Consider the following 143,855-nt stretch of genomic DNA (forward strand, 5'->3'; position numbering starts at 1 on the left):
AAGGAAACCAAGAAGGATAATAAAGTGTGGAGCTGGAGGAACACAGCAGGCCAAGCAGCATCTCAGGAGCACAAAAGCTGACGTTTCGGGCCTAGACCCTTCATCAGAGAGGGGGATGGGGTGAGGGTTCTGGAATAAATAGGGAGAGAGGGGGAGGCGGACCGAAGATGGAGAGAAAAGAAGATAGGTGGAGAGGAGAGTATAGGTGGGGAGGTAGGGAGGGGATAGGTCAGTCCAGGGAAGACGGACAGGTCAAGGAGGTGGGATGAGGTTAGTAGGTAGGAGACGGAGGTGCGGCTTGGGGTGGGAGGAAGGGATGGGTGAGAGGAAGAACAGGTTAGGGAGGCAGAGACAGGCTGGGCTGGTTTTGGGATGCAGTGGGGGAAGGGGATGAGCTGGGCTGGCTGTGTGATGCAGTGGGGGGAGGGGACGAACTGGGCTGGTTTTGGGATGCGGTGGGGGAAGGGGAGATTTTGAAGCTGGTGAAGTCCACATTGATACCATTGGGCTCTGCAGGGTTCCCAAGCGGAATATGAGTTGCTGTTCCTGCAACCTTCGGGTGGCATCATTGTGGCACTGCAGGAGGCCCGTGACGGACATGTCATCTAAAGAATGGGAGGGGGAGTGGAAATGGTTTGTGACTAGGAGGTGCAGGTGTTTATTACGAACCGAGCAGAGGTGTTCTGCAAAGCAGTCCCCAAGCCTCCGCTTGGTTTCCCCAATGTAGAGGAAGCCACACCAGGTACAATCCGACCCCACCGCCCAAGACATTTTTCCATCCCCACCCTTGTCTGCCTTCCAGAGAGACCACTCTCTCCGTGACTCCCTTGTTCACTCCACATTCCCCTCCAACACGACCACACCCGGCACCTTCCCCTACAACCGCAGGAAATGCTACACTTGCCCCCACACCACCTCCCTCACCCCCATCCCAGGCCCCAAGATGACATTCCACATTAAGCAGAGGTTCACCTGCACATCTGCCAATGTGGTATACTGTATCCATTGTACACGGTGTGGCTTCCTCTGCATTGGGGAAACCAAGCGGAGGCTTGGGGACCGCTTTGCAGAACACCTCCGCTCGGTACGCAATAAACAATTGCACTTCCCAGTCACAAACCATTTTAACTCCCCCTCCCATTCTTTTGGCAACATGTCCGTCATGGGCCTCCTGCAGTGCCACAATGATGCCCCCCGAAGGTTGCAGGAACAGCAACTCATATTCCGCTTGGGAACCCTGCAGCCCAATGGTATCAATATGGTCTTCACCAGCTTCAAAATCTCCCCTTCCCCTACTGCATCCCTAAACCAGCCCAGTTCGTCCCCCTCCCCCCACTGCACCACACAACCAGCCCAGCTCTTCCCCTCCACCCACTGCAACTCAAAACCAGCCCAGCCTGTCTCTGCCTCCCGAACCTGTTCTTCCTCCCACGTCAAGCCACACCTCCATCTCCTACCTACTAACCTCATCCCACCTCCTTGACCTGTCCGTCTTCCCTGGACTGACCTATCCCCTCCCTACCTCCCCACCTATACTCTCTCCACCTATCTTCTTTACTCTCCATCTTCGGTCCGCCTCCCCCTCTCTCCCTATTTATTCCAGAACCCTCTCCCCATCCCCCTTTTCTGATTACGGGTCCGAACCGAAACGTCAGCTTTTGCGCTCCTGAGATGCTGCTTGGCCTGATGTGTTCATGCAGCTTCACACTTTGTTATCTTGGATTCTCCAGCATCTGCAGTTCCCATTATCTCGGAAACCAAGAAGGAAACGAGTTCACAAAACCAGAAAGCTCAGTACAGCTGTGTACCCTCTGGAAATCCAAAGGTTCACAGTCTCTGTTTAAGGACTCAAGCCCATACTTTTCGCGAGTGAAGGTGCGAGTTTCAGTTCAGCGTATCCTTATCATTGTTACTTGGGGTGGGAGTGGGGAGAGGGGAGCAGTGAAACTCACTGTATGATCCCTCACCGCCCAATGAGAGAGAAACCAGGCTGACAGTGTGTACCGACCGGCAGCGTTTGCTGTGGTTCAGCTCATAAGGCGCCTCTAACGACAAGGTTCACGTTCTGGCTGAGGGTGGGGACAGCATGAGGAGGAGCCGAGCCCCGACGCGAAGCTGCCGAGCAGTTTGCCACATTCCCAGCCCCACACTGCGCTGTTTGCAATCTCACAACCCGGCGACCCTGCATCAGTTGAAGGTATGAAGCGTTGATTTTGTGCTTTTTTTAAAGAAGGAGGAAATGCCTAAGGCTGGCGATTGGTTGCTTTTAGGGCGAGGATTGGGGCTGGATGCGTTCGCTGGTCCCCCAGCACAACATGCTCAGCAAAATCAGGCAGTCTTTGTGGTGGGAAAAACTGAGATTATATTTTAAATCTGTGCCCTCTCATTCACAATATACCTTCGAGCCTGTTTCCTAGCAAGGCGACAGAAATGTGGCTAAATAGTCAAGGAAGAAAGTTATGAGATTTAAGTTATGAAAGTTTATCAAATTCTAGGTTTCTGTTTGTGTGTTAGTGCAGTCAAATGTTGACTGTAAAGTAAGTGCGTACCTTAAAGGTCCCGTCCTCCAGCTCTCCTGAAGTGTTTTGTATCAATGATATTGTTCTGTTATGGAGCCGAAGTTCCCCCAGTGAGTGAGTGAGGCGCTAGGCTCCATTCGCAGGAGCACCTCATCCAGGCTGAGCTTCCCACTGCATCATCCTTTTCGTTACTTTGACTCTTGGATGAATTCTCTAAGCTGAACAGTAAAGATCGTCGTTACTTCAAAGAGAGGCCGCCGTCATTTATCCCCGAGCCAGCGCTGCTGGAAGAACTACATGGTTTGTTTTAATTGTTGTTATAAGTGCGGGCCTTATCGAGACTGGGATAGTGACAGTTTAAAGGGTGGGGAATGTGAGAAGTCTCAATATCATTTTCCAGTTCAGCTTGTTTACAGGCCAGTGAGGAAAGGGGCATTATTGGATCAATTTCTAACGAATGAGGTGGGTTAATTGTTTCAAGTGTGAATAAGGAAACATCCAGGGATCTTCGTACCGGAAAGCTTAGATTAGCTATGGAATTGAACAAGGGACAGTCTAAAGTATAAAATGCAATTGGAAGAGTGGCCGTAAATTGCCTTGAGTGAATGAGAATGGAAGATTGGCAGACTGAAATGTCAGTAAGTAATAAATTTCCTGCGATAGGGGAGATGGTTCCAATATGGCCAAGAGCCATTCTGACAGGATGGAAGGAAAGAGAAATGAAGTGGTGCTCCAATGATGAAAGACAGTAAAATGACACATAAGGCAGACGTTGAATGATAATATAAGTGAATATCAGGCTGAAAGTAGAACATGCAGAGGGAAACTGAGTACAAAATAAGGGCAAAAGGACATTGAGAACCAGCATTGAAATACATCCAGAAGCTCTCTGTCTAGGCATGTATATAACAAAGCAATAGTAAGAAGTGGGTTGAGGCCAGTTAAGCATTAAAAGATGATGCACCATTGAAGGCAGGGTAATGGCTGCAAAACAAAATTAGTAATTTCCTGCCTTTAGCAAGGAAGATGATGTGTTTAAGACAGAGTGAAAAAAGGCTAGTGATACACTTTATGGATCAAAGATTGCTAAAGAGGAGGTATTTGGCATCTGTAAAAGTTGGTAAGTTGCCTGGGCCTTATCAGGCACATAAAGGATAGTGAGCACAATTTTGGTAGAAAATGGGGAGGTGCTGGCCATATATTTTTTAAATTAAACAGCAGCTAGCTGTGATTTTTCCAAACCTTGTTAGTCATTGGTGGTACCAGAAGATAGGACGATTGCAAATGGTTATACCATTGTTCAAAGAAGCAGGAAAGCTGAGTTCAGGTCGAGAGAAGGGCCTTGACCTGAAACGTCAGCCTTCCTGCTTCTTTGGTGCTGCTTGGCCTGCTGTGTTCATCCAGCTGTACACCTTGTTATCTCAGATTCTCCAGCATTGGCAGTTCCCATCATCTCTATTGCATTGTTCAAGAAGGGTATGTCAGTTTAACCTTGATTGTGAGAAAGCTTCTTTTCGGAAAGCCAAAGTGAATTTAAAAGCAAGTCAATGTAATTCACTTTATTTGATGAGAGCAGTGGGGTTAGTTAATGTAGTGCATGTGGGTTTCCAAAACGTGAAATGTGTTGCGAAACAAGCTTCTCAGGAAATTTGAAACCCATGAGATAAAATAAAGAATGGCAGCATGGATACTAAATTGGCCGGGTGACAAAAAATAGTGGACTGGAGGGAAGTATTCATTGGGTTTCCCAGTGACTGGTGTGAGGATCCTCCCTTTCCTTGATATGTAGAGATGACTTGCACTTGGGGATGTAGGACTCAATTTCAATATATGCAGAAGACTGAAAATTTGAAAATATTATTGAGTGAAGGGTAGTGATAGGTACCCAGATGGTGGAAGTAGGCTTGTGGGATGGATGGAATGACAGATGAAACTTAATATCAGACTTGTGAAGTAATGCATTTTAAGTAGGTAAATCTCTGTAAGCATAAAAAGATAGTCAGCGTGGATTCGTCAAGGGCAAGTCATGTCTCACAAACCTCATTGAGTTTTTTGAGAAGGTGACCAAGCATGTGGATGAGGGAAGGGCAGTTGATGTGGTGTACATGGACTTCAGTAAAGCCTTTGCTAAGGTTCCACATGGTAGGCTCTTGGAGAAAATACCGAGGCCTGGGATTGAGGGAGATTTAGCAGTTTGGATTAGAAACTGGCTTTCTGTAAGAAGGCAATGAGTGGTGGTTGATGAAAAGTATTCAGCCTGGAGTCAGGTCACTAGTGGTGTGCCTCAAGGATCAGTTTTGGGACCACTGCTGTTTGTCATTTTTATAAATGACTTGGACGCAGGCATTGTTGAAAGGGTTAGTAAGTTTGCAGTTGACACTAAAGTCGGTCGAGTGGTGGACAGTTTGGAAGAATGATGCAGGTTGCAGGGAGACTTGGATAAACTGTAGAATTGGGCTGAAAGGTGGCAAATGGAGTTCAATGCAGATAAATGTGAGGTGATTCACTTTGGGAAGAATAATAGGAAGGCAGAATACTGGGTCAATGGAAAGATTCTTGGTAGTGTGGATGTGCAGAGGGATCTTAGTGTCCATATACATAGATCCCTGAAAGTTGCCACCCAGGTTGATAGTGCTGATAAGAAGGCTTACGGTGTGTTAGGTTTTATTGGTAGAGGGATTAAGTTCCGGAGCCGTGATGTCATGCTGCAACTGTACAAAACGCTAGTGCGGCCTCATTTGGAATATTGTGTGCAGTTCTGGTTGCCCCATTACAGGAAGGATGTGGAAGCATTGGAAAAGGTGCAGAGGAGATTTACCAAGATGTTGCTGGTCTGGAGCGCAGGCCTTATGAAGAAAGGCTGAGGGACTTGGTTCTGTTCTCATTGGAGAGAAGGAAGCTAAGAGGGGACTTAATACAGACATAGAAGATGATCAGAGGATTAGATAGAGTGAACAGTGAGAGTCTTTTTCCAGGATGATGACTTCAGCTTGTGACTTCAAATTGAGGGGTGATAGATTAAAATAGATGTCAGAGGCAGGTTCTTTACTCAGAGAGTGGTAAGGGCGTGGAATGCCCTGCCTGCCAATGTAGTGAACTCAGCCACATTAGGGGCATTTAAACAGTCCTTGGATAAGCATATGGATGAATATGGGATAGTGTAGGGGGAGGGGCTTAGATTTGCTCACAGATCGGCGCAACATCAAGGGCCGAAGGGCCTGTTCTGCGCTGTATCGTCCTATGTTCTATGTTCATAATGATAGCTTCCTACATTTGAATAAAGATAACATAAAGCATTGAGCTTTGGTGTGGCAAGCTTGCTGAATTATAGAGTGTTTATTCAACTCTGATGCTATTTCGTAGTTCCGCATCATTATTTCCACAGCCTTATCAGGGTGGTGGGTGCCTGGAGGTGGTGTGTTGCCAGCAGAGGTGGTAGAGGCGGGCACGATAGCATCATTTAAGATGTAGCCAGACAGATGCATGAATGGGCAGGGAGCAGAGGGATACAGATCCTTGGAAAATGGGTGACAGGTTTAGATAGAGGATCTGGATCGACGCAGGCTTGGAGGGCCAAAGGGCCTGTTCCTTTCCTGCAGTTTTCTTTGTTCTTTGTTCTCGTTCCCTCAGGGGCTGATGTTCACTTCAGCAAGTGTGAGGTGATGCACTTTGGTAGGAGTAACCGGAAGGCAAAGTACAGGGCTAATGGTAAGATTCTTAGTAGTGTAGATGAGCAGAGAGATCTCGGTGTCCATGTACCCAGATCCTTGAAAGTTGCCACCCAGGTTGACAGGGCTGTTAAGAAGGCATACAGTGTTTTAGCTTTTATTAATAGAGGGATCAAGTTCTGGAACCAAGAGGTTATGGTGAAGCTGTACAAGACTCTGGTGCGGCCGCACTTGGAGTATTGTGTACAGTTCTGGTCACCGCATTATAAGAAGGATGTGGAAGCTTTGGAAAGGGTGCAGAGGAGATTTACTAGGATGTTGCCTGGTATGGAGGGAAGGTTTTACGAGGAAAGGCTGAGGGACTTGAGGCTGTTTTCATTAGAGAGAAGAAGATTGAGAGGTGACTTAATTGAAACACATAAAATAATCAGAGGGTTAGATAGGGTGGATAGGGAGAGCCTTTTTCCTAGGATGGTGACGGCGAGCATGAGGAGGCATAGCTTTAAATTGAGGGGTGAAAGATATAGGACAGATGTCAGAGGTAGTTTCTTTACTCAGCGAGTAGTAAGGGAATGGAACGCTTTGCCTGCAACGGTAGTAGATTCGCCAACTTTAAGTACATTTAAGTCGTCATTGGATGAGCATATGGACGTACATGGAATAGTGTAGGTTAGATGGGCTTGAGATCGGTATGACAGGTCGGCACGACATCGAGGGCCGAAGGGCCTGTACTGTGCTGTAATGTTCTATGTTCTATGTTCTCTCTTCTTTTTTGTATATTTAAAGAAGCGCTTACTGTTTGTCTTGAAATTGCCTTCAAGTTTATCCTCAAAGTTCACTTTCTCTTTCTTGGTTGTCTTTTGTTAGTTTGTGACACTTTCCCAATCCTCTGGCATGCCACTAATCTTGGCCACGTTGTATATTTTTACCTTCAATTTGTTGCTGTCCTCAACCGTGGCTGGCTTATCCCTTTCCATGAATCCTTCTTCCTCACCAAAATGCAGCCATGAACTATTTCCTTAAACTTCTGCCATTGTTTCTCAACCAACTTTGCTGCTAAACCGCTTCTCCCATCTACTCCAGCCAGTTCTGCCCTCGTTCTTTTGTAATTACCTTTACTTAAGCTGAGCACTTTACGTAACTATAAGCTTGGTAGTTTTCAGCCCATGATCCTCTCTTTCAAACTGAATGCTAAAATGTTACAGCCTCTGTTTACTCTGACATCATTTATTAAATCTGCTTCGTTACACATCATCGGATCAAAATAACTTGATCCTTGGTTGGATCCACCGCATGTTGTTCGAGGAAACTGATCCAAATCTATATGGTATTTGGGTAAGACGATTGAGCATATACCTGGTTGTATTTGTATAGCCCATGATAGCACAGTCATGGGTAAGGCAGCATGTTTACAGCCTTCACCTCCTGTTACCAGTAGTGCATGAAATGCTACGTCTTCAACAGCCAGATCAATTTCTTTGCATCCAATTACTCTATCTCTGGAGTCCATCCTGATCAAGGGAAGATTAAGGAGGTTAAATAAATGCCATTTGCACCGGATAAAGAGGATCTAAGACATCGCCGCATCTTTTACATTTCCACTCACTGTATCTTCCCAACTTTGAGGGAAAAGTATCTCTGCTGAGACATTTGTTCAAGAAAGATGCCCCATATTGTGTCAAGGTGACCACCAGTGTATAATCAATTCTCTCCAGCAGGATTTGTCAATAAAATCTTATTCACTGAAACACTCCACCACCGATGTTCAGCAACAGCAGTCTGTACCATCTATAAGATGCACTGCAGAAATTCACCAAGTCTTCTTTCGACAGTACCTTCCAAACCAACAACCACTAGCATCTAGAAGCCCTAGCGCAGCAGGTCTGAGGAAACATCACCTCCCGCAAGATCCCCTCCAAGCAATTTGCCATCTTGTCTTGGAAATATATACTCTGTTCCTTCACTGTCACTGGGTCAATATTTGGGAACTCTCTCCCAAATGGCATTGTGGGCCTACCTTCAGCACATAGACAGCAGGGTTTAAGAAGGCAGCTCACCATCACCTTTTCAAGGCAATTAGGGATGGGCAATAAATGCTGGTCTAGCAAAGGACATATCCCACGAGTGAATAAAAACACTACCACCCCAGAAAAGTCATGGGCCATGAATTGGATGCTTTGCAAAAAGACTCAGACGAGTGTGCTTTCTGAGACAGAGAATGTATTGCCCTTGGCTTGAAACCCCTGTCTTCTGCACAATTTGATATTCCAGTTTTGATGACAGGACATTGTCTACAGTATTTGACATCATGTAATTTCAAGTAATGGCAAGAAATGCTCCAGGTATCAGCATGGTCACATCTGACATGCTGAGCAGATCGCCCAAGTCACAACTATGAAGACATTCCACTTGATCTACAATTGACATTCTTGAATACAAAGTTGTAGATGTTCTCAAGTGTGGCACTGACTAAAGTGTAATAAATCAATGTGAACATTTGCAATCAGCATTTGCTGAAGATGAGCAACTGCAAAAGTTGCAAAGATTATTATTCAGGGATGGCCTGACAGTATTGAAGAGGTATCTAAGAAGATTAATTCACTTTGGCCATGCAAAAAAAAACGGTATATCATGACAAGTTGTTTTCATGGGTAAATAAATCCTAGTAGCAAAAGCATTATGCCAAAGTATCATGTCTGTATGCTGCCACGGGCACATTGGTATTGACTGGATAAGGTCGTTGATATATGAATCTGTGCAGTGGCAAGGAATGAATCAAGATATTCAATAAATCGTGAATGCGTGTGAGGCATTCAAAACATGTTGACCCCAGCAGCAGAGGTAACCTCTACACCCTCACAACGTTCCATCGACTCTTTGGATAAAGTGCAGCAACAGACCCATTCACGGTGCTCAGGGAAGATTACATACTTTTGATGGATGCTTTCTTTAATAGGATATTGAACACAGAACAGTACAGCACAGACAGTAGGAACCGCAGATGCTGGAGAATCTGAGATAACAAGGTTTAGATCTGGATGAACACAGCAGGCCAAGCAGCATCAGAGGAGCAGGAAAGCTGATGTTTTGGGCCCAGACCCTTCTTCTCAAAGAATTTTCGATGTTGTGCCGATTTTTTTACCCTATACCTAAAGTCTGTATAACCTCCTTACACTATCATCCATATGCCTATCTAATAGCTGCTTAAATGCCCCTAATGAGGCCTACACCACCACGCTCTCCAGCAATGCATTCCACATCTCGACCACTCTCTCAGTAAAGAACCTACCTCTGATGTCTCCCCTATATCTACCTCCACTCACTTTAAAACAATGCCCCCTCGTAAAAGCTACCTCCACCCTAGGAAAAAGTCTCTGGCTGTCTACTCTATCCATACCTCTGATCATTTTGTACACCTCTATCAAGTCACCTCTCATCCTTCATCATTCTAAGGAGAAAAGTCATAGCTCTCTTTTCTCGTAAGACCTTCCCTCCATTCCAGGCAACATCCTGTTAAATCTCCTCTGCACTTTTTCTAATGCTTCCACATCTTTCCTGTAATGAGCTGACCAGAACTGCACACAACACTCCAAATGTGGCTGAACTAGGCTTTTGTATAGCTGGAGCATAACTTCATGGTCTTGAACTCAATCCCTGTATTAATGAAAGCTAACACACCATATGCCTTCTTAATAACTCTATCCACCTGGGTGGCAGCTTTCAGGGAACTGTGAACATGAACCGCAAGATCCCTCTGCTCCTCCACACTGCCAAGAATTTTTCCGTTAACTCTGTAATCTGCTTTCGAGTTTGTCCTTCCAAAATGAATCACCTCACACTTTTCGGGGTTAAACTCCATCTGCCACTTCTCAGCCCAGCTCTGCATCATATCAATGTCCCTTTGTAACCTAAAACAGCCCTCTGCACTGTCCACAACGTGACTTACCCTCGTATAATCAAATATTGGAAAACAACTTATCAAAACAATGAGCATGATTGTCACTGGCAGAGAGTAAGGACTGCAGATGCTGAAAGCCAGAGTCAATAAACTTGGAGCTGGAAAAGCTCAACAGGTCAGATAGCATCCAAGATGCAGGAAAGTCAACATTTCAGGCCAAAACCCTTCATCAGGACTGGGGAAGGGGAGGAGAGCCCAGAAATAATTAGAGGGAGGGGTGTGGGGCTGAAGGAAAGGTAGGTGGGTTTGTGATAGTTGGATGCAGGCAGGGGGTTATTGTGATTGGTCAATAGGAAGAATGGAGTGGCTAGGTGAGTAGGAAGATCGGCAGGTTGGATCAGGTCAGGGAGGTGAGGGGGAGGGGGAGGGATGGACATGGGATAAGGCTGGGGATGGAGGGATTTTGAAGCTGGTGAAGTCAATATTCAGGCCATTGGGCCGTAAATTCCCAAGGCTAAGTATCAAATGTTGTTCCTTCAGTTTACGTTTGGCCTCACTCTGACAGTGGAGGAGGCCAAGGATGGACATGCCGTCAGGGAAGTGGGAAGGGAAATTGAAATAGATGGCAATTGGAAGGTCGGGTTGGTTGGTGTGTGAAAAGCGCAGATGCTCTGAGAACTGGTTCCCGAGTCTGCATATGGTCTCCCTGATGTAGAGGAGAACACATCGGGAGCAACGGATACAATTTTTCAGACCTCCCCCTCACTGTGGCTGAACAGTCAGTCATCAGCAATTTTATTCAATAAACCCGACTGTCCTGGTGGACCCATTGTTTCAGCCTGTTCCTGTCCTGCCAAGTTCGTCTCCTTCTACCTCGATTCCATTCTTTCCCCTTTGGTCGAGGAGGTCCCCGCCTACATTCAGGACACAAGCCGCACCCTCCACCTTTTCCAAAACTTTCAATTTCCCGGCCCCCCGACACCTCTTCTTCACTATGGACGTACAGTCCCTGTACACCTGTATCCCCCAAATGGAAATGACTATAAAGCCGTCCGCTTCTTCCTTTCTCTAGCCCCAACAATCCCCCTCCACTGACACTCTCATTCACTCAGGGGAACTGGTCCTCACCCTCAACAGTTTTTCCTTTGATTCCTCCCACTTCCTACCAACCAAAGGGGTGGCCAAGGGCACCACATGGGCCTGAGCTATGCCTGCCTGTTTGTGAGATTTGTGGAACAGTCCCTCTTCAACAACTACACCAGGACCATCTCCCACCTCAATCTCCGCTACATTGATGACTGTATCGGTGCTGCCTCGTGCTACCGCAAGGAACTCAAACTGTTCATCAACTTCAACACCTTCCACCTCACCCTCAAATTCACCTGGGCCATTTCTGGCACCTCCTTCCCCTTCCTGGACCTCTCTGTCTCCATCTCCGGAGACTGACTCACCACTGACATCCATTTCAAACCCATTGACTCCCACAATTACCTGAACTACGTCTCCTCTCACCCACCCTCCTGTAAATATGCCATCCCACACTCATGATTCCTCTGCTTCCCCCGCATCTATTCCCATGATGAGGCATTCTATTCCAGAGCTTCGCAGATCTCCTCCTCATTTAGAGACTGTAATTTCCCCACCTGTCACTAAGGATGCCCTTAACTGCATCTGCCCCACTTTCCTACGCTCCTGCCATCAAACCCTCTGCCCAACAACAATAAGGATAGAGTACCCTTGGTCCTCACATACCACCCCCCCCAGCCCCCACAAACCTCTGAATACAACGCATCATCCTCCGACATTTCCACCACCTACAATCAGACCCCACCACCAAAGAGATATTTCCCTTCCCACACATGTCAGCATTCTGCAAGGACCATTCACGCCGCGACTCCCTCATTGGCTCTAAACTCCTGACCAATTTCTCCACCAGACCCGGTACCTTTCCCTGCACCCGAAGGAGATGCTACACCTGCCACACACCTTCCCTCTCACCTCCATCCAAGGCCCCAAACAATCCTTCCAGATCCAGCAGAGATTCACCTGCACTCCACCCAACCTGATCTATTGCACCCGTTTCTCCCAATGTGGTCTCCTCTATATTGGAGAGACCAAACACAGACTCAGGGACTGGGTCATGGAGCATCTGCACTCTGCACACACCAACCAACCCGAACTTTGGGTTGCCATCCATTTCAATTCCCCTTCCCACTTTCCTGACGACATGTCCATCCTTGGCCTCTTCCACTGTCAGAGTGAGGCCAAATGTAAACTGGAGGAATAAGACCTGATATTTGGCATTGGGAGCTTGCAGCCCGATGGCCTGAATATTGACTTCACCAGCTTCAAAATCCCTCCACACCGCAGTTCCACCCTTATCCTATGTCCAGTCTTTCCCCTTCTGACCTAACCTGTCCATCTTCCCACTCACCTATCTGTTCCACCATTCCCACTGACCAATCACAATAACCCCTTACCAGCATTCACCTATCATCACCCCACTTACCTTTCTCCCAGGCGCCAGCCCCCTCCCTTGATTTATTTCTGGGCTCCCCTCCTACTCCCCAGGCCTGATGAAGGGTCTCGGCCTGAAATGCTGATTTTTCTGCTCTTCAGATGCTGTTTGACCTGCTGTGCGTGATTTTCGCTGATGTGATTAGTGGTGTTTTTAGTTTAGTCGGTATCCTGGATGAAACAATTTCTGCCAAAATCCTGCTCAGGACTTAAATTGCTCTTTCGATTCTTTCAAAACACCAATCTTTTTTTTAAAATCAAGAAACACAGGTCTTCCTTAAATGCCAATAAACTTGTTCAGTTCTGAAGAAGGATCACTGGACTCGAAATGTTAACTCTGATTTCAGATGCTGCTAGACCTTTTGAGCTTTTGCAGCAACTCCTGTTTTTGAAACTTGTTCAACCTGTTTTTTTAAGGGATTAAAATAAGCCTTTTGAAACTTGCAAATTCCTCTGTTCCCACCTATTTCAGAGCAATAGCTCCAATATTTCCCTTAAAACATCTTATAACCTTTGTACATGGTCTCTAACACAAGATCAAAACAATAAAGGATTAATCATTACCGGTTCAAATAACTCCAAATCCAATCTACACTGTTAAATATTTAAACAAACCCCTTCCAACATGAATTCATTTCTGAATTGAAATCCCTGCATCATTATCAACATAAATTTGGTGTTGTGATCTGGTTAGCAATTCTAACTCAAATTTTATAATTTAAAAAATTCACCTTGTTTAAACCATCCCTCCTTATGAGTGCAAGGCAGAGCTTTGTAGTGTAAAAATCATCCATCCAAACTGTTGATGCCCACATACACAAATACAGGGGTTGGGGTGCAGGGATTTGGTGAAAAGCACACGCTTTTAAAAAGAAAATTACATTACTCGTTTATTTTCTTTGAAGTTCTGAAGTGCCTGCAACAAAGACAAGTTCCCTAATATTACAATCTAACCCTGATGCTACGTTACAACAGTGACTACTGTTATTGGTTGTAAAACTTGTTGAGATATCTGAGGTTGTGAATTGTGCTAAAAACATGTGAGTTTGTATTTTAAAAAGAACCATTGAACTACTATTTGAACACTTTTGTTATTCACATGGGATGTGGACGTCACTGACTGGCCAGCATTTGTTGCCCATCCCTCGTTGCCTTGAGCAGGTGGGGGGTGAGCTGCCTTCTTGAACCGCTGCAGTTCACCTGCAGTGGGTTAACTCACAACGCCGTTAGGGAGAGAATTCCAGGATCTTGACCCAACAACGGCGAGGGAATGGAAATATATTTCCAAGTCAGAATGGTGAGTGGCTTGGAGGGGAACGTGTTGACGGTGATATTCCCAAGTATCTGCTGCCCTTGTCCTTCTAGATGGAAGTGGTCGTGCTTTCGGACGGTGCTGCCTTCAGTGAATTTCTGCAGTGTGTCCTGTGGCTAGTGTACACTGCTGGTCACGGTTGGTCTTGCACAGTTGATAATTTGCATAATAAGTTCTCTGTAAAGGAACAAACTGTAAATGGATGAAACAAAAACATATTACTGCATATGTTGGAAATCTGAAATATAAAAGCTGCTAAATTTCAGTACTGGAAGTTTTAGAGATGAATGAGGTTTTCAGGAAGTACAGAGGGAGAAGAAGGAAAGCAGGGATAGATCTGTATTAGAGTGGAAGATAGAGGGAACTGAATAAATGAAGCAGCTTACATTTATATAGCACCTTTCACAACTTCTAAACGATCCATAGCATTTACAGCCAACTTGTACATAGCTAACTCCAAAAAGTAGCGATGAAATAATGACAAGGTAACCCTGCCCTCAGCAAGACCTGGATAATATTCAGCTTTGGGTTGACAAGTGGCAAGTCACAGTCAAGCCCCACAGATGCTAGGCAATGATCATCTCTAACAAGAGAGAATCTAACTATCACACCTTGATATTCTTTGACATTACTATCGCTGTCAATCTCTTGGGGTTTGTCATTCGCCAGAAACTGAGCTGGACCGGCCATTCAAATCTCATGGCTACAAGAGCAGGTCGGACGCTAGGAATTCTATAGTGAATAACTCACCTCCTGATTCCTCAAAGCTTGTCTGCCGTCCGCAAGACATAAGTCAGGAGTGTGATGGCATACTCCCCACTTGCCTGGATGAGTGCAGCTTCAACAACAGTCAAGAGGCTCAGCAACATCCAGGATAAAGCAGCCTGCTCGATTGGCTCCACATCTGCAAACATTCAGTCCCTCCACCACCGATGCGCAGGAGCAACAGTGTATACTGTCTGCAGGATGCACTGCAGAAAACCTCCGAGCTGCCTGAGATAACACCTTCCGTACACAGAACCACTGCCGTCTAGAGGAATGTGTGCAGCAGATACATACCTTCCTAAACACATTGTGGGCCTATCTACAAGAAATAGATTGCAATAGTTTAAGAAGACAACTAGGATGGGCAGTAAATGCTAGGCCAGACAGATGTCCATATCCCATGAATGAATAAAGAATAAAATCATATGATGCAAGAATGGAAGGAAAGCTAAGACCCCAAAAGGTTATATTCGAGGTTACATTGGAATAAATGATAAATGCTTACTCAGGTTAGGGAGGGGTGAAGCGTGGAGAGGTTTAATCACAAAAACATGTTTAGCCTGTTTAAAGTATTGTCAACCAAGAGCCAGAGTAGGCCAGGAAGGGGACAGGATCATTTGTGTGAAATTGAATATTTGCAGCAGAGATTTGAATGAGTTATTATTTACGGAGTATGGGAGGCCCAAACAGGACAGCGGTGGAATATTTTCTGGAACAGATTCATAGGGTTGTTACAGGTCTGTGTTTACCCTTCAAACAACATTTGTCTGCTCATTATCAAACTGTGTCAGCGATTACAATTCAAAGGTATTTCATTGTTTGCGGAATGCTTTGCCACTTCCTGAGGGTCTGATGGGCGCTGGAGAAATGCACGTTTGTTGTTTTCTGAAGATTTCTGTGCTTTTGTGTACATTTTTAGGAGAACAAGAGACGCAATGAAGTATAGATTCTTCTCTCGGTGCATTCGATGCAGGAATTTGTGCTGGCTCACCGTATTCCTGACTCTATTCTTAATCCTCTATAATGGAATGGACGTTTACAAAGCCGAGAAAGCAGTCAGCCTCAGGGTAAGACAAGAGAACACCAAGGTGAAACAATGAAAGAGTTGGTCTAGTGTGCTTCTGAAATACCTAAAATAGGGAGGTGAGATCTGAAATTGGCACAAACTTCTGTGAAAATGCGTAATAGGTCAGTTGCTATGTGAAAAGAGAAAATGGGTCAGTGTACTGTGGGTACGATAATTGTGATTATAGGTTGAGAAAGAACAAGATTACATTTATCAGCCAAGTCTGGGGCTTGCACTCTTGATGCTGAGTCAGAAAACTGTACCCACCAAGTCCTACCACAGAAACCTGAACTGAAAGTCCAGGTGGGATAATAAGGTGTAGAGCTGGATGAACACAGCAGGCGGAGCAGCATTAGAGGAGCAGGAAAGCTAACATTTCGGGCCTAGATCCTTCTTCAGAACGTCAGCCTTCCTGCTCCTCTGATGCTGCTTGGCCTGCTGTGTTCATCCAGCTCTACACCTTATTATCTCAGATTCTCCAGCATCTGCAGTTCTTACTGTCTCCAAAAGTCCAGTTGCGCTGTTTTGTCTAAGATGTTAAACTGACTCCCTGCCTGTTTAAAGAACAAAGGAATTACCCTCCGATCTCCTGGTCAACATTCAACTGTTAATCACTCAATGTCAAAATACAAATTGCAAAGTTATTTTCACATTGTTGTTTGTGGGAGATTGCTGTGTACAAGTTGCCTAATATTACAGTCTAACCCAGACGCTACTTTACAACAGTGACTACTGTTATTGGTTGTAAAACTTGTTGACACACCTGAGGTTGTTAATAGTGCTGTAAACCTGCATGTTTTTAAATATAATACAGTACCATTGAACCACCATTTAAAGTCTTTTGTCATTCATGTGAGACTTGGTCATGCCGGCTGGGTCAGCTTTTATTGACCGTCCCTAGTTGCCCTTGAGAAAGTTTTGGTGAGCTGCCTTGAACCACGACAGTCCACATGTTGTAGGTTGATTCATAATGCTGTTAGGAAGGGAATCCCAGGATTTTGAGCCAACAGCAGTGAGGGAATGGTGGTATATTTCCAAGTCAGAATGATGAGTGGCTTGGAGGAGAACACGCAGACAGTGATACTCCCACGTATCTGCTGCTGTGGTCCTTCTACATGGAAGTGTTTGGGTGTTTGGACGGTGCTGTCTTCAGTGAATTTCTGCAGTGTGTTTTGTAGCTAGTACACACTTCTAGTCACGGTTGAGATAACAAGGTCTGGAGCTGGAGGAATACAGCAGGCCAGGCAGCATCAGAGGAGCAGGAAAGCTGACGTTTCTGGTCTGGACCCTTCTTCAGCATTGGCAGTTCCTACCATCTCTGACCGAGGCATGGTTGGTTTTGCACAGTTGACAATTTGCATAATAATTTCTCTGTAAATGAACAAACTGTAAGTGAATGAAACAAAAGCATATTACTACATATTTTGGAAATCTGAAATATAAACCGCTGAATTTCAGAACTTGAAGTATTACAGATGAAAGAGATTTTCAGGAAGTACAGAGGCAGAAGGAAAGCAGGGACAGATTTGTAATAGAGTGAAAGATAGTGGGAACTGAACAAATGACGCAGCTTGCATTTATACAACACCTTTCACAACTTCTAAACATTCCATAGGATTTACAGCCAATTTGCACATAGCTAACTTCAACAAGTTGCAGTGAAATAATGATAAGGTAACCTGCTTTTGTGATGATAATTGAGGGGCAGGATTTAGAGGAAGACTGTGCTACCGTGGTAATGTCACTGCTGTAATCATCCAGAAGCCCAGTGAAATGCTCCAGGAAAATGGATTCAAATCCTAGCACAGCTGCTGGAGGAATTGAGATTCACTTGTTAAATCTGACATTCTAACTAGATTGTGAAATCCAGCCTACATTTGATTTCACGTCCACAGTAATATGGTTGACTCTGAAGTGGTCTAACAAGCAACTCAGTTGAACTCAGGAAATTTGGAATGAGCAACAAATGCAATGTTCCATGAAAAGAATAAAACATGGTTATTGGCTAGGACACTCACTGGGATCTTCCTGTCTCCTCTTTAGAGTAGTGCCATGTAATAGGACACTAGTTTAGCAATTTATCTGTGGAAAAGGAGGACAGCACTTCCTCAGTACTGCAAGACAGGCAAAATGGCAAGCAGGATGATGGTGCAAGGCAAAAGGAGATGGTAAGGAGTTAAGTCAAGAAACAAAGATTGATCTAGCCGAGATAAAAGTAACAACAGTAGAATTCATATAGGCAGCTGCTATCTGAAAAATTAATAGGAGCAATTAATAACTGAAGTTGTTGAACTTAATATTGACTCTGAAAGGATGAAAGGTTCCTAATTGAAAGAAAATGATTTCTACCGTCTAGCTTCCATTCAGTTTCATTGGCAGAGTTTAGAAGACTGAAATCAGAGTGAGAATAGGATGCAGAGTTCATGTGATTGTCCAGAGCTGTTCACTTAAGTGATATGCCTGATATAAACTCATTAATGGTTCAGGCTTCTGACTTGGTGAGAGTGATATTGGGAGTTAATGGCAAAATGGTACTGTCAAGAAGCCAGTAATCCATTTTCCAAAGCTAACATTCTTGGACATAAGTTTGAACTTAACCATAGCAGATGGTGGAATTTAGTAAATAACCAGAATTAAAAGCAAGCCTAAAGGTGATTATGTCACCACTGTCAATTGCTGTGTAGAGCCCTTGGCTCACTAATTCCCTTTAGGTAAATTAATCTGCTACACTTACCTTACCTGGACTATATGTGACTCCAGACTCTGAGGAATGTGATTGATGCTTAAAGTCATAGGACTTAAACATGCAAATCTCCCAATGGTGGTTACACCCAAGTCATGTATTGTCTAAGATATCTCAATGGGCTCATTGTTGGCGAAGTGTTTCCCTTGTTCGAGATTGATGATCAGCGAAGATCATACTCAATGGCAGAGTAGTCTTGAGGAACAAGGGAGAGGTACTGGTGTCATGGTGACATTTCTGGGCTACTAATCCAGAAAACCCAGGCCAATGTTCTGGGGGTATGGATTTGAATATCACCATGGCAGATAGTGAAATTTGAATTCAGTAGGATTCTTGGGGAAATAAAAGTTTGCATAAAGGTGACCATGTAACCACATTTTCTAAAATAAACTGATTTCTCTCATTTCATTCACTAGCAACATTTTAGGGGAGGAAATCTCTCATTCTTACCTGTTCTGGTCAGCATGTGACTCCAGGCCCCCAGCAGAATGACGTAAATTCTTGAATGCCTTAGGGATAGGCAATAAATCCGAACATCCCATGAATGAATATTAGAAAACTCCACCAGTGAGGATGAGGTTTCCATTATCTCTATATCAGCTCAATGTTAGGAAAATAGGTCAAACTTAAGCAAAAGATGTGGGGATTTTTAAGGCAATAGATTAATAACCCAGAATCATTTCCTTGTGCCGTATTATTAACACTGGATAAAGATTCAGATTATCTAGGTCAGGTCCCACCTGCAAAATTAACCATTTCCTATCAAGTTCATGTCGTGGGACGGTACGAATTCTGCTGCTTAGCGAATGCTCGTGAAATGATACTCAACTTCTTCCAGGAACGAACGGACAAATCTGAAAAGTTACAACAAATATACAAAATGCTGGAAATGTTCAATGTGCCTGGGGACAAATGTGGAAAAAGGAACATAATCTTTCAGGACTATTTCTGAAGGGTCATACATCTGGAACTTTAACTGGTTCTCTCTTCACAAATTTATCTGAGCTACTTAGTGTTTCCAGAATTCTTTTTTTAAATTTCAGATTTGCAGCTTTTGTCATTTTATTTGCTTTTTGCAGTGATTGGAACCAAGTGGATCTTACTGACTATGAGATCCTTGATTGGGTTGTTAACCTGGGCCAATCAGGACGCCCTGGCTGACCAATATAACAAGGGGATTCAGAGTCTTCTCGCTTCAGGGACCAACTCTGAGCTGGCTGCTCATGCCCAGTGTAATGTGCACATGTAAATAAAGGGTGACGAGGTGACAAGATATGAGCCTCTCTGCAGTTATTTCACTTTTGAATAAGTTTTAAAAAAACTTTTCATTGCAAAATCATGAGTTTCTTAAGTAGAGTTATGGAGCACAAATGTTGTGAGTTTACAGCCCTAGAGACTGTACAAAGGAGATTTACAGTTTCACAGATGAGGGATTTTAGTGACAAGGTAATGTCAGAGAAGCTGAGCTGGTGTTCTTGGAACAAAGCTGATTGAGAGGAGATTTGATACTTATACACAGGTTATGATAAGTTTAAATAAAGTAGATACAGAAAAACTGTTCCCATTAGCTAACGGCATTCAAATTGGATTTAATAAAGGATACAGATGTAAAGTTTTGAGCAAGATCTGAAGGGGAATATGAGGAAGAATTTTTTTACAGAGCAATGTCCTGGAACTCAGTGCCTGTGAGTGTCATGAAAACAGACTTGATGAATGATTTCAGAAGGGAAATAAACTTGCAGGAGATGGGGCAGAGAGCAAACACGGATTTGATGAGACACATGGCCTTCTGTGCTCAGTAACTTTGGCTGCAGATGATTTATGCACAATACAGTAACTGGGGTTTAGCAACTAAACATTTTGATGTTTTATTGAAGTTATCTTTTTAAATGTCTTTCTCAGTGACTTCAAATCAAATTACTCAGGTGGTGGTAACAAAAACAGAAACTTCTGGAAAAAGACTGAGCTGATCTGACAGTATCTGACGAGAGGAAGCAGAGTTAATGTTTTGGATCCAGTGACATTTCTTCAAAACTTGACCTGAAATGACAAGTCCATCCTGGGCCTCCTGCAGTGCCACAATGATGCCACCCAAAGGTTGCAGGAACAGCAACTCATATTCCGCTTGGGAACCCTACAGCCTAATGGTGTCAATGTGGACTTCACCAGTTTCAAAATCTTCCCTTGCCCCACCGCATCCCAAAACCAGCCCACTTCGTCGCCTCCCCCCACTGCACCACACAACCAGCCCAGCTCTTCCCCCCCCCACCCACTGCATCCCAAAACCAGTCCAGCCTGTCTCTGCCTCCCTAACCTGTTCTTCCTCTCACCTATCCCCTCCTCCCACCTCAAGCCGCACCCCCATTTCCTACCTACTAATCTCAACCTGCCCCCTTGATCTGTCCGTCCTCCCCAGACTGACCTATCCCCTTCCTACCTCCCCACCTACACTCGTCTTTACTGGCTCCATCCCAGCCTCTTTCACTTGTCTGTCTCCTCTCCACCTATGTTCTCCTCTATTCATCTTCAGTCCGCCTCCCCCTCTCTCCCTATTTATTTCAGAACCCTCTCCCCATCCCCCTTTTCTGATGAAGGGTCTAGGCCCGAAACGTCAGCTTTTGTGCTCCTAAGATGCTGCTTGGCCTGCTGTGTTCATTCAGCTCCACGCTTTGTTATCTCTAAATGTTAACTCTGCTTTCTCCTCACAGATGCTGCCAGACCTGTTGAGTTTTCACAGCAAATTCTGTTTTCGTTGCTGATTTCCAGCATTTGCAGTTCTTTGTTTTTTTTTGTTTGATGGATTCCTTACTCTTGTCAAAAATGCTAACTTTTGTCAATAAACTAGTTTTCAGCTGTGATTATAAGTTTCCAGGGTAGCTTTTCCAAACATCTCTCGGAAGTTGCAGAGAAAAGAAACAGCGATATGCTATTACACTGTCTGATAACTCTGGGCCATGGTCAATTCTATTGATTGCACCCAAAGCTGAAACTGTCGAACTGTTATATTTAGTGTGAATCCATTTTGTGTGCAAAGTCATGTGCAGCTTCATCTTTGCAACAAATTATAATAGAAACAAATGTGAAAGCCATGGCAACAGAACAGAAGAGATTTATTAAGATGCTTTCAAGGATGATAGGTTTTAGTGATAAGGAGAATTGGGTTCTTTTCTTTAGAATGGAGAAGTTTAAGAGGTTCAAACACAAAAGAATGAGTAAGACAAATTGTTTTTTTAAAACAGCATTTTTAACGTGAGGCAAGCTTCACAAAATCAATCATAGAAGCAGAATCAATAAAAGAGAAATATCTGAGGCGCGATTGCACCAGTGACCAAGGACAATGTTTAATAAAAATCATAATAATATGTGTCCATTCTCTGAATTCTTTCCAATATAATGTGATTTCTTGGGTCAAACATCACTGCCAGTATGATCTGGTCTGAGTCTTTCCCATGTATTGTATATGATGTAGACTGGGCTTTTTGTTGTGACAGACGCCTTGAAGTTTCCTCATCACACTATTTACAGTTTCATAAGCTCTTAGACTAAGACATAGTCTGTGCTCTGTGCTTACTGATGTTACGTCTACATTACATGACTGTAACACTGCACATTGTTGCCTGTAATGACTACACTTTACACTAATTCCATTGAACTGCACGCTGGTGAAGGTCAAGTTAAGATCTTTACAGACAGGCCCCTGGTTATGAACGGATCGGTTCCTGAGCATGATTGTATGAATGGATCGGTTCCTGACCATGATTGTGTGTCAATTTGTCTGCATGTCAGAACACAATCCAATCCAATATAAAGTATCTGTTTTTAAGTTAGACCATAAGAATTAGTAGGAGTAGGCTTTTCAGCTCCTTGAGCCTGGTCCACCATATAATAGGATTATATCTGATCCTACACTCCTCACATCTGCTTTCCTGCACTTTCCCCATTCCTCTACTGATCAAAAATCTGTCTATCTCAGCCTTAAATGTACATAAGGACTCAGCCCCCACAGCCTTCTGCGGTAAGGAGTTCCAAAGACTCTCAACTCTCTGAAAGAAGAAATTCCTCCTCATCTTAAATTGGCGCTCCTTAATTCTGAGACTATGCCCTCTGATCCCAGACTTTCGAACAAGGAGAAAGATCCTCTCAGCCTTGACATGCCCCTTAAAAATTCTGAATGTTTCAGAGAGGTCACCTCTCATTCTTCTAAATTCCAATGAGTTGAGCCCCAGCCTGTTTAACCTTTGCTCACAAGACACTCCGTTCATTCCAAGGATCATTCCAGTGAACATTCTCTGAACTGCCTCCAATAAAACAATACATTTTTCTTGAGCAAAACTGCTGACAGTGCTTCAGATGTGGTCTCACCAGTACCTTGTACAGTTGCGGTAAAACTTGGCTGTTCTTATACTCTAACCCCTTTAAAATAAGCACCACATTCCATTAGCTGTCCTGATTGTCTGTTACACCCGTGTGATAGCTTTCTGTATTAGTTACTTCCTTAGTAATTGATTCTAATACTTTTCCAACAGTAGATGTATGACTGATTGGCCTATAGTTACCCACTTTCCCCCTCTCCCTGTTTGAGTAGGGTTGTCACTACGGCAGTTTTCCAATCCTCTGATACTTCTCTAGAATCCAAAGATGTTTGGAAAATTGCAACAATGCATCCACTATGCCCATAGATACCTCTTTCAGATTTCTAGGATTCAGTTCATCAGGGTCAGAGGACTTATCTGCTTTTAGCCCTATTTGTGTGTCTAGTATGAGCGAATGTTTGTGTGACAGCTCCTTAGAAGTAATAGTACTACGGGATCTTGTTTGTAAGTGTGTGAATTTGTAAGTTGGGGATCCCCGAAATATCACATGTTGTGATGTCATCTAACTGTCTTAATGTTATACTGCCTTTCTGGGATGATGCAATAATACAAAGTTTCCCCTTTCTCCTTTAAACAATGAGAGTCCTTTTCCAATAAACCCGCACAAGGATGGACATGGATACATAATCTCTACATATTAAGGTAATGCTTTGGTGTTTGCTCAACACAACAGGATCTAGTCTTGAAATGATCACTTCTAGACATACGGTGGTGGTGGAGGATTGTTTTTCAAAGTGGAGGTCTGTGACCAGCAGTGTGCCGTAAGGATTCATGCTGAATCCACTTCTTTTTATTATTTATATAAATGATTTGGATGTGAACATAGGAGGTATGATTAGTAAGTTTGCAAATGATGCAAAATTGGAGGTATAGTGGACAGGACAGAAAGTATAATTCAAAGTATAAAGGGAACTTGATCAGATGGGACAATGGGCCGAGAGTTGGCAGACGGAGTTTAATTTAGAAAATTGTGAGGTGCTGCATTTTGAAAAGAAAAATCAGGACAGGACTTATACAATTAATGGTAAGGTCCTGGGGAGTTTTGCTGAACATAGAGACCTTGAAGCACAGATTCATTGTTCCTTGAAAGTGGAGTCACAGGTAGACAGGATAGTGAAGAAAGCGTTTGGTATGTTTTCCCTTATTGGTCGGTGCATTGAATATAGGAGTTGAGACGTCATTTTGTGGTTGTACAGGACGTTGGTGAGGCTACTTTTGGAACACTGCATGCAATTTTGGTCTCCCTGCTATAGGAAGGATGTTGTGAAATTAGAAAGGGTTCAGGGAAGATTTATAAGGATGTTGCCAGCGCTGGAGTGTTGAACCATAGGGAGAGGCTGAATAGACTGGGGCGATTTTCCCTGGAGTGTCGAAGGCCAAGCGGTGATCTTATAGATCTTTTTAAAATCACGAGGGGTATGGATATGCTGCATAGACGAGGTCTTTTCGTCAGGGTGAGGGAATCCAAAGCCAAAGGGCATAGATTTGAGGTGAGAGGGAGAAGATTTAAAGGGCACCTTAGGGGCAATTTTTTCAAACAGAAGGTGGTACATGTATGGAAAGTGCTGCTGGAGGCTTTGTACCTTCACTCTGTACTGCGCTATTTGGCATCACAGATGTGAAAGTATACTTTGTCATAGATATGTTTGTTGTTTGGCATTATAGCTTAAGAGCTAGAATCGTTGTCCTTTGTGGTTAATGGTTGATCATGTACAGCTCAAGTATGTTGCAGAATTTGACAGTTGCTTCTTACAATGTTACATGACCTATGTTGGACACAATGATGTGGTATTCTACAAACTCTCATATCTCGAATTGTTACGTTTTGACCCAATTCAATTTGGGGTAGCTGCCTGCACAGTCATTAATCATGTTGTTGTGCCATTTTCTCCATTCTTTCCAACGATGCATTGTGCACATGTGCTTGACTAGTGAGTGTGTGTGGACCTGTCTCCCAAACATGAGAGATGATGGTGAGGGCAAACCATTGCTGGAGGAGTAGCACGTGGATTTAACATGGCTATCCAAAAATCTTGGCAACTCGCTTTGCACTTAACTATTGTGGATTTTAGCATAAGAACAGCGCATTCTGTGAGACTGTTAGGTTGAGGTTAATGAGAAGAGGTAATGAATTGGACACAATTTTCTGCGTGTCTTGGAAGGATGCAAATTGTGTACTGTGGGCTGTTGTTAGACATAATTCATTGTGGAACACCAAACATCCTGGATGTGGTGGTTAATGTGTCAGCAAATGTCTCACTCGTGGTATCTTTGTTTCTTCATCCAAAATAGTCCGTGAAATAGTCAGTCACCAGAATGGGATCATATGCTGGACATGTAAAGTATCACTCACAATCCTGCACTCAGAAGGAATTTTGTGTAGAACAAGAGGTTCTCTTGATTATTGATGAGGTTGACATTTTTTTAAATGACTTGATTAGTTAATTGATGCCCTTACTGATGCCGCACCAATAATTTAATTCACACGCCAATCTCTTGATTGTTTTCTGTGCCCATGTTTCCTACATGTATTCAGTCTGGAATATCTCCATGTAGAGCTTGTAAAATAATCACGTATTTGCCTTTGAAAAGCACATTCCTAGAGAGTCTTATTTATGTCTGCAGAGACGGAAAAAACATGCTGCAAGTGTTCAGGCCACCCACCAATGATGAGCTTTTTGAGCTGGTCACCATCAAATGTAGCTTGCTGAACCTGCTCTGCTCGGCTGTGATCAAAATAAATGAAACTGATGTGGAGACTGCCTCCCAACGCAATGTCGATGCCATCCATCTCTTCGTCTTTGTTCGGAGTGGGATTTGGAATCGTGAGAAGTCCGGTTAGGCTGATCTCAATGTTGCAATCAATTCAATGTATTTTTTAACTATGTTCTGGGCATTGAGATGAAATTCTTACTAGGCAGCAGCATGTTGTCTGCTAAGGGGATTATTGTTTGTTAACGATCTTTTTAACTGAAGATCTCACCTCATTAATTGGAGTTTTCTATCATATCACCCACCAGAAGTGATCTGAATACTGACAGTTCTCGACATCTTGCTACTGCTTAGTGAGAATTTCATGTCAACACCCAGACCCTAGCTAAAAGAGAGTTCCAAACATCTACCATCCCTTGTGGCTTCCTAATTTCTCTTAAACAGTCTGGCCCCAATTCTCAGTCTACGGCATGGTAAGGCATTTGATAAGGGCCCACATTGGCAGGCTGGTCAAAAAGAAAGCCCGTAAGATACTCAGTAATGTGTCAAATTGGATCCAAAGTTGGCTTAGTAACAGGAATCACAGGGTACTGGTAGACAGCTGCCCTTATGAATGAGAAGCTGTTTCAGATGGTGTTGCACAGAGTTCAGTGTGGGAACACTTGCTGTTTGTTTTATACATTAATGAGTTGGACCTCAACGTGGGGTCACCAATTGGAAATTTGTAGATGCCACAAAAATTGGTTGTGTAGATAAGGTTGTAAAGAATGCATGTAGAAAGGTCTCCTTGCTTGGCAGAGCTATCGAATACAAAAGAAGGGATATAATAATGAAACTGTATTGATATTGGTGGGGTCACAACTGGAGTATTATGCACAGCTCTGGTCATCATGTTACAAGGTTGTAATTGCTCTGGAAAGATTTCAAGGAAGATCTACGAGAATGCTGCCAGGCCTGGAGAATTGGAGCTGCATGGAGAGATTGGGGTTGTTTTCCTTGGAGCAGAGAAGGCTGAGGTGTGACATGACTGACATATGCAAAATTCTGAGGGGTAGAGATAGAGTAGATGGTAGGAACCTGTTTCCCTTGGCAGAGAGTTCAAAAACCAGGGGTTAGAGATTCAAGCTGAGTGACAGAAGGAGTAGAGGGGTTAAGATTAGGAAAAATCCTTTTATACAGAGGGTGGTGGGGCCTGGAATTTGCTGCCTGAGTTGGTGGTGGAGGCAGAGACCCTAAACTCTTTTAAAAAGTACCTGGCTCTGCACCTTCCAGAGAGAGGGAACTGAACACCAAGGCTAAGCAAAGTTGAATAATCTCGATATCAGAATCAGGAAACCAAGTCCTGTCTTCCCAGTTGTTTTCTACCTTAGCCAATAATCGATATTCCATATTTGTTTGTCTATTTGCTAGTGCAAGTGAGGCAAAGTTTGTAAGGGGATTACTGTTTTAGGTAATAGCATTATATTACAGTGGATCATATCTGTTTAGTTATCATCTAATTACTGATAATAAATAAGTTCTTTTTAGTGCAGAAACCTGGTCCATTCTTTCTATTAACCCTCATCTGAAAGTCATGTAAATTGGAGTACCTTTAAAAAAAAATTAACATTTGGTATGACTCCAGGAATAGCAGGGCTGTCTCTCTCTCTCCCTCTCTCTCTCTTTCTACCTCTACCTCTACCTCTCGCGCTCTCTCTATTTAGTTGTTTAACCACCTATCCATCCATGGGATGTGGGCATTGCTGGCTGACCAGCATTTATTGCCCGTCCCTAGTTGCCCTTGAGAAGGTGGTCCAGACCTGCCGCCTTGAACTGTTGTAGGTAGACCCACAATATCCTGAGGGAGAGAATTCCAGAATTTTGACCTAGCATCAGTGAAAGAATGACAATATATTTATTTCTGTTTTGAGACAACTGCTTCACATTTGCATCCTTCTTCTCACAGAGGGTTAATGATATCTTCTTTTGATTTCTTAAAGTGCCTTAAAGAATGACTTTAATGGGTATAGAGTCAATAAGCTGCTCTACTCAAACTGTTCAATGGTTTTGCCTGGCTGTTTTTGAGATGACTTAACTCAAGCCTATGAATCCTGAAGTTGACCTGAACCTTAAACTAATTTTATAAAAACTGTAATATTTTGTAAGGATCTTTATGGTCTTCATTGCAAATGTCAAAGGATTTTATTCTTCTTAACTCATCATTTGAAAATGCAACAACACATTTGATTGCTGGTCTTTCTTTATCAGCTACATTTTGATCTATGAAAAAGAGATTTTTTTTATATAACTGAAATTCTGACAAAGTATCAATGGAGTTGCAATCCATGCTCAGATGTTGCCTTCTCTCTTTAATGTGCAACTTTATGCTGCCTAAAAATGACAATGTAAAAAAATGTGTTGCAGCATTGCCTTTTCTTATTTTTTGTAGTTCATTTCTTTTAATCTCTTTGTTATTGGTGCTACTTTGAAAGCTACTACTTTAAATAAAATAGTTCTGCAATGCCCATTGATGGCCAGGAATGTCACATATGCTACTTTTCACTGCTTTTAGGCTGTTTCCACAGAACCAAAGTGACGTATGTGCACAGAAAATACTGAAATAATGCTGCATGTTTGGCTGTACTTTCATCCTCAGATTGTTTCACGAGACTGGAGCTATCCAGGGCCTCCTGCAAAGCTGTTCTTTTTTTGAACCTGCACATTTTGGCTTCCTGACTATTTTAAAGAAAGAGTGTTCTCTTAAACATTCTTCCAACCGTAAGGTTGCAGTGCTTCAGTGCAGGTTGTAACACTTAGGCTTAATTGTTTGTTGTAAACTTCAGTTCGGATTCGGTTGGTGATGGGGGATGGTTAGAAAAATTACTGTCTTCAGAACTGCCGTAATATGGTCACCTTTTCAGCAATTAGTAGCAAAGTGCTGCCATTGGGTTTTATTGTCCACTTATTTCCACTGGGAAGTGGCTTATTGGGTTGAACAGCACTGTCAGTATGTATGGTCTGACTCTTTCCCTAAATGTTAAGCTATATAACAGACACCAGGAAGACTGTGTTTTGTTGAGACAGATGTCTTGATGTTTATTAACCACACAAATCATTTACACTGTTGTATCATCTCAGATTTACACACTTGGAGTTCTATGATTAATTACTGATGTTGGCTGTCTTGATGACTGTAACAATGCATATATTGATTGCAATGGTTACATATTGCAAAGATTCCTTTGCACTGCATATTATTGAAAGTGAGGTGAGGACCTTACCACTGGAGCACCATATGTTGTGATGCTATCTAACTGTCTGTAAGGGTACGCAACCTTTCTGGTATTCATGTAATAATATAACATACTATCAGTATAAAACTTTGGCAAAGATCTGTAGCTCAGGTTGTGGATGAAGTTGTTGACTTGCTTGCTGAGCTGGCTTGTTCTCATTTAGACGTTTCATCACCATGCTAGGTGACATTATCAGTGCAGCCTTCAATGAAGTGATATTATTCTACTCCACTTGGAATTTATACTGTCCGGTCTGTTCAGTCATTTCCGAGTTTGATCTGCCTGGGTTTATGTATGGGGTCCAATTCTGTGTGTTTGTTGATGGAAGTATGGGTGGAGAACCATGCCTCTATGAATTCCCATGCGTGTCTATGTTTGGCTTGGGCTACTGTCGTTACTTTGTCCCAGTTAAACTGATGGCCTTCATTGGCTTAATGTACTGATATTAAGGAGAGTTTGTTGTGTTGTTTTGCTTCTGGTTGATGTTTGTGTATCCTGATGGCTAGTTTCCTTCCTGTCTGCCCGATGTAATGTTTATGGCAGTCATTACATGACATTTTGTCAACCACATTGGTTCTGCATGTTGTGGGAATGGGGTCTTTCATCCTTATGTGTGTTTGTTGTAGAGTGCCTGTGGACTTGTGGGTCACCATGATTCCTAGTGGTCTTAGTTCTGATACTGTGAATTTAATCCCTGTGAATATGCTGTTGATGAGGTAGTGGGTCTCTTCTAATTTGTTGCGTTTAATAATGATAAGCGTGTCATCCACATACCAGGTCTGCAGTTTAGGTCGAATGTGGGGGAGGTGGTGTGTTCTCGTCTTTGCATGACTGCTTCTGCAATGAGCCCTGAGATGGGTGATCCCATTGGTGTACCATTGATCTGTTTGTATACTTGACCATTAAAGATGAAGTGTGTGATGAGGCAGTGGTTTAGTAATTTAAGCATGTTACCCTTGCTGATGGGGCTGCTGGTCTGTGTTGCTGTTTCCCCTAGTAATGCGGCCACTGCTTCTTTGGCTAGTGGGATGTTGGATGATGTGAATAAAGTTGTGACATCAAAGGAAACCATAATCTCATCGTCGCTGATTTTTATGTTCTTGAGAGTATTGAGGAAATCTTGGGTCGCGTGGATAGAATGGGGTGATCCGTCTACTAGGTGTTTCAATCTCTGTAGTAGGTGCTTGGCCAGTTTGTATGATGGAGTGCCTAGTAGGGAAACAATGGGTCTGAGGGGGGTGTCTGGCTTAAGTACTTTAGGCAATCCATAGAAGTGGGGGGGTGTTTGTGCCTTCTGGTTTCATTCTAATGAAGTCTGCCTTGGTTATCTGCCCTGCATTCTGTAGTCACTTCAGTGTCTGGGTGACCCTATTACCTAGCTGTGGCGTTGCCACCTGTTGATAAGTGTTTGTACCTGCCAGCAATGCCTGTGCTTTCTTAATGTAGTCTGGTTTGTTCATAATGATGGTCATGCACCCTTCGTCTGCTGGTAGGATTATGACGTTCTTGTTTTTCCCGAATTTATCTAGTCCTTTTCTCTCTGCTGTGTTCAGGTTGTCCCTTTTGTTCCTTCTGTGCAGTGTGAGGATTATAGTTTGTTGGATGCTTGTTGTGTTTTGTCCTTGTTGTCTTTTAATGTAGTCTCCTGAGCGGCCATGAAGTCTGTGCTGTTTGCATCTTTATGGTTATAGTTCATTCCGTGTAATGGGACAGCTTTCTCAGTTTATGTCAGGTGTCTGTTGAATAGGGTTCTTATCCATGTGTCCAGTTGTTGTTGTCCTTGTTTTCGTGGTGGTTCAGTTTGATGAGTTTTTCCTGTAGTTCGTGTCTCCTCTTTGTTTTGGGTTTTGTGTTGATTGATGGTGATGGCCTGTTCTGGGGTTGTAGTCCATTGCTGATCTGTAGAGTTTAGATACTGTGATTTTTGGCACTAAATTTCTTGTGGAGTTGGTTATGAACATCTTTAATTGTTGCTTGTAGCATTCCGCGTCTGTTCTGTTCAGCTATTTTATATGCCTGTGGGTTGTTGAGTAGAAGTTTGTACTTCATGCTGCAAGGCAGTACCTGGTTCCTGAGGCAGTCGTGGAGGAACTGAAGCTGTTCACGGGGAGAGCTCACTCGGTCTGCAAGGGTTTCCCATCGTCTGGCAGTTTTTAGCATGTTACGCTCACAGTTGCTTAAAGTCTTGACAAAGATATATAGCTCGGGTTGTGGGTGAGGTTGTTGACTTGCTCGCCGAGCTGGCTTGTTTTTGTTCAGATATTTCATTGCCATGCTAGGTGACATCATCAGAGGAGCCTCCGATGAGCTGATATTATTCTACACCGCAACCTAACACACTGGCCACACTGCCCTACAGCAAGAACATATTGGATCCGACAACAAAACTCCTATGGCCACTAGGAATCATGGTGGCTCACAAGCCCGCAGCCACCCTATGACAAATACACAGATTAAAGACTCCATTCCCACAACATACAGAACCAATGTGGTTAACAAAATATCATGCAATGACTGCCACAAATATTACATCAGACAGACAGGAAAGAAACTAGCCATCAGAATACATAAACATCAGCTAGCAGCAAAAACCAGCCCGACAAACTCTCCTTAATATCTGTACATTCGGACAATGAAGGCCAACAACTTAACTGGGACAAAGTAACCATTGCAGCCCAAGCCAAACATAGACATGCACGGGAATTCATAAAGGCATGGTTCTCCACCCACACTTCAATCAACAATAGAATTAGACCCCATATACGGAGCCAAACTGATTAAAACTGGAAGTGACAGTACTCACTATAATGGACTGGACAGTATAAATTTCAAGCAGAATAACCTCACTTCATTGGAGGCTCCACTGATGATGCCACCTTGCCTAGTGATGGAAAGTCTGAAGGAGAACAAGCCAGTTTGGCAAGCAAATCAACAACCTCATACTATCAGTATTTCTAGATATAGGTTAGCTCTGTAATCTCCTCCAGCTATATACTTCCTTCCTTTCTCTGCACTCCTCCAATTATAGCCTCTTGTGCATCCCTAATTTTAAACAGTCCACCATTGCTTCAGCTTCCTGGGCCTTAAGCTTTGTAATTCTCTCCCTAAAGTCTTAACCTCTTTCTCTTCCTTTAAAATGCTTCTCAAAACTTAGCTCTGGTAATAAAAATATATAGCCATAAGAAATAGGAGCAGGAGTAGACTACTCAGCCCTTTGAGCTTGCTTCACCATTCAATAGGATCATGACTGATATGACATTCCTCATGTCCATTCTCCTGCATTTTGCCGGTAACCCTTGATTCCTTGACTGATCAAGATACTATCAATCTCAGCTTTAAATATAAGCAAGGACTGTTTCCCCACAACTCTCTGGCAAGAAGTTCCAAAGACTCTCAACCTGCTATCAGAAAAAAATTCTCCTCATCTCAGCCTTAAATTAGAGCCTCTTAATTATGAGACTGTGCACTCTGGTCCTAGACTCTTCCAGGAGGGGAAACATCCTGTCAGCATTTACTCTGTCAAGCTCCACAAAACTGTATTTTCAGAGGTAGAGATTTGGTGGGCTGAAGAGCCTCTGCTGTACTGTGCGATTCTATAATCCTATATGCTTCAACGAAATATCTTATTTTTCTAAGCCATTAACATTTCTTTCCATCATTTTTGGCTGTATTTCATCCTCAGATTGTTTTGCCAGATTGGGGCTGTCCCAGCCCTCATGCAAAACTGCTGTTTTTATTTGAATAGCACATTGTGGCTTCCAAATTCTTTTAAAGAGAGTGTTCCCATAAATGTCCTTCTTCTCTTAAGGTGGTAGTGTATCAGTGCCAAGTATAGCACTTGGGATTGGTTGTTTGTTGTATTTTGAAGTCAAGTAGATGATGAGGGATGGTATATATTCTTCTGCCTTAAGTTTTTTTTGTGGCTTTGTTTCAATTTCTGTAAGACATCTTGAACATTGCATTATAAACATAAATTGTTGCTGGGATGTATGGTGATTTTGTGAGAAACCTCATGGACGTTAAATTGAAGAGTTGGAAAAACCACAAACTATGGGACCCTTGATCCCTATGATATACTCCTTTCAGTGGGAAGAAGAATTGGTGTGTTTCTTCTTCAGAAACCAGTGAATCTGTGGAATTCTTTAATGCAGAGAACTATCAAGCTAGATCATTCAAGGCTGAGATAGATAGACTTTTAAAAAATAAGAGAGGTGAAGAGCAGGGGATGCGGGTCTTATTTGATTGCCCTTAAAAGAGCCAGCATAATTACAGAATGCTGAGTAGCTTACTTCTGCACTGAATAAGTCTGCGAAAGTACAAGTTTAAACATGCGGCATGAAGCTTGACAGGAAGAACCGCAAAAGTATAATTCTTACCTGTCACTATTTTGGATTGACTAAAATGGAAGGATAACCATGTAGCCAGTCCTAGTTCCCAAATAATAAAAACAGAATCTGGAAATTTGGAATAAAAACATAAAATGCCAGAAGTATTTGGCAACCGAGGCAGCAACACTAGGGAGAAAAGAGTTAACTTTGTCAGAACTGGAAAAGGTTTAAAACAAGGACAACATAAGCAGAGAAAAGCAAGGGAACGCCATTGCTAACTTCATTGCGTGTCTTAATATTGCTGTTGAACTCACTTGTTCAGAAGTTAGAAAACAACTGGAGATGGTGAGGAAAAAGTCGAAGGTTGGAAGCCATACAAGGAAAGCTACAGGAATAAATTTAACCTGGCTGGTAATGCTGTTTTATTTTAAAAGAAATTCAGTCATTGGATGTGGATGTCATTGGCTGGACCAGCATTTATTTCCCATTCCTAGTTGCCCTGGAGAAGGTGCTGGTGAGTTGCCTTCTTGAACTGCTGAAGTGCATGTGCTGTGGGTTTTCCCACACTGCCCTTGGGGAAGGAGTTTGACCCAGTGATGCTGAAGGAATGACCATATATTTCCAAGTCAGGATGGTGAGCGGCTTGAGGGAACTTGCAGGCAGTGGTGTTCTTATGTATCCACTGCCGTTGTCCTTCTAGATGGAAGTGGTCACAGGTTTGGAAGATGCTGTCTAAAGATTTTTGGTGAATTTCTGCTGTACATCTTGTAGATAGTACACAGTACTGCTGCTACTGAGCATTGTTGGTGGAGCGAGTGGATGCTTGTGGATTTGGTGCCAGTCAAGTGGGCTGCTTTGTCCTGGACAGTGTCAAGTTTTCTGAATATTGTTAGCGCAGCACCCATCCAGGCAGGTGGGGACTATTCCTGACTTCTGCCTTGTAGATGGTTGACAGGATTTGTGGAATGAGAATGTGAGTTACACACTGCAGTATTCTAGCCTCTGACTTGGTCTTGTAGCCATTGTGTTTATGTGGTGAGTCCAGTAGAGTTTTTGGTCGGTGGTAACCCCAAGGATGTTGATGGTGGGGAATTTAGTGATGGGAACTCCATTGACTGTCAAGATTGGATTCTCTTATTAGAGATGGTCATGCCTGGCATTTGCATGGCACAAATGTTACTTGGATTGTTCAGTGTCTGAGGGTCACAAATGGTGCTGAACATTGGACAATCATCAACAAATTTCCCCACTTCTGGCATTATGATGGGGCAGCTAAAGATGGTTAGGCTTAAGGCACTTCTCTGAGGAACTCCTGCAGAAATGTCCTGAGGTGAGAAGACTGACCTCCAACAACCACAACCATCTTCATATGTGCCAGGTATGGCTCCAACCACCAGAGAGTTTTCCCTTCACTTCCTGTTGGTGCTGTTTTTTTTCTAGGCGTCCTTGATGCCACAGTTAGTCAAATGTAGGCTTGATGTCAAGGGTTGTCACTCTCACCTCACCTCTGGATTTCAGCTCTTTTGTCCATGTTTGAGCCAAGGCTGCAATGAGTTCAGGAGTAGAGTGGACCTGATGGATCCCAAACTGGGGGTCAATGAGCAGATTTTTGCTGAGCAGGAGCTGCTTGATAGTGCTGTTGATGACACCTTCCATCACTTTACTGATGATCGAGAGGAGCTTGACAGAGCAGTAATTAGCTGGGTTGGCTTTGTCCTGCTTTTTATGTACAGGATATACCTGGGCAATGTTCCACATTGTCACGTAGATGCCAGTGTTGTAGCTGCACTGGAACATCTTGGCTAGGGGAGAGGCAAGTTCTGCAGCAAACATCTTTAGTACTATTGCTAGAATGTTGGCAGGGCTCATAGCCTTTGCAGTAACCAGTGTCTGCAAGCGTTTCTCAATACCACATAACGTGAATCAAATTGGCTGAAGACGGGAATTTGCGACGTTGGGAATCACTAGAGGAGTCCAAGATAGATCATCCACTCACTGGCCCAGTATTTCTGTGAAAACTTCAGCCTTATCTTTTGTACTGATGTGCTGGGCTCTTCCATCATTGAGGATGGGGATATTTGTGGAACCTCTTCCTCTAGTGTGTTATTTAATTGCTGACCACCATTCTGGGCCATTCTAAGGACTGCAGACCTTAGATCTGATCTGCTGGTTGTTGGATCATTAATTCTGTCTATCCCTTGCTACTCATGTTGTTTAACATGCAAATAGTTGGTTTGATGGCTTCATCAGGTTTGCACCTCATTTTTAGATATGCCTGGTGCTGTTCCTAGTGTGCCCTCCCGCACTATCCATTGAACCAGAGTTGATCCCCTGGCTTGATGGTAATTTTTGTGTGGGGAATACGCCTGTCCATAAAGTTGCAGATTGTTCTGGAGTACAATTTTGCTGCTTTTGGCCCACAGTGCCTCATGGATGCCTAGTCTTGAGTTACTAGATTTGTTCAAAGTCTGTCCCATTTAGCACAGAAATAGTGCCACAGAACACAAATGGAGAGTATTCTCAATGTGAAGACAGGACTCTTGTTGATACTATCATGGACAGATGCATCTGTAGCTGGCAGATTGGTAAGGTTGAATAACACAGTGGAGCTGGAGGAACACTGCAGGCCAGACATCATCAGAGGAGCAGAAAAGTTGATGTTTCGGGTCGGGAACCTTCTTCAGAAATCACATTTGTTTTTCCCTCATGTTGATTCCCTCAGTATCTTCTGCAGACCCAGTCTTGTAGCTATGTCCTTTAGGACATAATCGGACCTGCAGTGGTATTGCTGTCATAGTGGTGGACGTTTTGCACCCTTGCCACTCTAAGTGTTGTTCACCATGGAGGAGTACAGATTCATCAGGCGAGGGAAAACAGTTAAGACTCTGTAGCAATTGATACAACTGATTGGCTTGCTTGGCCATTTTAGAGAGCAATTGAGTGTCAAACACATTGGCTATTTATCTGGACTCACATGTAGGCGAGACCAAGTAAAGGATTTCAGATTTCCTTCCCTCAAATGTACCAGGTGTACTTTTCTGACAATTAGCAATGGTTGCATGCTCATCATTAGATTCTTAATTCCACATTTTTAAAATTGAATTCAAATTCCACATCTGCTGTGGTGGGATTCAAACTCAGGTTCCTAGGGCAAAGGCTGTTTTTCTGGATTAATGTTCTCAGCTGTGGAAATATAAATGTGTAATATTATTCCTTGTACCATTTCCCCCGTTGTTTTCTTCCAGGAAGATGTGTTGTTAACACTGGCAGGCTGAATATGTTGTACTAGTTTTGGAGATTTGAGAGTGAATCTTGCATGCTATAAAGAAGGATACCAAATATTCTGGCCTCATTAGGGAAATTTAAGTGGCTATTAGATAGGCATATGGATGATAGTGTAAGGTAGAGGTGGAGGTCAGATAGACTTTAGGATAAGGGTAAAAGCTTGGCACAACACCGTAGGCCGAAGGGCCTGTCCTGTGCTGTACTGTTCTACGTTCTATGTAATGGATTTACAGTTCCTTATTCTCATATAGAACCACAGTATTCCAGTTTGTTAGTAGATAAGTTGTTATTTTAGTCTTGTGATTCCTCAATAAAGATTTAACTCATGCATTTCTTTGATTTTACAAACTTTGATTTTAGAACATTGCTTGGAATGAAAAAAATAACAGTGGAGAACTGGGGAAAATCTGCAAACAACAATGGCAGAATTCACCAGCGGAGATCACGTTTTCCCACCCATTGAATATTTCTTACTTTTATTTAGCAGGGACTGCTCCTAAGAGTAGAAGTAAGTATACTGAATTTTCATGAGAAATTTTATTTCTTTCAATCAACTATTTTGTAGATATTATTTAAGATAACGCAGGGCAGGAACACAGGCCAGGCTTCTCCAGTCTATTTCTCCCCTTGGCACCAGCATCTTTCGGTACATTGCCCCACATGTGGAGGACCGTCACTTATCTACCCACTATTGAATTCCTGTCTTCTGGAGGATTGAAACTAGGGCTGTTTCCCTTCAAACACATTTTCCTCCACTGTGTTTTGAAAGGTTAGATGTTTTTCAGTCAACTTGTTCAGAGATGTTATTATACACCTCTGGAGCAGGTGGGACTTGAACAGAGGCCTCCTGGTTCAGACAGAGGGACACTACCACTGCATCACAAGACCCCTAGATTTTGAAAGCTTATTCATTCTTATGATATTGGCAACACCTAGGAGGCAAGTATTTTGTTGTTTATCTCCAAGATCATCATATGTTCCACTCAGCTATTTAGGAGCCAACTAAATTGGTGTGGGACTTCAGTAATATTTGGCCTGAGACCATGTAAGAACTGCAGATTTCCTTTCCTAAAGCACATTATTGAATATCTACAACAATTCAACAACTTCATAAAAACCAAAAGAACTGTGGTTGCTGTAAATCAGGAACAAAACCAAAGCTGCTGGAAAGGCTCAGCAGGTCTGGCAGCACCTGTGGAGGTGAAAACACAGTTAACATTTCGGGTCCGGTGACCCTTCCTCAGATCCTTCCTCAACTTCTAGTTATTTTTATTGATCCAGCTTTTCATTTCACATTCTTTACTGATCCATAGTGGGAAATGAGTTCATGTTCTGTAGATTTTAAGTTTTGATTCTGGATTACTAGTCCAGTATTATTATCATGAAGCCACTATATATGAAATAAAACAAAATACGATGGAAAATTCAACAGGTTTGGCAGCAACTGTAAAGAATGAAACATAATGTTTCAATTCCAGTAGGATCTACAACACCACCACTACCTCTTCACTGCAGCACCATGAATCGTGCATAATCCATTTAGCCCTATCTTCCTGAACACATATTTCAGTCCTGAAATACAGATTTACCTCTTGTTTCCAACTCCTCCATTTTGATAGTTTTTGACCTCTTTTAGACATTATTTATGAACTAGAGTGAGAACGGACTATTAGAACATAAAACACCTTACTTGCACAATCAACCATGTGCTCCAGTTAGACCTCTATGCCTATTCCAATAATCTTCTGACCAACTACATCATCTGGTTAGATTAACATGTGCTTGTGCCAGATCTCACTTCTGTATCCTAACTCTTATTCATCTATAATCTTTTCCTGTGTTGAAACACATTGGCTGTCAGTCTGGCATGTCTTGATCTTTAAAACTCTCATCCTTGTTTCTAGAACCTTCCATGGTCTAGTCCATTTCCTTACTCTGCAATCTCCTGCAGCACCCAAAGCTTCTTTACACCTTTAATTCTGGCTGTCTTGCCATCCCTCTCCCATCGGCAGCTCTGTCTTTGCTTTCTTAGGCCCTAAATTATAAATTAGAGAGGTAGAAGGGGATGAGGCCATGGATGGATTTGAACTCAAGGATGAATAATTTAATGTTGGCTCCACTCCTGACAGTGGGTCAGTGTGGATCAGTGTACACTTTGGGGTGTGGGCCAAGTTGATGAGCCGAAACCAAGTTGTGGGGAATGTAATGTATCTTTTCAACTTTTCTTGATAGGTAGAAAATATTGGCTCAGATTTTACTGCACATCTTGCCCTATTAGTAAGATGATTTTATGCTTCATTCAACTTTAAATGGTTTTGCACTGTAACTTGCTGGGAATGTGAACTGTTAAGGGTACACCATGGACAGTGTGGCATCTGGTACATCAGTGAATGATGGGGCCAATAGTCTATTACTTTCACCAATGAGATTTATGGATTGAAAAGAAACAGAGGAACAGGAAAAAGCAAATTGGGCGAATTGGAGACAAATGAGGTGCAGAAAGAAAATTAAAGGGAAGGACAAATAGATTTAATGGAAAAAAAGAGAGGAAAGACTATGGTCTGAAAATGTAATGTTTTAAAACAAAAATCTCTAAATCATTGCATATCTGCAGGATTGAGATTAAATTCTGGGCCAAAGAGGTTAGTAGAATCGTAGAAGACAGATCTCCTCATTAAAACTGTCCTGACATTATTAATAAGCCGCACTATGTTACTGGAATGCGTTCAATGGGCAACTAATATGCAATCTTATGGAACACAGGGGCATATACAGGACTTGAGATATAGTGGTGGAAATCACCTAGCAATGTGTGGCAATTCACAATGCATTGCGAACCTCTTCCTTGTCAGAGGTCGTTGGGTGACTTAGAGTGTTAATAACAGGGAGCTCCATTAAAAGTTATTATGTTCCCAACGATTTCTATCCAGTTGAGTGTTCTTTCTTAGAATTCTAAGCAAGAGGGTTTATGATAAAATCTAGAATTCTGAAATTTTGTTTTGGTCTCTCAAGAATTCTTGTCAATAGGGATCTCAACGGTCAAACGAGTGAGAGAAAACTACTTGATGGGCACACTTCAGTCCATTTTTGAGAGGTCTAGCTATGAAGAGCTGGAACAGATGGTGGTGGTGATTTATCTTGCTGATTTTGACGTGTCCTGGAATTTAAAGACTGCTGAAGAGATCAAAGCCAAGTTTACATCACATATCAGTGCAGGACATCTACTTGTCATTCAGTGTTCAAAGCACATTTATCCAAGACTAGTGGGTCTCAAGAGAAATTACAATGACCCTCAAGAGAGAGTTCAATTCAGGTCAAAGCAGAATGTGGATTATGCTTTCCTGGTCAATTTTTGTTCTGAACTGTCTGACTACTACTTAATGTTAGAGGATGATGTTTTTTGTGCTAAAAACTTCCTTTCCTCCATGAAGAAGTTTATCAACGTGAGTAAGGGCTCATCATGGACAACTCTAACCTTCTCAAAGTTGGGTTACATTGGGAAACTCTACCACAGTGTTGACCTTCCCAAACTGGCCAGGTTCCTGCTGATGTTCTACGATGAGATGCCTTGTGACTGGCTATTAGAACTCTTCCACAGGTCCAAGGCCCAACCCAATGAGATGAGATTCAAGCCATCCCTCTTCCAACACATGGGCACATACTCATCATTTCAAGGTAAGCACAACAAGCTGAAAGATGATGAGTTCCAGGAGCATATGGGTAGTTTGCCTGATAATCCCCCTGCATTGGTTTTCACTAATATCCCAGTTTATGAGCAGTATTTGCCTGCCAAAGCTTATGAATTAGGAGTTGGTCAATTCTGGGGTAAGTCCCTAAAGGAGGGAAACTACTTCCTGATTGTCTTTGAGCACCCAGTTAAGGTCAGTAAAATCTGTGTTTTGACTGGATCTCCTGAACACAAGGGGGATATTCTCCGCTCTGGGATCCTGCAGGTGGGAAGAGATAAGGCAACAGTAAATGATCATCAGGGCTGCAAAACATATAGTCAGCTTGGCACATTTGACGCAGGCAAGTTTGAAATGGAAAATGTTACAAACCATTTCTCTGAGGCAATGGAATGTGTACGTGTGCTGGTGACAGAGGATCAGACAGACTGGCTTATCATTTCTGAGGTGAAAATTTGGATTGAAAAGGAGAAATAATGTTCTTCCCCTCTCTTTGAGATATTTCTGCCTTATCATGCATTGCCCAAGAGTTTGTAATGTAGCATCTTCAATGACAGGCAAGCTTTTGCCATAATGCTGTATCTCACTGGATAACACTGTAACCTGAGAATCCAAAGGTTGTGGGTTCAAGTCTAGTTCTGGAGGTGTGATTGCATAACCCAGGTGGACACTCCTTTGCAGGACTGAGGGAGCGCTGCACTATTGAAGGTGCTGTCTTTTGAAAGAGGTACGAAAGTCCCCGACTTTCTTCTCTTCCCAGGGCCACTAGGGGAATGCAGAGCAAGTGGATTAGTTTGAACTGTTTTATCCAGCAGTCAGCACTGGTATGCTGGGTTGAACAGCAAGTGTGTTAGAAACGTGTTTAGTTCTAATGACACTTTTACACCCATTCATCTAGACTATAGATGCACCTATCTAACTAAATCATACGAAACTCCTACATCGTGGGCTGAACCCTGTGCTGTACTGTTCTATGTTCTATCTCTTTTGGTAATTGTAAATATTCAGTGAAAACTGAAAAGTTTTGCAATTCTTCTAATATTCCACCAGAGGACAGCATAAGCCAGCAAATAAAACAGCAGCAGGTGCATCTTCTCATGCAGAAGGATCATTCTTGCCTTTCATTTTTTAAAAAAAATGTACAGAACCCTTTATACAGTTCTTGAAGCTTCTAAGAATCATGACCAGAGCCAGATTGTTGACTTATGGCAGTGTCAACAATTAGTCATATCCATTGACTGTCTACACCAGCTGACTTCGTAGTGCACTTTGGTCTAGGCATCAAAACGTTGTGGGTTCAATTCTCACTTGAGTCTTGACCACAAAATAATAGCTAATACAGTGGTGTAGTACAGAAAGAGAAAATCCTCTCAGGTAAATGTCCAAGATTCCATGACTACTATTTCAAAGAAGAACAAGGCAGTTATCCCCAGTGTCCTGGCTAATACCAATCTTTTAATCATCGTTGATTATTATTGATTATCAATATTAATCAATAAAGATTAACTGGTAGTTTCCACTTTGCTGTTTTGAGGAAGTAATTGTGCACAAATTTCCTACATTTTATACTAATCACACTTCAAAAAAAGTTAATTATTTGTAAAATACTTTACATGTTAGCAGAAAATATATTCTTCAAGACTCTCTCACTGAGACTTCAAAATGGCTATGGTAAATCATTGCCCTTGAACATTACTTTCTTTTGATTCTAATTTCTGGATTTTGTTGTCATATTTTTCAGTGATTTGCATTTTAATGAACAGTCAATAAAGAGAAATTTTCTTAAAAAAACTCATGGTTCTAAAAGTTGCATGAATCTTTGGAAACCTGGAAGTGTTTAATTTCAAAATAATTTCACAAGGTTAAGTAGACAATTTCTACTGGTTAGTGAAGTGGCACTAAGAATTTTCTGACAGAATTATCAATTGAAAAATAGGAACGGATACTTAGATTCTATGAGTAAAGCATTATCTTCTAACACAGGAATTTAACGCATTCTGTTCCTAGCTGATTGGATGGCAATGCAGAGTCACGCTAAGAACATGGGGTTCAATTCTCACACTGGCTGAGGTTACCATGAAGGACTCTTATAGAATCACAGAGATGTACAGCTCAGAAACAGACCCTTTGGTCCAACCCATCCACGAGACCAGATATCTTAAATAAATATTGTCCCATTTGCCAGTATTTGGCCCATATCCCCTAAACCCACTCCTTCTCAACCTCTTCCCTCACCTGATGTTAAACCAGCTGTCACTCTCACCCTCTCCCTAATGAGGGCCTAGCCTTTCAGTCTGGTAGGACTGTGGTGACTTTACTATTTACTAGGCCAAAGAGAACATGCATGTGTTGCCTGCTGCCTTGTGAATATCACAGAATGTGTAAGATATAGAGCAAGAGGTGGCATTCAGCACCAGGAGCTTCATTTACCATAAATTATGTTACATCTGATCTGTATCTTCACTCACCTGGGCTCCCTGCCTCTCTCATCCTTATCACCACAAAATCTATCAATCCTAGTCTTGTAATTACCAGTTGACCCCAGCTTTATCACACCAATGACGACAAGTGACCTTTATATAGCAGCTTTAATATCCAAAAGTGCTTCAGCTGTTTGGAAGAGCTCCACATCTGAAAGTTCCTTTTAAACTTTCACCACGCCCCAGCCCCCGTTATTGACAGAGTCTCTTGAAATAAAGTCCAGTTAATTGATGTCATTACTTTAGTAAAGTTACATCACCCGTTAGCAGGATGATGGAGCACATTCTGTTTCCAAAAGGCTGTATATTGTAATGTTCTGTTCCGCCACCCTCCTCCTCTGCAACCCACCTCCAGTCTTTGTGGTGGTAGGAGGCGAAAGCTGCTTTCGAATAACAAGGGAACCTGAACGCAACAGAGATCCATTGAGAAGAGATGACTCTCTCAAACAGACAGAATAATGTCAGTGATGGATTGAGACAGAACCCTGTAAAGGTCCTCTCCAATGAGAGACGGCTTCCTGAAGAATAGATGACGGTGTCATTGTTAGCCCCGTTCATTTGAATGGGAATCGCCTGAAAAGCGTCAATCAATGCGAACACAATATTGATGAACAAATATTTTAAAAGCTTTCTGATTAAACGCTCGTGAGCGTTTGTTAATGGATTGAAACTCTTTTGTACGGAGTGGCGAAGGGACATTATTTTTAGATAAGCTCATAAAATTATCACATGAAGCTGATGTGGAAAGTTTATACCGGCGGGGGGACAGCTTTCAGATAAAAAAAATCGGAGCAAAGACCTGGTTCAATCTGAAACCCCATTAAACACAAGATGTAAAGGACGACAGAATAAGTGCTGTCAGATGCGCTGATTTGGAAGCGACCCTGCTGTACTAATACAGGTCCGCTGTGATTATTCAACAGCTAACCTGAAGCCCTTCGTTCGAGCTTTACAAGGCGTATTCATTGAAAGTTGCCCAAGTGAAGATGTCCGAGTGTTTGCGGTACTTTTCAACAGTTTTCTTCTCCTCTGTAGAAAAAGCCATGTATATTGTTCTGGGTGCAGTGGGATTAGAGAGTTTCAAAGAGTTTTACAAAACACAAATAATTGGGAAATTTGTATTGAGCCTGTTAGTAACAAGCCAACTATACCCTGCCAAAAACAATGTTATCACTCCCTCGGGGAAGCAGGAAGGTGCGTTAATACTTTCACTAGTGAAATAACGAACATGAATGTAAATCGAGTTGAATTTAAACTGGTTTAAGAGAAACATACCGCGGTTGGTGGCAAACTGCAACAAACACGGGTGGGGCGTTAACTCTGTTTCTTTAACGACAGATAGAGTTTCTCCAGCATCCTTTGTTTGAAATTAAACGGCAAACCAAGGGACAGGTCATCATAGTATTAGACTGCAGGTGGGAGAAGGTGGTTTAGTGGGCCATATCCATGAATGCGTACAACCCAACCGAGGCTGGGGGCTGCGTGTTGGTATAGTTACTCAATCCCACCGTTCTTTAATAGTGCACTGCAAATTTCAACTATATTTCTCGGACAAAATGTCAATGCTCTACCGTCATACTATGGTAGCTGCAAATCTGAGATTAAGAAATGTTCTCTTCACAGATACTGCTGAGTTTCTCCAGCGCTTTCTGATTTTAAAGGTGAACAGTTTTTTTTAGAAAAAATAAAGGAGCCCATCAGTCAATCTTTAAGGGACACAGTGGTCTCTTTCCCTGGGGGAGAAGAGCCGGGTTGAAGTTCCACCTGCTGCAAAGCTTTGTCACATCTGAACAGGTTGATTCGAAAGTTTCAGACTGCAGAGGGCGACCGTGCTGCCAATTTGACAGGGTCTCCCAGTTACTGGAACCCAGCTCGGCTGTATGAATGAGTTTCAGGATTTTAGTCCCCATTCGCTGTCGTCAACCTGGGGGGAGGGGTTCGGGTGCTCGATGTTCCTGAGAGTTTAGAAACTTTTTTAAAAAAAAGTTTGTCTGGCGGAGGTGCGGTCTGGCCGGTTCCTGTCGAAATAGCAGCGATTGGAGATGTCTTCAAAATCCTGCGAGGAAAGGAAAGGGGGCGTGTGTGATCCGATGTGGATAAGTGTGCGGGCCAGTTATTGTCAAAGGAGATCTGTCACATCCTGACAGGGAGTGGGGCTGGGAGCAGCAAGCGCCCGGGACAGTGGGAGGAGAAGGTGGAAGTTGTCTGAGGGGCTGCAAGCTTGTTTGGGAGTGGGTTCTGTGAGGAAGGGGAGAAGGGCATGGAGGGTCAGGAAGAGTGCAAACTGAGCGTTTGGCTGTGCCAGGAAGAGAAGCTGGTCTCGGGGCTTACCAGGCGGACCACTTGCGCCGATGTGGTCGCCGCTTTGCTGGAGGAGAGCCGGCGGAGCGGGAGCCCGGCTCTGTCCGGGGAGCCGTCCTCCTACTGCCTGGTGGAGAAGTGGAGGGGCTTCGAGCGGACCCTGCCGGACAAGACCAGGATCCTCAGGCTGTGGAACGCCTGGGGAGACGAGAGGGAGAGGGTCACCTTCGTGCTGCTGAAGAGCCAGGCGGCGGCGGCCGGAGGAGGAGCAGGGGGTCCCCGCAGCGCCGAGGCCAAGGTGGTCCTGAGCCAAGGGGGAGCGTCCCTGCGGGGCCCGGCTCGCCTTACCCTGGCACTGCCCCACGACAAGCAGAGGCGGGTGGTCCGCAAAGCGTTCCGCAAGCTGGCCAAGCTCAACCGGGCCAAGAGGAAACGGGGAGCACCCCCCGGGTCCGGGGCCGACACCATGGAGACCCTGGTCCACCTGGTCCTCTCTCAGGATCACACCCTCCGCCAGCAGGTCCACAGGATCCGGGAGCTGGACAGGGAGATCGAGCGCTACGAGGGTAAGATCCACCAGGACAGGATGAGGAGGCACGGGGTCAACTATGTGCAGGACACCTACCTGATGGACCCCCCGGAGGAGGAGCAGGAGCAGGAGCAGGAGGTCACCCCGAGCTGCCCGGAGTTCCCCCGCCTCCAGCGGGAGCTGTCCCGGCGCCACGAGCAGCTGCAGCGCCTCCACCTGGAGCTAGAGCAGGAGCTGAGGAGCCGCCGGGAAGAGCCCGAGTCCCAACCCAGCTCCGGGGATGACCCCCTCCTGGAGCAAGAGAGGCTCCGCACCCAGCTCAGCGCCAGCTTCTACATCGGCCTGAGGCTGGACACCGACCTGCAACTGTGCAGGAAGCAGCTGGCCGCTAGCCAGAGGCTGTGCGAGCAGAAGCACAGCGAGCTGCACGGCCTGCTGGAGCAGCTCAACTCGCTGAGACTGGACGGGGAGCTGCAGCAGGAGGAGGAGGAGGAGGAGGAGAGGACATGCCTCCAAGCCAGTGACCCTCAGGACACCCCCGCCCTGGACAGCAGCAACGTCTGGCTTGACCCCGGAGGTGTGTCCACAAGCTGCCAGGCCCCTGATGAAGACTCGGACACTGGCCTGAGCTCCATGAACAGTCAGGATTCTGACAGCATCCCAGTCTCCGAGTCTCTGGTATAGCGTCTTCGGTACCGGCAAGGGACAAGAAGCACAGTCTCAGGGACAGCCAAGCTGTGAGCAATGAGTTATTAACGGGGGAAAATTCATCCACACAAATTTCACGATGGGAGGATATATTTCAAATGATGTTTACTTCCCTTAATAGAACGGCACTGTAATGAAACAAATTGTAATAAATGTAACCCTTTTTCGTTTGCAAACTGCTGCTTGATGTTGACCAGGTTTTCTGATGTATGTCCAGCGGTTAATAGTCAAAAAACTAACTGAAGCAAGTAGCAGGGCCGGTTTAGAATAGCGGTAACATCACTGGGCTAGTAATCTCAAACCTAGGCTAGCATGTTGTGGGAGTACGGTGGTGTAGTGGTGAAGTTAGAACCCTGTATTCTGATCCCCTTTAACTCCTGTCACCTTCGGTACAATTTGGTTATAGTAGCCCTCAACTTCCTAACCAGGATTTTGTTTATTTTTAAAGTTTTTTCCACCGCGTTCAAAACATTTGTAAAATGCTTCATTCTGATTATCACAAGCGGTTGTAATGTGGGATTCAGAAAGGCTTTAAGTTCATAGCATTCAAGCGCTTATCATTTAAGTGTTTATCAGCTTTCGATATGTTTGAGTGAAAGCAATAGAAACATATCCTATTACCACACCCCAGACCCGCGCCAACCACACACTGGCCTGGGAATTCGAGGGCGATCCCATCACTAACCCTTCAGTAAGTGAAGGGATTGCCACCCCCAAAACATGTCTAGCTCAAAGTGTAAATCTACATTCTTAAAAACGGAGGTATCAAGGGGCAAAATAGGATTTCAAGGATAATACCAGAACGGAGAGATTGTAGTTAGTAAAATTAAAAGGGACAGGCTGAGGTTCTCCTTATGATAGAGAAGACTGAGACTCCAAGACATAGAAGCAGAAGTAGATTTCTAAGATCATGGCTGATCTGATAAGTCTCAACCCCAGTTTCCTGCCTTTCCCCCCATAACTTTTGCCTTAGTTACTAATTCAAAATCTGTCTCTGATTAATTAATGACCCAGTCTATATAGTGCTTCACTGTTACAATTCTACAAATTCCTTCAGTTGGTGCCCTCTGGTTCTAGGCTTTCCCACACAATGAAACAACTTTTCCAGTTAAACCCAAAAATATTGTACATTTCAATTAAGTCTCTCATTCTCCAATGAGTACAAGCCCAACTAACTCAATGTCTCCTCATAAGGAAATCCCTCCTTATCCAGGATGAGCCAAGTGAACATTTTATGGACGACCTCCAATGCAAATTTACCTTGCCTTAGATCAGTGGGCCAAAAGTGTTCACATGGTAACTTAATAGTGATACTTACAATGTGGAATAGGTAGGCTTAACAATAATATTACCACTTGTTTGCAAACCAAAAGTAAGGAGCCATGACAGTCACCAATATATCCCAATAGGAAGTTCAGGAAAAATCTGATCTAGAGAGTGTCAAGAATGTGAGCGGAATAGTGTAAAAAAATGTAAAAATAAAAAATATTAATACACAGGCTTCAACATGAGGGAGAAAGAAATGGAATGTTTTGATGGGGTGAAATGAAAATGTGGAAGCTCATGTGGAATGTAAGCACCATTGTGGAAAGTTGGGCAGAATAACCAGGTTCTGTGCTTTGTAACAGTTTACAATTCCACAAGATGTTGACTTTTCTGTGAACGCTGCAAAAGCTGCTGAATACATAGAAAAGATACAATGCACTAGATAATTAACATCGCCTTCTCTGTGTTAAATGGCTTGTGCATAATTCTCTAATTATACCTTTGCCATTGGCTGTTAGAATGTGAAATGGGAATTAACTATTTGTCCAACATGTTGGAAATAGTTAAGCCTTAGCTGTGTGTGTGTAATTTTTTAGAAGTTGTGGCTTACATCTCCCCTCTTTAACTCACAGTAGTGTGCTAAGTCCCACTTCAGTGTGCATTGGAATAAAGGTCACATCTGGTGTTTTGTCAATAATAGCTTCTTGGGAATAGAAGTGGGTTCTGGTCACAGCTGACACCTAAGAGCAGGTGGGTACTGGCAGTTTCAGTGCATTGGAACAGAAGTTGTCTGAGGCTGTTTCTGTCTTCTGGGCCGCCTTGTTAATGTGAGCATCCAATTTAATTGATGATTCAGTGAAGCTCAAAGAATTACCTCTGCTACTTCCATGCTCTGCAACACAAAACCTGTTCAAGACCTGAGACAGTGAAAGCCACAGTTGGAAAAGTAAATTCAATAGGGATGGTTGGCAACGAGAAGAAACAGGTTGAAATTAGTTGGTAAAAGTACAAAAGATGGATTCAGGAAAACTTTCATTTTACACAGTAAGTTACAGTGGCCTGGAATGTGCTGTATGAAAAGACAGTGGAAACATGTCAATGGTAACACCCAAAGAGAATTGGGTATGTATTTGTAAAGGAAAAATAAATACTGGTTTGGAGGAAATATGGGCAAATTGAAAGCTGCATTTGAAGAGCTGGCAATGTTAAAGTGTTATGAATAGCCCCTTCTGCACAGTAAGATTCCATACGTCAGTGATCCATTGGACAGCCAGTGAGCGGCTCTCAAAGCTATCAACGGGACAAGACATACAGGCTATCAGTGTGAGAACTGGTGAATAATGAGCACTGTTAGCAAAAGTGTGTAGTAAAACAGGTTGACCCAGCTGTAAAATGGAGTTGTTGATCTTCTTGAGAATTTGCTGTACTTCTGAGCAATCTCTATCCCAACCTCTGAAAGATGGTGGCAATTATCAATGCAAAAGACAGCTGGCTTATTGCTGAGAATCTGTTAATAGCCACAATAGAGCCAAAAGAAGTGTACGATGAGTTTACAAAGCATAGCCCTAATTTATCACTAAATATCAATGTCAACATGGTAACATTGATGTGGAGAATTTAAAAACGTGTGGGTTTCTCTTCCGAGTGACATTATTAAAGCAGCCAGAGTGACTTTATTCTGCTCCTGGTTGTACTTTACACGGGCATAAAGGTCAGGCTAAATGCTTGTAACCAAGCAAGGTACTGATTTTTGGATGTGATGTGAAATTTCTACTCCCACCTAGCTGTTTAATTTGATGTTTTTTAAGAAATCCCAAAGAGGAATTTCTTCTGATTTCTGAGATCAATACTTGTCCCTCAACTTGTATTACTAAAATCAAGGCTGCTATCACATTACAGTCTTTGAAAGCTTGCTGTGTATAACTGACTAACTCGGTTGCCCTATTTCTTAAATTGCAACAGTGACTACACTCCAAATGTACATTTCTGGCTGTAAAGTGCTTTGGAACAGCTTCAAGGTTGTAAAGGATGTCTTGGAAATGATAAACTTACTTATACCTGAGTTGGGAGTGCTTGTTATGCATTCCATTCCATGGCACCTCTGTCCCTCTCTTCAAAATTACAACCCTTTATTTGAAGTTCTAATATTTACAAAACAAAAGTTGACAGTCTGAAAAATGTGGTATTTGTAATGTGACAAGGTATTTCAGCGAACCTGTGGATGTTGCTGAAAGCTTTCCTCTGCTCTGTTTTTGTGCTGTAAAATTTAACTGAAGAAGCAATGCTGAGTTTTTTTGCTGCACAGCCCATGATCTGATATGGCATTTGTATTTTATTCATTAAGAGGAGATCAGTGCAGCTCACAAGTCTGGTATTTTATTGCACATCTTCTAGTTACCCAGAGATAATGGTGATAACCATATACTTGTACATCTGGTAACAGTTTAACAACGACAACAGAAATTGTTAGACAAGATCAATAGATCTGGCAGCATTCCAAGGAAGGCTCACTGGGCCTGAAATGTTAACTCTGATTTCTCTCCACAGATGCTGCCAGACCTGCCAAGCTTTACCAGCAACTTCTGATTTTATTTCTGATTTCCAGCATCCACAGTTCTTTTGGTTTTTAATTGGCAATGGTTTAATTCAGTGTAGGGTTAACTTGGTCACTTTAGTGAATTAGTTAGATTGACAGTTGGGCTGAAGTCATGAGTAAGACCTGAACATGAAAGGATACTATGCTTAAAGGGCACTAGTGAACCAGTCACTTTCACTGATCTCAGCATTTTTTTTCCAGATTGGAGAAGAAAAATAGCACAATTCAAAATCTGAGACTGCAATGTGGCATTCAAACTCACATTGTCTAGATAGACCTCAATATTATTGGTCTGATTATTTAATAACCACTCCACACATTGTTTAGCTCTTTACTCTCTACCTAGTTTAATTGTGTTGATAAACGAATGGGAAGTTGTATCGTCAATTTTGCAGATGACCATGTTATGCATTTGTTCCCAATGAGACCTAATTGGGTTGACTGCGGCAACTGAACAATGGTCTAGGGAATATTCTGTGGGGAAGTACAAGGTCATCCACTTTGGATCTGAGGAAGACAAATCAAACTTTTTTTTAAGGGTGAGCGATTTGGAGATTGTGGAAGAGCACAGGGAAATCACAAAAAGCTAGGGAATGGGTTTAAAAGGAAACAAAAACATTTAATTGGCGGATTGTTATCTTGAGAGTTGGGAATTCAGAAGTGTGAAAGGGATGTATAGAATTGTCCAATGTTTTGAGCCTTTGATGGGGTTCATTGCAGGTTGTTCAGAGTAATATCAGGTCTAAAGTGTTAAATTATGAAGAGTCGTTATGTTGATTTGACATTTCCCTAGATTTGGAAAGTTGAGGTAATGGAAATGTACAACTGTCTTCCCCAAAATTTTTTTTTGGGTTGGGGCAGGTCACTTGCAACTTTCAAGATGGAAGTCAATAGATATTCTCAGGACACTGTTTGACCACTTCTGGAATATTGTGTTCAATCCTGGTCTCCTTGCTATTGGAAGGATTTTGTGAAACTTGAAAGGGTACAGAAAAGATTTACAAGGATGTTGCCAGGATTGGAGGGTTTGAGCTATCGGGAAAGGCTGAATAAGCTGGGGCTATTTTCTCTGGAGCATCAGAGGCTGAGGAGTGACCTTGTAGAGATTTATAAAACTATGAGGGGCATGAATAGTGTGATTAGCCAAGTTTTTTTCCCCCATGCTGGGTGAGTCCAAAACTAGAGGTCATAGGTTTAACATGAGAGGGGAAAGACTTAAAGTGATCTAAGGGGCAACTTTTTCAAGCGGAGGGTGGTGAGTGTATGGAATGAGCTGCCAGAGGAAGTGGTGGAGGCTGGCACAATTACAACATTTAAAAGGCATCTGGGTAGGTATATGAACAGGAAGGATTTAGAGGGATATGGGCCAAATGCTGACAAATGGGCCGAGATTAATTTCTGATATCTTATTGGCATGAATGAGTTGGACTGAAGGGTCTTTTTCCGTGCGGTACATCTGTATAACTCTGTCACTCAGTTAATAGTATCGAAAACATTGAGGTGGAACAGGATTGAAGGGTAAATAACCTACTCCTTTTTCTGATGTAAGCTATTTTCCTGCTGTGAAAGATAGTGAGAGGAGTCTGTCTTCCATCTCTATTTGTTGTTTCAGTTGAAAGATACATAACATTCTCCATATATCGCTTGTGGAACTGTTTGCCTGATGTTGAAAGTCACTCCAGATGGTCGTGAGGTGATGAAACATATTGAAAAGCTTTTAGATTTAGCTTAAAGTGTTCTACAGGACTTTGAATTTGGTGCTGCAGTGAAATTGAAACCCTTATTTCTTTAGAGTAGGGAAGGGGAGATTTCATAGAAGCATTCAACATACTGAATGTCTTTAATGGAGTAGATTAGGAGAAGTTGTTTCCATTGATATGAGGTCCAGTAACCAAAGGGTGTCAATTTATGATAAGTGGCAAAAGGATCAGGGGAACTTTGTTATACACAATAAGATTCTGATATAAAGTACAAAAAAGGGATGGAGCAGGAAAGGGAATCCAGGAACGGGCATGAATTTATTGATAGTGTAGTAGGAGGCAATTGACCAGCCCCACTCCTATTATGCTCTTCTGATAGTGACTTCCAAAGGAATAAATACTTGAAAAGTTAAAACAAGATATTGGGAAAAGGAACTGAAGTGGTCGTAGTCCTAGCAGATCACAGGGCTGCTCTCTCATTCGGATGTGACTGAGATGACTGATGGCTAAATTGGTGGCTTGACCTGAGAGTCACCACACTTCAGGTGAGGGGAGAGAGTGAGAAGAAGGATCCCTCGTGGTAACCTCAACCAGTGCCCAGGAAATAAACTCATGCTGTTTATGTTGCTCTTGATCGTGGACCAGCTATGGGCTAACGGAGCTAAATCGACTCCCAAGCAGGGGAATGCAGCTCATTCGATAACTCTTTGCAAAAGCCAACATAATGGACCAAATGGCCTCCTTTTTTGGTGGAAGATTCTGAGAGTGTTACTTTCTAATCAACCTGTTTCGTGATTTTACTAAACTCCTCTGGGGTAAGTGGGGTTTGAACCTGAGTTCCTGGCTCAGAAGTGGAAGATTGTGTGAAATACTCTTCCACACAACTGAATGGGTTTATATCCTCAGCACTAAATTATCTGTGGTTATTTTTCATCTGTTAACCACCAACTGTAAATAGTCCATGTTTCCAATTGATTAATTTACATGCAAAGTCCCATTAAGAGCAATAAAAACCATCAAAGCTTAGGAGAGGGCTAGAATTCCAAATCAAAATGGCGTTGGAAGGGGAAGATTCTGTGTGTCCATTGATTTCACCTGGTCAATTAAATCAATCAAGTGACGGGTGTCGTAACCCAGTTATTGAACCAGCAATCCAAATGTCAAGAGTTGAATCCCATGAAAGAATGCTGTTGAGTTCTGTGACTTGGATTAAATTATAATGTGGCTCAAAGTTATTTACATGGTGCCCAGTTTCCAGGATGGGGAAGCTTATTGACTGCCTGGGTCTCTGCTGAAGAAACAGCCAAAAGAAGTTGGATCCAGATCCCTCGTCCATCTGATCTGTGGAAGGTCCTGAACAGGGTTTCTGTTCATCTCCCCTGTATCCCAAACGCTCATCAGCTACCATTTTCTGGTGGGCCCCCACCTCCGTTTGTTATCCAAAGTACTGGACTGGAGTCAAATGAAACATCGTTTTGTTGACATAGTGCCTTTCGCCAGGATGCTGCAAATCAGTGATGGCCGTAATGCAGGTAAGGTAATTGCCAATTTGGGTACAGCAAGATCCCACATGGAGCAATATGATAAAGGTGAAGTGATGCAATATTGGTAAAGTCACGGGATTAGCAATCCAGCAGCTCAGGCTAATTTTCTGGGGATGTGGGCTTGAGTCCCACCATGATACGTGATGACATTTGAATTGAATAAACATCTTCTTAAATTAAAAACTATCTTCATGGCAACTGTCTCACCAATTGCCATTAAAAAAAGAAGTGTCTCGTTTACTAATGGCTTTTTAGGATTGGAACTTTGTCGTCCTTTCTTGGTCCAGCCTACATGTTACACCAGACCCAGAGCAATATGGTTAACCCTTAATAGCCCACTGAAATTGCCTAGCAAGCCACTAAACTGTATTAAACTGCTAAAAATCTAAAGAATGGAATTAAATGGCGCAGACCCCCTGTCATTGAACTAGGCCCTGGAAACAATAATGACAAATAGCCCTGACAACCCTGAAACCATGTCATTACCAATCTTTGGGGGATTGTGCCAACATTAAGGGACTGATCCCATAAATTAGTCAAAGCACAGTCTAACGTTGTCTGTAAGGTATGATTCTGTCAGTTTGATGGTTCCAGATACCACTGTCACTATCCCTGGATATGTTCTGTTCCACTAGCAGGACAGACCCATCAAAGGTGATAATATAGTTGTATACATTCAGAAGATACTTCCATGAGTGTCAAGTGGATGATACATTTCAGGCTGCTCCTGAGGTCTTAAGCATCACAGGTACCAGCCTTTAACTAATTTGATCCACTCCGTGTGACATCGAGAAACTGCTGAAGAAACTAGGTACTGAAAAGGCACAGCCTTTTCCCCAGCAATACTCTGACAGTGATAGTGAAGACTTGTTCAAACTGCTATACTACAGTCACATCCTCTACATACAAAGTAGGGCCAGTTCAACCTGGCCACTCAGGCCCAACCTCATTAAAGCTTTGTTCAAAACATTGTCAAAAGAGTTGAATTCCGAGGTGAGGCAAGAGTGACTGCCTTTGACATTGTGGTAGGTCTTGGCTAAGTATGACATCAAAGAGCCCTAACTAAGTTAGAGTCAATGAAAATTGGGAGGTAAACTCTCCACTGGTGGGAATCATACCCAGCACTAAAAAAAATCTATGATTGTTGGAGGTCAATTATTCAGTTTTAAGATATCACAGCATGAGTTCTTCAGGGTTAGTGCCTTCGGCCCAAGCATCTTCAGCAACTTCATCAATGACGTTGCCTCCGTCATAGTGTCGATGCAGGAATGTTTGCTGATGATTGTTCAATGTTCAGTACTATTTGTAACAGTTCAGATGCTAAAGCAGTTTGTATCCATATGTGGCAGGACCTGGAGTACATACAGGCTTGTGCTAGACAAGAGCTAGGCAATGAATGGCTCCAACGAGTTAGAATCTAACCATCACCCCTTGACATTCAATGGAATTAACCTTTGCTGAATCCTCCACTATTAACATCCAGGTAGTTACCATTGACGAGAAACTGAATGGAACCAGCCACACAATACAGAAGCTAAAAGATCAGAGGCAAGGAAGTCTGCAGTGAGTAACTTGCCACTTGTCTCCCCAGTGTCCACAAGGCACAAGGCAGTTGTGTGATGGAATACTCTCCAGTTGCCAGGATTTGTGTAGTTCTAAGAACTCTCAGGAAGCCTGACACCTTTCAGGGTAAAACAGCCTGCTTGATTGGCACTCTGTCTACCACTTCCAACTTTTTTTCACCATAATGGGAGTAGCATGTGTTAGCTGCAAGATGCACCCCAGTAACTCACTGAGGCTTCAATGACAGCACGTTTAAAACCTGTGACTGCTAACACCTAGAAGGACAAGGGCAGAAACTGCATGGGAACATAACCATCTATTTTCATTTCCAAGACCCCACACAGTTCTGACTTTGAAATATATTGCTATGCATTCCCAGTTGCAGGGGTCAAAATTGTGGAACTCCCTTCCTGACAGCACTAAGGGTGTCCCTACATTTCAAGACGGGAGTAGTTCAAATAGGCAGCTCACCATTTTCTATTTTAGACCAAATGGAAATGGGCGATATGCCTTACCATGAATGAATAAAAACATAAAGTTCAGAATTTGTTTTATTGATCATATATTTGAGGGGCTCATCTCTTTCATGCGCTGGTTTGTAAGTTTTGGAGAAGTCATAGGGTATGTTTCTGTGTTTTCACTTTCCCTCCCCACACCATCTGGTAATACACACAAACCCACCCTCCCTAATCTATATCCTTCCAACTCCTTCACACAGTGTGCTCCCAGCAGTTTCCACAATGAGTCTGCACACTTAGAAAATTTCCCACTTGTGTGGTATGGAGTATTTAATCTTTATAAATAATCATAGACCAGTAAATGTCACTGTTAGAATGGATTGATGGATAAAATATTTGTACTGACTTGTTAATTTAATTTAAAACACACCTCCTACTACATTAATTCTCTGTTAAATGTGAACAAAATCCCAATGAGGAGAATGGCCAATTTGCTTCTAGGTCTTGTGGTGCAGTGGTAATGTCCCTACCTCTGAACTATGAGGCCCAGGTTCAAGTCTTACCTGCTCCAGAGGTGTGTAATAATATCTCTGAGCAGGAAAATTAAATATATAATACTGCACCCACATTTATCAGCCTTCCACCATGGGTGTAGGATATCTCTCCCTACATCCATGATGGAAGGCTGATAAATGTGGGTGCAGTTAGTTGACCATGGCCCAATTAGTAGACATTCCTTCCTCAGACAGAAGGTTGTGCGGTTCAATCTTCATTTCAGAAATTGGACTGTGTAATCTAGTGCTGATATTTTGATGTATTATGAGGGAATGGCATTTTCAGAGGTGCCGTCTTCTAGATGAGCCTTTAGACCAAGACATCGACTGTTCAAGTCAATGGTAAAGAATCCTCTGTATTATCTTAGCCGTCTCAATCCAACTTATACTCGTTGTGATTTGTTGGATCTGAAATGTGTGCAGTTGGACAGCTTTATTGCTGCCTCCTTTCAGCGGAGCTGAACTGAATGCCCTTTTTTATTTCCATGTGGTTGGTCTTTGATATGAAATAATTGAAACCAATGGCAAGGGAACTAGGACACTGTGGAATGGGCTAACAGTCTCCATCACCCATTTTGCTCCACTATCACAGATCAATTTCAACTATGTTCTTTTCCATGCATGGTTGGCCAGAAAAATCAAATCACACACCCACATCTTCTTCTTGGTGGTGTTTGGTATTATACCATTTTAATCTAGCTGGGGGAAATCAGGAAGCAAATGCATCACAGATTATAAAAAATTGACATCAATGAATTTAAACATTGAAATTCCAAGTTGAAAAGGATCCAATTACAATCAATTCACACCTTGAATGCTCTCCCTTACGACCCAGTAATAATGGAGCTGCTGAACAATCATTCTCAACAATAAATCTATGACAGGCACAGGTATAGTTGAGGAAAATGCCCAGTGAGGGAGGTACATGGGTACCATGGGTCCAAAGTCACCTGTACCTACCAAATCTAAAACACTCATATCCCTCAAGTCTCAAGTTTTCTTTTCTGAGCAAAATCTCTCCATTTGGAGATCGAATAAATTAGTACTGCCCGCTTTCCTGGCTGCTGCTCTGAGTTTAACTGCTTTTTTACAGAAATACTTCCACAGATTCATAGAGGTAGTAGGAAGCCATTGAACCTTTCAAGATTCTCCATCAATCGCTTAAGTAATGATTGACTGATACCTCATTCCAGCTGCTTGCCTTCCTTCTGCATCACTCAGAACAACTATTCAACAAAAACCTTTCTATTCGTTTTTTTTAAACGATTTCAGTTGGTCACCAGCTTCAGAAGCTTTTTGGGGAAAAATGATGCAGATTTTCCTGGTGCTAGTGATTAAATTATGAACAGGTAAATGCAGTGCGTAGCTACGGTATTTCCATACAGCCATAATGAGACCTCATCTCACAGATACCAGGCGATACAGTGAGTGGGAGGAGCAAAGTTTGCCATTGCCTATGTGTGGCGATGGTGAGGATAACCATAACCATTCATACAGGTACACAGTAGCAGCAAAATCTACCATCTACAAGACGCACCTAGAGACTTGCCAAGGTTCCTTTGAAAATACCTTCCAAACCAACAATCTGTACCAATTAGAAGGCCACTGGCAACCTGGGAACATCACCAGCCACAAGCTCGCTCCAAAAGTCTCATCACACTGGCTTGGAAATACATTACCTCTCCTCCGCAGTCGCCAGGCCAAAATCCTGGATCTCCCTCCCTCTCTCACATCATTGCGGGTATATTCCTCCAATTGTACCTCAGTGGTTCCAGAAGGTGGCTGAGCATCACCTTCTAAAGTACAACTGGGAATGGGCAATAAATTCTGGCTTAATCAGCAAAGCCCACAACCTGAGAATTAATTTAAAAAGAATAAGATACTGATCTTGCTGGATGTTTTGGTGCAAGCTGCAAACTCTTTCGATTACACTTATATCACTTTGGAGTAATCTCCCACGCATCATTTCAAGTTATTGCAAGTTCACCCAAGCGGATGTCACTCATAATTGCATTAACAGCAATATGAAAAGATTTATTTGCACCGAGGGAGAAATAAAAAAGGAAGCAAATAAACTGATAGATTATCATACTCCAGATCAGTTACTGCAGGTTACAGTTTGTTTGCAAAAGAAGGAAGCAATGAATGGAAGGTTAATTACAAATTGATGAAAAGAAAGACACGACAGCTATTTATAGGCAGTATAAATTTCTACAGTGATTAATCTGTGTAGGTTAAATTTATAACTTATATTGTTAAACCAGAGAAAGCTGCTTTCCGGCCTATTTATTCAGTATTGATGTCGAGTGCATGAGGTGATCAATTAAATACAAAGCAGCTTTTATTATTAGGGCCTGTGAACACAGAGTCCCAATGGAATTTTAATAGAGTTTGATATCAACATCTACCTGTGCCAAATCTCATTGCTCATTGAACATATCTACAGTATCAGTTCACTGCTTTAAATGATATCCAAAGTTGTATCAATTTCATTGTATAACAGTGTGTATAAAAGGAAAACCTTGTATTTCTTTGGCATCTTTCATAACCACATGATGTCCCAAAGTTCTGAAGAAGGATCACTGGACTTTAAACATTAACTCTGCTTTCTTTCCAAAGGTGTTGGCTGACCTGTTGAGTTTCTTTAGGAATTTCTGTTTTCGTTTCATACTTCCAGTATCTGCTGTTCATTGTTCTATCCAAGGCAAAGAAGCTTGCTTTATCAATGTATTAAAAGTTCACTGCCTCCACAACTAGACCATAGTGCTAGCATTAAGTGTAAGCCACTGTAGTCAAGACCTGGTAGAGTATGGTGCATATGGTGCTAATCACTAAACCCGTGGTCTCTACAATGGCCAGAGCTCACTAGTCGAGGAGTCTGCCTATCTGGATGGCCAATGCCCCAAGCAGTCAATCTGACGGGGAGATCATTGTGGTTGATGGATTACTCAGCCAAAAATTTCTGTTTCACTGAACAATTGCTTTCATAGGCCAAATAGGAACTAGCCAGATTTCCCAGTCCCTTCTCACTTGCTGACACTGTGAGCTTTGTGGACGGCTGCTTTCTTCACTCTTCTTCAAACCTGACTAGAGGCTGCTGGAGCAGAAGGTAAGCTAAAGCTTTTATATTCAGTTTACTTTGACATGACTCTTTCTCTCTTCTTGCCTCTCCTTGGTCCCTCAATGATAGTGTGGATCTGGCTTCTCCTGTGCGGATGTGATTGTGTGTTAGTGAGTGTGTGAATGATTCTGGGCACCTGAAGGATGTTAGGGGGATGTTTGATGAAGAGGGTGATGAGGGATAAGGGGCCTGGATATATAAGAAGGACTGATGCCTTAAATTACTTTCCCTGGCTGTAGTATAAGGCAGCAGTTATTAGTAGGTAATGATCACAGCAGTGACATCAAACAGGACTAAATGAAATGTTGTGATGCTAGGATCTCTCCCTGCACTCTATATTGTATAGTTTTGATAACTGTACTGCTTACTAAGACCTGCTGTATGCCCATCACTAAGCATACTTCCAACATCTTCAAGGTGTACTGCAGCAACTCACCAAGCCTCCTGAAACAGCACCTTGCAATCCTGTGACCTCTACTGCCTGGAGGAAGAAGGAGCAGGAACACCACCCAGACTCTTCTACATCATGTGCTATCTTGATTTGGAAATATATCACTGCATCTTTATTTTTGTTAGGTCAAAAACCTGAACTTCCTCCCTGACAGCCAGATGAATATACCTGCATCACTTGGATTGCGACTGTTCAAGAAGATAACTCAACACCTTCTCATTTTAGAGATAGTAGGCACTGCAGATGCTGGAGAATCTGAGATAACAAGGTGTAGAGCTGAATGAACGCAGCAGGCCGAGCAGCATCAGAGGAGCAGGAAGGCTGATGTTTCGGGCCTAGACCCTTCTTCAGAAAAATGACGATGATTTGATGTTCAGGGTTGGGGTCATGATCAAGGGGGCAGTAGGAGGAGGTGTTGGAGAGTTGGCATCTGGCTTCGGCGAGTAGAGGTCAGTGTGCCATATTACAACTGTGCCTCCCTTGTTTGTGGGTTTTATGGTGAGGTTGGGATTGGAGCGGAGGGAGTGGAGGGCTGCACGTTCTGCTGGGGTGAGGTTGGAGTGGGTGAGAGGGGTGGAGAGGTTGAGGCAATTGATGTCACGACGGCAGTTGGGGATGAAGACGTCGAGGGAGGGTAGGAGGCCTTGGGGTGGTGTCCAGGAGTGGGGGCTGCATTGGAGGTGGGAGAAAGGGTCAGTAGAGGGAGAGTTAGTCTTACGGTTAAAGGAGTAGGAGCGAAGGCGGAGGACTTCACAAGCTTCAAAATCTCCCCTCCCCCTACTGCCTCTCAAAACCAGTCTAGCTCGTCCCCGCCTCCCTAACCTGTCCTTCCTCCCATCTATTCCCTCCTCCCACCTCAAGCCCCACCCCTATCTCCTACCTACTAACCTCATCCCAACCCCCGACCAGTCCATCCTCCCTGGACTGACCTATCTCCTCCCTACCTCCCCACCTACACTCACCTTTACTGGCTCCATCCCCACCTCTTCGATCAGTCTGTCTCCTCTGCACCTATCTTCTGCTCTATCCATCTTCTATCCACCTCCCCCTCTCTCTCTATTTATTTCAGAACTCCCTTCCCCTCCCCCATTTCTTAAGAAGGGTCTAGGCCCGAAATGTCAGCTGTCCTGCTCCTATGATGCTGCTTGGCCTGCTGTGTTCATCCAGCTCCACACCTTGTTATCTCTAGGGAAATGGAGTCAGTGCAAGAAAATGCGATTGAAGCATCAGATCAGCCACGATCTCCTTGAATAGCAGCATGGGCTCAAAGGGCCGAACAGCCTTTTCCTGCTCCTATTTTTTATGTAATGTTCTCATGTTTTGTTTCAATAAGAGCAGTCAGAGTGCGTATGTTCAACTCCTAGCAGGGCGTTTTGAGAATTGTATTCAATTTAAAGAATTTGGAAAGCAGAAACTGGTATTTTTGTAAAAATGACTGATTTTCTTATAACAAACAAGAGATGAAAATTTAAGCTTGGCGGTTGAGCAGGTGGGTGAGTGGGGATGCTTCTGACCTGGCAATGTTTGGATGTTGAAATTCTTTTCTTCTAATCTTTTTATCACCTTGCACCTGCCCCATTTCAGTGACCTCCTTCAACCCCAACTTGATTCTAAACCTCTACGGCTTCAGCTGCCTTGACCCATTCTGCAGAATTCTCTGCCTCGACCTCGCTCTCTCTCTTTTTCATGGAAGGTGCTTCTTAAAATCCATCTCTTTGCCAAGGTACTGATCACGTGGCTTATAATTTGCTTACGTGACTCAGGGTCAAACATTATCTTACTACCATCATGTGGTGCAATGTGGAGACCTTCACTATATTAAAGTTGCCATATTAATGCAGATTGTTGTGGTTGGTTTTGCCAACTAGTACCATCAGAGTTAGTCACTGCATTGTTTCTCGGTCTGTGTTGATTGCGTGACGCAGTAAGACACAGACTAAGTGAAATGATTGATCATGTAACTGACAGAACAATAAAAAAAACTGATAAAAATTTAATGGTTTAGACTAAGACATGTGACTTTGGGCAGGTCAGCAAGATATACAGTAGATTGGTTATCTCGAACAAGGAGCAGGGACAATGTATTTCCCCTTGGGCAAGGAATGGATAAATCAGAAGGCAAGCCAAGCTAAAAAGCTATTGCAGATCTCCTAGCAACCAATTGAAGAGTAACACTGCCTGGTCACTCTCACACAACACCCCACACACTCCTCTGCCACAAACACTGAAAAGCAGCTAACAGATTGAGTGGCTGTAAGGGCATGAACCAGTAGTCAGGTATCACTGTTTTTTGGATTCACTGCATCATTAACCTAGGATCTAAACAGATTGATTTAAGCTACCCAGCATCATAACTTTTGCAATTGTGATTAAAACTGAAGACTGGTTAGCTATGGCACAATGTGTGATGAAGTAATCTCAACTGAAACAAACCTGTTTCTTATCTTTGCTTGGAGCTGGCAGATCTTCAAGTCTATGTCAGAACAAAAAAAACAAGAGCCTTTCTCAGTACCTAGTTAAAAGGAAGCTCATTAAAACATTGGGCAAGTGTTAGTGCCTAAGACTAAAGCTGCGCTAATTAGTTTGATGTGCGTGTTTAACTGAGAAGGGAGTTTGGAGCATGAACAGATTTGAACTGTTCCTATTCCAGTTTTGTTCATTACCTTTCCTTTGTTTTTAACCTCAGGTGTCAGTCATATTCCAACTGAGTTGCCAACTCACTAGGATTTCCCTGGAGTCTCTGGGAAATGAGGATTAACCCCTAGAGCAAAGGCTTGGAGAAATAACAGGAGGCAATTAAAACTAATTGTTTTCTTTTGATTGTCTTGTCACTCTTCACTTTATAATAAGTTGTAGTGAGGGGGTTAAAAAGCTGTTTGACTGGCAGTCAGGCATCAGCCAAATAATCACTGAGCAGTTCAGTCACTTTCTGATTGTCTGATAGCAGGGAATGGCAAGCACTAGTAAACCACATGGCCAATAACACAAGCCCTGAGAGCTGCGACTGCTGGAGACTTCCAGGAATATGCCCAATTAAAGTTGGCAAACTCCAGGTGATCCTGGTGCAGGATATTTTGATATTTCTGCAATGCAAGCTTTGAAGACGTTGCAAAAATGTTTACATTGCTTCCATCTCTGCCTCTTTCCAAGTTTTTGCTGAGCTTGGTTATTTTATGCAGGATTTACCCTGACAAAATCAGGAGCTCAGAGACCTGCAGTTTCCAAGTATTCTTTTGTGAAGAATCTGTTCCATCCAATTTGAGGCATGCTCCCAGGACTACTGGAAAATGATGCAGTCCTTGGACCCTTCTGAAGATTGGAATGCACTCATGAACAATTCCACCATATCCCGCAGAACCATTCTGAGTGTTCCAGGAATCCAAAACACCCCCTGCTGACGACCTCTCCAGTTAAGTATTCACCTGTTCTAAGTTCCTCATATGATACTCACTACAGCATGGCACTGGACACAATATGTGCCCTGAGGAACTGCTTGGTGGGATGTTTCCCAGCTTGCTGAAATTTGCCTGCAAGACCTTGTTCTTTCTTTTTATGTCATTGGTATTGATATCGATCTTTTGTATCAGTGAGTGAGGGAGTATAAATTGGCTCGCCTCTTTTTAAACGCCTAACCCTCTTCCAGTTGGCTGCATCAAAACTTGTACAACATTTTAGCACAAGCAAATCACATTTTAATTAAAATGTCATTCACTAATTCAAAATTAAGGAAACAATTGCAAGAGTTTCTTGAGTAAAGAAAATTCCTTAGTAAGCATGAGAAAAAATAGTAAAATGTGGCATCAAACACACATAAACATATATGTTTTGTTTAAGAGGAGAATGTCCAGTACAGACAGGAAGATAAAAGAATATGCAGTGTGAAGTATAGAGATAACAAGGTGTAGAGCTGGATGAACACAGCAGGCCAAGCAGCATCAGAGGAGCAGGAAGGCTGACGTTTTGGGCCGAGACTCTTCTGATGAAGTATTTCGGCGAAACTGCTTCTGATGAAGGGTTTCGACCCGAAACGTCACACTTCCTGCTCCTATGATGCTGCTTGGCCTGCTGTGTTCATCAGCTCTACACCTTGTTATCTCGGATTCTCCAGCATCTGCAGTTCCTATTATCCTATTGGAGTCCTTGAGATTTTAGGTTTTAAGCTAAGACTGTAATTATTTAATTAATGTTTTGTATCCTCAGCAGTAGTGAAAATTCTGTGTTTTCTTGGCGACAGATATTTCTCTGATTTGCTTTATACTAGGCATTGTTTCCGAGAGGCTGAGAGGAAAAGCAAGGTCAGAGACAGTCTTCCAGTTCTGTTGTTGCAAGTCTATTTTTACCCTCTCTCTGCTCTGCCCAAAAGAAATTGCCTGCAATATAGTTCATTTGTGTATTCCCATGCCTAATGTAACAACTTTTTGCCCCCGGCTAGATAATCTGCAGGTTAATTTCTGAAACTCACAGTGAAAAGTGCTAATATAACAGGACATGCAGATTTGAGTTTTGAATCCTTTCTATAATGATATCAATTTCAGATCAGATTAATTGTTGTTTATTGATGGTTTCATTAGCTGACTCCACCTGGGTCAAATGATCAGGGTAGCTACCTCGTCAGGGCTTTTTTCCCCTTTTACAAAGTCATTTTAGTTTACAATAAGTCTGGGGTATTCAAAATTATGTGATGAAATTTGAAAATGAAAACGAAAATCCATCATTACTACCATCAGAACAGCTTCAATCTTAATTGTTCATTTTCCCCTTTGGAGTGCTCTGCATGACATTTCTTGACCCCTGCACCAGAGAGAAAATATGAAATGTTAGATGTGCATCAGCCTAAGAAACCCCTGTCTGCATTCCTAGCTATGGAATCCCTATTCTCTATTTCTTTTTTGATATATCTCCTATTTCCCTGTGACTGAGATAGCCAAGCTGACATAAACCCAAGTCTGGGTGCACTCTCCAGATGAATGATCACTCTCTCCAATAAATAGAAATGGCCTAGCTTGAGTAAGAATAGCTGGTTTCATTTCTTAATAAGTCATGTGAACAAGTGAGTTTTACAACAACCTGAAAACCTTGTATTTTTTTCAACTGACCCTGACATTTTATTTGCAGAGATAATGGGAACTGCAGATGCTGGAGAATCCAAGATAATAAAATGTGAGGCTGGATGAACACAGCAGGCCAAGCAGCATCTCAGGAGCACAAAAGCTGACGTTTCGGGCCTAGACCCTTCTTCAGATGAAGGGACTGGGCCCGAAACGTCAGCTTTTGTGCTCCTGAGATGCTGCTGGGCCTGCTGTGTTCATCCAGCTTCACATTTTATTTGCAGATTTCTTTTCTTCAGTAAAGCACAGAAAGAAGGCTAAGAGGTGATGTGATAGGGTTCTTGAACATCATGGATGTTTTGAGAGTATTTAGGTGAAACTGCTTTCAGTAAAAAGAAGTTCAGGAACCAGAGTACACAGGCTTAAGAGAAGCAAGTAAACAAACAGTGTGGGGGAAAGAGATGTTTTTAATGGAGAGGTTGTTATGATTTGGAATGAAAGGAAAGTGGAAGAGGTGACTTAATTAAAACACATAAGATCCTGAGGCAACTAAACCATGTGGATGTGGAAGCAATGTTTCCTCTTTTGGGAGAATCTGGAACTAGGGGTCAAAATTTTAAAAATAAGGGCCTTCATTTAGGCCGGAGAAGAGGGAACAAACATCCCTATGAGAGTTGTGAGTCTTTGGGAATTCCCTTCTTAAAAGTAATAGGTGTAGAATCTTTAAATAGTTTTAAAACAGAAGGGAATAGATTCTTAATTACCATGGGGATGAAAGGTTATTGAGATATGCAGGAATGTAGAACTGAAGTTAAAATTTGAGCAACCATGATCTTATTGAATTGCAGAGCATGCTTGAAGGGCTGAGCAGCCCCCTCTTGTCGTTCGCAAATATGTATGGAAGTAGTTTTAGCCATAACCTTCAAGAGGGAATTGGATAAATACTTGAACATTGTTTTAAAATGCTTGTAAAGAGAAAGTTAACTGTAGGGAGAGGCAATTTCAGTGGATTGACAGCAGACCTGTTACTGGTTAATTGGAAATAAAGATTGCCAGGCCCAAGTGTAGTCGAGTTATATTAGAAGGACAAGTGCAGCAGGTACATAGGATCACCATCATCCACCAAGCCACACTCCATCTTGACTTGCACTAATAATGCCATCCCCTCACTGGCACTGAATCAAAATCTGAGAACCCCCTCCTGACAACACTGTTGACAATAACAGTTCAAGAAGGCAGCTAACCCCACCTTTTCAAAGGTAATAAGAAATGGATTATAAATACTGGCTTAGCCAACACTGCCCACATCCAATAAGCATTAAAAAAGTAGAGGTTATAGTTTAGGTGAATTTGAGACAGTTTCCAGTGCTCCATAGGTGACAAAAGAGATATGGAGTAAGGCGAAAGAAAAAAATGGACAAAAATAACAGTCATTTGGACAAATTAGGACGAATTAAGGGAAGCCGGCATGGATTTGTTGAGGGCAAATTGTGTTTAATTAACTTGAGTGAACTTTTTGATGGGTAATAGAGAGCATTGACGATGGTAATATGCTGGATATATTGGTCATGAACTGCCAAAATGCTTTTGGGCTTGGTGGTTACTGGTTCAAATCCCACTTCAGCATGTTAGAATCATTATCTAGCCTGGCACTGCCATGCTGGGTGATGGTTGCACTGTTGAACTTTCTGTTTTTGGGTCTACAAGTGCTTTCTTATGTAGGTGAAGAAATCTCCTACAGCCATTCATTTGAAGAAGGTTCAGGTAGCGTCTCAGTCAATATTGCATAATCAACATAACAAAAAAGAGATTATCTAGTTATCATTTTGTTGTAAGAGCTGGCTATATGTAAATTGGCTGCTGCATTTCTTGCCTTACAACATTGTTTTTAGTTTAAAAAAAGTATTGAGTGCAAAGCGCTCTGAGATGTCTAATGGTTGTAGAAGGTGTTTTATACATTCAAGACTCTCTTCAGTCTAATCACAACAATCAAAGTCTATCACTTAGACTACAGCAGGTCTAAACCTATGGATAGATATGTCTAACTGGCTATCACTGTTGTAATTGATGGTTTTGCAGGATACTTTATATTTATATTGTGGTAAAATCCACAAAGCCAGACATGATAAGAATTTTATTTTTACTTTCCTTCTTTTACAATAAATAGCATTACAATCCCAAGTGTATTTAAACTTTTTTGAAAGAATGATTTAGTGTTTCATGAGATTAGTTCACATATTACCATGATCAAAGGGACAGGTTTGCTCCAGAGCTGACTGAAATGTGATAGTTTTCAAGACTGTCGGAATGTTAAAACCATGAATAGTATTACTGTATGATACTCAGAACCCTATTGGAATCTCACTCGAGAGAGGCACTGTAATCTGTTGAATGGTCTGGATTAATTTCATAACAATGAGTCTGACATTAGACTCTTCTTTCAAGCAACAAAGCTGGATGTCCAGGAACATCTAATAGAAGACAATTAAGGAAAAAACGATAATGGGACAGAATTTGCTAGAAAAATTTAGTGATGGGTTAAAGATGTAAATCAGTATTAATGTGTAAATTGTTCAACAACTTGTGACAAGGTATAAATACTCTGTGTGCTGTCAGTCACTACAAATTGCCAGGTGAATTGCACCATTCCACTGTTAACCTCATGAAAATGCAATTTTTACCTTCCTGTGTGTTTGAAGAAGTTGCTCATAATTGCCCATTAAACTTGCTATAGAAAGTTTGAAGCCTTGTAATTATCTTTGTAAATACCTTTTTATAAGGAAGCAATAATTGTTAAATTGTTTTTAATAATCATTAACCTCTCAACCCAGACAGTGAACTTAAGAAACAGGATGTGAAATAGTCTGTTGACCCTTTAAGCCTGCATGACTAATCAACAAGATCATGCCCCCTGCCCCGGTTCTCCCTCTACTGATATATCCATACAACAGTAGTTACATAGGGTCACAAGATCATCAGCACCTCAGGTTAATCAGAGAGGGCAGCACAGAGGCAGCCCTCACTGCTGCAGGGGTTGCATTGAGGAAGCACTACAATAGCAGGAGGACTGTGCTGACAGAATGCTACACTATTAGACAGCCAAGGTAGAGGAAATGTTACATCAGTTGGGAAGAGATGTAATATCAGTGTTGCAGTGCAAGAAGGGAATCCAAGATAATAAAGTGTGAAGCTGGATGAACACAGCGGGCCAAGCAGCATCTCAGGAGCACAAAAGCTGACGTTTCGGGCCTAGACCCTCTCTGATGAAGGGTCTAGGCCCGAAACGTCAGCTTTTGTGCTCCTGAGATGCTGCTTGGCCTGCTGTGTTCATCCAGCTTCACACTTTATGATCTGTATCTTTACCCCATTTACACACCTTGCTTTATCTTCTGGTACTGGACACAACAAACAAACCATTCTTCATGCAATCATCTGGCTATGAGTACTTGTTTGCAACTCCATTGCAACAGAAAAGACTTTAATCTTGTTTTATAAGCAGTTTTATATATTGTTTTATGCAGGAAGCAACCACATTTGTTAGATCATCTGAGGCCAATGTAATTCTTTGTACACTGAAACGTCAATGACTGAAGACTGAATTAGCTGGGGTGAATGATGAACAAAATCTACTCTTATTCCTATAAAAGATCAGAGATAGTATAAGACCGAATGCACCAACCAGCATGTCAAAGGTAGAATAGGCTGACGTTGTATTTAAATAAATGCTATCAGGTTACAAAAAAAACCCTCTGAAGATTCAAATACAATGACATTTTTTAGTTGCCATTTTAATATAAATCACGCGACAGGAAATTTACATACAGCATGGTCCCATAAACAACAATGATACAGTTGACCAGAAACTCAGTTTTTAGTGATGAGGATTGATGGTGCGAAAGGCCATCTCCAATGAAGAGAAGCTAATGGAAACCAGGCTGCACGTAAGTCTGGGGTGTCCATAGGATCTGGCTGACGGAATGTAGCATAAAGAGAGGAATATGACCTTGTGGAGCACAGGAGACTCCCAAAGTTACTCTGTCCCTACTCCTCTGACATCAGCATGTTTAGCAAAAGCTGCCTGCTCAGTGGGCCTTTTCCTTACAGAGGTCAAATAGCAGCAGCGGTGAGAGAAGGCTCTTAAATAACCTCTAATTGACCACTTAGGGGCCTCAATGCGCCCAAGGATTGATGGCCATGCTTCGTCTCCACTGCACCCGAGAAAATAATAGACTGGTCTTGGGTGGGTGGAGGAAAGACCATGTGCTCCATTTTCTGAGCCCCTTGCTTTCAAACCCATCAGTTCAGGACAGTCTAATCCTGCCCATTGACTCATTTATAGTCTGAGACCATTTACTCGACAGGTCCATGCTGGTTGTCTGTACCGTAATCCAATTAGTCCCAATCCCTTTATTCCCTTAAAATTTATTTCCAAGGGCCCATCCAATTTCTTTTTGATGTCATGAATCATTTTTACTCCACAAGCTTCATAGGCAGCATGTTTCAGGTCCTTCCCTCTTGTTGTGTGGAAACGCTCTTTCTCACACCTAGCCACTGTTCCTCTCTTGCCCGAAACCTTTAATTGGTGTCCTTTATTCCTTGTGTAAGTATTAAATATGAAACAGCTTTTACCATGTCATTATCTTGTACAGTTTTATCAATCACCGCCCAATCATTTTTGGAATAAGAACAACAATCCTATCTTCTCCAATCTAACCTAGTTGTTAAAATTCTTCATTCCTGGAAACATTATGGCACATCTCCTCTGTTCCTTTTAACCCTCACATCCTTCCTAAAAAGGGGGATCAGACCTGGATGTAATAGTTTAGCAGTGGCCAATTTGTTGTTACCTGAAATGTGCTGTCTGAAAGGCAGTGGAAGCAGATTCAAAGGTAGCACTCAAAAGGGAATTTGATGATATTCACAGGGACATGGGGAAAGGGCATGTGAATGGAACTAATTGGACAGCTCTTTCATCGACCCAACACAGGCACATTGGGCTAAATGGCCTTCCACTGCTCTATATGATTCTGTCGGTAGCTAATTGTTCTTTGGCCTGGAGTCAACTGAATGTTCCATTCTCAGCTTAAGTGCACTCCAGTTAAATCTGTTTGCAAATGCTGCTATAAAACTATAAAGAAAGGAAACCTGTTATCATTGTATGGCAACAACAAGGAGGTGCTGGAGGATTTTCAATGTGGCTGTGGTAGGAGGAATAGTTTATTCCTTTCAGAACATATGTGCAGGGCAACGAACAGGAATCCTATATTATAAATCCTCTCACCATTCATTTGCGAGCCTAAGAGTTTGGAGTGCAGCCTCTGTTCAGTTTTACACCTGCTCTGTTTTCTGCAAAGCAACATACAGCCAGACTTTCTTTGTGAGTTTTTGGAGAACAAGTGAAGAGAGGAAAAAATATATATCCTTCACCAACTAGAGAATGTAAAAGGATCACCTCATTTGTGTCCTTTTGGAGAACTAAAAGCCCTTTTATTTGAACATAGAACAGATCCTGCATTGTTCCTTTGGGTTCGACAACTGCGTATAACTTGTTCGAGATCTTTTATTCTTGCCCGAAACTGTAATGATCATCTGTAATCTAAGCACTTCTTGCAGCTCTGGTGCAAGTTGGTGGTGAATAGTGAGTAGCTGGGAGGTAATTAAAGCAGACAGGCTTGTCCTTGATTTATTTCACTAAGATCTGTACATACACATCAAGCAATTTCACTGAGTGGCAGACATCATTCTGACACTGGATCTTTTTGAACACTATGGGAAATGACAGCACTTAGAATTCAACATGATTGTCATCTCTGCGGAATGGAGGACATATGGAAAAATATACACCCAAAAGCAAATTTTTTACATCTGCCTTAGTAAATTAATGGTGTCAGCTGAGACGCTGCAGCAGCATTCGAGCTCTCAGACAGATAATTGCGCATTAAAGTTCCATTCTGAGAAATGAGAGCAATGATCCAGGATGACACTGCCTGTTGGAGTGCCTCACAACTGGGAAGACTGCCTTTCAGATAAAATGTTAAACAACACCCTGTCTGCTCTCTCAGGTGGACATCATTGATCCCACTGCATGATTTTGAAGAAGTGCAGGGGAGTTCACCCCTAAAGAAGAAATGGTCAACGATTTCAAATGGAAATTGGATGCACATTTGAGGACAATAAACTTGTAGAACTATGGTGATAGAATGGTTGAATAAGACTAATGGAAAGTGAGCATGGATTTGCTTGCTCAATCACCTGTGCCATAATGACTCTATGACTTTCTGGCCAATAATTATTCCTCATTCAAAATCAATAAAGCAGATTATCTGACTATCATTATGTTGTTGTCCATGGGATATTGTTGTTCAGGTGCTTTCTTACTTATCAATAGCAACTACATTTCATCATTGTTTCACAATCGTAATGTGGGACATCCTGAAGTTCTGAATAGCCTTATAAAAATGCAAGACATCTTTGATATTGTTTTCAAAGAAGGCCATCAATTAACAGTTACTCCCTTAGGGAAGGTGTAGGGAGTGAATCAACACACATCAAATTATACAGCAAATGTATTAGGCCACTTTAGAGAAATGTTTTAAAGAAACAAATGACTCAGAGTTTCATTTTATTTGCACACTTTTTGGGAAGCTATGGATTGCACTATTTAACATAGCCCCATGGCTCCTGCCTCCTTTCTCTGAGATACATAAGAAAAGGAAGGGTTCATTTAACCCATTGAGCCTGCTCTGCCATTTAATTGGACACTTCAATGTCTTTTGTCCACACTGTCCCCATAAAACTTTGTGCCATTGATAATGAAACAGTTATCAACCAAGCAATTGTACATGCTCAAAGACTGAGCTTCCACAGCCTTCTGAGGTAGAGAATCCCAAATATACACAATCTACTGAGTAAACACAAATTATCCTCATCCTAATCCAAATGACATTGCCCTTATTTTTCAGTGGTGTGCACTGGTTCTAAACTCCCAAACTAGAGAAAAAAATCCCTGCCTTTACTGTGTCTACATCTTTAATATTTTGTAAATTTGAATGAGATTACCTTCCATTTTTTGAAATTTTGGAGAATAAAGGCCAGTTTACCCAATCTCTCTTCATAGAACAGTCCTGCCATCCTGGGAACAAATCTAGTAAAACCTTGTTGACTCAGGCAATAATTTCCCTGAGAAATGGGAGTGAAAACTGCCCACAGTACCTCTAGGTGCAGTCTGACAAATGAAGCAAGACTTCACTAATCCTGTGATCAAATCGTCTTGCAATAAAGACTAACATTCCACCAGCCTTCCTCACAGCTTGTTGCAAATAAGTCTTCAGTGACTTATCGACAAGGCCACCCAAGTCTTTTTATACATTAACATGTTCCAATGTCTTACCACTTAGAAATCCTCTGACATCTGTCCTTTCTACCAAAGTGAATAAGCTCACATTTTACACATTATATTCAATGCTCTTGCCCAATCACTAAGCAGCTTCAAATCCATCTGAAAATGTTTACATCTTCACATACATTTTTAGACATTCCTGTTTATTTTTGAATTATATGTGAATGTGAAAATATTACATTTGGTCAACATGTCTAGATCCATGGCTGGGGTAAATAAAGGCAAGAAATTAAAAGAATGGCTCAAAGATTGGTGTGGTGGAATGGGTCTCAGTCGATTGGCAGCAGAACTGGGCTAGAAGGGAATTGTTCTGGTGGGACGTGCCTCACATGAACTGTTCAGGTAGAAAATAAGTTTGGGACTAAATTTGCAAGTAATGTCAAGATGGACAGCAAGAGCTTCTTTAACTATATGGACAAAGGAAGAGAGAAGCTAAAATGAGCATCAGCCCCTTAAACAATGAAGCTGGGGAAATAATAATTTAGAACCAGTAGTTGGCAGAGGAGTTGAATCAATGCTTTGTGTCTGTCTTTGAGGTATTTCACAAATAATAAATGATCAAGGGAAAATAAGGAGAGGAAATCAAGACAACGATTGTCAAGAGAGGAAAAGTATTCAAGAAATTAATGACGCTAAAATCTGACAAGTCCACTAGATCCAATAAAATGAATCCCTGGATATTAAAAACATTTGCTACAGAAATATTGGCTGTAAAAATAATAATCTTCAAAGAATCCTGAGATTCTGGAAAACTGCTAATCTAGGATAGAATACCTACAGCGTGGGGGCAGGCCATTCAACCCATCAAGTCAATACCGACCCTCCAAAGAGCAGCCTCTCCCCTACCCTATAACCCTGCATTTCCTGTGGCCAATCCTACCTAGCCTACACATCCTTGGGCTCTATGGGAAATTTAGCATGGCCAGTCCATCCAACCTGCGCATCTTTGGACTGTGGAAGGAAACTGGCATACCCAGACGAAACACACACAGACACGGGGAGAATGTGCAAACACCACACAGTCACTTGAGTTTGGAATTGAGCCCAGCTTCTTGGCACTGTGAGGCAGCAGTGCTAACCACCGAGCCACCATGCTGCCTAACCTAACACCTTTATTTAGAAGGGAAAGGAGACAAAAAACATTTAACTCTGGGCCAGTTAGCTTAATACCCATTATCAGGAAAATGTCAGAGTCCATTATAAAAGTTAATAACTTGACATTTAGAAAGACATAGTATAATGAAGCAGAGTCAGCACTGGTTCATGGAGAGGAAATGAAACCTGATCAATTTATCAGAGTTCTTTGAGGAAATAATAGGTAGGTTAGAGAAAGGGGAGGTAGTGAATGTTGCAATTTCAGAAGACATTTGATAAGGTGCCAGACATTGAGCTAGTTAATTAGATGAAACCTCATTGTTTTGGAGGTAGTGTATTAGCATGGATAAAGGATTGGCCAATTCATAAAAGACAGAGATTTGGGACAAGACAGGAATTTTCAGCATGACGACTTATAACTAGTGGTGGGCCACAGGGCTCTGTGCTGGGGACCATAATTATTCACAACATGACTTGGATGAGGAAAATGGTTCTAACATAGCCCAGTTTGTTGATGACACAAACGTCAGTGGGAAAACAGGGGGTAAGAATGACAAGGAAAGGATGCAAATGGTTAAGCCAGTGAGCAAACACATGACAGATGAACTAATTATGGTTAAAACGTAAGGTCATGAAATTTGGCAGGAAGAATAGAGGAGCTGAATATTATTTAAATAGGGAATTACTACAGAAAGCTGCAGCTCTGAGATCATGCATAAATCACAAAAAGTATTCATAGAACAGTTGATACTGAAGGCAAATGAAATGTTGATATTTGTTAAAAAAAGGAATGGAGTGTAAACATAGTTAAGTCTTGCTAAAGAGATAGTAGGAACTGCAGATGCTGGAGAATCTGAGATAACAAAGTGTAGAGCTGGATTAAAACAGCAGGCCAAGCAGCATCACAAGATCAGGAAAGCTGATGTTTCGGGCCTAGACCATACTTCAGAAAAAATGTTCTTTTCTGAAGAAGGGTCTAGGCCTGAAACACCAGATTTCTTGCTCCTCTGATGCTGCTTGGCCTGCTGTTTTAATCCAGCTCTACACCTTGTTAACTCTAAGTCTTGCTAAAGCTTACCAAGACACTAATTAGACCACGTTTAGAAAGCTGCAAACAGTTTTGGCGCTATTATCTAAGAAATGATATACTTTGTATTGGAGGCAGTACAGAGAAAGTTTTCCAGGTTGATTCCAGGTATGGAGGGATTTTCTTATAAAGAAGGCTTGAATCAATTGGCCCTACAGTCATTGTAGTTCGGAAGAATGAGAGGTGCCCTTATAGAATACACAAGATTTTTCAGGGACTTGATGGTGTAGATGCAGAAAGTTTAGTTTTCCCCTTTTGGGATACTCTAGGACCAGAGGGCATAGTCTCATAGTAAGTGATTGTCCATTTAAGATAGAGATGAGCATATTTCTTCTCTTAGAAGTTGTGAATCTGTGGAACTCTTTGCTGCAGGAGCTGTGAGATTGTGTCATTAAGCTTCGACAGCCAGATATTTAATCTTTAAAGGAATCAAAAGTGCATTTGAGTGTTATCAGATTAACCTTGATCTCATTGAATGGAGAAGCATATTTCATGGACCAAATCGTCTACTTCTGCTCCTAAACCTTGTAGCCTTAAGGTCTTAGTCACATTAACTCTGTTTCTCTCTCAACAGATGCAGCAAGCACTGTTGAATTTCTATAGGATTTTCAGTGTTTATTTCAGATTTCTAGCATCCACAGTGTTTTATTTCTATTATAGAATTTTGGAACCTGGTGGTCAAGGTGTATGGAATCCAGCACTGGGCAGAGCGCAGCTGGCCTTTCCTTCGGCTGGTGTTCATATATCATACATCAAGTAAAGTTCTGAAAATAAAACTTGTGAGGTTAAATATAAACAAAGAGTAAAATCAAGCTGTCATCCTTGTTTCAGAGATGCTTCCATTACAACAGTACTAATCTGATTTGTCTTCCAGTATGAATCACTTGGCATTGCATCAAACTTTGCAATATCAGTTGAAACTACTGCACTGAAGGATGGAGAAAGAACAGTCAGTTCTCAGAGGGTTCAGAAATGCAAAATGTAGTTACTATCCTGGGTACTGTGGTTCTGTAACTAGGAGTTATCATTCTGCTTGTTAGTGTTTACCTGTATGACGTCACTTCTATCAGACACTGAATACAGGGTGTATTTGTAAGGTAACAGATATCTGAAAGAGGCTAGTCTTTACGGGACCATGTTCTGGCCCTCCTCCACAGATATCGTTGACGTTGATTTTAAGCAACTGAAATAGATATTACTGGAATGCCAGAAATGGGGTTGGTTAACTTACTGACCCCTCAATCCCATTTTCAGCTTATTCCAATAACACAAATTTGCATTTATTTAATATGCTTAACGTAGTAAGCTATCTCAGTGTTTCACAGCAGTAATTATCCATCAAAACATGATGCGAAGGTAAGTAGTGGATACTGGGACAACAACTGTAGGGATGTTGTAGGGATGGGGATGCCCCAAGGTGCTTTTGGTTGGCTTACCAAGCACCTGCCCTTTTCAGGCAATTTCCCCAATTTATATGCAAATTTGAGAATAATATCCTAGATGCTACTTTATGGCAAAATTGGCATGTGGTCAATGACCCATTTCACTCCTTTTGATCTAAATAAGTTTGCAAGTTAGGCATTATTCAGGGAGGCTTGGACACACACACTGACAATGTGTCAGGCATGAGCATGAAAATCTGGGCTGCTGCTCCCAATGCCAGTATTGAGAGAGTACTGAGTTTTCGGAAGTGCTTTCTTTCAAATCAGATGTTAAAACAAAAAGCCATCTTCATGTGCAGGTGAATATAGAATCTTCCATAGCCACTATTTTAAAGAAGAGCAGGGGACTTAGTCTCTTAGTCAATGTTCATGCTTCAACCAATATCACTAAAAGCAAATTTTCTAGTCATTACTATTAAGTTGTTTGTGGGAGCTTGCCAAGCTCCATTGACTGCTACATTACAAATGTGGTGACATGTGGAGAGATTGGAATGCGGTCAGCCAGGTGGATCTCATAGATTATGAGTTCCCTGATTGGGGCTGTTAACCTGGTCCCATCAAAGAGTCCTGTCAGACAGACATAACCAGGCATGTCAGGGGTTTTGTTCACAGTAGGAGCCATCTCTCTGTTAGCTGGTCAGTGTCGCGTACTATGCACGTGAAAATAAAGGGTGACTTGGTGACCGGATACTGGCTTTCATGAAGTTATTTCACTATGCCAAAAGAACCTCATTGGTTGTGAAGCACTTTGGGATTGGAAGCAATTCTGTCGAAAAGTGAGTCTATAAATTTTCCTTTTTTAACTGAATTCTTTCGAGTACTTGCTTCATTGATTCAGTCTTATATCATATTGCTTTTCCATTCTCGAGATGTAGATGCCATTAGTGTTGATAGTCCATACCTTTAGAAGCACAAGTGAGCAGCTTGTGAGACATTCAAGAAGTCGGCCACATTGGCAGGGGAGCTGGATCATCTGGAATCTGGGGGATTAAATTTGGGGCTCTGTTCTTTGTTATATGCGTTAGAAATGCTGCATGAGCAAATCACTAGGGGTCATTGAATTGTTAGAACTGCATGAATGTTGCGGATGTGTTTTGAAGTTTTTAATCGCTTTTAACACAGGCAAGTAGGAACGTGGCATTGGGATCTTCTGGGTCAAGAAGAACAGGTCAATAAATTGCTCCTTCAGGAATTAATCTTTGGTGCCAACAAACATCAAGTTTCCACCTGTGCTAATCTGCATTCTTCTGATGCTCCAGAAAGAAATTTTTTAAATTCATATCCCACTCTATCACATCCCTCAGGCACAGTGCTTTCTCTTTACATAATTCATAGGTCTAAATGAATAGGTCTTCCACAGATCCAGCACAGGCACAATGGGCCAAATTACATTGGAATAATTCAGTTTAAAAAGAAGTCACATCAGATCATTTAAGTTGCTGTTTGAGCCAATTTTGGTGCCAGTGGCAAGGTTTGCATTTATTGTCAAATGTCAAGTTCTCTGTGACTACATGCAATTGACTGTACTGCTTGGAAACTGCAGGGCAGTTAAGAATCAACCCAATTGGTACAAGACACATAATGTCAGGCAAAGGCACAGGATTCTTTCTTGAAATGAAACCAGTTGTTGTAGCAATCCAACAATTTGGCCGATTTTCTGATTTTTACTTCCAAATTAATTTACAACCTATTTTTGTTCTGAAGTATGGTGCTGTTGATTCGCAGATACACGCCAATGTCTATACAATAAAGCCCAACAATCATCATATGAGATGTTTCGCCAGCTGAACAGTGTTTGATTTTTGAATTGAAAGCACAATGTTGTCTAGGAGACACTGAACAATCTGTCTGCACCTCATCAAAAAGTGTTGGGGAATCTTTAACTTGGATAAACATCGGTAAAACAGGGCCTCAGTTCAAGATTTCAGTTTCTGGAGGTCCACTAAACTAAGACTGTGTTCTAGCAATAGATGAGACCCGCAAACTGGTTCAGTCGATGTGCCAAACCGAGGGAACAATGAGCCCACTATCTAGGTGTAGAGTTTCTTAACATTTCATAGCTGAAATAAATGCAGACAAAGTTTGGAAGCTGAACAATGCTGACACCGGGCCCATATCCAAATTCAAATTAATTTCCAAGTTTCATGCAGCAGCTGACAAGTTTCAGAGAATTACTTCCACATAACAGCACATAAATAGGGCAACTGGTCCTTTCTTGCTCATTGGATTACCTAGCTTAACCTTGAATGTTATATGCCTTACAATCCTTGTGGAAATCAATTTCTTGTTTGCACCACTCTGTGGGTAAGGGTGTTACTTCTGAATTCCCTGCTGGATTTATTTGTGATTATCCTATATCTATGGTCTAGTTTTGGTTTTGCCCATAAGCGGAAACTACCTCTATATGCCTTCCTTATCAAACAATCTCTCAAATTTTAAGGACCTTTATTAGCTCTACTGCACAAAAGAGACATAACCTGTTCAATCTTTTCTAGTAGTTGTTATTTCTCAAATCATTCTGACAAATCTTTTAGTTTGCACTTGCTCCAGTGCTTCTATATCTTAAGGGTTTAATCCTCTCAGTGAGCTCTCAGTCTAGGTGTTGCTCAACTGGATTTTATGACAATGGAATGATGCTAATTCTAGTTGAAGATCTTTATCCCTGGAATCTAAATTAGATTCACTGCCCGAATTCAGTTGTTCACTGGCTTGATTATTTTATTGGGTTCCTGTGACAATCCTCTGTGCAACTTAAAAAATCTACTGTCATTCACCACTGTGGCCTACATGTGAATCTAGACCCATAGCACAATGTTTGATTCTTAACTGCACTCTGATATGACCAAAATAAGGCACAGTTTTATTAAAAATCTGGTTCACCAGCGCTTCCTCACTCTAAGTTAGGAATGGGCAAAAAATGCTGGCTTTGGATTTATCAGTAGATTTATTTATTTAATATATTGCACCCTGTACCTAGGTACAGTGAAAGGTGGATAATGTCGCCACGTTCTGGCATCATCTTTGATTATAGAATAAATTACTGAATAAATAGCATAAATGGTAAAATACAGAATAAATGAATATTAAATCGAAAAAAACTGGAACAGCTTCAAAAGTTTATCTTTCTCTTTCCGTAGACTTCACCCTCTCAGATCCTCCAGCTGCTGCTATCCAACATTGTTCCTGGGGTCTTAGCAATGTGCTCCTTTCAACAACTGCTGCCACTTCTGCGCCACCGGCTCCAGGCTGGAGGTGATCATGTCTTGGGGGTTCCACACCTCCTCAATGTAGGATATCGGCCAATGGGGTTCTGGCTTCGAGTTGACCGACGGTGACCTGGCTCTGAGTTCACTGACGGGGTTCTGGCTTGTCTTCCGATGCCACCGTGTGAAATGGGACAGAGAAGGAAATACACAGGGCCCCGGCCTCCCAAAGGAGGAGGCCCCAGTGCAACCAAAGTGACAAAAACGTTGCCGAGCTGGGAAGACAATGATGAAGCTGTGTGTATGTGGCAGAACCTGTTGCATGAGGCATGAGCAGCCGAAACTACACTCAGGAGCTCAAATGCTGCTGCCCTTGCTGCTGCCATCTCGGAAATCCTTGGAATGCGTCACTAACGTTCTATGAGATAATGGTTCTGAAAGGTTTACTGTTCATGTTACATTGCCTGTCCCCCATTCAACTGATGTTAAATATAACATGTGGCAGGAGACAAAGAGTTTTACTCCAGGCTTTGTAAGGAGGCAGATGTAGCTGTAATGGCTCCCTAGGTTCTATTCACTATGCCTGATCAAAAGTGGTTATGCTTATTGAAATCGTGCAATAAACCTTTTAATAGTCTGAGAACAGAGTCTTTTTTGTAGGTGCTCCATGGTGTTGCATCATGCACTACTCATCGTTAGAGATGCCCAAGTCAAAGCAGAGACAAAGGAGGATCAGTGGCAACAAACTGCCTCTAACACCCCTTTTACGGTACCACATTTGGGGCACAGGAGTGAGTACTATAACCCACTTAAGCTCACCTATCATTCTCAGACAACACAACAGTTCATGCCAGTAGGGGCTGTTGGTTTGTTCAAATGGCTGGATAGTTCTTTGTAATGCAGATTGATGCCAACAGTGTAGGGGGTCAAAGCCTGCACCAGCTGAAGTTCCCATGAAGAACTCTCCATCTACCTTTGCCTGGGGAGCAAATGGGGGGAAAACAAAACTTTTCAGGAGATGTATAAGGTAATTCTTCTGAAATGGTTACTGTTCATGTTACATTGACTCTGCCCATTCTACTGATGTCACGCACACAGTATCAGGACGGAGAAGGGAAATTGTCCTAATAATTAAGCCTGACCAAATGTAGTTGTACTTACTGCTACTATCCAATAAACCGACTTGTCCACGACTGAAGAGATAGGCCAAAGGCAACAAAGCAATAAAGGAGGCATGGATTATAAGGGTATGAACGTCATGTTGAGCTGTACAGAACTGTGGTTGGAGTAGTGTGTGCAGTTCTAGTCACCGCACTATAGGAAGGATGTGATTGTAGTAGGGGTGCAGAGGAGATTCACCAGGACATTGCCTGTTGTGGAGCATTACACTATGAATAGAGGCTGTGGAAGTTCAGGTTGTTTTCTTTGGAGCAGTGAATATTGAGGGAGAATCTAATAGAGGTATTCGATTCTGAGGGGGATGGACAGGATGTAGAAAGCAGCTGTTCCCCTAAGTTGAAAAGCCATTAAGAAGGGGCATAATTTTAAGGTAATATGCAGGAGGTTTATAGGAATCTGGGCGAAAATAAGTACCTTCTACCCAGTGAAGGATGAGGGTCTGGAATGAGCTGCCCAGCAGGATAGTTGAGGTAGGAGGCCTCATGGTTTTTGCTTGGATGAGATCTTGAAATGCCATAACATTCAAGGCTATGGCCCTAGTGCTGGAAAGTGGGACCAGTGTAGGTAGTAGAGATAACAAGGTATAGAGCTGGATAAACACAGCAGGCCAAGCAGCATTAGAGGAGCAGGAAAGCTGACATTTTGGGCCTAGAGATAATGGGAACTGCAGATGCTAGAGAATCCAAGATAACAAAGTGTGGGGCTGGATGAACACAGCAGGCCAAGCAGCATCTTAGGAGCACAAAAGCTGATGTTTTGGGCCTAGACCCTTCATCAGAAGGGTCCAGGCCCGAGACTTTCTGATGAAGTGCCTAGGCCTGAAACGTCGGCTTTTGTGCTCCTCAGATGCTGCTTGGCCTGCTGTGTTCATCCAGCCCCACACTTTGTTATTTTGGGCCTAGACCCTTCTTCAGAAAATGCTTTTCTGAAGTATGGTCTCGGCCCGAAACGTCAGCTTTCCTGCTCCTCTGATGCTGCTTGGCCTGCTGTCTTCTTCCAGCTCTACACCTTGTTATCTCAGATTCTCCAGCATCTGCAGTTCCTACTATCTCTAGTGTAGGTAGTGTTGTATTTTTTATGGTATAGCATCAATGGGTGGAAGGGCTTCTTCTGTGTTGTACGATGCTATGGAGGATTGGTGGACTGAACCAGCTCAGAGAACCATTATCCATACCACATACAGGTAGAGATGGAAAAAACTGAAGGTATCAGAAAGTTCATACTGGAAAATCTGTCAGCCAGCAATGCTTGCAACCTGTGTATGATTTTCTTTTAAAAGCCATTTGAAATACAAGTTAACTATCACAGCTCGGAGCTTTATTTTATATCTGGAAGTTCTATCGCACACAACCAATCTTCTTTCCCCATCACCAAGTCATTGTGACTTTTTTTATTTTTAGCTATTGATTCCTACCAGTAAATCACCCGTGTAACCAATTGGATTCTGAAGTGCGAAGCCGGTTAAAGGCAATGTAATCCATCAAACGTGAGAGAGGGTTAAGGAGAGTGGGAAGGAGCGATATTAAAATGGAGTTGTAGGGGAGATAGAGCACTGTTTTCCCTGTGGCACCAACCTCTCAAAAAAGCATCAAGAGTATAGGAGGATCTAAGTTGTTTTTAATATATTCCAACCTGCTATTACCCACAACTGAGGACCTTCCCACTGGCAAAATCACTGTGATTTTTTTTCAGTTATTTTCTCTTGTAGCTGCCATCAGTAATCATCCATGCAGCCAATCAAGTATTTATAAGCAAAATCCATCATGGGTGATGCAAACTATCAAAGGCAAAGGAGAGAGGGGAGGTGCTAAAGTAAAATGGAACTGGAGGGGGAAGTAAGGAATCGTATTTAAGTTTTTTTTAGTCCATCTGTAAATATCACACACAACCGAGCAGTTCCCCCACCACCGAACTCACCATGACTTTCCTTTGGCATATCTTTAAAAAAACTACGAACCACCACAACCAGTATAAACACGCATGTAGCCAATTCAATATTTACAAGCAAAGCCCATTACATTAGTATACAAGGTGCATTTCAGTGCATTCTGAATAGAGGTCTGTCTGAGCAGACATTGACCTTTCTGATCTTCATTTCCTCAACACTTGGAGATTTCTCAAAGCAGATGAATGCCCCTTAGAATGCAGTCTCCCTCAAGGAGATGACCATAATGCCTTTTGCCTACTGCCACCTGATGATAAACATGTCCTATGAGATTAACTCTCCCCAGATTGGAAAATGCAGTGGATATTTAATTCTTGTCTTAGTGAGGTGAACATGTCTAGCTACTGGGATTTGTGTGTGCATTGACTTACATTCATGCTTACTTTGGCAATGCTACAATTTGAAATTCTCACTGTAATGTTTTCAGAACTGACCTTGGCCTGACCCTGCAGCCATACAACCTTCCAAAATCTCTGTACTCTTCCAATTCCGTCTTTTGGTGCTCCTCCCCACTTTAGTAACTACATCTATCAGCTGTCTTAGATCCTATACTTTGGAATTCACACTCTATCCCTTCTGCATCTCCATCCTCCTTAAACATGCTTCCAAAAACCTAGACTGATCAACTGCCCTAAAATTGCATGTGTAGCTCATGTAAAAACTTTTTTTGGGTACCTCTCCCATTAAATGTTGTGGCAAATTAAAACTAAGAATACTAGATAAATGTTGCAGACACAGAGTGAAGAACAACCATCTAAAACTGAAGTGAAGGAGAAGAGGTGAGTGACAAGGAATGAGGGAAGATGTTGCAGGTAATAATGAGAGTGGTAGAGAATGAGTCCTGGTTGGAGGTGGGTGTAATAGCAGAAACAGAGTGAATGTGAGGTAACAGAGAGAAGATAGTGGCACTTAGACTGGTGGCTGTAGGTCATTGACCTTTTTCCCACAGTGCTTCAGGGTGGCTGAGACTGCACTGACCCAAGTGATAGTCTCAAACTAGGCTGGCATGACCTGGTATCTTAGTCTCTTCTGCTCATCCTGGGGAAGAGGAAGTCTTACCTGTGCACCACCTCGTCCATTAGGGTGCCCAGGTCCCAAATGGCCCAGTTGGCTGGTAATATCATCCCATCTGCAATATCCAGGACAAATGCCAGAGACTGTGCAGGAATGCTCTGAACTGACAAAGCTTGTCTGAGTGGACAAAGTGGGCTTTTAAAGATAGTGTGGACACATTGGATGTTGATGCAGTTTGGAATATCGGCTAAGTGGTGGGCTTATCTGGGAATGGGAGAAGGTAAAATGAGACCAGCAACTGACATGAGGGAAGCCATAGGGGCAGGATAGGTAGTGTATGAGGTGGGTTTAGTAAGATACAGTGAGAAAACCCACTAGGGCCTAGCAGAAATTCCTCCAACGATTCAATGCAACTTGCACTTAGCCAAAGAAATCTAAAAATCTCAGGTGTAATATCCCAAAACAGCAAAGAAGGAGTATTTTTTAAAAATGCTGCAGACATTTCAAATCATGATAAACTAATGACCATAACAAAGGACAGATAAATCTTTTCAATGGTGCCTATTTCTGCTGGAGATATGTTTAAAGAAAGATTTACATTTCTGTCGCACTTTCTCAAGCTCAGAACATTCTAAAGCACCAGGCAGTCAGCAAAACATTCCAAAAGTGTAGTCAATGCTCTTGTGTAGCCACTCCAGAAAATACTTTGACATGGCTCAGAGGGTGTACTCATCTGTAGGCCAGAAAGCTGCAGGTTCAAGCCCCAGTGATGCCAGAGACTTAAGCAGTAATGTCGACTGACAATTCCTGTGACATTTTGCACTGCTGAAAGTGCTCTTGCTCATATGAAATGTTAGACTGAGGTGCTGTCTGCCCTTTCATCAGTGCACTATTTGAAGGAGGAAGTCTGCCTAATATCTTGGGTCAATATGTATCCCTTGGCAAACATCACCAAAACAGTCTAATGCCCATTTATTTAATTATTCTTTATAAGAAAATTGATGGTTGCATTTTGCATAAATCAGAATATCCACGTCTACTAGCATTAGAGCAACCTGAGGTACCTGCTAGTTAAGGTAAAGGGGAATTGAAACTTTAGATGTAGTCAGTGAGGTTTCATGGAGAAATCTTAGAGACAGAGGCTTAGGATTAGTTTGAGTAGTTCAATAAAATATAGTAGATTGTACACAATCTGAAGTGTGTGATCAGATTACATCAGTAACTCATTCTCAGGTACCCTTCCTTTTCTATAATTCATGTGATTCACTGAATTACAATGAAAATGTACTCCCAGTTTCGCTGAACAGCTGTGGTTGACAATGTTCCACTTTTAATAGGATCACATAACTCACGTGAATGTATTAATAATGGCCCAAGGATGTGATTGAGATGGCATTGCACCATTGCAAACTGCTAGAAAGTTACAGTGAAGGCATTGCTTTCTTGTAGTTGATTGCAGAGATGCAGGATTTCAGCCAATGTGAAAAGACTGAAGAAGTTAATCTCCTTTGAGCATAGAAGGTCAAGAGCAGGTTTACAGAGGTGTTCAAAATGAGGGCTTTTGAGAGAATAAATAAGGAGACATGATTTTCCCCTTTTTTTGGTCAGCAACCAGAAAACACACAAATAATTAGTGAAACAGCCAGAGAAAGAGAAGGAAAATTTCTTGAAACTCAGTTCTTATGATCTGGAAATCTCTAAAGATGGAAGGTGATTGTTTATGAAATGTGAGTGTTTGCAAGCAAGGTCAGCACTTAGTGCTATTGCTCATTGCCTGTGACAAAGTGGTGATGAACCTCAGCAGTCCGCTGGTATTTGTACAAAAGCAGAGCTCTTCGGAAGACAGTTCCAGAAGTTTGATCTAGCAGCAGTGAAGGAGTGAAGATACAGTTCCAAGTATTTTCCAAGATTTACAAGCAGTGGCACTCCCATGCATCTGTTACCCTTGTCTTTCTCAGTGAAAGAAGTTGTGGATTTCGACAGTGTTTTCGAAGGAGCCTGTAGTGATACATTATAGCCATGGTGAAGGTAGTTGGAAAAGAGAATACTTCATATGTTTGATAGGGTGCACATCATGTTACTGTAGCTTGTCCAGGCAACTGGAGAATAGTCCATCAGGCTGTTCACTTGTGCATTGTAGATGACAGGGGCGATTTACAATTTAGTGAGTCACTTGTTGCAGAATTCTCTGCTCCTATAGCCACAGTACTTACCTTCAATTGGGACTTCGGTTATATCTGAAAAGGGATATTTCCTCCAAAATGGGGAATGAACTTACACAGGGCCAGAGAGTGTGCTTCTATGCTGTAGAATTCTATGATTTATCTGTAGTTTAGTTTTTGGTGGTAAAACATTTTGTAATTGTTGTTAATGTTCCGAGGCAAATTTAATTTTACAACTTATTTGTTCCTGCACATTGATTAAGCCTTGTTATAGCTGAATGCCATAATGGATATAATGCAATTTATTAATTATTGATTAGCATATAGCCTAAATAGCGTGACTCATTAATTTTAATGGTACAGCGAAATATGTTTCAGCATAGCATTGTATCTCAAATGTTTCCTTTGTGTGTCAGGCTCTCTAGTAGATGTCTTTATTTGTGGGCTGCTATGAAACAGACTTTACACTGTCTTAACAGTGAATAGCCTGGGTAGCTCTTGTTATCCTCACACCTTAAGACAGTGAAACTTCACAAAATCCTAAAATGCTTCACCAAGATGAATACTTGTGTAGTTTGCTTAAATAATTCTGAAATCAATCCACCAGACAATTCAGTTAGGGGTGTTCAGGAGCAGACGATTATAAATATTGAATAATTCCCACCATGATATACATCTTTAAAGATGATTGTAAGAATAAGAAAGACTAAGCTTTCATGGCAAAAATAATAAGCCACTTGCGGACTATGCCCACCCCCCCTCCTATCAACGTTAATCCCACCACATCCCTGTATTCAACTGGCAATAAGTGAAAGACTTCTCAGAAATACAATACAGGCGACAAAAGTAGAATGTAATTAAAAATTCATTCGGGTGCAATTAAAGCAACCATGAAATACAATACATAGTCAGTATTCCTATCAGGCAATCCTGCAGCCAAAATCTATTCAGTCGAGGACTAAAGCAGCAAGCCTGTGAAGGATTGCATTACAAAAAGGCTTAGTGGTTAACTGCTTTACATTATAAGAATGTCCCAGAAGATGCCTGGGTCAATGTTGGTAGCACTCGCTCTTGGCTCTGAGTCAAGTGGCTGAAGGTCTCGAGTCCCAGTCCAAAGCCTTGAATATATAATCCAAAATGACTACTCTCCCTGTAAGGCATATTTGGAGATCATGTTTCTGGGATGAGACATGAAACCAAGACTCCAGCTGCCCTCTCAGGTGGACATAAATATCTGAAGATACTATTTGAAGAACAGAAGAACAGCTATGAATAGCTGCTCATAGTCAGTTAAGCATTTTTCAAGAATAGCAATTTGTAGCATCTACCTGTATGACAAAAATTGCTCCACCTGAAAAATGCTTAACTGACTATGAACAGCTTTGGGACATCCCAAAGATGCTAAAGGTGCTATATACATTAGTTTTTATGTTTAGTTGTGGAAAGCAAATTGCAGGCATGGGAGACACAATCCATGTGCATATTTTACAGCATTTGTGAGTTATTGTAGAGCCAAGTTATTGACATTATTGCACAGTGAGGGCCCATGACTGTCCAAAAATCATCACATTTGTTTAATTCAGCTGTTGATCGAGTTTAGCAATGTGTGAAAAGAGAACATGAACATATACATGCTTGCTCCCACCCAACCACTACCGTCCCACCGGACCCCCAAACTACACACCCACTCCTCATATTATCTATTCAACAGTACATCTGCTTGTGCTAGACACCACCATTACCGTCCCTGGATATGCTCTGTCCCACTGGTAGGACGGGCCCTGCAGAGGTGGTGCACAGCGGTATACGTTTGGGAGGGATTTGTCCTGGGAGTCCTCAACTTTGATTCTGGACCCCATGAAGTCTCATGATTTTAGATTAAACATGGCAAAGAAACCTCCTGCTGATTACCAGGTATTGTCCTCCCTCAGCTGATGAACCAGTTTTCTTGAACAACACTTGGAGAAAGCAATGAGGGTGGCAAGGGCACAAACATGTACTCTAGGTGGGGGATTTCAATGTCCACCACCAAGAGTGGCTCCGCAGCAGTGGTACTGATTGAGCTGGCCAGGTCCTAAAGGATATTGCTGCAAGACTGGATTTAGCACTCCACCATGCAGTCTTTGAACAGATTGAGTTACTCAAGACTGGACATCCATGAGGCACTATGGGCCATCAACAGCAACAAAATTGTACCCAGAACAAACTGCATCATCATGGTCCACCATATCCCCCACTCAACCATTACAATCAAGCTGGTGGATAAACCCTGGTTCAATGGAGACTGCAGGATAGCATGCCAGGAGCAGCACTAGGTTAACCTAAAAATGAGGTGTCGACCTGGTGTAGCTACCAACAGGACTATGTGCATGTCGTACAGCATAAGCAACAAGGAATAGAGCTGAGTGATCCCACAAAGGAAAGCAATGGCCTAATGGGATTACTGCTGGACTGTTAATCCAGGGAACCAACTAATGTTCTGGGAACATGGGTTCAAATCCTGCAGTGGCAGATGGTGGAATTTGAATTCAACAAATATCTGGACTCAAGAATCTAATGATGACCATGAATCCATTGCTGATTGTTTGAGAAAGAAACCCAGCTGGCTCACTAGTATGTTTCAGGGAAAAAAACTGCCATCTTTACCTGGTCTGGCCTACATATGACTTCAGACCCACGCCAGTGTGGTGACTTTTAACTGCCTCTGGGCAATTAGGATTGGGCAATGAATGCTGGCATGGGCAATGAATACCAGCCTAGCCAGTGGTGCCCTCACCCTGTGAATGAATAAACAAAAAAAACCAAAGTATCCAATCCAAATTCTGCAGTCCTGCCACTTTCAGTTGTGAATGGTGGTGGACAATTAATTCACCGGAGGAGAACCCTCCACCATATCCCCATCTTCAAGGATGGAAGAGCCTGACTCAAGAGTGCAAAAGATAAGGCTGGAGTATTTTTCATTCAAAAGTGAAAAGTAGATGATCCATCTCACCACCTCCAGTGGTCTGCAGCATTACAGGTATACTGTAATATACCTGTATATTACAGCCAATTTGTTTCACTTCACGTGATATGAAGAAACATTTAAAGGCACTGGATACTGCAAAGGCTATGGGCCCAGAAAACATTCCAGCAATAGTACTGAAGACTTGTGCTCCAGAGTTTGACACAGCCCTAGCCAAGTTGTTCCAGTACAGTTACAACACTGGCATCCACTTGAAAATGTAAAACATCATCCAATATGTCCTGTACACTAAAAGCAGGACAAATCCAATCCAACCAACTACTGCCTCATCAGTCTACTTTCAATCATCTGTAAAGTGATAAAAGGTGTCATCAACAGTGCTTTCAAGCAGCACCTGCTCAGCAATAACCTCATCAGTTTGGGTTCCACCAGGGCCACTCAGCTCCTGAACTCATTACAGCCTTGGTTCAAGCATGGACAAAAAAGCTGACTTCCAGAGGTGAGGTAAGAGTGTCATCAAGACTACATTTGATCAAGTGTGACATCAAGGAGCCCTAGCAATCCAGGGATTAATGGGAATTGGGGCAAATTCTCCACTGGTTGAAGTCATACCTGACACAAAGGAAGATGGTTGTGGTTGTTGGGGTCAGTCATCTCAACTCCAAGAAATTTCTGAGAGAGTTCCTCAATGTAGCGTCCTTGGTCCAGCCATCTTCAGCTGCTTCATCAATGGCTTTTGTTCCATTATAAGGTCAGAAATGGGGATGTTCACTGATTGCACAATATTCAGCACGATTCATGACTCCTCAGATAGTGAAGCAGTTCATGTTCAAAAGCAAAGACATTTGGACAATATCCAGGCTTGGGCTGACAAATGGCAAGTAACATGTGTGCCACGCAAATGCCAGGCTATGACCATCTCCAATAAGAGACAATCTAATCACCATCCGTTGACAGTCAATAGTATCACCTTCACTGAATTGCCCACTATCAGTGATCTACAGGTTACAGTTGTCCAGAAAATCAACCAGAATCACCATATACACATAGTGGTTATACTGTGGTGAGTAGCTCATCTCCTGACTCCTCAAAGCCTGTCCACCATCTACAAGGCACAAGTCAGGAGTGTGATGGAATAATCCCCACTTGCCTGGATAAGTGCAGCTTGACACTCAAGAGGCTTGACACCATCCAGGACAAAGCAGTCTGCTTGATTGGCACTACATTCACAAGCATCCACTCCCTCCCCCACTGACGGCCAGTAGCAGCAGTGTGAACTACCTTAAGATGCACTGCAGAAAGTCACCAAAGATTCTCAGACAGCACCTTCTGAAGCTATGACCAATTCTATATGTATAGACTAGTAAGCACCGCCACTCACCATCCTGACTTGGTAATATATTGCTCTTGCTTCACTGTCACTGGGTAAAAGCCTTGGAATTCCCTTCCTAATGGCATTATGGGTCAACACACAGCAGGTGGACTGCAGTGTTTCAAGAAAGCAGTTCACCACTACCTTCTTAAGGGCAGTTAGGAATGGGCAGCAAATGTTGGCCAGCCAGCATTGCAAAGTCCCAAAAATGTTTAAAAAAGTGCCCCATACCTGTACCTTGAGTTCTAGGACTAAACATCAAATAAAAAGTTGCCCATGGGACAAGTAGTGGCATCACCATCTCTGGGCACACAACATAATGCCTCGCTGAAAGCGGTTAGCATATTCCTCTACCTTGGGTTCATGAAACATACATGGGCTAACACCAGTCTGACCCTTTGGATCAAGTTGATGGCTTATCAGACCTAAGCACCTTGATGTATGGCTGTGAAACAAGCATGACATTCAGCTGCCAGGAAAAGACATGCAATAACTTTCATCTTCATTCCCTGACACGCCTTGTTGATATATCTTGGCAGGATAAAACCATGAGTGTGGCATTCCTCTTGAGGGCAGAGCTCCCAGTGTGTTGGCACTAATTAAACCAATGTGGTATTGGTGGATGGGGCATCTCCACAGGATTAAAGAGAGTTGTCTACATCACTGCCTGTAGCAAAGTAGCTGGAACCAGATGAACTAGTGGATGGCCAAGGCATACTACAAGGATGCTTGCCAGTGTGACATGAACGTCCTAAAACAACAACCCACAATGTCACTTGGCATCTTCATGCTTGGCATTTAGGCCAGAACTTTCCTCTCAAGGCTACTATCTTTGCAGCCATCAACAAAGGTAAACAAAATAAAGCCACCCAACCTAAATGTCAAATACACTTCCCAAATGGAAGGCAGCCAACCCAATAACAGCCACAAATCCTATATGACAACAGGGAATACAGGAGCATTTCATTAGCTGCAATGTGTTTTGAAACATGCTGAGATTGTAAGAACCGCTATGTAAGCCTAATACAAACTTTTGATAGAGCGACCTGAGAGTGTATTTACACAAATCTTTGAAGGTGGAAGATCATGGGGAGATCATTATTAAAAGGAATATGGAATCTTTGGCTATACTCATGGCAGCACAGAGTAAAGCACCAGGGAAGACATGGAAACCTTCATTACCCACTGGTTAAACCTCACTTGGAGCATTATGTCAAATTCTTGGAAATATATGTTTGGTTGGAACATAAGGCAATGGAGAGAATGTAGAGGAGATTGAACAGAATTTACGCAGGGCGAGAGACATTTGTTATGTGGAGAAGCTGGAGAAAATGGAACTGTTTTCTTTAGAGATGAGAAGTTAAAGAAGAGATTTGATCAATCTGTTCAAAATCACAAAAGGGTTTTTTTCAGCGTAAATAAGGAGACACAAGAACACAAGAATTCAAGAAATAAGAGCAGGAGTTAACCATATGGATAATCAAGCCTGCTCTGCCAGTCAACGTGGTGATGGCTGGTCTTGAATTTCAAACTCCTACCTGAACCTTACAGCTCTTGATTCCCTGAGAGGCCAAAGGTATAACTACTGCAGCCTTAAATATATTCAATAATTGAGTATCCACAATCATCTAAGGTACAGAGTTCCAAAGATTCACAAACTTTGGCGTGAAGTAATTTCAATTTTTCTTATTTGTAAAAATTCCATCAGTGGGACACTGTGCTCTTGTGCTTTACAATTCCTGGCTGGAAGGATGAATATTTTAAGGCTAAATATTACATTTTTTTTGGCTGCCAGTTTAGTTGAGTTTCACAAGAGTGTTTCTCTCCGTGAGCCCTAGCAAGATTTTTCATTGTATCTTTATACATTAGCTCCATACTACGAGCCTTTGGCACCCTTTTCACTCAATTCTAATACAATCTATGTTCCAGAACAATCGCCACTTTACTTCTGTTCTCTCAGTTCCTCAGTGTCTATCATATTGCCTCATTGCCTGCTTGAATTTAGCAGAGCACTGAATGCCAGGATGATGCAACATATTCTGTCCGGACTACATTGCAGGGATCCCAGACTTGTCCAACTAGCGGGACTGCATCTTCAGTAGCCTGTTGTCTGCTCCACCACAGTCCTAACATTGCAACATTGTACCTGTGCTCCATATCAGTCAGTGTGCTGCTCAATGGTGTTAAAAACATGGTTACAGAGGATAGTCCTTGTAACCCAGTAACCAGTGTTGTAAGGCAGCTGGATCCTCAGACTCAAGGGTGCTCCAAGATGTGGGAGTCCTAGGCACCTATCATAGCAGGGAGTGCTCACCCAAGGATGTTCTGATGGTTATCTCAAATCAGCTAGTCATTAACTGAATGGAACCCCTTCCTGTTGATGATTCCTACATTGTTATGATATAGCCCTCTAACAGTCCTCTCAGTGTCACGTGTGTAGAATCAATGGCACCCTGGGGGAAGCAAGTTATATTCCCAAATTCTACTGCCCAGGCTGCAACGCTGGCCTCAGCATGGAGGGGGAACAAACTGTACCACTGTGATCTTTGACAGATGGCATCAGTCACTGTTCTGATGGATTCGTGGGTCCACAACTGGGTAATCCCACACAGGTCAGCCATCACTGATTGGAAGGAGTTAGTTGCATGGAAGTTCAAAGCAGCTGTCGCCTTTAGGGTCACATGGAGTGCATGGCCTCCCACTCCTAGAGCCCTCAGGCCCTGTAGTAGCATTCTGGTTTAATTCTGTCACTGTGTCTCAGAACATAGGGAACCTGTGTTGATGCTGCAGCTCGCTTATTCCCAGGAACTGGAGTTAGGGTGGAAAATTCTGATCTTCCTGTGAAGGCCACACATCCTGAGGATGACCTCTGACTTCTGACCTCTGCATGATCGGGTCGCTCCTCTCCCTCTGGAGTGGCCTGTTGCTGCTCCTGGGCTTGGAAACACAAGGAGCAAAACAGGTTCCCATCTCTGAGAGCAGCCTGTGATGGCATGCTTTGCAGATGAAGAATGCACATGCTCCTCAGTGCACATGCACAGTGTGACATGCAGCACCTTTGTACTATGAATAACAGTTCCGTCATTCACTCAGCTTCAGCTTCAAAATGTAAAGATGTCCCACCAGCTCTGGCGCCAGCATGTTATACCAAAAGGACGAGCCCGCTGTACCCTGAACCCTTGTCCAACCCAGACCCACATCACTACAAAACATATTATTGAATTCAGTAGAATCCATTATAATACTTACAACACAACACTTTTTGCAGTATCTCAGTACATGACAGTAATAACTCAAATCAAATCAAAACATGACTTATCTTGAAGTAATCATCTCTGCCACCACTCCCCCCAACCCCAACATCACCTTTATAGGTTTCACGTTATGGGCAATTTTTGGTCAGCATTCACCTCTTTTTAAGTCCTTCTGCATCATTAAGGTGCCAAAGTTCAATTTCCAAATATCAGTGGCATTTGGACCAGCATTTGAACCCTAAGCACATTTACTCAGCTTGCATTGTAAATGTACGATGTAATAATTGTAAATTAAATGTAGCCGCAGCTTGCAAACCTGTGCTTCATGTATTTACCCTTTCAACGTCCACGTGTACAGTAGACGGGGACATTGTCCATCAAACTGACATTAACTCTGCCGACCCAGGGTGTCATCCCAGCCATTTTCTAGTTGCAGTTAGTGTCTAGTCAACAACAGGTAATGACAAGGAACACAAATCATGGTAGACCTAGGTAGCCCACCGGATCTTCCATGTTCCGTTTTATCTTATGTTACCCCCAGGCTATTTTCACCCACCATCTGGAGACTCCCTACATTTAACGTTGCATCAAACTTTCCTCCCTGCACCCTGAGAACCCACATTACACTTTAATAATGTCCACAATGATGTTTTAATCATCACCCCCACCCCACCGACCCATCTGTCTCCCCTCTCCTAGTTTAGACTGCCCCAGCATCTTTTGGTAATGAGTTACTCTTTGTCACTGTTATGGTCCTCTCCCTTGTATCATTCTTAAAGATCAACAAACAGATACCATATTCATCTCAAACCTTTGACTGACTTCAACAAACAACCCCTAGAAATCATTCACCCGGACTGCTGTTTTTGCAGTTCCACAGTTGACGGTGTATGATTTGCCAGACTAGTGGTGGACTTGTGTGGACTGACCATTATCCACTCCCTGCACTGTAGCCAGACATACTCTGGTAGTGACTGGTCCTGGTGGACGAGTAACAATGGCTAAGCCCCTCGTCTCGAGTTTGGAATGTGCCAGTGACTGATGATACCAGGATCCCAGACTAAGAGTGGCCCCCCCTTTGACTAGAGTGCAAACTAGCCCCCACCCGCTCTTTGACATGGTAATTTGGATGAATTGATGTGCAGTGTGGTGGCCAAACATGCAGTTGACACATGCTGTAGGTGTTAGATTGATGTGTTGGTGTGCCATGTATCAAGATGTCCCACCCTCCCACAGCTGACTCCTGTTGACAGGCAGCCTGTCTGTGTGTCTGTGCAAAACAACTCGTCCGTGAGGCAGTACCGATAGCCTTTGGCTCTGCCTGTAGCCCCATTACACCAACAGGCATAGCATCCAAGGCAAGGCAGCGATGCTTCAGGCATGTAGGTGGGTGCTGAATGAGCGAGCACTGAGAGAACACGCAATATTCCTGAGATGTAGCCTGCTACAGTCTGTGAGCTGGGTGTCTGTCCCTGTGCAGTAAGTGTCCTTGCAGAAGCCTTGCAATACTAGTTTCAGGTGGATTGGAGAGATGCAATGAGAATCCTTAGGACTGGCAGCTATTGGATACCAGTGTCTGTGGATTTGGGGTGCACATGGTTGGTGCTGATGGAATGTGCACTAAAATGCTGTTGAGAGGGAAACAACATGGAGGCTGGTCGCAATGGACGGAGAGTTGGAGTTGCCACGTACACGTGTTGACTTCCATGTGAAGAATTCTCAGTATCTAGCTTGCTCACAACTGGTAGTAGGGTGGAAATTGCAAAGCAATTAGGTGATGTGTGCAGTTAATGAGGTCATTTACAACCAATAATTCCCCTTAATAGGCAAGTCACCACTGCCCAGCACAAATCTCACCTCAGTATCCAGACAGATTGTAGTTAAAAGGTGCACCGAATTATTCTTGCCATAGGTCTCACTGGATATCTCACGCTATTCAGCTACATTTCTCAACATAGCCCACGTTATTCAGGGCCCTATAAGATTCTGTCCATTATTCTGCCTTAATGAGGCACCTTAGAGTCATTCAGAGACAGGAAGAATTGCAGATGCTGGAGTCAGAGACAACACAGTGTGGAGCTGGAGGAATACAGCGGGCAAGGCAGTATGAGAGGAGCAGGGAAGTTGACTTTTCGGGTTTTCTGAAGAATTTTCTGAAGAAGGGTCCTGACCGAAAATGTCAACTTTCCTGCTCCTCTGATGCTGCCTGACCTGCTGTGTTCATCCAGCTGTACACTGTGTTGTCTCTGCACCTTAGAATTATGCATTTTTCAATGAGGCCGAATTGCAGAAAATATAGTCTTACAACCAATAAAGTGGTACTGATAGGTTGTTGCTGACACTAGTCTGAAATTTTAAGGGCAATGGTTTTGGATCAGACATTTAGATAGTGGGAGAATAATGCCAGGTGGATGCTACTGACTGAAACATCAGAACGTTTCCTAACGCCATTCGTGAGCTTGAGCAGGATCAGATTTTCTCCAGACAACTTCCTCCTAAAGGAGAACAATCCCAGTTTCTCTAATCTCTTGATGTGACCCTCATCACATCCTTTGTACTATCTCGAAGGTCTTGATATCCTTCCTAAAGTGTGGTGCCGAGGCTGGACACATTATGTCTGAGACTGAACCAGTGTTTTATAAAGAACAAAAACAGAAGGTGCAAGTAAAGCTCAGCAAGTCTTGTCAGCTTTTGTGAAGAAAATAATCAGAGTTAACATTTCGGGTCTGGTGACCCTTTCTAACCTTTTATCAAGGCTCTGTTTGAAATAATGGAACCTATAGTGTAGGGACTGGTCACTTTGAGTAAAATTTCCCCGTTTTACACGAACCTCTTCCCACCCTAATTCATCTCAGCCTGCAGCATTTCCTTCTTTCCTTTTTCCTACGTGTGTCTCACAATCTGGGCAAGACTGAACCTTACTAAAAGCAGTGCTGTTGGCGAGAGACTGGAGACAGAATAGAGACTTAAATCAAAGTAGTGGGAGATGTTATGCAAACTGCCAATTGACACGATGCAATATGTTGGGCTTGAAAGTGGGATCACAACAAGCTGAAGCCAGGAAATGTGAAGGAAGGGTGGCCAGATGCCATTATACAGTGCTCTCACTATGATGACAATGGGTTATATCAGCATGAACTGTCAAAAATGCAGATTCCTGTAAGGAGGCTGTACACTTTAACACAGTTTATTGTGGTACTAAAGATTTTAGCACCAAAACTGAAGGGAAGTCCCATAAACATGAGCGAAACCCAAAAGATTGTGGAGCACGGTGGCAGTGAAATAATGTTCCTGGGAGAAATAAAAGAATTGGAAAGGTAAATATTGGACTGTTTGACATGAACACAACGGGGTGTCAAACAATATTGAATCTCAAAACTGGGGTATGTGTATCAATCTCTTAGATGTGACAAAATGTTTGAATCTAGCCATTCTCCAGTTGAATTCAGGGACCAGGAGGAATCCAGTTAAAGGTAAAAGGCCTGTTAGCTGTGAGATTTCAATATTAACACCAAGCAATCACAGGGATTTTCTACATGATTCAAAATCAAGAATGTTCTTTACTGAACAGGAAACTGCACAAACCTGTGATTTATTTACAAAGTTGATGAACCGGACAGCCAGGAAAACCAAGGAGAATTCAGAATTGAATTTCAAACTTTGTCCAGTGGTTGGGGAAGCTAAAAACAACTTACAGCACACCGCTGAGACCAGACATAAGCCAGGTTTCCTATTCACCTAGAAATGTCCCATAATTTGAAAACTAGAATGTAATTGAGGCAGCACTTCACCGACGAATGTTTTTACCAGGGATCCAGACAATGAATTGATGTTCAGGGATAATACTAGTTCTAAAATTGCATGTGGATCCTATACAGCTAATTACAGCTATGGAAAGATAAATCTAACCTATGGTATCTATGAATGAAAGATTGGCAAAGCTAGAAAAGAGCACCATTCTCACCAGACTCAAGGCTAACAGCAATTTCTGGCAGATGCCAATTCATCAAGTTTGAGTGATAATAATTTAATTATTCACCTACTGACAATACTTCAGCACTTGAAATATTCCAAAGAATTATGTCAAACATCTTAGCAGCATTAGGAGGCATTATCATTCTGGTTCAATAATAACTAAATTTAACGAAAGGATAACAGCAGAACCAAAAACATTGCAGGAAGTAGGACTAATTTTGAACAAAAGATGTGAGCTCTTGTAGTGGGCAATCAAGTTCTTGGGACATTTTGTCCATAAAGCAGGCATCATAGCAGATTTACTGAAGACCAGATCCATATAAGAATTTGAATCACCCAGAAATATCTTGGAACTGCAATGGTTTGAGGGGACGATATACAACTGGGCAAAATTTTACCAAATCTAACACGAATAAATAAACCATTGTGACAGCTCTTCGGACATTATCGATCGTGTTTGAGACAAAAATCAGCAGAAGTACTTTAAGAAAATGAGGGAAGTGTTTATTTCATCACAAATTTTAGCTCGTTACAATTGTACATAACAACAATTGAAGCAGTGCTGATGTAATATGAACCACATAAAGGGGAGTGTTATTTCAAATTCAGAAAGACAGACAACATAGAGCAGCCTATTGTGTCCAGATCTTTAACATAAATTGAACAAATGTATTCTGAGATTGAGAAAGAGGCACGAGCAACCTCGTGGGCGTGCAGAAAATTTTCACATTACATCCTAGGGTTGAACTTTTTTGTAAAAGCAGACTACAAGATGTTGGTAACATTGCTGAACACTAAGAACATTGCAAAAATACCTCCAAAGGTACAAAGATTCTGATGAGTGTTGATGACAAACATCCTTATCATGGAATACATTCAGGGAAATTGATACCTTGTTTAGAATTCCAATTGACTAACTGGGGCAAAAGGACAAGAACTTTATTGAAGTAGATGCTTTCATTTCCTTGACTATAAGGTACTTTATCAAAAAGAAAATTCCAGGGAATTAGGCAAATTCAAAAGCATGAATAAGGAGTGAAATTTTGTTCCTTGAATAAACACTTTCTCTTCCAACAGATGAGAAGGGAAGCATTTGAAATGAATTTGATGAAAGAAAATCATTACTGGAGTAGGCCAGCTGCCTAGTTAGACACCATGAACAAAAAGTGGACATTCTTTTCTTTAAAATAAACCTGTTCAGATGTGTTAAGACAGATCACAGGAGTAGGTGGGAGTTGAACTAGGGTCTGCTCGCTCAAGGAACATCATCACTGTGCCACGGGGGCTCCAACAGTGGGCTGTCTTAAATGGCTTAAACAATGGTTCACAGTGTTGGGGGTTAAAACTTGGGAATATAGATTCACCATCAATGTCAGAGGGAATTACAAACAACTTTGGGGAGATTGACGAAATAACCACATTTATTCCTGTAAAATGGAATCTATGTGGGGGAGTTGTAGGAGGATGTAAATAACATGTAAAGGTAACAACATTAAGGGAATAAACAGGTTTATTTATCACTTCAACAGTAGATACATTTCTGTTGAATTCACAATTGGGTTTATTATTGACTATTTAATGTTCATGGCTTTTAGCATTGGTCTTAGTTTTAACTAAAATTAGTCAAATTATTCTTGGTTACTCCCAGTTTTGGCGACTTTGAAAATTGCTCCTGCACTGTCCATCTTGCCACCTTGCCCCCAGTGCCACCACCAGATCCTCTTCAGTGAATTATTTTAAATGGCATGAAGCCTTGTGATAATGTGCCTATCTAAAGTATGCGTCATATGAAGAGCAAAAAGGGAACTAAGATCTGTACATGTACAATGAGAATTGACAGACTATTGCACCAGGTTGGTGATATATGATATTAAACAGGCAGGCATATAATCAGTTTAAATGAATGAAAAAACAACATGAAAAGAAGGTTAGGTCAAAGCTGAGGCTGAGAGCGCAATGAATTCTGAATATTCGATTGTAGGAGTTCTCCATGCCAGCTTTTCAAAATGAAACTGATCAAATTTGAAACCCAATAAGGGGAAAGAAAAAAACCTTAGCACCTTTCAGTACGGTTTCAGAGTTAATGCACAGTCTTTTAGAAATCCCCACCACCCCCACCTTCTAAAGACTGAAAAGAGATGGTACAGCCTGCTGGGCTCTGTGGGTGGGTACCCAGTACTTTGTCTCCTCTGTCATGGGCTAATTGTCAAGCTCAGAGAGGTCAAAAGAGATTTGGGACCTTCAATCCATTCTAGTTTGTCTCCTTAAGAGTCATATAATGGATTGACAAAAGAGTGCGGACGGTATTCATAAAGGGCAAGGAGGGTTGCAATTGCCTCTTCATTGTGTACCTACTGTTGTTGACAGGAGGGCGGGGGAGGGGTCTTGTGGCAGGCACCTCAGATCACCATGACACGGGACTACCCATGTATTCACTAATTAGTATTGACTGAGCATTAAAATGTTACACATCGAATGTAATGCCTCTTTCACAGTCTCGAGCAATTGTGGAATTCTTGTAGAAGCTGCTGGTCACTTTCCTAGCGTTTCCATCATGACTGAAATCTACTACTTCGGCCTTTCAGTTCGTCTGAATCCCGAGATTGTTTAGATGCATAGAATGCTGACGTAATAAAGCAGCACAGAGCCTGCTGATACTGTAAAATAAATCACAAATGCCTCAGGTCTGCTGTAAATCAGAACATGCTGAAAATACTTAGCTCCCATAACAATAGGCAGATTAGGATGTTCTTGGTTTGGATTTTCACTGGGGATAGAAGGTAAAGTTGGAAGTAATGCAGTGGATTGGGAGAGATTATTGAATGAAGTAATTTCATTTATAAAAGACTTCACAACCTCAAGATGGATCAAAGCACTTTACAGTCAATGATATATTTTTGAAGTTTGGTCAATATTGTAATGTGGGAAATACAGCAGTTAAATTGCACCTGGCAAGATCCACATACACTAATGCCCAGATCAAGGATAACAAGGTATAGAGCTGGATGAACACAGCAGGAAAAACAGCATCACAGGAGCAGGAAAGCTGACATTTCGGGCCTAGAGATCAACTTGTTTTTCAACTTTCATTGAAAAGTAAAAATCAGACAGATTTCACATGAGATGTGAAACTAAGGCCCTGTCTTCCCTAGTTTTCAGCTAGATGTTTCAGATTCTAGATTAGATTCCCTACAGAGTGGAAACAGGCCCTTCGGCCCAACAAGTCCACACTGCCCCTTGGAGCATCCCACCCAGACCCACACACCCCTGAACACTACGGGCAATTTAGCATGGCTGATCCACCCAGCCTGCACATCTTTGGATTGTGGGAGGAAACTAGAGCACCCGGAGGAAACCCACGCAGACATGGGGAGAATGTGCAAACTCCACACAGACAGTTACCTGAGGCTGGAATCGAACCTGGGTCCCTGGTGCTGTGAGGCTGCAGTGCTAACCACTGAGCCACCTTGCCGCCCTAATTCCATAGCATTATTTCAAAAACACACATTATAGAAGCTTATAAAATCATGGCTGGTAATAGATAGGTATTGTTAGGTGCCTTTTCATGGAGTGGGAAATTTCAAGACTACGGGGCACATTCTTAAGGTGAGAGGAGAGGGATTTAAAAAAGTCACATGGGGCAAATTTTTTACACAGAGGGTGGTTTGCACATGGAATGAACTTCCTGAGGAAGTGGTAGATGAGGGGACAATTAAAACACTTAAAAGCCATTTGGATAGGTCCATGATTAGGAAAGGTTTGGAGGGATATGGGCCAGGAGCAGACAGTTGGGACTAGTTTAGGTTGGGATTATGTTCGGCATGGACTGGATGGACCAAAGTATCTGTTTCGTGCTGTATAGCTCTGTGACTTTATCGTAGTTCTTCCTGATGTGCTGAGCCAACAAAATCCCTCAACTGATATCATATTAAAATGGATTATTTGCACATTAGCACAGTGCTCCTTGTGGGGTTTTGCTGCATGCAAAATTGGCTGCCAGTTTTCCTAGCTGCAATGGAGATCACAATTCAGAATTACAGCATTGGTTTTAAAACAGGAAGTCAAGTGATTGTGAAAGGCACTCTAGAATACTTATTTTTCTCCATGATGTACAGAAATAAAAATAGTAGAACTTCCTTATGCTTAACATTCATGTGCTTTTTCCACAATTCAACGTAGGATTGATAGTTAAAGCTTCAGTTTTTAAATTTGCATTTGCTTTCAAATCCCCCCATAAACTTTCCCCTTCTCCAGTGCTGTTATCTCCCGAGATCAGTGCACAGTTCCAACACTGCACTTGTATGAATTCCCAATGTTATTTATGTTTATGCTGGGTGGTCCTAAGTCCTAAAGGCCCTCCTTAAACCTCTTGGCCTCTGCACTTCCTTCTCTTCCTTGAAAATGCTTCTCAAAACTGACCTTCTAAGGAAGCAAATTGTTTGACCATCTGTTTGGGTATTGCCTGACGGGCATTGCTGCCAACTCTGTTGCATAATGGCCTCATGAAACACCTAGAGATGTATATTAGTGTGTTAAAGGTGCACATCCATACCGCAACTCATACACACTCAGTCTTCATTTGCAGCTGTTGATTCTCCCAAGCTGACCATTAACCATTCCTTTGTATGCCCAATTAATGATCTCTCTCTCTCTCTGGGCCCCATTTCCACCTATCGTTTACACCTTCTCCTATCTCTGCAGCCCATCTTCAGCATATATGGCAATCTTTTCATAGGCACAATGAGTTCTGAAAATGGGTCACTTGACCCGAAATGTTAACTCAGATTTCTCTGCACAAATGTTGCCAGATCTGCTGTGTTTCTCTTGCAATTTCTGTTTTTGTTTCTGATTTCCAGTGCTCATAGTTTTTTGTTTATTTTTCGTCTGAAGTTCATGAAGCTTGGCTGGAAATTCTTTAGCTTTTGTATTTGTGTTGACATGTTTCTCACACATGGCTGTACTCCACTACATCTTACTGGACACTGCTGCCCAATTTGCCAGAATGGCACTTTACATTCAATTCCAACATGATGGAGGACTTGCAGGCACGAAGTGCTGGGGGGTTCCTATCTATTCCTTCAGATGCAGGGGATCATCAATTACACCCATCAAGACAGCAGGTCAATGGATTGTGGAAGAGCTTCTACCTCCTCAACATTCAACTGATTTGTGGCCACGAGAGGTTCCTCGATGTGTGCATTCATTTTTCTGGCAGTTACCACAATGCCTTCATCATTCAGCAGTCCAGTGTGCTGCAGCTCTAAGTCCTACCTCTCAGACTATATTTTACATTTCAAGGCGGCAATGAATATCTCTGGAAGAGTTTGCTGTTTACTGCTTTAGAGACAGAACCACAGAGCTGCTATAACTAAACCTATCTATTCACAAAGATCAACACTGGGCAGCCCATTAGGCTTCTGACAATGTGTTTCTAGTGCCTGGATTATCCTGTAGCTCCCTGCCCTTTTCTTCTGCAAGGGTCTCGGTCCTGGCAGCGTTTTGTTGGGCTGTCCATTGGATGGCCCTACAGCAACGATGGACCTTGATGATGAGGGTGATGCCCTACACCAACATAGTTCATTGCAGGAGGAGAAGGAGCAGGAGGAGAAGGAAGATGGACAACACCGAGGTAGCCCAGATGCAAAAAGAGGTGACTAGGCCTGTCATTGAACTCGAGTGCTCTCAAACTTGATGTCATGAATAGTCTGATCCAGTTTCAGGAGAATTCTTCTAACCCATGGTGAGCCACATGTGAGAGCACATCCATTTAAAATCCAGCCAGCAATTGGTCCACTCAATGCCAATGAAGGATGCTCATTTAGGCATAAATTTACAAACATGAGATGATAGCTTGTTGTCTTCTTGATCCACATATGCTGCCAGGTTTAAAAGTATTATGTTTTTATTACATATACTTTGGTCTTTGCTCCATCTGCTTAAAATAATTGAATAAATCAGGATAAGCCTGACAATCTATATTGTTAACATATTTTAGCCCAAGAGATCACCTTCGTTTTGAGTAACTCTTTCTATTCATTTGTGGGCCAAAGTATGACTGGCTAGCCAGTGTTTATTACAGTTGAACCATTTCAGTCCACATAGCACTACTTCTCACGACAGCTAGGGCCAGGGTTCAATTCTAGCCTTGGGTCACTGTGTCTGTGTCTGTGTGGAGTTTGCACATTCTCCCCATGTCTGCGTGGGTTTTCACTGGGTACTGTGGTTTCCTCCCACAGTCCAAAGGCTTACACGTTAGGTGGATTGGCTGTGCTAAATTGTCTGTAGTGTCCAGAGATGTGCAGGCTAAGTGGATTAGCCATGGGAAATGTGGAGTTTGGGCCTGCATCTGGGTGGGAAGCTCTTCAGAGGGTCAGGGTGGACCTGAAGGGCTGAATGATCTCTTTCTGCACTGTAGGGGTTTCTGTGGCATTAAAGTAGGAGAAGTGCTCAGTCACTGTAGTGTGTGGCATTATAGAATCACTACAGTGTGGAAATAGGCCATTTGGCCCAACAAGTCCACACACCCTTCCGAAGAGCATCCCTTTCCCCTACCCCTGCATTTCCCATATCTAACCCACCTCACCTAAACATCCCTGGGCACTAGGGGCAATCCACCTAGCCTGCACACCTTTGGACTGTGGGAGGAAGCCAGCACACCCAGATGAAACCCATGCAGACGTGGGGAGAATGTGCAAACTCTGCACAGACAGTTACCCAAGACAGGAATTGAGCTTGGGGTCCCTAGCGCTGTGAGGCCTCGGAACTAATCTCTGAGCCGCCAGGGTGGCCACAACTCAACTATTTCTAAAGAAAGGCCAAACTTTCTACAGCACCTTTCACAGCCACAGGACATTCAAAACATCAAGGAACTAATGAAATTAACAGAGTGAACTAACTAGACAAACAGTTACTACCTGTAACCGATAATCACTTTGATGTTGAACCCTATCATTAAGTAAATTGTGTTTCTTTATTGATGCTTTGCACTTTAAAATGTTTCAGAACAGGACATTGTACAAACTGTAATGTCATCACACTGCTTTCTATGTCTTTCAGCAAAAGCTCTTATAAAGTTTTATTGAGCAATTTAAGCGGCATCTACCTGTGATCTTGAATTAGCTTCTCAACTAATGCAAATCTACACTTGCAGAGGCCTTGGTTTCCTGCATTTATCTCTAAAGCACTACATGAAATGTTTCACTGTTAGGCCAGAATCAGGTAGCACCCTGCCTGTTTCTGCAGCTGAAAGATTTCTGCCTTGTCTGATTTAGTGTACTGTTTCAGTTGAAAGGAGAAAACAAAACCTCTGTTTAACGTGGAAAGAAAATCAAGGACATCTATTCCTCAACATCAGCAGTAACAACAACTTCACACAGTGGGAAATATTCTAAAGATGTATTGCTTGTCAAAATTCTGTCATTCTCATTGCACCATATAAGATTCAACCATTCATGACGGCTCAGGGCTGTATCAATATAATCTTTAGATTGGAGATACTCTATTTGCAAAGAAAGATGTGAGCAATCCTGTGTAATTAGAGAAAATGGTTAAAAAATACACAGTTTGTTTTCGGTGTTATTTTTTCTAAGTTGGACAATTGAAGGCACAAGTCCCATTTTAGAAATCTGAACACAGAATCGAGGCCAACATCGCTGGTGCAGCACAGGAATCCCCCATTTGAAGAGGGTTCTAATCGACATCATTTTATTCCATCTTGGTTTATATTTTAGGTAGGTTTCCTGAATTGTGCTGTCTCTGTTTTTGTTTCAGTGCCATACTTATACAAGATCAAATCTCCCTTAACATAAACTATGGCTTTGCTCATTGTCTCCCCATCACTTCCTGCCACTCCTCTCTGTCAGTTTCCTCTTCACCTGTGTGCATGGGCTTGAAAGAAGGACAGCGAGGCATTGGGAGTATGTGAGGGGTGGGAGAAAGCTGTCAGCAGGAGAGTCAGAAGAGGGAACCAGCAAGTGACAGGCTGGAAGCAGTGAGTAGGAGGAGGAAGCAGTGAGTGGGAGGACGAAGCTGTGAGTGGGAGATGGAAATGGTGAGAGGGAGGTGGAAGTAGTGAGTGGGAGGAGGAAACGGTGAGCGGGATGAGGAAGCAGTGAGCGGGATGAGGAAGCAGTGAGTGGGAGGACGAAGCAGTGAGCGGGAGGAGGAAGCAGTGAGCGGGAGATGGAAGCAATGAGTGGGAGGAAAAAGCAGTGAGTGGGAGGAGGAAGCAGTGAGTCGGAGGTTGAAGCAGTGAGTGGGAGGTGGAAGCAGTGAGTGGGAGGAGGAAACAGTGAATAAGAGGTGGAAGCAGTGAGTGGGAGGAGGAAACAGTGAATCAGAGGGGGAAGAAGTGAGCAGGAGGTGGAAACAGTGAGATGGAGGAGGAAGCAGTGAGTGGGAGATGGAAATGGTGAGAGGGAGGTGGAAGTAGTGAGTGGGAGGAGGAAGCAGTGAGTGGGAGGAGGAAGCAGTGAGTGGGAGGACGAAGCAGTGAGCGGGAGGAGGAAGCAATGAGTGGGAGGAAAAAGCAGTGAGTGGGAGGAGGAAGCAGTGAGTGGGAGGAGGAAGCAGTGAGCAGGAGGTGGAAGCAATGAGTGGGAGGAGGAAGCTGTGAGTGAGAGGAGGAAGCAGTGAGCGGGAGGAGGAAGCTGTGAGTGAGAGGAGGAAGCAGTGAGCGGGAGGAGGAAGCAGTGAGCGGGAGATGGAAGCAATGAGTGGGAGGAAAAAGCAGTGAGTGGGAGGAGGAAGCAGTGAGCGGGAGGTTGAAACAGTGAGTGGGAGGAGGAAGCAGTGAGCGGGAGGTTGAAACAGTGAGTGGGAGGAAGAAGTAGTGAGCGGGAGGTGGAAGCAATGAGTGGGGGGAGGAAACAGTGAATCAGAGGTTGAAGCAGTGAGCAGGCGGTGGAAACAGTGAGTTGGAGGAGGAAGCAGTGAGTGGGAAGAGGGAGCAGTGAGTGGGAGGAGGAAGCAGTGAGTGGGAGGGGGAAGTAATGAGTGGCGGGAGGAAACAGCGACTGGGAGGAGGAAGCAGTACGTGGGAGGTGGAAGCAGTGAGTGGGAGGAGGAAACAGTGAGTCAGAGGTGGAAGCAGTGAGCAGGAGGTGGAAAAAGTGAGTTGGAGGAGGAAGCAGTGAGTGGGAGAAGGGAGCAGTGAGTGGGAGGAGGAAGCAGTGAGTGGGAGGAGGAAGCAGTGAGCAGGAAGAGGAAGCAGTGAGTGGGAGGAGGAAGCAACGAGTGGGAGGTTGAAGCAGTGATTGGGAGTAGGAAGTAGTGAGTGGGAGGAGGAAGCAGTGAGCGGGAGATGGAAGCAGTGAGTGGGAGGATGAAGCAGAGAGTAGGAGGTGGAAGCAGAGATTGGGAGGAGGAAGCAGTGAGCGGGAGGAGGAAGCAGTGAGCGGGAGATGGAAGCAGTGAGTGGGAGGAGGAAGCAGTGAGCGGGAGGTTGAAGCAGTGAGTGGGAGGAGGGAGCAGTGAGTGGGAGAAGGAAGCAGTGAGCAGGAAGAGGAAGCAGTGAGTGGGAGGAGGAAGCAACGAGTGGGAGGTTGAAGCAGTGATTAGGAGTAGGAAGTAGTGAGTGGGAGGAAGAAGCAGTGATTGGGAGGAGGAAGCAGAGAGTGGGAGGTGGAAGCAGTGATTGGGAGGAGGAAGCAGTGAGCGGGAGGAGGAAGCAGTGCACTGGAGGAGAAAGCAGTGAGTGGGAGGAGGAAGCAGTGAGCGGGAGGTTGACGCAGTGAGTGGGAGGAGGAAGCAGTGAGCGGCAGGTTGAAGCAGTGATTGGGAGGAGGAAGTAGTGAGTGGGAGGGGGAAGCAATGAGTGGGGGGAGGAAACAGCGAGTGGGAGGAGGCAGCAGTGCACAGGAGGAGGAAGCAGTACGTGGGAGGAGGAAGCAGTGATTGGGAGGAGGAAGCAGTGATTGGGAGGAGGAAGCAGTGAGCGGGAGGAGGAAGCAGTGCACTGGAGGAGGAAGCAGTGAGCGGGAGGAGGAAGCAGTGATTGGGAGGAGGAAGCAGTGAGTGGGAGGAGGAACCAGTGAGCAGGAGGAGGAAGCAGTGAGTGGGAGGAGGAAGCAGTGAGCGGGTGGAGGAAGCAGTGAGTCGGAGGTGGAAGCAGTGAGTGGGAGGAGGGAGTAGTGAGTGGGAGGAGGAAGCAGTGAGTGGGAGGAGGAAGCAGTGAGTGGGAGGTGGAAGCAGTGATTGGGAGGAGGAAGCAGAGAGTGGGAGGTGGAAGCAGTGATTGGGAGGAGGAAGCAGTGAGTGGGAAGAGGAAGCAGTGAGCGGGAGGTTGACGCAGTGATTGGGAGGAGGAAGTAGTGAGTGGGAGGGGGAAGCAATGAGTGGGGGGAGGAAACAGCGAGTGGGAGGAGGAAGCAGAGAGTGGGAGGTGGAAGCAGTGATTGGGAGGAGGAAGCAGTGCACTGGAGGAGAAAGCAGTGAGTGGGAGGAGGAAGCAGTGAGCGGGAGGTTGACGCAGTGATTGGGAGGAGGAAGTAGTGAGTGGGAGGGGGAAGTAATGAGTGGGGGGAGGAAACAGCGAGTGGGAGGAGGCAGCAGTGCACAGGAGGAGGAAGCAGTACGTGGGAGGAGGAAGCAGTGATTGGGAGGAGGAAGCAGTGAGTGGGAGAAGGAAGCAGTGAGTGGGAGGAGGAAGCAGTGAGTGGGAGGAGGAAGCAGTGAGTGGGAGGAGGAAGCAGTGAGCGGGAGGTTGAAGCAGTGAGTAGGAGGAGGGAGTAGTGAGTGGGAGGAGGAAGCAGTGAGTGGGAGGAGGAAGCAGTGAGTCGGAGGTGGAAGCAGTGAGTGAGAGGAGGGAGTAGTGAGTGGGAGGAGGAAGCAGTGAGTGGGAGGAGGAAGCAGTGAGTGGGAGGTGGAAGCAGTTTTTGGGAGGAGGAAGCAGTGAGCGGGAGGAGGAACCAGTGAGCGGGAGGAGGAAGCAGTGAGTCGGAGGAGGAACCAGTGAGCGGGAGGAGGAAGCAGTGAGTCGGAGGTGGAAGCAGTGAGCAGGAGGAGGGAGTAGTGAGTGGGAGGAGGAAGCAGTGAGTGGGAGGTGGAAGAAGTGAGTGGGAGGTGGAAGCAGTGATTGGGAGGAAGCAGTGATTGGGAGGAGGAAGCAGTGAGCGGGAGGAGGAAGCAACGAGTGGGAGGTTGAAGCAGTGACTGGGAGTAGGAAGTAGTGAGTGGGAGGAGGAAGCAGTGATTGGGAGGAGGAAGCAGAGAGTGGGAGGAGGAAGCAGTGAGCAGGAAGAGGAAGCAGTGAGTGGGAGGAGGAAGCAACGAGTGGGAGGTTGAAGCAGTGATTGGGAGTAGGAAGTAGTGAGTGGGAGGAGGAGGCAGTGATTGGGAGGAGGAAGCAGTGCATGGCAGGAGGAAATAGTGAGTGGGAGGAGGAAGCAGAGAGTGGGAGGTGGAAGCAGGGATTGGGAGGAGGAAGCAGTGAGCGGGAGATGGAAGCAGTGAGTGGGAGGAGGAAGCAGTGAGCGGGAGGAGGAAGCAGTGAGCAGGAAGAGGAAGCAGTGAGTGGGAGGAGGAAGCAACGAGTGGGAGGAGGAAGCAGTGAGCGGGAGGAGGAAGCAGTGAGCGGGAGGTTGAAGCAGTGAGTGGGAGGAGGGAGCAGTGATTGGGAGGAGGAAGCAGTGAGTGGGAGAACGAAGCAGTGAGCGGGAGATGGAAGCAGTGAGTGAGAGGAGGGAGTAGTGAGTGGGAGGAGGAAGCAGTGAGTGGGAGGAGGAAGCAGTGATTGGGAGGAGGAAGCAGTGAGTGGGAGAAGGAAGCAGTGAGTGGGAGGAGGAAGCAGTGAGCGGGAGGAGGAAGCAGTGATTGGGAGGAGGAAGCAGTGAGTGGGAGGAGGAACCAGTGAGCAGGAGGTGGAAGCAGTGCACAGGAGGAGGAAGCAGTGAGCGGGAGGTTGAAGCAGTGAGTAGGAGGAGGGAGTAGTGAGTGGGAGGAGGAAGCAGTGAGCGGGAGGAGGAAGCAGTGAGTCGGAGGTGGAAGCAGTGAGTGAGAGGAGGGAGTAGTGAGTGGGAGGAGGAAGCAGTGAGTGGGAGGAGGAAGCAGTGAGTGGGAGGTGGAAGCAGTGAGCGGGAGGTTGAAGCAGTGAGTGGGAGGAGGGAGCAGTGATTGGGAGGAGGAAGCAGTGAGTGGGAGAACGAAGCAGTGAGCGGGAGATGGAAGCAGTGAGATGGAGGAGGAAGCAGTGAGCGGGAGGAGGAAGCAGTGCACGAGAGGAGGAAGCAGTGAGCGGGAGGTTGAAGCAGTGAGTAGGAGGAGGGACTAGTGAGCGGGAGGAGGAAGCAGTGAGTCGGAGGTGGAAGCAGTGAGCAGGAGGAGGGAGTTCTGAATGGGAGGAGGAAGCAGTGAGTGGGGGGAGGAAACAGCGCACTGGAGGAGGATGCAGTGAGTTGGAGGTGGAAGCAGTGAGCAGGAGGAGGGAGTAGTGAGTGGGAGGAGGAAGCAGTGAGCAGGAGGGGGAAGCAGTGCACTGGAGGAGGAAGCAGTGAGTGGGAGGTGGAAGCAGTGTGCAGGAGGAGGAAGCAGTGCACAGGAGGAGGAAGCAGTGAGCGGGAGGTGGAAGCAGTGATTGGGAGGAGGAAGCAGTGAGCGGGAGGAGGAAGCAGTGAGCGGGAGGTGGAAGCAGTGATTGGGAGGAGGAAGCAGTGATTGGGAGGAGGAAGCAGAGAGTGGGAGGTGGAAGCAGTGATTGGGAGGAGGAAGCAGTGAGTGGGAAGAGGAAGCAGTGAGCGGGAGGTTGACGCAGTGATTGGGAGGAGGAAGTAGTGAGTGGGAGGGGGAAGCAATGAGTGGGGGGAGGAAACAGCGAGTGGGAGGAGGAAGCAGAGAGTGGGAGGTGGAAGCAGTGATTGGGAGGAGGAAGCAGTGCACTGGAGGAGAAAGCAGTGAGTGGGAGGAGGAAGCAGTGAGCGGGAGGTTGACGCAGTGATTGGGAGGAGGAAGTAGTGAGTGGGAGGGGGAAGCAATGAGTGGGGGGAGGAAACAGCGAGTGGGAGGAGGCAGCAGTGCACAGGAGGAGGAAGCAGTACGTGGGAGGAGGAAGCAGTGATTGGGAGGAGGAAGCAGTGAGTGGGAGAAGGAAGCAGTGAGTGGGAGGAGGAAGCAGTGAGCGGGAGGAGGAAGCAGTGAGTGGGAGGAGGAAGCAGTGAGCGGGAGGTTGAAGCAGTGAGTAGGAGGAGGGAGTAGTGAGTGGGAGGAGGAAGCAGTGAGTGGGAGGAGGAAGCAGTGAGTCGGAGGTGGAAGCAGTGAGTGAGAGGAGGGAGTAGTGAGTGGGAGGAGGAAGCAGTGAGTGGGAGGAGGAAGCAGTGAGTGGGAGGTGGAAGCAGTTTTTGGGAGGAGGAAGCAGTGAGCGGGAGGAGGAACCAGTGAGCGGGAGGAGGAAGCAGTGAGTCGGAGGAGGAACCAGTGAGCGGGAGGAGGAAGCAGTGAGTCGGAGGTGGAAGCAGTGAGCAGGAGGAGGGAGTAGTGAGTGGGAGGAGGAAGCAGTGAGTGGGAGGTGGAAGAAGTGAGTGGGAGGTGGAAGCAGTGATTGGGAGGAGGAAGCAGTGATTGGGAGGAGGAAGCAGTGAGCGGGAGGAGGAAGCAACGAGTGGGAGGTTGAAGCAGTGACTGGGAGTAGGAAGTAGTGAGTGGGAGGAGGAAGCAGTGATTGGGAGGAGGAAGCAGAGAGTGGGAGGAGGAAGCAGTGAGCAGGAAGAGGAAGCAGTGAGTGGGAGGAGGAAGCAACGAGTGGGAGGTTGAAGCAGTGATTGGGAGTAGGAAGTAGTGAGTGGGAGGAGGAGGCAGTGATTGGGAGGAGGAAGCAGTACATGGCAGGAGGAAATAGTGAGTGGGAGGAGGAAGCAGAGAGTGGGAGGTGGAAGCAGGGATTGGGAGGAGGAAGCAGTGAGCGGGAGATGGAAGCAGTGAGTGGGAGGAGGAAGCAGTGAGCGGGAGGAGGAAGCAGTGCACGGGAGGAGGGAGCAGTGAGTGGGAGAAGGAAGCAGTGAGCAGGAAGAGGAAGCAGTGAGTGGGAGGAGGAAGCAACGAGTGGGAGGAGGAAGCAGTGAGCGGGAGGAGGAAGCAGTGAGCGGGAGGTTGAAGCAGTGAGTGGGAGGAGGGAGCAGTGATTGGGAGGAGGAAGCAGTGAGTGGGAGAACGAAGCAGTGAGCGGGAGATGGAAGCAGTGAGTGAGAGGAGGGAGTAGTGAGTGGGAGGAGGAAGCAGTGAGTGGGAGGAGGAAGCAGTGATTGGGAGGAGGAAGCAGTGAGTGGGAGAAGGAAGCAGTGAGTGGGAGGAGGAAGCAGTGAGCGGGAGGAGGAAGCAGTGATTGGGAGGAGGAAGCAGTGAGTGGGAGGAGGAACCAGTGAGCAGGAGGAGGAAGCAGTGAGTCGGAGGAGGAAGCAGTGAGCGGGAGGTTGAAGCAGTGAGTAGGAGGAGGGAGTAGTGAGTGGGAGGAGGAAGCAGTGAGCGGGAGGAGGAAGCAGTGAGTCGGAGGTGGAAGCAGTGAGTGAGAGGAGGGAGTAGTGAGTGGGAGGAGGAAGCAGTGAGTGGGAGGAGGAAGCAGTGAGTGGGAGGTGGAAGCAGTGAGCGGGAGGTTGAAGCAGTGAGTGGGAGGAGGGAGCAGTGATTGGGAGGAGGAAGCAGTGAGTGGGAGAACGAAGCAGTGAGCGGGAGATGGAAGCAGTGAGATGGAGGAGGAAGCAGTGAGCGGGAGGAGGAAGCAGTGCACGAGAGGAGGAAGCAGTGAGCGGGAGGTTGAAGCAGTGAGTAGGAGGAGGGACTAGTGAGCGGGAGGAGGAAGCAGTGAGTCGGAGGTGGAAGCAGTGAGCAGGAGGAGGGAGTTCTGAATGGGAGGAGGAAGCAGTGAGTGGGGGGAGGAAACAGCGCACTGGAGGAGGATGCAGTGAGTTGGAGGTGGAAGCAGTGAGCAGGAGGAGGGAGTAGTGAGTGGGAGGAGGAAGCAGTGAGCAGGAGGGGGAAGCAGTGCACTGGAGGAGGAAGCAGTGAGTGGGAGGTGGAAGCAGTGTGCAGGAGGAGGAAGCAGTGCACAGGAGGAGGAAGCAGTGAGCGGGAGGTGGAAGCAGTGATTGGGAGGAGGAAGCAGTGAGCGGGAGGAGGAAGCAGTGAGCGGGAGGTGGAAGCAGTGATTGGGAGGAGGAAGCAGTGATCGGGAGGAGGAAGCAGTGCACTGGAGGAGGAAGCAGTGAGCGGGAGGAGGAAGCAGTGATTGGGAGGAGGAAGCAGTGAGGGGGAGGAGGAACCAGTGAGCAGGAGGAGGAAGCAGTGAGTGGGAGGAGGAAGCAGTGAGCGGGTGGAGGAAGCAGTGAGTCGGAGGTGGAAGCAGTGAGTGGGAGGAGGGAGTAGTGAGTGGGAGGAGGAAGCAGTGAGTGGGAGGAGGAAGCAGTGAGTGGGAGGTGGAAGCAGTGATTGGGAGGAGGAAGCAGAGAGTGGGAGGTGGAAGCAGTGATTGGGAGGAGGAAGCAGTGAGTGGGAAGAGGAAGCAGTGAGCGGGAGGTTGACGCAGTGATTGGGAGGAGGAAGTAGTGAGTGGGAGGGGGAAGCAATGAGTGGGGGGAGGAAACAGCGAGTGGGAGGAGGAAGCAGAGAGTGGGAGGTGGAAGCAGTGATTGGGAGGAGGAAGCAGTGCACTGGAGGAGAAAGCAGTGAGTGGGAGGAGGAAGCAGTGAGCGGGAGGTTGACGCAGTGATTGGGAGGAGGAAGTAGTGAGTGGGAGGGGGAAGCAATGAGTGGGGGGAGGAAACAGCGAGTGGGAGGAGGCAGCAGTGCACAGGAGGAGGAAGCAGTACGTGGGAGGAGGAAGCAGTGAGCGGGAGGAGGAACCAGTGAGTGGGAGGAGGAAGCAGTGAGTCGGAGGTGGAAGCAGTGAGCGGGAGGAGGGAGTAGTGAGTGGGAGGAGGAAGCAGTGAGTGGGAGGTGGAAGAAGTGAGTGGGAGGTGGAAGCAGTGATTGGGAGGAGGAAGCAGTGATTGGGAGGAGGAAGCAGTGAGCGGGAGGAGGAAGCAACGAGTGGGAGGTTGAAGCAGTGAGTGGGAGGAGGAAGTAGTGAGTGGGAGGAGGAAGCAACGAGTGGGAGGAGGAAGCAGTGAGCGGGAGGAGGAAGCAGTGAGCGGGAGGAGGAACCAGTGAGCGGGAGGAGGAAGCAGTGAGTCGGAGGAGGAACCAGTGAGCGGGAGGAGGAAGCAGTGATTCGGAGGTGGAAGCAGTGAGCAGGAGGAGGGAGTAGTGAGTGGGAGGAGGAAGCAGTGAGTGGGAGGTGGAAGAAGTGAGTGGGAGGTGGAAGCAGTGATTGGGAGGAGGAAGCAGTGATTGGGAGGAGGAAGCAGTGAGCGGGAGGAGGAAGCAACGAGTGGGAGGTTGAAGCAGTGACTGGGAGTAGGAAGTAGTGAGTGGGAGGAGGAAGCAGTGATTGGGAGGAGGAAGCAGAGAGTGGGAGGAGGAAGCAGTGAGCAGGAAGAGGAAGCAGTGAGTGGGAGGAGGAAGCAACGAGTGGGAGGTTGAAGCAGTGATTGGGAGTAGGAAGTAGTGAGTGGGAGGAGGAGGCAGTGATTGGGAGGAGGAAGCAGTGCATGGCAGGAGGAAATAGTGAGTGGGAGGAGGAAGCAGAGAGTGGGAGGTGGAAGCAGGGATTGGGAGGAGGAAGCAGTGATTGGGAGATGGAAGCAGTGAGTGGGAGGAGGAAGCAGTGAGCGGGAGGAGGAAGCAGTGCACGGGAGGAGGGAGCAGTGAGTGGGAGAAGGAAGCAGTGAGCAGGAAGAGGAAGCAGTGTGTGGGAGGAGGAAGCAACGAGTGGGAGGAGGAAGCAGTGAGCGGGAGGAGGAAGCAGTGAGCGGGAGGTTGAAGCAGTGAGTGGGAGGAGGGAGCAGTGATTGGGAGGAGGAAGCAGTGAGTGGGAGAACGAAGCAGTGAGCGGGAGATGGAAGCAGTGAGTGAGAGGAGGGAGTAGTGATTGGGAGGAGGAAGCAGTGAGTGGGAGGAGGAAGCAGTGATTGGGAGGAGGAAGCAGTGAGTGGGAGAAGGAAGCAGTGAGTGGGAGGAGGAAGCAGTGAGCGGGAGGAGGAAGCAGTGATTGGGAGGAGGAAGCAGTGAGTGGGAGGAGGAACCAGTGAGCAGGAGGAGGAAGCAGTGAGTCGGAGGAGGAAGCAGTGAGCGGGAGGTTGAAGCAGTGAGTAGGAGGAGGGTGTAGTGAGTGGGAGGAGGAAGCAGTGAGCGGGTGGAGGAAGCAGTGAGTCGGAGGTGGAAGCAGTGAGTGAGAGGAGGGAGTAGTGAGTGGGAGGAGGAAGCAGTGATTGGGAGGAGGAAGCAGTGAGTGGGAGGTGGAAGCAGTTTTTGGGAGGAGGAAGCAGTGAGCGGGAGGAGGAACCAGTGAGTGGGAGGAGGAAGCAGTGAGTCGGAGGTGGAAGCAGTGAGCAGGAGGAGGGAGTAGTGAGTGGGAGGAGGAAGCAGTGAGTGGGAGGTGGAAGAAGTGAGTGGGAGGTGGAAGCAGTGATTGGGAGGAGGAAGCAGTGATTGGGAGGAGGAAGCAGTGAGCGGGAGGAGGAAGCAACGAGTGGGAGGTTGAAGCAGTGACTGGGAGTAGGAAGTAGTGAGTGGGAGGAGGAAGCAACGAGTGGGAGGAGGAAGCAGTGAGCGGGAGGAGGAAGCAGTGAGCGGGAGGTTGAAGCAGTGAGTGGGAGGAGGGAGCAGTGATTGGGAGGAGGAAGCAGTGTGTGGGAGAACGAAGCAGTGAGCGGGAGATGGAAGCAGTGAGATGGAGGAGGAAGCAGTGAGCGGGAGGAGGAAGCAGTGCACGAGAGGAGGAAGCAGTGAGCGGGAGGTTGAAGCAGTGCACGAGAGGAGGAAGCAGTGAGCGGGAGGTTGAAGCAGTGAGTAGGAGGAGGGACTAGTGAGCGGGAGGAGGAAGCAGTGAGTCGGAGGTGGAAGCAGTGAGCAGGAGGAGGGAGTTCTGAATGGGAGGAGGAAGCAGTGAGTGGGGGGAGGAAACAGCGCACTGGAGGAGGATGCAGTGAGTTGGAGGTGGAAGCAGTGAGCAGGAGGAGGGAGTAGTGAGTGGGAGGAGGAAGCAGTGAGCAGGAGGGGGAAGCAGTGCACTGGAGGAGGAAGCAGTGAGTGGGAGGTGGAAGCAGTGTGCAGGAGGAGGAAGCAGTGCACAGGAGGAGGAAGCAGTGAGCGGGAGGTGGAAGCAGTGATTGGGAGGAGAAAGCAGTGAGCGGGAGGAGGAAGCAGTGCACTGGAGGAGGAAGCAGTGAGTGGGAGGTGGAAGCAGTGTGCAGGAGGAGGAAGCAGTGCATAGGAGGAGGAAGCAGTGAGCGGGAGGTTGAAGCAGTGAGTAGGAGGAGGGAGTAGTGAGCGGGAGGAGGAAGCAGTGCACGGGAGGAGAAAGCAGTGAGTGGGAGGAGGAAGCAGTGAGCGGGAGGAGGAAGCAGTGCACGAGAGGAGGAAGCAGTGAGCGGGAGGTTGAAGCAGTGAGTAGGAGGAGGGACTAGTGAGCGGGAGGAGGAAGCAGTGAGTCGGAGGTGGAAGCAGTGAGCAGGAGGAGGGAGTTCTGAATGGGAGGAGGAAGCAGTGAGTGGGGGGAGGAAACAGCGCACTGGAGGAGGATGCAGTGAGTTGGAGGTGGAAGCAGTGAGCAGGAGGAGGGAGTAGTGAGTGGGAGGAGGAAGCAGTGAGCAGGAGGAGGAAGCAGTGCACTGGAGGAGGAAGCAGTGAGTGGGAGGTGGAAGCAGTGTGCAGGAGGAGGAAGCAGTGCACAGGAGGAGGAAGCAGTGAGTGGGAGGTGGAAGCAGTGATTGGGAGGAGGAAGCAGTGAGCGGGAGGAGGAAGCAGTGCACTGGAGGAGGAAGCAGTGAGTGGGAGGTGGAAGCAGTGTGCAGGAGGAGGAAGCAGTGCACAGGAGGAGGAAGCAGTGAGCGGGAGGTTGAAGCAGTGAGTAGGAGGAGGGAGTAGTGAGCGGGAGGAGGAAGCAGTGCACTGGAGGAGGAAGCAGTGAGTGGGAGGTGGAAGCAGTGTGCAGGAGGAGGAAGCAGTGCATAGGAGGAGGAAGCAGTGAGCGGGAGGTTGAAGCAGTGAGTAGGAGGAGGGAGTAGTGAGTGGGAGGAGGAAGCAGTGCACGGGAGGAGAAAGCAGTGAGTGGGAGGAGGAAGCAGTGAGCGGGAGGTTGAAGCAGTGAGATGTAGGAGGAAGCAGTGAGCGGAAGGAGGAAGCAGTGCACGAGAGGAGGAAGCAGTGAGCGGGAGGTTGAAGCAGTGAGTAGGAGGAGGGACTAGTGAGCGGGAGGAGGAAGCAGTGAGTCGGAGGTGGAAGCAGTGAGCAGGAGGAGGGAGTTCTGAATGGGAGGAGGAAGCAGTGAGTGGGGGGAGGAAACAGCGCACTGGAGGAGGATGCAGTGAGTTGGAGGTGGAAGCAGTGAGCAGGAGGAGGGAGTAGTGAGTGGGAGGAGGAAGCAGTGAGCAGGAGGAGGAAGCAGTGCACTGGAGGAGGAAGCAGTGAGTGGGAGGTGGAAGCAGTGTGCAGGAGGAGGAAGCAGTGCACAGGAGGAGGAAGCAGTGAGTGGGAGGTGGAAGCAGTGATTGGGAGGAGGAAGCAGTGAGCGGGAGGAGGAAGCAGTGCACTGGAGGAGGAAGCAGTGAGTGGGAGGTGGAAGCAGTGTGCAGGAGGAGGAAGCAGTGCACAGGAGGAGGAAGCAGTGAGCGGGAGGTTGAAGCAGTGAGTAGGAGGAGGGAGTAGTGAGTGGGAGGAGGAAGCAGTGCACGGGAGGAGAAAGCAGTGAGTGGGAGGAGGAAGCAGTGAGCGGGAGGTTGAAGCAGTGAGTGGGAGGAGGAAGTAGTGAGTGGAAGGGGGAAGTAATGAGTGGCGGGAGGAAACAGCGACTGGGAGGAGGAAGCAGTGCACAGGAGGAGGAAGCAGTACGTGGGAGGTGGAAGCAGTGAGTGGGAGTAGGAAACAGTGAGTCAGAGGTGGAAGCAGTGAGCAGGAGGTGGAAAAAGTGAGTTGGAGGAGGAAGCAGTGAGTGGGAGGAGGAAGCAGTGAGCGGGAGGTTGAAGCAGTGAGTGGGAGGAGGGAGCAGTGAGTGGGAGAAGGAAGCAGTGATTGGGAGGAGGAAGCAGTGAGTGGGAGGAGGAAGCAAACAGTGGGAGGTTGAAGCAGTGATTAGGAGTAGGAAGTAGTGAGTGGGAGGAGGAAGCAGTGATTGGGAGGAGGAAGCAGAGAGTGGGAGGTGGAAGCAGTGATTGGGAGGAGGAAGCAGTGAGCGGGAGGAGGAAGCAGTGCACTGGAGGAGAAAGCAGTGAGTGGGAGGAGGAAGCAGTGAGCGGGAGGTTGACGCAGTGAGTGGGAGGAGGAAGCAGTGAGCGGCAGGTTGAAGCAGTGATTGGGAGGAGGAAGTAGTGAGTGGGAGGGGGAAGCAATGAGTGGGGGGAGGAAACAGCGAGTGGGAGGAGGCAGCAGTGCACAGGAGGAGGAAGCAGTACGTGGGCGGAGGAAGCAGTGATTGGGAGGAGGAAGTAGTGAGTGGGAGGGGGAAGCAATGAGTGGGGGGAGGAAACAGCGAGTGGGAGGAGGCAGCAGTGCACAGGAGGAGGAAGCAGTACGTGGGCGGAGGAAGCAGTGATTGGGAGGAGGAAGCAGTGATTGGGAGGAGGAAGCAGTGAGTGGGAGAAGGAAGCAGTGATTGGGAGGAGGAAGCAGTGATTGGGAGGAGGAAGCAGTGATTGGGAGAAGGAAGCAGTGAGCGGGAGGTGGAAGCAGTGAGTGGGAGTAGGAAACAGTGAGTGGGAGGTGGAAGCAGTGAGCAGGAGGTGGAAAAAGTGAGTTGGAGGAGGAAGCAGTGAGTGGGAGGAGGGAGCAGTGAGCAGGAAGAGGAAGCAGTGAGTGGGAGGAGGAAGCAATGAGTGGGAGGTTGAAGCAGTGATTGGGAGTAGGAAGTAGTGAGTGGGAGGAGGAGGCAGTGATTGGGAGGAGGAAGCAGTGCATGGCAGGAGGAAATAGTGAGTGGAAGGAGGAAGCAGAGAGTGGGAGGTGGAAGCAGTGATTGGGAGGAGGAAGCAGTGAGCGGGAGGAGGAAGCAATGAGCGGGAGATGCAAGCAGTGAGTGGGAGGAGGAAGCAGTGAGTGGGAGAAGGAAGCAGTGATTGGGAGGAGGAAGCAGTAAGTGGGAGGAGGAAGCAACGAGTGGAAGGTTGAAGCAGTGATTAGGAGTAGGAAGTAGTGAGTGGGAGGAGGTAGCAGTGATTGGGAGGAGGAAGCAGAGAGTGGGAGGTGGAAGCAGTGATTGGGAGGACGAAGCAGTGAGCGGGAGGAGGAAGCAGTGCACTGGAGGAGAAAGCAGTGAGTGGGAGGAGGAAGCAGTGAGCGGGAGGTTGACGCAGTGAGTGGGAGGAGGAAGCAGTGAGCGGCAGGTTGAAGCAGTGATTGGGAGGAGGAAGTAGTGAGTGGGAGGTGGAAGCAATGAGTGGGGGGAGGAAACAGCGAGTGGGAGGAGGCAGCAGTGCACAGGAGGAGGAAGCAGTGAGTGGGAGGAGGAAGCAACGAGTGGGAGGTTGAAGCAGTGATTGGGAGTAGGAAGTAGTGAGTGGGAGGAGGAGGCAGTGATTGGGAGGAGGAAGGAGTGCATGGCAGGAGGAAATAGTGAGTGGGAGGAGGAAGCAGAGAGTGGGAGGTGGAAGCAGGGATTGGGAGGAGGAAGCAGTGAGCGGGAGATGGAAGCAGTGAGTGGGAGGAGGAAGCAGTGAGCGGGAGGAGGAAGCAGTGATTGGGAGGAGGAAGCAGAGAGTGGGAGGAGGAAGCAGTGAGCAGGAAGAGGAAGCAGTGAGTGGGAGGAGGAAGTAGTGAGTGGGAGGAGGAGGCAGTGATTGGGAGGAGGAAGCAGTGCATGGCAGGAGGAAATAGTGAGTGGGAGGAGGAAGCAGAGAGTGGGAGGTGGAAGCAGGGATTGGGAGGAGGAAGCAGTGAGGGGGAGGTGGAAGCAGTGAGTGGGAGGAGGAAGCAGTGAGCGGGAGGAGGAAGCAGTGCACGGGAGGAGGGAGCAGTGAGTGGGAGAAGGAAGCAGTGAGCAGGAAGAGGAAGCAGTGAGTGGGAGGAGGAAGCAGTGAGCGGGAGGAGGAAGCAGTGAGCGGGAGATGGAAGCAATGAGTGGGAGGAAAAAGCAGTGAGTGGGAGGAGGAAGCAGTGAGTGGGAGGCGGAAGCAGTGAGTGGGAGGAGGGAGTTCTGAGTGAGAGGAGGAAGCAGTGAGTGGGGGGAGGAAACAGCGCACTGGAGGAGGAAGCAGTGAGTGGGAGGTGGAAGCAGTGAGCAGGAGGAGGAAGCAGTGCACTGGAGGAGGAAGCAGTGAGTGGGAGGAGGGAGTAGTGAGTGGGAGGAGGAAGCAGTGATTGGGAGGAGGAAGCTGAGAGTGGGAGAAGGAAGCAGTGCACTGGAGGCGGGAGTAGTGAGTGGGAGGAGGAAGCAGTGAGCGGGAGGAGGAAGCAGTGCACTGGAGGAGGAAGCAGTGAGTGGGAGGAGGGAGTAGTGAGTGGGAGGAGGAAGCAGTGATTGGGAGGAGGAAGCTGAGAGTGGGAGAAGGAAGCAGTGAGCAGGAAGAGGAAGCAGTGAGTGGGAGGAGGAAGCAGTGAGCGGGAGGAGGAAGCAGTGAGCGGGAGATGGAAGCAATGAGTGGGAGGAAAAAGCAGTGAGTGGGAGGAGGAAGCAGTGAGTGGGAGGCGGAAGCAGTGAGTGGGAGGAGGGAGTTCTGAGTGAGAGGAGGAAGCAGTGAGTGGGGGGAGGAAACAGCGCACTGGAGGAGGAAGCAGTGAGTTTGAGGTGGAAGCAGTGAGCAGGAGGAGGAAGCAGTGCACTGGAGGAGGAAGCAGTGAGTGGGAGGAGGGAGTAGTGAGTGGGAGGAGGAAGCAGTGATTGGGAGGAGGAAGCTGAGAGTGGGAGAAGGAAGCAGTGCACTGGAGGCGGGAGTAGTGAGTGGGAGGAGGAAGCAGTGAGCGGGAGGAGGAAGCAGTGCACTGGAGGAGGAAGCAGTGAGTGGGAGGAGGGAGTAGTGAGTGGGAGGAGGAAGCAGTGATTGGGAGGAGGAAGCTGAGAGTGGGAGAAGGAAGCAGTGAGTGGGAGGTGGAAGAAGTGAGTGGGAGGTGGAAGCAGTGATTGGGAGGAGGAAGCAGTGATTGGGAGGAGGAAGCAGTGAGCGGGAGGAGGAAGCAACGAGTGGGAGGTTGAAGCAGTGACTGGGAGTAGGAAGTAGTGAGTGGGAGGAGGAAGCAGTGATTGGGAGGAGGAAGCAGAGAGTGGGAGGAGGAAGCAGTGAGCAGGAAGAGGAAGCAGTGAGTGGGAGGAGGAAGCAACGAGTGGGAGGTTGAAGCAGTGATTGGGAGTAGGAAGTAGTGAGTGGGAGGAGGAGGCAGTGATTGGGAGGAGGAACCAGTGAGCGGGAGGAGGAAGCAGTGAGTCGGAGGTGGAAGCAGTGAGCAGGAGGAGGGAGTAGTGAGTGGGAGGAGGAAGCAGTGAGTGGGCGGTGGAAGAAGTGAGTGGGAGGTGGAAGCAGTGATTGGGAGGAGGAAGCAGTGATTGGGAGGAGGAAGCAGTGAGCGGGAGGAGGAAGCAACGAGTGGGAGGTTGAAGCAGTGACTGGGAGTAGGATGTAGTGAGTGGGAGGAGGAAGCAGTGATTGGGAGGAGGAAGCAGAGAGTGGGAGGAGGAAGCAGTGAGTAGGAGGAGGGAGTAGTGAGTGGGAGGAGGAACCAGTGAGCGGGAGGAGGAAGCAGTGAGTCGGAGGTGGAAGCAGTGAGTGGGAGGAGGGAGTAGTGAGTGGGAGGAGGAAGCAGTGAGTGGGAGGAGGAAGCAGTGAGTGGGAGAAGGAAGCAGTGATTGGGAGGAGGATGTAGTGAGTGGGAGGAGGAAGCAGTGATTGGGAGGAGGAAGCAGAGAGTGGGAGGAGGAAGCAGTGAGTAGGAGGAGGGAGTAGTGAGTGGGAGGAGGAACCAGTGAGCGGGAGGAGGAAGCAGTGAGTCGGAGGTGGAAGCAGTGAGTGGGAGGAGGGAGTAGTGAGTGGGAGGAGGAAGCAGTGAGTGGGAGGAGGAAGCAGTGAGTGGGAGGTGGAAGCAGTTTTTGGGAGGAGGAAGCAGTGAGCGGGAGGAGGAACCAGTGAGCGGGAGGAGGAAGCAACGAGTGGGAGGTTGAAGCAGTGACTGGGAGTAGGAAGTAGTGTGTGGGAGGAGGAAGCAGTGATTGGGAGGAGGAAGCAGAGAGTGGGAGGTGGAAGCAGTGGTTGGGAGGAGGAAGCAGTGAGCGGGAGGAGGAAGCAGTGCACTGGAGGAGAAAGCAGTGAGGGGGAGGAGGAAGCAGTGAGCGGGAGGTTGACGCAGTGAGTGGGAGGAGGAAGCAGTGAGCGGCAGGTTGAAGCAGTGAGTGGGAGGAGGAAGCAGTGAGTGGGAGGAGGAAGCAGTGAGCGGGAGGTTGAAGCAGTACGTGGGAGGTGGAAGCAGTGAGTGGGAGGAGGAAGCAATGAGTAGGAGAAGGAAGCAGTGAGTGGGAGGAGGAAGCAGTGAGCGGGAGGAGGAAGCAGTGAGTGGGAGGTTGAAGCAGTACGTGGGAGGTGGAAGCAGTGAGTGGGAGGAGGAAGCAATGAGTAGGAGAAGGAAGCAGTGAGTGGGAGTTGGAAGCAGTGAGTGGGAGGAGGAAACAGTGAGTCAGAGGTGGAAGCAGTGAGCAGGAGGTGGAAACAGTGAGTTGGCGGAGGAAGCAGTGAGTGGGAGAAGGAAGCAGTGAGCTGGAAGAGGAAGCAGTGAGCTGGAGGAGGAAGCAGTGCGTGGGAGGAGGAAGCAATGAGTGGGAGGAGGAAGTAGTGAGCTGGAGGAGGAAGCAGTGAGTGGGAGGAGGAAGCAACGAGTTGGAGGTTGAAGCAGTGTGTGGGAGGAGGAAACAGTGAGCGGGAGGAGGAAGCAGTGAGCGGGAGGTTGACGCAGTGAGTGGGAGGAGGAAGCAGTGAGCGGCAGGTTGAAGCAGTGAGTGGGAGGAGGAAACAGCGAGAGGGAGGAGGAAGGAGCGAGTGGGAGGAGGAAGCAGTACACAAGAGGAGGAAGCAGTGAGTTGGAGGTGGAAGCAGTGAGTGGGAGGAAGAAACAGTGAGTCGGAGGTGGAAGCAGTGAGCAGGAGGTGGAAACAGAGAGTAGGAGGAGGAAGCAGTGAGTGGGAGGAGGTAGCAGTGAGTGGGAGGAAGAAGCAGTGAGTAGGAGGTTGAAGCAGTGAGCGGGAGGAGGAAACAGTGCCTGGGAGGAGGAAGCAGTGAGCGGGAGGAGGAAGCAGTGAGTGGGAGGAGGAAGCAGTGAGTGGGAGGAGTAAGCAGTGCACGGGAGGAGGAAGCAATGAGAGGGAGGAGGAAGCAGTGAGCGGGAGGTTGAAGCAGTACGTGGGACGTGGAAGCAGTGAGTTGGAGGAGGAAGCAGTGAGCGGGAGGAGGAAGCAGTGAGTGGGAGGAGGGTGCAGAGAGTGGGAGGAGGAAGCAGAGAGTGGGAGGAGGAAGCAATGAGTGGGAGAAGGAAGCAGTGAGTGGGAGGTGGAAGCAGTGAGTGGGAGGAGGAAACAGTGAGTCAGAGGTGGAAGCATTGAGCAGGAGGTGGAAAAAGTGAGTTGGAGGATAAAGCAGTGAGTGGGAGGAGGAAACAGAGAGTGGGAGGAGGAAGCAGTGAGTGGGAGAAGGAAGCTGTGAGCAGGAGGAGGAAGCAGTGCGTGGGAGGAGGAAGCAGTGAGTGGGAGGAGGAAGCAATGAGTGGGAGGTTGAAGCAGTGATTGGGAGGAGGAAGTAGTGAGTGGGAGAAGGAAGCAGTGAGCGGGAGGAGGAAGCAGTGTGTGGGAGGAGGAAGCAGTGAGCGGGAGGAGGAAGCAGTGAGTGGGAGGAGGAAGCAACGAGTGGGAGGTTGAAGCAGTGTGTGGGACGAGGTAACAGTGAGCGGGAGGAGGAAGCAGTGAGTGGGAGGTTGAAGCAGTGAGAGGGAGGAAGAAGTAGTGAGTGGGAGGAGGAAACAGCGAGTGGGAGGAGGAAGGAGCGAGTGGGAGGAGGAAGCAGTGCACAGGAGGAGGAAGCAGTGAGTGGGAGGTGGAAGCATGAGCGGGAGGAAGAAACAGAGAGTAGGAGGAGGAAGCAGTGAGTGGGAGGAGGTATCAGTGAGTGGGAGGAAGAAGCAGTGAGTAGGAGGTTGAAGCAGTGAGCGGGAGGAGTAAACAGTGCCTGGGAGGAGGAAGCAGTGAACGGGAGGAGGAAGCAGTGCACGGGAGGAGGAAGCAATGAGAGGGAGGAGGAAGCAGTGAGTGGGAGGAGGAAGCAGTGAGTCAGAGGTGGAAGCAGTGAGCAGGAGGTGGAAACAGAGAGTGGCAGGAGGAAGCAGTGAGTGGGAGAAGGAAGCTGTGAGCAGGAGGAGGAAGCAGTGCGCGGGAGGAGGAAGCAGTGAGTGGGAGGAGGAAGCAGCGAGTGGGAGGAGGAAGCAGTGTGCGGGAGGAGGAAGCAGTGCGTGGGAGGAGGAAGCAGTGAGTGGGAGGAGGAAACAGTGAGCGGGAGGAGGAAGCAGTGAGTGGGAGGAAGAAGTAGTGAGTGGGAGGAGGAAACAGCGAGTGGGAGGAGGAAGGAGTGAGTGGGAGGAGGAAACAGCGAGTGGGAGGAGGAAGGAGTGAGTGGGAGGAAGAAGCAGTGCACAGTAGGAGGAAGCAGTACGTGGGAGGTGGAAGCAGTGAGTGGGAGGAGGAAGCAGTGAGCGGGAGGTTGAAGCAGTACGTGGGACGTGGAAGCAGTGAGTTGGAGGAGGAAGCAGTGAGCGGGAGGAGGAAGCAGTGAGTGGGAGGAGGGTGCAGAGAGTGGGAGGAGGGTGCAGAGAGTGGGAGGAGGAAGCAGAGAGTGGGAGGAGGAAGCAATGAGTGGGAGGAGGAAACAGTGAGTCAGAGGTGGAAGCAGTGAGCAGGAGGTGGAAACAGTGAGTTGGAGAACGAAGCAGTGAGCGGGAGAAGGTAGCAGTGAGCTGTAAGATGAAGCAGTGAGTGGGAGGAAGAAGCAACGAGTGGGAGTTTGAAGCAGTGTGTGGGAGGAGGAAACAGTGAGCGGGAGGAGGAAACAGTGAGCGGGAGGAGGAAGCAGTGCACGGGAGGTGGAAGCAGTGAGCTGGAGGTTGAAGCAGGGAGTGGGAGGAGGAAGCAGTGAGCGGGAGGAGGAAGCAGTGAGTGGGCGGAGGAAGCAGTGAGCGGGAGGAGGAAGCAGTGAGTGGGAGGTGCAAACAGTGAGTTGGAGGTGGAAACAGTGAGTGGGAGGAGGAAACAGTGCACGGGAGGAGGAAGCAGTGCCCGGGAGGAGGACGCAGTGAGCGGGAGGAGGAAGCAGTGAGTCGGAGGTGGAAGCAGTGAGCGGGAGGTGGAAGCACTGAGTGGGATGAGGGTGCAGAGCGTGGGAGGAAAAGCAGAGAGTGGGAGGAGGAAGCAAGGAGTGGGGGGGAAACAGCGAGTGGGAGGAGGATGCAGTGATTGGGAGGAGGAAGCAGTGCGTGGCAGGAGGAAGCAGTGAGTGGGAGGAGGAAGCAGTGATTGGGAGGTGGAAGCAGTGAGCGGGAGGAGGAAGCAGTGAGCAGGAAGAGGAAGCAGTGATTGGGAGGATGAAACAGTGAGAGGGAGGAGGAAGCAGTGAGCGGGAGATGGAAGCAGTGAGTGGGAGGGGGAAGCAGTGAGCGGGAGGAGGAAGCAGTGAGTGGGAGAAGGAAGCAGTGAGCGGGAGGTTGAAGCAGTGATTGGGAGGAAGAAGTAGTGAGTGGGAGGAGGGAGCAATGAGTGGGGGGAGGAAACAGCGATTGGGAGGAGGAAGCAGTGATTGGGAGGAAGAAGTAGTGAGTGAGAGGTGGAAGCAATGAGTGGGGGGAGGAATCTGCGATTGGGAGGAGGAAGCAGTGAGTGGGAGGAGGGAGCAGTGCGTGGGAGGAGGAAGCAGTGAGTGGGAGGAGGAAGCAGTGAGTGGGAGGTGGAAGCAGTGATTGGGATGCGGAAGCAGTGAGCGGGAGGAGGAAGCAGTGAGCAGGAAGAGGAAGCAGTGATTGGGAGGATGAAACAGTGAGAGGGAGGAAGAAGCAGTGCACGGGAGGAGGAAGCAGTGAGTGGGAGGAGGAAGCAGTGAGTCGGAGGTGGAAGCAGTGAGCGGGAGGTGCAAACAGTGATTTGGAGGAGGAAACAGTGAGTGGGAGGAGGAAGCAGTGAGTGGGATGAGGGTGCAGAGCGTGGGAGGAGGAAGCAGAGAGTGGGAGGAGGAAGCAAGGAGTGGGGGGGAAACAGCGAGTGGGAGGAGGATGCAGTGATTGGGAGGAGGAAGCAGTGCGTGGCAGGAGGAAGCAGTGAGTGGGAGGAGGAAGCAGTGAGTGGGAGGTGGAAGCAGTGATTGGGAGGCGGAAGCAGTGAGCGGGAGGAGGAAGCAGTGAGCAGAAAGAGGAAGCAGTGATTGGGAGGATGAAACAGTGAGAGGGAGGAGGAAGCAGTGAGCGGGAGATGGAAGCAGTGAGTGGGAGGGGGAAGCAGTGAGCGGGAGGAGGAAGCAGTGAGTGGGAGAAGGAAGCAGTGAGCGGGAGGTTGAAGCAGTGATTGGGAGGAAGAAGTAGTGAGTGGGAGGAGGGAGCAATGAGTGGGGGGAGGAAACAGCGATTGGGAGGAGGAAGCAGTGATTGGGAGGAAGAAGTAGTGAGTGAGAGGTGGAAGCAATGAGTGGGGGGAGGAATCTGCGATTGGGAGGAGGAAGCAGTGAGTGGGAGGAGGGAGCAGTGCGTGGGAGGAGGAAGCAGTGAGTGGGAGGAGGAAGCAGTGAGTGGGAGGAGGAAGCAGTGAGTGGGAGGAGGGAGCAGTGAGTGGGAGGAGGAAGCAATGAGTGGGGGGAGGAAACAGCGATTGGGAGGAGGAAGCAGTGAGTGGGACGAGGAAGCAGTGTGTGGGAGGAGGAAGTAGTGAGTGGGAGGAGGAAGCAATGAGTGGGGGGAGTGAACAGCGAGTGGGAGGAGCAGGCAGCGAGTGGGAAGAGGAAGCAGTGAGTGGGAGGAGGAAGCAGTGAGTGGGAGGAGGAAGCAGTGAGTGGGAGGAGGGAGCAGTGAGTGGGAGGAGGAAGCAATGAGTGGGGGGAGGAAACAGCGATTGGGAGGAGGAAGCAGTGAGTGGGACGAGGAAGCAGTGTGTGGGAGGAGGAAGTAGTGAGTGGGAGGAGGAAGCAATGAGTGGGGGGAGTGAACAGCGAGTGGGAGGAGCAGGCAGCGAGTGGGAAGAGGAAGCAGTGAGTGGGAGGAGGAAGCAGTGAGTGGGAGGTTGAAGCAGTGGGTTGGAGGAGGAAGTAGTGAGTGGGAGGAGGAAGCAATGAGTGGGGGAAGGAAACAGCGATTGGGAGGAGGAAGCAGTGATTGGGAGGAAGAAGTAGTGCGTGGGAGGAGGAAGCAGTGAGTGGGATGAGGAAGCAGTGAGTGGGAGGTGGAAGTAGTGAGTGGGAGGAGGAAGCAGTGAGTGGGGGAAGGAAACAGCGATTGGGAGGAGGAAGCAGTGAGTGGGAGGAGGAAGCAGTGTGCGGGAGGAGGAAGTAGTGAGTGGGAGGAGGAAGCAATGAGTGGGAGGAGGAAACAGCGAGTGGGAGGAGCAAGCAGTGAGTGGGAAGAGGAAGCAGTGAGTTGGAGGAGGGAGCAGAGAGTGGGAGGAAGAAGCAGTGAGTGGGAGGAGGAAGCAGTGAGTGGGAGGAGGAAGCAGTGAGTCGGAAGTGGAAGCAGCGAGCAGGAGGTGAAAACAGTGAGTTTGAGGAAGAAGCAGTGAGTTTGAGGAAGAAGCAGTGAGTGGGAGGAGGAAGCAGTGAGTGGGAGGCTGAAGCAGTGGGTGGGAGGAGGAAGCAATGAGTCGGGGGAGGAAACAGCGAGTGGGTGGAGGAAGCAGTGAGCGGGAGGTGGAAGCAGTGAGTGGGAGGTGGAAGCAGTGAGTGGGAGGTGGAAGCAGTGAGTGGGAGGAGGAAGCAGTGAGTGGGAGGTGGAAGCAGTGAGTGGGAGGAGGAAGCAGTGAGTGGGAGGTTGAAGCAGTGGGTGGGAGGAGGAAGTAGTGAGTGGGAGGAGGAAGCAATGAGTTGGGGGAGGAAACAGCGAGTGGTAGGAGCAAGCAGTGAGCGGGAGGTTGAAGCAGTGAGTGGGAGGAGGAAGCAGTGAGCGGGAGGATGAAGCAGTGAGCGGGACGTTGAAGTAGTGAGTGGGAGGAGGAAGCAGTGACTGGGAGGAGGAAGTAGTGAGTGGGAGGGGGAAGCAATGAGTGGGGGGAGGAAACAGCGAGTGGGTGGAGGAAGCAGCGCGTGGAAGGAGGAAGCAGTGAGTGGGAGGAGGGAGCAGAGAGTGGGAGGAGGAAGCAGTGAGTGGGAGGAGGAAGCAGTGAGTTGGAGGTGGAAACAGTGAATTTGAGGAAGAAGCAGTGAGTTGGAGGAAGAAGCAGTGAGTGGGAGGAGGAAGCAGTGAGTGGGAGGTTGAAGTAGTGAGTGGGAGGAGGAAGTAATGTGTGGGAGGAGGGAGTAGTGAGTGGGAGGAGGTAGCAACGATTGGGAGAAGGAAGCTGTGCGTGGGAGGAGGAAGCAGTGAGTGGGAGGAGGAAACAGCGAGTGGGAGGAGGAAGCAGTGAGTGGGAGGAGGAAGTAGTGAGTGGGAGGAGGAAGCAATGTGTCGGGGGAGGAAACAGCGAGTGGGAGGAGGAAGCAGTGAGCGGGAGGTTGAAGCAGTGAGTGGGAGGAGGAAGCAGTGAGTGGGAGGTTGAAGTAGTGAGTGGGAGGAGGAAGCAATGAGTGGGGGGAGGAAACAGCGAGTGGGAGGAGGAAGCAGCGCGTGGAAGGAGGAAGCAGTGAGTGGGAGGTTGAAGCAGTGGGTGGGAGGAGGAGGTAGTGAGTGGGAGGAGGAAGCAATGTGTCGGGGGAGGAAACAGCGAGTGGGAGGAGGAAGCAGTGAGCGGGAGGTTGAAGCAGTGAGTGGGAGGAGGAAGCAGTGAGCGGGAGGAGGAAACAGTGAGTGGGAGGAGGAAGCAGTGAGCGGGAGGTTGAAGTAGTGAGTGGGAGGAGGAAGCAGTGAGTGGGAGGAGGAAACAGCGAGTGGGAGGATGAAGCAGTGAGCGGGAGGTTGAAGTAGTGAGTGGGAGGAGGAAGCAGTGAGTGGGAGGAGGAAGCAGAGAGTGGGAGGAGGAAGCAGTGAGTGGGGGGAGGAAGTAGTGAGTGGGAGGAGGAAGCAATGAGTGAGGTGATGAAACAGCGAGTGGGAGGAGGAAGCAGTGAGCAGGAGGAGGAAGCATTGAGTGGGAGGAGGGAGCAGAGAGTGGGAGGAGGAAGCAGTGAGTGGGAGGAGGAAGCAGTGAGTCGGAAGTGGAAGCAGTGAGCAGGAGGTGGAAACAGTGAGTTTGAGGAAGAAGCAGTGAGTTGGAGGTAGAAGCAGTGAGTGGGAGGAGGGAGCAGAGAGCGGGAGGAGGGAGCAGTGAGCGGGAGGAGGGAGAATGAGTGGGAGGAGGGAGCAGTGAGTGGGAGTAGGAAACAGTGAGCAGGAGGTTGGTCGAAACAAGTAGGAAGTAACGAGTGGGAACCTGCAAATGGGTGGTGGGATGCAGCAATCCTGGAGTTGTACGTATGAACATAGTGAACAAATAAATGAGAACTAGGAATGGTCCCTGGACCCAAAACATCGACTCTGATTTTTTCTTCACAGATGCTGCCAGACCTGCTGAGCTTTTCCAGCACCTTCTGTTTTTGTTATCACTAAATTTCTGTTAGGTGTGAGCATAGTATAATGATTGGAATGAAGTCAGCCAGATGGATCTAGTAGAATATGAGTTCCCTGATTGTGGTTGTTAACCTGGTCCCATCAGGGTACAAACAGGAGTGTCCCCAGTGCGAAGGGTTGAGGGCAGATCAGAGAGCATCGTCATGGGTCTGTTCCTGGGCCTGGCCATGCTGGCTATTAACTGATTTAGGCAGTCGGCTGTGGAGGGTGTCATGTCTGTCAACTGTCTCTCCCTTCCCATGGTTATATTTGAGCCTGGGTCCCATTGGAGAGGGAGCATGCAGTGCCCACCAATTCTGTCATTGCATTTAGGGAGAGGTGAGCACTCAAAGGGCTGCAGTGCTTTTTTTCTCCCTTCGCCTCCACCTTGATTCAATCCCTATCCCTCTTCTCTTTCTTTCATCTAAGCATTGCCCTTATCAGGCCTTGTTTGCTAATGGCACACTCGCCACATGAGTGTCTTTTCTGTGGTGGTAGAAATATTGAATGAATTTCGCACACGATGGTGTCTTTTTTCACTGAGCCACTACATGCACAACCATGGGTGATGTGGAGAAAACGTAAGCACTCTGCTGCATACTGGTTGTATTCGGGGGTGGCGGTGAATAAAAAAACAGGAGTGTCAGGGGTTCTAAGATAATAAAATGTGAGGCTGGATGAACACAGCAGGCCCAGCAGCATCTCAGGAGCACAAAAGCTGACGTTTCGGGTCTAGACCCTTCATCAGAGCTCTCTGATGAAGGGTCTAGGCCCGAACCGTCAGCTCTTGTGCTCCTGAGATGCTGCTGGGCCTGCTGTGTTCATCCAGCCTCACATTTTATTATCTTGGATTCTCCAGCATCTACAGTTCCCATTATCACTGTGTCAGGGGTTCTGTTCACTCTAGGAGCTGGCTCTAAGTCAGCTGAGTCAGTGTCATATACTATGCACATACAAGTAAAGGGTGACTTTGTGATGGGATACTGACCTTCATGGAGTTACTTTAGTGGAGACAAGAGAAAAATACATCCTGATGAGATTCGTTTGCAACAGTCGCCTTTGATTTGGGTTAAACATTTCTGGCATCATGCGGTTACTTGGGAAGTTTGACTCATTCAATGCTGCTGTCAAACACTGTAGAAAGAATGCATCATTTTTTCCAAAGCAAATTACATCGGGGCAGACGAAAAGCAAAGAGTAATTTCCCTGACAGTGTGTGGGCCCACAGCTTGTTTGGGTGTTAGGAGCCTCATGTTACTGACGCACCAGTTTCAAAAAACCTTTCAAGAGTTGACAGATTTAGCTAAGGAATATTACGATCCCAAGCCTCCTCTAATTCTGAGAGGCTATTGGTTTCACTTGACTGTTCAAGAAACATGGGGAAACCATATCAGGATTTTTGACAAGGTTAAGATGACTGGCAGAGGCACGTGACTTTGGTTCATCCTTAAGTGAGATGCAGAGGGGCTATTTGATGTGTGAAATTAATGTCATGACCATGCAAAAGCACCTACTAGCTGAAGCCCAACTGGACTTCAAACAGGCACTACAACTGGCTTTGTCAGGTGGAGCACATGAGTTATAGGTGGAAGTGGACAACCTCACTGTGCGACTGAGCTTGGAGAACACCACTTGAGTGAAGGCAATTGCGTAGCTTCACTCAGGACATTTCCTGAACAGAGTTGCACGAGGTGAGCCCACGGCAAAACCCAAAACAAAGCTAATCCTCGGCCAAATGGTTAGAATGTTTTGAGGACCCAGGCCCACTGGCCATTACAGTTGTTGTCGGTATGTGGGCTTGAGACAGCAAAAGAGTCCCACTAGGCCTGAATTGAGTAAGGGAGTTCATAGGCCTGTACCCAGGAGAGTGCACACCCTGGAAAGCCCATCCACAGCTGGTTTGGAACGGTTAAATTGCTAAACAAAATCCAAATCAGATCCTATCAAAATAAATGTCTAGTTAAATGGTCACCCAGTTCTAATTGAAATCAACACTAACACAGCCATATCCCTGGTTGCAGAACCAGACTTTTATAAAGTTTGCTCAGGACTCCGACCCCTAAGTTTGTGGAAGACTTCGGCCAGGGTGAGAACCAATATCGGGTAACATTTTCAGATTGAGGGTACAACTTTGGTTTCGGTCTCTTATGAGAAGCAGCTGGTTCAGTTGCCACTGACTAATATAGTAAAAGGTTTGGGCCCAAGCCTGATGGGGTGAAATTGGTTGAAAAAGATTAAACATGATTGGCTCAGCATTTTTTAATTAGAAACTGGCTGCCTGAGTGAAATGTGCTAATTAAAAACACAGCAGTTTGTCAGGGAGGTCTATGGATTATCAAAGAACCAAGGCCAACTTACATGAACTAAAAAAAACAAGCCCGCGATTCTGAAAGGATCCCTCAGTGCCATTTGCCTTATGGGCAAAAGTACAGGCAGAAATCAGGAGGCTGGAAAGTGAGGGAATCATTATGCCAGTCCAGTTTGCAGGATGGGCAGCACCAGTTGTACTGATTGTGAAGCCCATCAGGGAAGTTCGCCTTCACGGGGATTTTAAACAAATGCTAAACAACTTTTCACAGCTGGATAAATACCCGAATACTCAGATAGAGGACTTGTACGCAAAACTGGCAGAGACGGCTCATGACATGAGCCGCACATACCTGCAATTGCAATTGGATAAGGATCTCCAGAAGTATGCTACAATTAATATCCATAAGGGTTTGTACAATGTATGAGACTACCTTTTGAGGCATCATCAGCATGTGCCATTTTCCATCCGGTGATGAAAAACATTTTACAAGGTCTACCCTAGGTGGTCATTCATCTGGTTGACGTGCTATTAACCGGGAGGACTGATAAAGAGAATTTAGAGAACTTGGAAGTTGTGCTAAAATGCTTCTCAAAAGCAGAGATGTGGCTTAGGAGGGAGAAGTGTGTGTTTCAGGCAAACCAAGTTACCTACTTGGCCTACAGAGTCAACAAGGCCAGATTATACATGTTGGTAAATAAAATTAGAGTGATCAAAGGTGCCCTGACTCCCAAATCTGCACCAGATCTTAGGACTTTGCTTAGCTTGGTGAATTATAATGGAAAATTCATCCAGAACCTGGCCTCCATCTTGCACTCTTGCATTTGCTACTGAAAAAGGGCCAGCCTTGGAAATGCTCTTGAAGCCAAGGTATAACCTTTAGGGAAGTGTAGAAGCAGCTATCTTTGTCTAAGGTGTTGGCACACTACAACCCTAATCGAAATGTAGTGCTGACATGCAATACCTCCCCATATGGTGTCAGGGTAGTGTTGGCTCACTGGTGGCTCAGCAGAGAGGAATGGCCAACAGCATATTGCTCCCAGGTTTTGGCTGATGCAGAGCACAATTATACCTTGTTTCAGATGCTATGACATTCTGATAAGGTGCGTGGATGTTAATTTTCATGCCTTCTTTTTGAACTCTAACATCTCCATTAATAATGTCTCCCGTGTTTTCCTTCCTTTTAATATCTTTCATAGTTTCCGATGTAGTTAAACACTCCTGCTCAGAAGCTTTCTTTTCTATTTACCATTATACTTCCTGTTGCTTCCCCCTTCCCTTCTCCCCAGTTCACTAGTTTAGAGTCCTAGTGACCACCCTATTTATGCTTTTCACTGGAACGCTGGTTCCAGATCAGTTCAGGTGGAGACCATCCCAATGTACAGATCCTTCCAGTTCCAAAACTGATGCCAATGCCCCATGAAATAGAACCCCTCTTTCCCACACCACTCCCTTAGGCACATGTTTACTTCTCTAATTTTCTTATCCCTAAACCAATTTGCACATGGCTCAGGTAATAACCCAGAGATTAAAGCCCTGGAGATTCTGTTCGTCAATTTCATTCCTAGTGCTTGATAATCTCCAAACAGGTCCTCCTTCCTAACCTTGCCAATGTTGATTGTCCCAACATGGACACAACAATTGGATCCTTGCCATCCAGTTCCAATTCAAGCCAATCAGAGATGCCCCTCACCCTAGCCGGCAGCCCACCGTATGGGACTCTTGATTCTACAAACATAGGATGCTATCAATCCCCCTAATTATAGAATGCCCTACAATTACCACTTTTATTTTGCTCCACCCTCTTGAATGGCCTCCTGTGCCACAGTGCAGTGGTCATCCAGATCATCCTCCCTACAGCCCTTTACCTGATCTTCACAGAGAGTAAGTACCTCATACCCCTGTTGGACAAGGTCAAGAGCTGAGGCTCCTCCTGAGTTCAGGATCCCGCTATCTGCCTCATTTGCAATCGCATCTTGCTGTTCCTGATTATTGACTGAAATTGAAGTGCTCAATCTACCAGGTGTGACTATCTCCTGAAAGCATTCATGTACTTCTCCCCCTCCTGGAGCAGTTGGTGGGAGGTGTTGCTTACAGACAACGGGCCATCATTTAACAGTAGGGAATTCAAGTATTTCCTAAAGTCAAATGGCATTAGGCATGTAAGGACAGCACCAGACCAGCGGTCTGGAAGAAAGAGCAGTCCAAACTTTGCAGGCAGTCTTAAAGAAACAGTCTACGGCATCACTAGATTCCAAACAGTCCCCTTATTTGATTATTGGAACATCCCCCTTGCAACTATAGGGACAACCCCAGCAGAGTTGCTAGTTGGCAGAAGACTCCATACCAGGTTAAAACTAATCTTCTGGGTCCTGGGCTAAGGGTTTAATGGCATCAGGAACATCAATACCTGACACAAGTCTCCTCTAAGCAAGAGAGACGTAGTTTACTTCAGGGAATGAGGTTCAGTGTCAAAATCATGAGAATGGCCCTGCATTGCTAAGAGGCACGGTTGACATGAGATCAAGTCGTGTGATGTTAAAAGTTTGAGTAGGTGACGCAGTCCTGAGCAGGCACGTGGATCACAAGAAAGCTGCAACCCTGCAAATGGGGCAGGAGCAAAACATACCTGGCCCCTCAGAACATCTGGCTCGGCTGTTGGAACCCTTCCACAGGCTGTCGAAGAAACCTCTCTAATGAATCTGGCAGATGTCACAGTCTTAATGCTGCCTGAAGAAGAAGATTAATTTCGGGTGAGATGCTTTGAGTGCAAGAGATGGGTTATGGTCCGCTACATATTACCAGTATCCGAGGCGGAGTCAGAGGAACCAGACCTGGTGCAAAAACACCCCAGGGAAGCTACAGGAAAAAGAATGGGCCTAGTTCCCAGGACTTTGAGGGAGAGAGATGCAGTGAGAAGAACAAGGTCAGCCAGGTGGATCCCTGCCTGGGGCTGTTAACCTGGTCGACAGATGTAAACAGGAGTGTCAGGAGCTCTTCTCACGCTAGGAGCTGGCTCTGAGCTAGTTGGGTCAGAGTCATATACTGTGCACATGTAAACAAAGAATGAGTTGGTGTTGGGATGCCAGTGTTTGTGGAGTTATTTGGCATAGGTTCCAAGGTCGAGCTATAGTGTTCAGATACAAGCCAGCCATGATTTAAGAGGATGATGAGACGGGACCATGTTCCTATGTTGCTGATCAGAGGTGGAGGTTAATTTCTTAACCTCTGCCTTTAACTTGATCTCCTCACAAATACATCCCTATTGCCAAGGATAAAGTTTACAAAGAATTTTGAATCAGTGAAAGTGTTGAGTGGCAGACAGACCCCACCCAATCTGCAGAATTGTCTGGAACGTTGAAGACATGATGTCTCTGAGCTATGACAAGAATTTGGTGCCTTTGCTGTGCAGTCTTTAGTTAGTATTATGACGGTAGCTATAGGAAATACTTGAATTCCCTCCTGGTAGTGAGTGCAGTCTACCCATTCCTGCAAGCATAGCAATCTGGTTTCATCCACTGACTTAATAGCTTACAGCAATTTAAATTATCTTTGTAATTTAAAGAAGGAATTAAGCCCTCAGAAGATACCTTTCTACTGCCAAAACTGAGACCCATAGCTCAGAAATATAAAACATGTAACAACAAAGATGGTAGTAAATAACCATATAAACATTCAGGATGAAAAAGACTTGTTGGAACAGAGGTCATGGCAAATTAACTTCTTTGCATGTACAAAGTCTAATTTGGCAACTCATTTACCAATAAATTTGAGGTGACAAGCATATGTCTTCTTCTTTCCTAGGCTCTGTGGTAACTGAACTACAGCTATGTGAAGTTCATGTTCCTGATCCAGCAATGCTTTGTACTTAACTTCTTATTCTTGTGTTCAAATTCCTTCATGCTTACAATGTAACCTCCTTTTGCGTAAAACACCTTGAGCACATTATCCAATCTGACAATTCTACTCTCAGAACTGAGGGAGCGTTGCATAGTTGGAAACACCACCTTTCAGATGAGACATTAAACTGAAAGCCCTGTTTGCCCAACCTAGCTGGATTTAAATGGTTCCATAGCCCAATTTTGAAGAAAAGAAGGAGAACATTTCCTAGTGTTTTGGTTAACATTCACTAAAAATATGACGTGGGCTTTTATCTTGTTGTTGATTGCAGGAGCTTGTGTGCATTCAGTGACCACACATCAATAAATTTAAATATATTTCAATTTATTTCAGCATATGAACACAGTCCGCCGATTCCTCAGCAATAAACCCAAACAAACAGACAAAACGGGCTCAGAAACCATAACCACTCTCCCCTACATCAAAGACATTTCCGAAATGACTGCCAGACTACTCGGACCTCTTGGCATCAGTGTAGCCCACAAACCCACCAACACACTAAAACAGCAGCTAATGAACTTAAAAGACCCTATACAGACAACAAATAAAACGAACGTCATCTACAAAATAGCTTGCAAGAACTGTGACAAACACTACATTGGACAAACTGGCAGAAAGCTAGCCACCAGAATACATGAACATCAACTAGCCACAAAACGACATGACCCACTATCACTTGTATCCTTACATACAGATGAGGAAGGACACCACTTTGATTGGGACAACACATCCATCCTAGGACAACAAAATGTGAGGCTGGATGAACACAGCAGGCCAAGCAGCATCTCAGGAGCACAAAAGCTGACGTTTCGGGCCTAGACCCTTCATCAGAGAGGGGGATGGGGTGAGGGTTCTGGAATAAATAGGGAGAGAGGGGGAGGTGGACTGAAGATGGAGAGAAAAGAAGATAGGTGGAGAGAGTATAGGTGGGGAAGTAGGGAGGCGATAGGTCAGTCCAGGGAAGACGGACAGGTCAAGGAGGTGGGATGAGGTTAGTAGGTAGAGGGGGTGCGGCTTGGGGTGGGTGAAAGGAATGGGTGAGAGGAAGAACAGGTTAGGGAGGCGGGGACAGGTTGGACTGGTTTTGGGATGCAGTGGGTGGAGTGGAGGAGCTGGGCTGGTTGTGTGGTGCAGTGGGGGGAGGGGACGAACTGGGCTGGTTTAGGGATGCAGTTGGGGAAGGGGAGATTTTGAAACTGGTGAAGTCCACATTGATACCATTAGGCTGCGGGGTTCCCAGGCGGAATATGAGTTGCTGTTCCTGCAACCCTAGGACAAGCCAAATAGAGACACGCACGAGAATTCCTAGAAGCATGGCATTCCAACTGGAACTCCATCAACAAACACATTGGCTCCAAATCAATCTACCACCCTCTGAGAAAAAGAACAGGAATTGACATCACCAACGCAGGAAATGAAATCACCAACCCAAGGAAACCTAACCAAGATAAATAGAAAGCGGGACATAACACCAGCGCTTCGTTGGAGGCTCACTGATGATGTTACCTAGAATGGTGATGAAATGTCTGAAAATGAACCTTCCAGCTCAGCGAGCAATCTCACATCCAGAACCTCAACCTGAGCTACAAATCTTCTCATCAATAAATTTCTAATTGGGTGTTACCTCCCTGTGGGTCTGACATGCTTTTTTGGTTAGTGCTTCCAAAATCGAGTTAATTTATTCAAGTGTATTTCACAGTTTACACAGAATATCTGGTAGAGAAGTAGACTATTCATCCCATCTATCCAGATGGCTTTTATGATCCATCCAAGTCTCCTTCCTCATCTCGTGCTCTTTGCAAATCCCTCCACTTCATTCCCTGCTGCGTATTTATCTAACTTCACCTCACATATATCTATATCATAGGGCTCAGCTACTGTCTATAGTTGGGAATTCCACATTGTCAATATCCCCTGGTCAAAGGTTTCTTTTTGAATTCTTGATTGGATATAGTAGTGACTATCTTCTATTTATGGTCCTTAGTTTTAGACTCACCTTGTCTGAGTCATTTCTCCATGTCTGAGTAAATTTTTGCTAACTCTGCTTTTCTACATAACCAATACATACCCAAGGTTGATAATGGCGCTTGTGTCCAATTCGTAAAGGAAGATAATTGCTGGATAAATGCAGCAGGTCTGACAGCATCTGTGAAGAGAAAACAAAGTTAACGTTTCAAGACCTGTGACCCATCTTCAGAAGGAATAAATGGCCCAGTTTCAAAATGTATTACACTACAGAATTTCAAGTTGGACCAAATTGTTGAAGTAACAGGCATAATGGATAGAGAAATGTAATGGATGCAGTACATGAAGGTTTTCTGATAGCTTTGCACGCACTACAACTCATACGACAATTATAAATGTTTCACGTGCATTGAATTAGCAAAGGCTGAAATCTGTGTTAAGGATTGGTTGGATGGAATGAAACAGAGTGTGAGTTGGGGCAGCTTCTTGGACTGTGTGGTAGTACTTTTAATTTATCCTGAAGATTGGACATTGCTGGAAAGGCTAGCCCTTACTCCCATTCCTGATTACATTCATGGTGATGTGTCTGCTAGAAAACTGAATGGCTGATTAGGCTATTTCAGACAACAGCTGTGAAGGGTCTATCATATGCAGGCCAGATAGGTTAAAATGTTCATCGGATAACGTATTCATATGACAACACAGCCGTGTGATAATGTGTTCCAGTGGCTGTTGGAAATTTAAAATAAAAACAAAGAATTCTAGAAAAGCTGAGCAGATCAAGTAGCATTTGTGTAGAGAAACAGAATTACTATTTCAGGTTGATGACCTTTTGTCAGAATTTTAAAGGTGACAGCTGTGTCCGGTTCTGGGAAACCAATTTTAAAAAAAACATGAAGACATTTGCTGAAGTGCAGAAACGATTCACAAGAATGGTTTCCAAGGATGAGGAACTTCAGTTATGCAGATAGATTGAAGAAGTTGTGGCTGTTTCCATGGAGAACTGAAGGTTGAGGGCAGCTTTGGTGGAAGCATTCCAAGCCATGAAGGGTCAGGGCAGAGTAGATAGAGAAAAGCTGTTCCCATTGGCGGAAAGAACGAGAATAACAGGCACTAATTTAAAGATTTTGGCAAAAGAAGGAATTGAGACATGAAAACGTTTTCTTGCAGTGCGTGATTAAGCTCCTGAATGCGCTGCCTGAGATTGTAATGGAGGAAGCTTCAGACAAGGCATTCAAGTGGGAATTTATGTACAAGGTTAAGGGGAGAAGGTGGGTGAATGGCACAAGGTACACAGAGCTGGTGCAGAGATAGTTCAATGAGTGGCTTCTGTCTGTGTTGAAACAGTGTCCGATTTCCCAACCCAACACTGTATTAAGGATTGAATTGATTGTTTGTGCTGATTAGTATTACCAAAGAATGTTCCAGTACAAAAGAAGGTCACTCAACACAGTCTGCCTATGCTGACTTTTGGCAAAAGCTATCCAATTAATCCTATTCCATCCAATTCTTTCCACATAGCCCAGAATTAGACTGGGTGAATAGGATTAAATTATAAGGACAAGTTGGGTTGAGTAGGCTTTATTCCCTTGAGTTTATAAGAATAAAGGATGATCTCATTGAGATGTTTAAGATGACTGAAGGATTAGATAGGATACATAGTGAGAAGAAATTTCTTCTGATGAGGTGGATGTTGGGGGAATGTTGGGGGGAGTTGTCCAGAGCTGAGAAATATAACTTAAAATTAAACTAAAGGAGGGATCAGGGAGCACTCAATCATACAATTGGAAATCTCAAGATTTCACCCTTCCAAAAAAACTTGAAATCTGATGAGGTGCAGATTCAATCGTTAAGTTTTGAGACCGAGATCAATAAATTTTTGTTGGGTAAGAGTATTAAGGGTTATAGTACTCAATAGGAAAATGGAGCTAAGGTGCAGGATCAGAAATGATCAAAATAAATCTTGAGTCAGGCTTGAGGCCTTGGTCGTGTAATTTTGTGTGCCCAGCAACATTAACCTGCATTTATATAGCAGCATTAGTGTACTAAAATATCCCTAAGCACAGTGACAGAGATAAGCTTCTGGTTTTGGAGCAAACTCTAGTGGGCTTTCTCCAATCTTTAATTGACTCAGATTTGTTTTGCGTGTGACCCCTAAGGGCCAATTAACCTCAAATTGACTCACAGCCAGCAGCTGCCACCTCAGATCATACATTCTTAGATACGTAGAGATTTGCCGCTGGATATGAAAACTTGCCTTGAGTTGTTGATTTACTACATTGAATCTCTCCATTTTAAAAGCTTTTCCTGTCAATGCTTCACCTGTAATGCCTGTGGTCGTATTCGGAGCACAGCTGCTGCTGCAAGCAAATAAAAATGTAGGAAGAACGAAACAAGACTTGGCATCTTTCACAATCTTGGAGCATCCTAAAAGTGATTTACAGTCACTTTGGAAGAAGGTAATGAAGGAGACTAATTTACACACAGCAAGCTCCCACAACAGCAATGAGATAAATGATTAGATCAGCTGTTGGTTCAGGGATAAATATTGGTCAGTTTATTGTTCACTCACTGGAGAGAGCTCCTCTGCATTTCTTAGATAAAGTGCTATCAGACACTTACAAACACCTCAGGAAACAAACAATGGCCTCGATCGTGCAATGGAGAGTATCAGCCAAGATTATGTTCTGCAGTGATAACAAGGTGTAGAACTGGAAGAACAAGGCCGGCCAAGCAGCATCTTAGCAGCACATAAGCTGACATTTCGGGCCTAGACCCTTCATCTGAAATGAGGGTGGGGGAGAGGGTTCTGAAATAAATAGGGAGAGGGGGGGTGGCGGATCGAAGATGGCTAGAGGAGAAGATAGGTGGAAAGGAGACAGACACGTTAAAGAGGTAGGGATGGAACCAGTAAAGGTGAGTGTAGGTGGGGAGGTAGAGAGGGATAGGTCAGTCCAGGGAGGACGGACAGGTCAAGTGGGAGGGATGAGGTTAGGTAGGAAATGGAGGTGCGGCTTGAAGTGAGAGGAGGGGATAGGTGAGAGGAAGAACGGGTTAGGGAGGCAGGGGCGAGCTGGGCTGGTTTTGGGATGCAGTGGGGGGAGGGGAGATTTTGAAGCTTGTGAAATCCACATTGATATCATTGGGCTGCAGGGTTCCCAGGTGGAATATGAGTTGCTGTTCCTGCAACCTTTTTTCTGCTCCCCTGATGCTGCTTGGCCTGCTATGTTCATCCAGTTCTACATCTTGTTATCTCGGATTCTCCAGCATCTGCAGTTCCTACTATCTCTTATGTTCTTCAGACGCTGGATGGGGACTATTAACCTACTTTCTCAGAGATGAGATTACTTCCAAATAAGGAGCTGCTGACACTTTGCATTGAATAACTTTCAAAACAAAAGGAAACATAAATGTCTCGTACTCTATCACATTTCTCAGTAATCTCACAAGCATTTCACACAAATGGAGATGAAATTGAGTGAAAATGAGAGAAATTAGCATTGACCTGCCTTACTGCCTTATTAATGCTCTGTGCAGCTTTACTTTGAAGCAATCTTTTGTTTCAGACAATGGGTCCCTTTAAGGTTTCCTTTTAAATATAGAAATCTGGATTTCCCTTTAAATACAGAAATCAGTGATTCTATGATACAAGAAGTAACCTTCTCACCATTTTGGACGAAATTTTGTCTGATCAACCAACTCTGCAAGTGTTAAAAGAGTAGACACATCAAATACTCTCGTCTTCATCTAAGCCAAGGTTGAAATCTTAGCCGCTCCAGGGGTGCATCATAACACCTCTGAGTAGGTTCATTAGAAACTATCTACTCTTGGTTGCTGCTGCCTGGGAACTCTGAGATCAACAGAGGAACAGAGGGATCTTGGTGTGCAGATACATAGATCCCTTAAAATGGCCACCCAAGTGGACAGGGTTGTTAAGAAAGCAAATGGTGTTTTGGCTTTCATTAACAGGGGGATTGAGTTTAAGAGTCGTGAGATCTTGTTGCAGCTCTATAAAACTTTGGTTAGACCGCACTTGGAATACTGCGTCCAGTTCTGGTCGCCCTATTATAGGAAAGATGTGGATGCTTTGGAGAGGGTTCAGAGGAGGTTTACCAGGATGCTGCCTGGACTGGAGGGCTTATCTTATAAAGAGAGGTTGACTGAGTTCGGTCTCTTTTCATTGGAGAAAAGGAGGAGGAGAGGGGACCTAATTGAGGTATACAAGATAATGAGAGGCATAGATAGAGTTGATAGCCAGAGACTATTTCCCAGGGCAGAAATGGCTAGCACGAGGGGTCATAGTTTTAAGCTGGTTGGAGGAAAGTATAGAGGGGATGTCAGAGGCGGGTTCTTTACACAGAGAGTTGTGAGAGCATGGAATGCGTTGCCAGCAGCAGTTGTGGAAGCAAGGTCATTGGGGTCATTTAAGAGACTGCTGGACATGCATATGGTCACAGAAATTTGAGGGTGCATATATGAGGATCAATGGTCGGTACAACATCGTGGGCTGAAGGGCCTGTTCTGTGCTGTACTGTTCTATGTTCTATGTTCTATGTTCTAACACCCCATCACCAGCTAGCGTACAAAACAGTGCTCCTACTCCCCATCCATCCCCATGGTTTTCTTTGTTGAACATAGCTTTGATCTAAACTCCAATCCCCAATCTGGTGAGTTGGATCGAGGCAACCATATGTCGATTATGAACAACAGCCAGAGGTTCAAAATTGTAATGGGGTTCTGCCTTCACTGCTGAAATAATCATAATAGACTCAAGTTACACTAATGAGTGGGGTAGCTCTCTTGCCCTTGAGGTAGGAGGTTGTGGGTTTGAGTCCCACTCTGGGAACTTAAACACAGATTTGGGTGAGATTTGAACATATTACTAACCCATTCATTTACACAGAGTTAAATTGGATCTTAAATCAGTGCTTACATTCCCATTACTGGAGGTACTGTCTTTTCAGGTGGGATATTTGTCTTTTTGCAACTGGCCACTGCTTTCATTTTGTGGTATTTGGCACCTCCACCAGTACCGTTTGGGGTAGATTACTGCCATTAACCCACCTTTGCCTTATGTTGGGTCTATCTAATGATTCATATTAGAGGTCATTAAAGAGTACCTGCAGAAGAGGCACCCATGCAGGAAGAGGCACACCAGGTCAGAAGCCTTCTTCATGGGTCTGCCCCTGGGCTTGGCCATTAACAGTTTCAGGCAATGGGCTGTGGAAGGGGTCATAGGGCGTGATTGCCTTCCGTCTATGATTATATCTGTGTTTGGGTGTCCATTGAGCGGGAGCATGGGTTTCCAATGCCACAATAGTGTTCTTTACAGACCAGTGGACACGACAGAGATGGAAGTGAGTCATCACCCTGGATAATGTTATTTTGATATTGTGAGTTTCTGCTTACCTTTTATAAGTTTCCATTAACCGTTTCATTGCATTTTTGTTACAGTACCCCAAATTTTTTATAGCTGATTAAAGTTTTTCTTCAACAGAGCAGAAGAGGCACTGCTCTTAGATAACAAGAAGGTTTATTGTGTGATAGCTACATGTGCAATGACATTGGGTCAGGCATAATTGCACAAATATTAAGGAACTGGACAATACATCTACTCCCTCTGATACCTAGAGTCAAATTCCCTGTCTTCACCCACAGACGTATGTGTGGTTTCTACAGAATGATGCGGAACAAATGTAACTTGAACATTACGCCTATCAGAATCATAACCTTAAACAACAATATTAAATTCCTATTTGTCCTCTCAGGGTTGACGAAAGATAACAGAGGTGCAGGGCAGTTCCTCCTATTGTCTTATGCCAATATTTATGCCTCAGTCAAAGCCCCATTTCCAAATATCTGGCAGCATCTGTGGAGAGGGAAACAGTTTTAATGCTTCAGGCCCACACCCTGCGAGAGGATCATTGACATGAAATGTAAACTCTGTTTCTCTCTCCACAGAGGATGACTGATTATCTCTTGCATTTTCTGCTTATGTTTAAGATTTCCAGCATTTGGAGTATTTTGCTTTTCGGAAAAATTAATTGGTCATAATCTTATAACTCATCATGAGAGTTGCTATGCCCAAATTAGCCGCTTTTCTCCTCCCTTTTTACAATGGTAGCTAGTCTTCAAAGAGTACTTCATTGTAAATTGCAATTGGGGATGTTTTGAGATAATGATAGGACTTGCATAAATACAAGTCTTTCATTTTCACAAACAGCACTGAAGTGTTAACTTACTTTTAGCACTGTCAACTGGGGAAAGAAAATATTTATAAGGTTACTGGAAAACCATCTACACTTCTTTAAACAATATCATGTTTTTTTTAATATCTTGTGCCCACTTGTCAAATCATTTGAACAAGTAGACTGTGCTTCAATTTCTCTTCTTGGCCAATGAATGATAACTCTGATTGCGTATTAACCCTTTAACGCTGAATCATCAATGTGGACTGTGCTGTGAGACAGGGATTGAACTTGCAGTCTTCTGACTCAGAGGAAATTGAGCAACATTGGCATTTTTTCTCTTGTTGTGTCTTGACTCACTTCATCAAAATAATCTTGGTTAGTTCTTCTCTCAAGTCAAACTCAATCCTCCATTCGTTATCCTTTATAATAAATTCAATTACAGAATCAATGAATCACAGATGTTTATGTTGTGAAAGAAAGCTATTTGGCCCATTTATCTGCATCAGCTCTCTGGGCATTTTAACTTGGTATTGATCTCCTGTCTGTTACCTATTACCTCTACATTGTTCTTATTTAATTAATTATCTAATGCCCTCTTGAATGTTTCAACTGAACCTTCCTCCACCAGACTTCCAGGCACTGGATTGCAGATCCAAACTACTCATTGCATGAAAAGATCTTTCTTTTCACCTCACATTTGCTTCTTTTGTAAAAACACTTTTAAACAGTGCCCTCTCACTCTAGGTCCATGAGCTGAAACAGCTTACCTATACCTGCTCTGTCCACATAACTCATGGTTTTTCAAACTTCCATCAAATCTTGACTTAGCCTTCTCTCCAAGAAGTCCCAAAATCTTCAATCTATCCTCATAACTAGAGTTTCTCATTCCTGGAACCATTCTCACAAACCTCTGTGTACACTGTTTAATGCATTTGAACCCTTCCTACAGTGTTGTCCCTCAGAACCAGATAGTCTAAAACATATTTTATATAGGTTTATCTTAACCTTTGCATCTTATTATCTACACCTGCATTAAAACTATATGCATTACTAAAGCACTTTATCTAAGTGTCTTAGATAACAAAGTGTGGCGCTGGATGAACACAGCAGGCCAAGCAGCATCTTAGGAGCACAAAAGCTGATGTTTCAGACCTAGACCCTTCATCAGAAAAGGGGGATGGGGAGAGAGAACT

At 45.1% G+C, this 143,855-nt stretch overlaps 2 protein-coding genes across 4 annotated transcripts; both read left to right on the forward strand.

The window, feature by feature from the left end:
* Positions 1-1,649: 1,649 nt before the first annotated feature.
* On the forward strand, positions 1,650-79,280 carry LOC125459565 (alpha-1,3-mannosyl-glycoprotein 4-beta-N-acetylglucosaminyltransferase C-like). Of its 3 annotated transcripts, XM_048546164.2 has the most exons (4): positions 2,087-2,197; positions 15,599-15,746; positions 36,819-36,966; positions 39,471-41,900. In XM_048546164.2, exons 2-4 carry the CDS (start codon positions 15,615-15,617, stop codon positions 40,619-40,621), a joined length of 1,431 nt encoding a protein of 476 aa, XP_048402121.1. In that variant the 5' UTR covers positions 2,087-2,197; positions 15,599-15,614; the 3' UTR covers positions 40,622-41,900. The 3 variants fall into 3 exon arrangements, 2 of the variants coding, with proteins under 2 accessions (XP_048402122.1, XP_048402121.1); XM_048546165.2 differs by lacking the exon at positions 15,599-15,746 and having other exon boundaries at positions 1,650-2,197; XR_007249037.1 differs by lacking the exons at positions 36,819-36,966; positions 39,471-41,900 and adding an exon at positions 78,624-79,280.
* On the forward strand, positions 44,563-48,233 carry LOC125459566 (ras association domain-containing protein 10-like). The gene has a single exon (XM_048546166.2). The coding sequence runs from the start codon at positions 44,885-44,887 to the stop codon at positions 46,136-46,138; it is 1,254 nt and encodes a 417-aa protein (XP_048402123.1). The 5' UTR covers positions 44,563-44,884; the 3' UTR covers positions 46,139-48,233.
* Positions 79,281-143,855: the final 64,575 nt, after the last annotated feature.

This window comes from Stegostoma tigrinum, chromosome 17, assembly GCF_030684315.1.
Source record: "Stegostoma tigrinum isolate sSteTig4 chromosome 17, sSteTig4.hap1, whole genome shotgun sequence".
In the NCBI taxonomy this organism is placed as follows: Eukaryota; Metazoa; Chordata; class Chondrichthyes; order Orectolobiformes; family Stegostomatidae; genus Stegostoma; species Stegostoma tigrinum.

Bases quoted from the DNA above. Each gene is read 5' to 3' on its own strand.
- LOC125459565 (XM_048546164.2), top strand. From the start codon at position 15,615: ATGAAGTATAGATTCTTCTCTCGGTGCATTCGATGCAGGAATTTGTGC. The intron at 15,747-36,818 runs GTAAGACAAGAG...CTTTGATTTTAG, and splicing joins AGAAAGCAGTCAGCCTCAGG to AACATTGCTTGGAATGAAAA. The intron at 36,967-39,470 runs GTAAGTATACTG...TGGTCTCTCAAG, and splicing joins GACTGCTCCTAAGAGTAGAA to AATTCTTGTCAATAGGGATC.
- LOC125459566 (XM_048546166.2), top strand. From the start codon at position 44,885: ATGGAGGGTCAGGAAGAGTGCAAACTGAGCGTTTGGCTGTGCCAGGAA.